The sequence below is a fragment of the Strongylocentrotus purpuratus genome, unplaced genomic scaffold, assembly GCF_000002235.5.
Source record: "Strongylocentrotus purpuratus isolate Spur 01 unplaced genomic scaffold, Spur_5.0 spur5_contig_871, whole genome shotgun sequence".
Lineage (NCBI taxonomy): Eukaryota > Metazoa > Echinodermata > Echinoidea > Camarodonta > Strongylocentrotidae > Strongylocentrotus > Strongylocentrotus purpuratus.
In genome coordinates, this window is record NW_022145581.1 from 2,922 (window position 1) to 128,223 (window position 125,302).

Below are 125,302 nucleotides of genomic sequence, written 5' to 3' on the forward strand. Positions count from 1 at the left end.
GCCAAGCTGGACACGTCAGCAACTTGCACACTCTAAGAGCACGGTTGGCATAGGACATTCTTCAAACACTTTGTCTAGCGGCTTAACATAAATGTATATAACTTGGATAAGAGTTTATAAACAAAATGTCATTAACCATTTTGTTCATTTAATTTTGGAGTTTAATTGAAGTGATTTCGGAGAGGACATTTTTTGACGGAATGCGTCACAAAATTTCAAATCAATGGAGCACATTACCAAATAACCAAATATATTCATGTTTTTTAGTTATTAACTACCGTGCTTCAGTTTCTATTATGGACTAGTAGGTGATACCTAAATGTTGATTTTGACAGAGTTTTATTCACACAAATATTAACATTCATGCACATACCAGTAGGTACATATTTGTGTTATTTATCAAAGATGTCAAACAGATCTTTGTACCTGTAGGTAGTGCTACTGGTGGCCTATAAGTTGGCATAATGGTAATACCATTTTTGAGGAAGTCCATATATTATTTTTATGGATCACATTGTGGACTTCAGCAACAGCGAAAAAAATACACGGGGGCTCGGGGTGAATTAGCCCCGAAAGATGTACCCTGATTGTAAAACAACCCTTAACGTATACATTAGGGGACAAACCTAAACATAGATGTAAGGAAGCAAACCAAAACATGGACGGTGGAAACAAACCAACACATCGATGAAAGGAAGCAAAACTTATACATGTGTCAGGAAACAAACCAAAACAATGTAAGAAAACAAACCAAAACTAAAACATCAATTTAAGGGAGCAAACCTTCACGTCTGTGTTGGGGGACAAACCAAAACATGGATGTAAGGAAACAAACCAAAACATTGATATAAGGAAACAAACCAAAACATGGATGTCAGTAAACAAACCAAAACATGGATGTCAGTAAACAAACCAAAACATGGATGTAAGGAAACAAACTATGGATATAAGGAAACAAACTATGGAAATAAGGAAACAAACCAAAACATGGATGTCAGTAAACAAACCAAAACATGGATGTCAGTAAACAAACTAAAACATGGATGTAAGGAAACAAACTATGGATATAAGGAAACAAACTATGGAAATAAGGAAACAAACCAAAACATGGATGTCAGTAAACAAACCAAAACATGGATGTCAGTAAACAAACTAAAACATGGATGTAAGGAAACAAACTATGGATATAAGGAAACAAACTATGGAAATAAGGAAACAAATTATGGATATAAGGAAACAAACCAAAACATGGATGTCAGTAAACAAACCAAAGCATTGATATAAGGAAACAAACCAAAACACAGATCTAAGTAAAGTTGGCCAAAAGTCCCCATTTGACCTACAAACTTCAGTTTACACAATGTACACATGAGGATGCGTCGATCCTGGTCATCTGACCATGGACCTATTACGGATGGACATTCATCGTTTTCTTAACAAATTCATTGTGATTGTCTACGTCAATGTCGTCTCAATAACATTCCGTAAATGTTTCTTCACTTTGATCTCATCATGGTCGCCGCCAAAAAGCCGGGACAGAATCAAGATCAGTAATAATACATTTCATATCACCAAAATCGTCTGCTTTTCAACTTTGCTGCTCCCCATTGGGGATGTTTTTATTGAAGACATACTCTTACAGAGCACACCATCCAAACAAAACCCAAGAGAGGGAAACTGCTCCTTTGTCAATGCCCGAAAATGCTTACGCAGTCGTTATTGTTAAAACAGCCGAATGTTCTCATTAAGATGCACATAATCAGAAGGCGGTGACTATCATTGGATCAAAGAAAGAATCACGTTGAATGTCCATCCGTAATAGGTCCATGATCTGACCCAAGCCAACTGTGGACCTGATTAAAATTGCCCATAAGTCAATAATTGATATGCAAAACATTACACATTGGCCTATCATGGCATATAAGTTTACCTGGAAACAGAGCAAACCTTGGCCTAAAGTCTCTATTTGACTTGCAAACTTTAGTTTACACAATTTACACATATGACTGCGTCTTTATCATCTGGTCCTAGCAAACTGAGGACCTGATCACAGTTGGCTCTTAAGTCCCCAGTTGATATGCAAAAATAAAAATATGGCCACAAAGCAGCAAAAAAATAGAAAAAAAAGTGGGCTAAAAATGCAATAAAAAAAGGAATTTCCACGAGCGCATAATAATAATAATATTAAGCTTTTATATAGCGCTTAAATACAAATGTCTCTAAGCGCTTTACAAATATACTATTAGCCCGGTCATAGGATTCAGTGCTTGCCCGCACACACTGTGCACGATCTCCACTCCCTGGGGAGCATTCCAGCCAGGCGTTACTTGATGCTCAAAAAACTGTTTGACAAACAATGACGGCCGCATCCTACTGCTGGGTACCCATTTAACACCTGGGTGGAGAGTAGCAAGTGCAGGTTAATATCTTGCCAAAGGATATTAGTGCATCTCCAGTCAAGCGCCTTAAACCACTCGACCACGACACTCCCGCATAACTTTTTTAGACTAAACCAAAAAACAAACAAAAATGCATAGCGCTTTGGGTTTTGAACCTGTGGAACTTGAGACGAACCTCTTTTTTTTTTGCCTAAAAAAACAACGCATCAATGAAGATTCAGAGAACTTCCAAAAAACACGAAGAAATTAGGAAACAAACCAAAATAACGAAGTTTTGGAACCAAACCAAAACATATATGAAGTTTTAGGAAATTAACAAACCAAAATATAGATGAAGATGAAAATGGCATTAAAGGGACAATGCCAGTGATAAAAAAATACCAATGTATTGGTTGATGTATTTCTTCTGAAACCCTGACTGATCCTGTGATATTTGACACCACTTCTTTGCCACTTGCTCTGGGGAAACCCGCCTTCTTGATCGTTCCTGTATAATACATGCAAGTCAATGATTTGATGAGGTATTGATTCAAGTCAAGATTAACTGCAACCAAGATAGAGATCTTCGATATGATCTACATGTACACCTACATGTACTTTCAACATGCAAAAGTTTCAGAAATTTCTCACAGATGTAATGCTGATATTGCCTGGACTTCATCTATTCTATGGACTATTGCCATACTGACCTGAGTAGACCCATGTTCAATTATAATCCCACCTTAGAAGCTCTTTGCTGGAAGACAATTCTAGTTACAAGCAGTTTTTGCTATTATTACTGTTTTGGTAGTTTCTCTTGTGATTATGCTTCAGTTCATTTGCAGATCTTTGTTAATCACACACCTCATTTGACACTTGAAAATATCTGGAATTCATTTACGTCAGAAAAGGCTGACATTTTGATGCTTGTGTTTTTTTTTGTTAGGATCAAAATGGGATTTTGATCCCACCCTCTAAATTCAAGTTCATTCCAGTGTAAATTTAGGTGGGACTATAATGGGGTTAGTACAGTATTTAGTAACATCCAAAGTGATGGGACAGCAGAACTCTAATGAAACTGAATCATATTTAATCAGCTTTTTGAAAGCAATTTCTCAGTAATACAGCAGGAGATCAAAATGGCAATGTTTCATCACCAGTCAGTATAAGTTTATCAAATAAACAGAAAGCTTAAGGTAACGGACTAAACTACCCAAAGCATATGGTCGTTCGTCAAAGCCTAACAGTACTTATAGTTTCAGTGAAACTTTCTGTGAAAGATTTAAAGGGCGGTGACAACAAATTTAAATATTACAGTTATACTTTTGCAAGTCATATGGTTCTTAAAATAATTAAAGTGAAGAGCATTAAAATGTTGGTCAGTCATGAAATGCTCTATACATTTCAATACCTATAATTAAAAATAATAAAGCAGATGTTTGAAGTGCATGTTATGCATTCTATACACCAACCCGTCGAGCGTTTACTGTATTTGGCCCTCTGTTGACGGAACCACAACTGAATCAGCACGGTACATTTTGATTCTGCAAATTAATACGTGATTGCACATTGCAATAGATCAATTGTGTTGTATTATGTATGCATCAATCCCATGAAAGGATATGAACCCCCTCTCTCGGGACACAGCAGTTTGACAGCGGGGACACCACAGTAATAATGGCTTGGCCGGATTGGTGTAAACAAAAGGAATACACACTTAGTTGTCATTAAACCTTCACACTAGACCATGCTTATCATATTTTGTTTGTGACTGAATGACCAATAGGGTAGAGCATTTCCTTAAAGAGAAGGTTGAGTTCTGGGAAGAGGTAAAATATAATTTGTGAGCGTTATCATTGTGGAAGAACATCAGATTAAACATGTTCCCTGAAAAGCATGGCTCTTCAAATGCCTTCATATTCTAAATATGACATAAAATACGTAAAAATCGGGGGGGTAGGTTTTTTTCGCCATGTGCTCGTGTAGTCCCATATACATCATTCTGTGTACAGTGATTGTAACTTTGCCAAGCTTTGGCCAAATGTCTCATCATTTTGATGATTCCAGAACCTTGCAATACACACGAATACTTATATACTAGATGATCAACCTTTTCTGATAGATTCCACACCGTTTCTTTCACAATGCAATCACATGACCAGAACTCAACTTTATCTTTAAGGGAGCATGTTATTCAAAAATATTTTCTAGAATAATAAATGTGACCCAACGCGGGTAAATGAGGCTGATGATGATGTGCGTTGACCAACTTCAGATTTTGTTAATACCTGTAATGCATTCTCCACAAGTCTAGGATCATTTTGATACCAAAATCATTAATTTATTACATTCCTTTCCAGAGTTATGATAAATTTCAGATTGCTTTTCTGGAATGCCTTGAATTGGAAATTCAAAGTTATGTGCTCTTGAGAGTTAAAGGGGCATTTGACAATATCTTCATATTTTTATCTTGGGTTTATCCACTGATTACACTCAAAATGTGATGAAATTCAAAAATCTATGAAGAAAAAAAAGCACAAACATGACAACCCCCCCTGGAAAATGAAGAAAATCCACATTTTGGTAAAAGCACACTGGGGATGAGGCTAATTGACATTTTCACGTCGTAGTCGCTTTAACACTTTTAAATACCTAAACGATCATTTTTAAAAGCGTACATCTTTTAATGGTCAAGGATTACAACAGATGGTGCAGAATTCAGCACCCTTGTAATTAATTGGTGTCGACTCCGATAAATAGAAAAATGAAAGAAAAGTTGTAATTCTCGGGAAAGGAATTGGAGATGCAAGTCAAATTTGGCATATATTCATTTCACATGATATAAACACATTAAATCAAAATAACATGTTGTTATAATTCAAAATGATTAAATTATGCCGACATCCACCTCATTTGACTGTGTCGAGTCACAAATGATTGACAAAATTATGCAGAAATCACTTTTGGCCTTTAATTTCAAAACAAGCAGTGTACAAAATCCCATTTATCATAAATGCTCCCTTAAGGAATGCATCTCAAGAGCATGTAGCCTCACCCCATGATTGTACATAGCAGACTTGAGTTATAGCATGTCCCTGCAAATTGTTTTTCAATTCATATGGTAATTATTTTCAAACAAATGTTCAATGAATACAAAAACAAACTTACCATGATTTCGAACAAGTTACAGGAAGTATCTGCAACAAGAAAATAGAAAATAAATATCACTGTGGATTCTGGGGTGATGAGAACCTCAGTTGGCTAGGACCAGATGTTGAGGAAGCATCGTGTACTAGAGCCATACGAAACACCCAGAAACCCCGAATGTCCCCGGACCGACCTGGACCAAAACCCAAGTCGGGTAAGGATTTTTAGTCAAATTTACAGTCCTGTCCGGGTCGGGGCAAACATTTTCGGGGCAGTCCATGGGCGGGTTGAATTTGCATTCGGGTAAATTTTGATTTTTAAACAAAATTAGTCCAAACTCAATATAACCACCCCAAAACTAAATAAAAACCATCAGCATTTCACAATGGATGTATTCCGTTGAAATTGTTGTAATTTATTTTTTTGTTGAATATGCTTATTTCAGAATAAAAACTGCCTATTACAGAATGTAAATTGTGATTTTACGCATAATTTTCAAAATAGACATACGTTTACGGGCCGTGACAAAAATCAGGGGTGTGATTGAGGGTTGGAAAAAAATCCAGGAAGATCCAAATATAGAGCGAAGCGAGCATCCTCACCGCCGGGGTCCAGGAAAGGGGTAACCCCACCCCTTTTATGGATTTTACTAGACATTTGGAGAGGCTTTAAACACTTTTAAGAGAAAGAAATTAAAAAATCAACACCAACAAAATCCACAAAAACAAAAATCAAATTTCAAAATCCAGAAAACCAGAGAAATCACACCCCTGCAAAAATGCCCGGTCCAGTCCGGTCTGGTCCAAGAAAAAAACTTTCTGGGTAGGGTGAAAAATTACGGGTCGGGGCTGATGAAACTGGGGTAGTGCCGGGTCGGGGTAGAAGAAAGTCTTGCCCCGCAGGGCACTAATGTGTACATTGTGTAAACTAAAGTTTACAGGTAAAATGGGAACTTTAGGCCAACTTTACTCAGCTCACCAGTTCATCAGGACCATGATGACTCGTCAAAGGACCACTAAGTAATATATTTGTATTTAATGTTTTGCTTAGCAACAGTAAAGTTGGTCAAAAGTCTCCATTTGACATGCAAACTTCAGTTTACACAATGTACACGTGAGGATGCTTCCTGGTCATCTGACCCAAGCCAACTGAGGACCTGATTAAAATTGCCCATAAGTCACCACTTGATATGCAAAACAGTATGATTTGCCAATCATGGCCTATATAATAATAACTCTACTGGGGAACCTAGCAAAGTTGGTTGGCCAAGTCCCCATTTGACCTGCAAACTTTAGTACACAATTAACACATGTTGATGCTTCCTCATCATCTGGTCCTAGCAAACTGAGGACCTCATCACAGTTGGCTAGTAAGGCCCAAGTTGATATGCAAAACATTATACCAGGGCTTTTCAACAACCGCGGGCTGCAATCGTGTGAACCAGGTTCAAGGGGAAATATCTTTGTGCAACTTATTTTCAAGCCAAATGTATTTTTTGCCATTTTCTGTCATAAAAAGGGGGCATGCATACGAGTAGTATTGCAAATACCAAAAATACATGGATGTCGATTTAATGAACATGAAATTTGCATATTATTGATTGATAGCTTTAAAACTATTTTGTCATGAAGGTCTCGCGGGCTGCACAAAATGGTCCCGAGGGCCGCAGGTTGAAAAGCCCTGCATTATACATAGCGGTCCTTTGACGAGTCATCATGCCCTGATCAACTGATGAGCCAAGTAAAGTTGGCCAAAAGTCCCCATTTGACCTACAAACTTCAGTTTACACAATTTACACGTGAGGATGCTTCCTGGTCATCTGACCCAAGCCAACTGTGGACCTGATTATAATTGCCCATAAGTCAATAATTGATATGCAAAACATTACACATTGGCCTATCATGGCATATAAGTTTACCTGGAAACAGAGCAAACATTGGCCTAAAGTATTTGACTTGCAAACTTTAGTTTACACAATTTACACATATGAACGTGTTCTTATCATCTGGTCCTAGCAAACTGAGGACCTGATCACAGTTGGCTCCTAAGTCCCAAGTTGATATGCAAAACATTACCGGTATACATAGCGGTGATCAACTGGTAAGCCTAATAAAGTTAGCCTAAAGTCTCCATTTGACTATAAACGTTACACAATGTTCACATAATGAAGCTTCCTAGTCATCTGACTGCCAGTGCATTGATGCTCAAGGTAGGATCTAGAAACACACCTTAAGGATCCCTAATACTGTGAAATAGGTGGCACTTTTGACACTTTAAATTTAAATTTAAATATAATATTTGGAAAACAGAAAATCTGTTTAATTCTCATTTAACAACAAATCATAATGGTGTGATTTTCTACAGGACCTGGAATTAGCCCCACTCAAAAAAGCAACTCAAAGATAGCTGACAAGACACTCACTATTGCATGATTACTTTCTATTCTGATACATGATCAATAAAGCTGCACTTGGGAAGTTGGGTCTCTTTGCACTCATTTCAGATAATGTCCTTCAAGATCAGCTCTGAAGGTCAGGGAAAGTTCATTCCTTATGACCTGATATTAGCCACACTCAAAAGGCAACTGAAATTTTAAGATAGAAGATGACAACAAGATACTTAATACTATCACATAATTACATGTACATGTATATGCTTATGATTAATTGACTAATTAGTAAATTTTACCATGGGCTTTAATTGGCAGATTTTCTTTTCTAATCAATACACACATCCACTGCCACGTGTAAGGAATTCTGTGCAAAAGTAACCATAGCTGATGGAGCCACCTTAAAATGTAATAAACACATATTTTCATTCCACTGCCTATGTTTAGCCCCACTCAAAATACAAAGCAACTCAAATTCAAAGATCGAAGATGACAACAAGACACTCACTATTTTATGATTACTTTCTATTCTGATACATGATCTATAAAGTTGCGCTTGGTCTCTAGCTTGCCACAATCTTCGCACTCATTTCTAATATGCCCCTTCAAGATCAGCTCTGAAGGTCAGGGAAAGTTCATTCCGCATGACCTGATAGTAGCCACACTCAAAAGGCAACTGAAATTTTAAGATAGAAGATGACAACAAGATACTTAATATCACATAATTATATTCTATCTATTACTTGTATGTGATCAATAAAGCATTTGTAAGCGTCTCACTCCAGTTTTCGCACTTATTTAATTGCAATTTCAAAATCAGCTTTGATGCATTTGTAGGAACGTCAAAACATATATATGCAGCTTAAAAATTAGTTTTAAAAAAATGGAGTATGGTACACATACTTTTTCAGTGATTTGATAAAACCTAATGATTATTTGACAAATTAGTAAATATTATCATGAGCTTTAATTGGCAGATTTTCTTTTCTTATCAACACACATCCACTGCCACGTGTTAGGAATTCGGTGCAAAAGTAACCATAGCTGATGGAGCCACCTTAAAATGTAATAAACACATATTTTCATTCCACTGCCTATGTTTAGCCCCACTCAAAATACAAAGCAACTCAAATTCAAAGATCGAAGATGACAACAAGACACTCACTATTTTATGATTACTTTCTATTCTGATACATGATCTATAAAGTTGCGCTTGGTCTCTAGCTTGCCACAATCTTCGCACTCATTTCTAATATGCCCCTTCAAGATCAGCTCTGAAGGTCAGGGAAAGTTCATTCCGCATGACCTGATAGTAGCCACACTCAAAAGGCAACTGAAATTTTAAGATAAAAGATGACAACAAGATACTTAATATCACATAATTATATTCTATCTATTACTTGTATGTGATCAATAAAGCATTTTAAGCGTCTCACTCCAGTTTTCGCACTTATTTAATTGCAATTTCAAAATCAGCTTTGATGCATTTGTAGGAACGTCAAAACATATATATGCAGCTTAAAAATTAGTTTAAAAAAAATGGAGTATGGTACACATACTTTTTCAGTGATTTGATAAAACCTAATGATTATTTGACAAATAAGTAAATATTATCATGAGCTTTAATTGGCAGATTTTCTTTTCTTATCAATACACACATCCACTGCCACGTGTTAGGAATTCTGTGCAAAAGTAACCATAGCTTATGGAGCTGCCTTAAAATGAAATAAACACATATTTTCATTCCACTGCCTATGTTTAGCCCCACTCAAAATACAAAGCAACTCAAATTCAAAGATCGAAGATGACAACAAGACACTCACTATTTTATGATTACTTTCTATTCTGATACATGATCTATAAAGTTGCGCTTGGTCTCTAGCTTGCCACAATCTTCGCACTCATTTCTAATATGCCCCTTCAAGATCAGCTCTGAAGGTCAGGGAAAGTTCATTCCGCATGACCTGATAGTAGCCACACTCAAAAGGCAACTGAAATTTTAAGATAGAAGATGACAACAAGATACTAGAACACATAATTATGTTCTATCTACATGTATTACACATGATCACTAAAGCATTTGTAAGCGTCTCTCCTCAGTCTTCGCACTCATTTAGTTGCAATTTCAAGATCGGCTTAAAAGCAGCCTCAGATACATTTGTAGGAACGTCAAAACATGCAGCTTATAAATATTAATATAAATTATACTTTTTCATTGACTTGATAAAACCTGATAATATTACTAATTAGTATTACCATGGGGCTTTAATTGGCAGATTTTCTTCTTTGCCACTTGTAAGGATATATTATGTGCAACTAACCATAGCTTATGGAGCTGCCTTAAAATGAAATAAACACATATTTTCATTCCACTGCCTATGTTTAGCCCCACTCAAAATACAAAGCAACTCAAATTCAACGATCGAAGATGACAACAAGACACTCACTATTTTATGATTACTTTCTATTCTGATACATGATCTATAAAGTTGCGCTTGGTCTCTAGCTTGCCACAATCTTCGCACTCATTTCTAATATGCCCCTTCAAGATCAGCTCTGAAGGTCAGGGAAAGTTCATTCCGCATGACCTGATAGTAGCCACACTCAAAAGGCAACTGAAATTTTAAGATAGAAGATGACAACAAGATACTTAATATCACATAATTATATTCTATCTATTACTTGTATGTGATCAATAAAGCATTTGTAAGCGTCTCACTCCAGTTTTCGCACTTATTTAATTGCAATTTCAAAATCAGCTTTGATGCATTTGTAGGAACGTCAAAACATATATATGCAGCTTAAAAATTAGTTTTAAAAAAATGGAGTATGGTACACATACTTTTTCAGTGATTTGATAAAACCTAATGATTATTTGACAAATTAGTAAATATTATCATGAGCTTTAATTGGCAGATTTTCTTTTCTTATCAACACACATCCACTGCCACGTGTTAGGAATTCTGTGCAAAAGTAACCATAGCTGATGGAGCCACCTTAAAATGTAATAAACACATATTTTCATTCCACTGCCTATGTTTAGCCCCACTCAAAATACAAAGCAACTCAAATTCAAAGATCGAAGATGACAACAAGACACTCACTATTTTATGATTACTTTCTATTCTGATACATGATCTATAAAGTTGCGCTTGGTCTCTAGCTTGCCACAATCTTCGCACTCATTTCTAATATGCCCCTTCAAGATCAGCTCTGAAGGTCAGGGAAAGTTCATTCCGCATGACCTGATAGTAGCCACACTCAAAAGGCAACTGAAATTTTAAGATAGAAGATGACAACAAGATACTTAATATCACATAATTATATTCTATCTATTACTTGTATGTGATCAATAAAGCATTTGTAAGCGTCTCACTCCAGTTTTCGCACTTATTTAATTGCAATTTCAAAATCAGCTTTGATGCATTTGTAGGAACGTCAAAACATATATATGCAGCTTAAAAATTAGTTTAAAAAAATGGAGTATGGTACACATACTTTTTCAGTGATTTGATAAAACCTAATGATTATTTGACAAATTAGTAAATATTATCATGAGCTTTAATTGGCAGATTTTCTTTTCTTATCAACACACATCCACTGCCACGTGTTAGGAATTCTGTGCAAAAGTAACCATAGCTGATGGAGCCACCTTAAAATGTAATAAACACATATTTTCATTCCACTGCCTATGTTTAGCCCCACTCAAAATACAAAGCAACTCAAATTCAAAGATCGAAGATGACAACAAGACACTAACTATTTTATGATTACTTTCTATTCTGATACATGATCTATAAAGTTGCGCTTGGTCTCTAGCTTGCCACAATCTTCGCACTCATTTCTAATATGCCCCTTCAAGATCAGCTCTGAAGGTCAGGGAAAGTTCATTCCGCATGACCTGATAGTAGCCACACTCAAAAGGCAACTGAAATTTTAAGATAGAAGATGACAACAAGATACTAGCTATGTTCTATCTACATGTATTACACATGATCACTAAAGCATTTGTAAGCGTCTCTCCTCAGTCTTCGCACTCATTTAGTTGCAATTTCAAGATCGGCTTAAAAGCAGCCTCAGATACATTTGTAGGAACGTCAAAACATGCAGCTTAAATATTAATAGAAATTATACTTGTTCATTGACTTGATAAAACCTGATAATATTACTAATTAGTATTACCATGGGGCTTTAATTGGCAGATTTTCTTCTTTGCCACTTGTAAGGATATATGTGCAACTAACCATAGCTTATGGAGCTGCCTTAAAATGAAATAAACACATATTTTCATTCCACTGCCTATGTTTAGCCCCACTCAAAACACAAAGCAACTCAAATTCGCTGGCTTTGGGGATTTTCACCAAACTCTTTTATGAAATGTGCACAAGATCATGTGACCTCAAACACTCTGTCTGTCGCGGTGGAGAAAGAAAAAGTTCAACATTTTGAATTTTCTCGCTTTCCGCAGCGTCTGTGTCGCTGGCATTTTTTTCGGAGACGCTGAAGTCACCAAAGCCTTCGTGAAAGCCTCAGCGGCGTCTCCCACTGGCGTAAAAAACGCCTGAGTATAATCCTGGCTTAACAAAGCTCAGTGTACTTCAGTATCTTGCCAGTCTTATCACATTTTAGATACCACTAGTGAAGACCAGGAAATGTTTGTACCGCATGATATTATCCCCACTCAAAAAGTAGAAAAAATGTGGAAGATGACAACAAGATATTAATAAATGATCACTTATTTGTTAAGTGTCATATTCCTCAGTCTTCGTGCTAATACAGTATGGATGATCAGCTGACAGGCGACACATTTTTAAGCAATATTTATAGCATTTGAGAATTTGTCCACTAAATGTGAATGGTCAGTAAATTCCAAAATACACACCTTAAATTATTGTTGTTCATCTTTTCATATCGACTCCCATCTGATTAAGCATCTGACCTCTTTTTCCATATTCTATCACGTTTAATCTTCTCTTGACAAGAGTCAATTGTTTATACAGCAATCTGTGTTCATTCCACTTTGTCATCAAAATGTCATTTGATACTTTTTTAGGGATTTCACCTCGCAAAATTGCAGCTGTTGTTGAAGAGGCTTTACTGGTGCAAATTGATTTTGCAGTATTCACACAAATCTGTCCACGAGTTGATGGAAGTGATGCTGATGTCCATGTAGGAAATAGAGACGACGATGATGATGAGAGGGTATGGCTGTGACTGTTAGAATGGCTGTTATCTTCAGTAACAATATGGCTTCTTGTTGCCGGGCTATCAACTTGAATGTGACTTGTGTGATTATCTTCCTGAGCTAATTTCACTTCTCTGATTTTTACCTTTCTTCTCTTTAGGTATGCTCTTCTGTTCTCTTTGCTGTGCCTACCCATTAGGCCTATTTACCATTCAGTATCCTATAAACATGCTCAGGGGTGTACCAGGCCTGTCCGCTCTAAGGGGCAAATTTCCCGATCTCTGGCAAACTTTCCCAGTCAGGGGGGGGGGGGGGGGTCAAAAGGCTAATTATTCCCTGTCAGAGTGCTATCAAATCCTGAAATAGACAAGATATAATAAATTGTTGAAAATTTAGTGAGCATTTGGTAACACAGGGGAAATCGAACAGTGATTTTTTTTACAGGCCTTCATTTCTAAAAAAATCAGGAGCTCTGTTGATCTCTCTCCTTAGTTTACTAAGGTGCTGAACAAGGAGCTCTATCTTTGCACATCTGTATTTCAAGTAGTACTAAAGAGCTCAGTATGTAAATCGAGGTCCTGAAATGTTGTTAAGGAGAGCTAGAGCTCTGGTGCTCAAAATATTGAGATCCTCAAATGTGAAGGTCAGGGTAAACCATTTTAAACCAACAACAAGTTCTATTCTGAATTTGAACTTGGCAAATTTTTCCAAAAAAAATTTGAAGGTGAAATTAAAAATGTCATGGCCGAGGAAAAATAAAGGGTGCTACTGAAGGGTTCACACAACAATTATGCTCTCCATAGACGTGTTACCTATTAAACGTGTTATAAGGGGTTGACATTTCTGACTGAGCATAAGTCAAGTTACATTTACATGTACCTCTCGTGTTGAGAACTGAATTTGACATTCTTAAATGATCGAGAGACATTTTTACACAATATATCTGAATACGACATGACATTTGCACTGTCCAGGCCGACGCTTACCCGTGCCCGGGAGCTAGCGCTAGCATGGTATCGTGGGTAAAAATGTTTCCAGCTCAATCACTGTCAACTCACCACTCAGAAACTGGGACCAAATGTCCGGATTTCTGTTTGGACTCGGAGGTCAAGTCATCTTTGGTTTTAAAAACAGCATTGTTTACAATTATTATTATTGAATCAGCGCCTTCAACTGGAACTCAAGGTAAAATAAGTTGAGTTTTCGGTATACTTCTAGTCTTCTACCATAGTATGGTGGTAATTTTTTTTTTTAAATAATTTTTATTATAAAAGAAAACACGGCGTCCGACTATTTGACTGTAAGCCTGGAAGTGTACTCGAGTACCTCATTACACGGTTATTCACAGCCTTACAGTACACGCGAGGTTTCTTTAGATTGGTGCCGCCTCTGTGCAACGAGCTGCTTGCGGCGAGTTCACAGGGCGCACCATCTGGAAAAACCGAGCGTACACTGCATTTACATTACGCACAACAGGGTCAAGTGCGTTATTTGTTTTATAAAATACCGACACATGAAAATCAAAACAAACAAAAGTTTAGAGTCTACGAGAGTTATATCTAGAGTATATTATGTTCATGTTGGTTCTAGAAAATGGAAAGATAAGACCCTGCGGCCTTGCAGGCTTACCAAAAAGTCCACGGGATTCCACTTGCCTTGACTCGAGTAAAAATAAAATCCATACATCAGACAGCTGAAATTCATGGCTTCATTATAGAATCCATAAGTCAAAACAGCTAGGCCTAACTCCAAGGCAAAAGTTAACAAAAAATTGTTTTCTAATAATACTCCGCTCCCCGCTTTAGATCTATATCTAGCTAGATACGCGTACGCTGCGCTAGATATCGATTTCTTAGCGTGCAATATGACTTTTATATAATTGCTAGGGTCTAATTATTAAGTTGGATTAAGCCTCACACTTTGAGTTTGATTTAGCACAGAATATCACGGACCTCCTCGATCGCTGCGATAATTTAATAGCGCCGCCAAGCAGTATATTCTACTAGAATCTAGGTCTAGGCCTACGCCTTTTTTTTCAACGAGGACGTCCGCATTTGGGAGGTGCATTCCACGGTTTGAAGGTGTGTAGATCTAGTTCTAGATCTAGACTAGATCTAGATCTAGAATCTATATCTAATGAACGTCCACGTTTGCCTGTAAACACAAACGCTGATTATATTTATTACCTAGGGTCTACATCTAGATCTAGATCATAGATGTCTAGACTCTACTATCTCTAGACTAGTCTAGTTCTAGATCTAGTCTAAACTCTAGAGCTAGGGAGTAGATCTAGAGTCTAGGCCCTTTTTGGAAGTTAAATTAAACTTGTTTCGGAATTAGCCTAGATCTAGACCTAGATTTAGATCTAGCTCCGTTGAAAGTTAGGCCTACTGATCGTCATGACCATCATGCTACACCATAATTAAAGAACTCACCCTAGAACAAGTTGTAACCCCGTTGTCCAGTAATGTCTACTGCACTACATAAAAACCCGTTTTCCATCACAACCATGTGCAAAAGAATGTAACTCTCATGATCAAAAACAAACAACCACAACAGATCTTCCAATTCCATGCAACAGTATACAATACGGGAGCTGTCGCATACATTTAGGATGAAAAGAGCCTCTTCAATTCCGGAAAAAATGAATACTCCATGCAAATGGGACGTCATTTTCTTTGTCCATACTCATGATCTAGATGATAGATCTAGTCATGCATAGGCCTAATCGGTCCTGGTTTAAAATGCATGGATGCTACGTAGGAGTACCACGTTGCCGTTGGGCCGTTATAGAGGTCTATAGACTAGTCTAATTATTTGTTTTTAGTAAATAAGCCTATGGCCTGCCGTCAACCCTGGGTTGTGATCTCGTCCAAGTTAATGTAATTAAAACAAGTACATGCATAAAATACTTACTCACCTCTCTCTGTTGTTGTCAGTTGTTCAGTGCAGCTAGCTTTTCCAATCGTGATCTGCATGTATGCGCGTGGACGTGGCCACGTCCACGCGCATACTGCACGGCCACTGTACTAGCTACCGAAATTGCCGCGAAAAACCTGGGGCGCGCGAAAGATGCCCGACCGCGGACTGGCCTCGAAGAACCACTAGAGGGCTTTAGGGTCTCCTCTATCGTGTCAGGCGGTGAAATATGACACACGGCAGATCCTTTACACACTTTATGTATGATTTAGCACAGGATACCGCGGACTTCCTTGGATCGATGCGATAATTTAATTCGGACACACCAAACACTATCTAATCCCTTTGCTTCAGTTTTTTTTCACCGAGGACGTCCGCATTTGGCGAGTGTCCACGGTTTGAAGGTGTGTATTATAATGAACGTCCACGTTTGCCTGGAAACACAAACGCACGCACAAACACACACACACAAGAAGGGTGCAGGCTTGTGTTCGTGTCAATGTGTATGTGAAGAATGCATTACTATTCTTTCTGGGCAGAACACATGGGCAAAACGCTGCCATGACTGCCATTTCCGTAGATCATTTCCGCTGCATCCGAAACCAGAGTGTGTTTGTTGAATTAGTAAATATGAATATAAAAAAGAACAGTTGAAAGAGAGAGATAGAAATTAATGAGCAGGGGCGGCGATTTATTTTCATGACTGGGGGGGGGCGACATGCGAGGGACGAGGGAGCACTGGCGTAATGAGCAAAAACGTTTGGGGGGTGGGCTAAAGTATTAACGATCAGGTAGAGCAAAGCAAAGTCAAGTGGAGCGTAAATTGGCGTGGGGTCCATGGGCCAAGCCCCGGCGGTGTCAAGGGGCGGAGCCTCATGAAGCTCAGGGGTTTTAGGCGTTCATCAAGGTCAGATGACAATCCTGGGGGCGGAGTACCCTGGAACGTTAGGGGTTTTAGGCATTTAATTACGGTCAGACGAGCATATTTTGATACCTTATTTGTGACACTGGCATGCAGGTCACTTATTAGAGTAGGGTCCAGGGGGCGGAGCCCCCAGAAGCTCAGGGGTTTTAGGCATTAAATTACGATCAGGTGAGTATCCAGGGGCCGCCTTATGGCCCTCGGTGGGGTCAAGGGGGCAGAGCCCCGGAAGCCCAGGGAAGCTCAGCCATTTCAACAACATTTGTAAATCACTGGTATCGAAGGGAGCAAAGTGAATGAGAGGGGGTCAAAGTGACTCAAGAGACTGCCCCCTCACATGATTTTGAAGTTTTGTTGCAATATACAATTACATTTCTTAGCAAAACTATAGTATAAAAACAAGCAATATACTTTTTTCACACTTCAATTTTTTCGTTATTTACTTGTGAATTTTGAAGGATATTATGCGAGGGAGCGTAGCTACCGAGAGAGAAGATTCTTGCATGTTTATTTGTCTAAACACTGCACTCTTGGGGCCTCCAGAGCCTAAAAGTGTGTTGCAGTCTTTAGTCAGTATTTGCTTTACATATTTTTTGGTGCACTTTTTCAAATTTTGAGGGGGGGGGGACGATCCCCCCCCCCCCCCCACCCTAAAAAAATTGAGGGGGGGGGGGGGACTTGTGTTAGGTGTTAGAGGGTGAGAGCGAGGGAGTGATTAAGTTATAAAGTGTTTGAGTGAATGTGAGTGATAAAGAGAGAGAGAGAGAGAGAGAGAAGGTTCGGGAGACAGACAGAGAAAAATAGAATGACAGATTTGATGGTTGAAGGAAGGAGTGAGAGAACGATTTATTGTAATTGTGTACCAGTTATTTTGTGCGCCAATAGCGAAAGAAATTGAAATATGTAATGTCTCGAAAACTAATTATATGAGTGTCAATATCAATATTTTATTATTACCTGACTACACTATACAAGAAATCAATTATGCGTGAACCATTTGAAGTGCTATTATGTTCACAGGACATTTCTGCTTTTCGTATTCTTCCACACAATAGCCAAGTAATACAATTATTTATAGCTTCTCGTCTCGTAAGCACTGTATTTGCTCCCGTCCTTTGTGTGTGTTGTTTGTTGATATCTTTTAGTCAAATATAAACAATAAAAACCTATAATATATTAGATAAAGATCTAAAAATACATTTGAAAGAAAAAAGCATATAGTCAGAACTCTAATTGTGAACAAAAATATAAAAGTTCATTTTATGTTTCAAACTACCATTTTAAAGTAAATTTAACAGGGAACTTTTATTTAAATTAAACAAACATTATTGTAGTTTATAAAAAATGTCATGAGTGGTCATTCCCATCAGTGTCAAATGGTGCAGCGTGCAGTAGATTGCTTGAAATAACCCGCGGTTCCCAAGCTTTATTTGTATTCTTATGTTTTGATTTTTTTTTTTTTGGATTTTTTTTGTTGGAGTTGATTTTGGTCTTGAGTGTCGTTATTTAAACCAGAAAATGATAGAAAACTAGGTATGTGAACTTAATTTATCCGAGTTTCCTACATAAGTAGTTTGACAAGTGGTAAAATGTCACCAATTTTAGTGCAGCGCGTTGCCGACGACTCGCCAGCTGAATAAGCTGTATGTTGTGCGCAAGAGTGCAATACGGCCAGAACTTTGGAGAAGAACCCTACCATACAATAAACGGCCACCACCCCTCCAAGCTTAGCTGTTTGTTGCAGGGTTGCTTGGATACTATAGTTGCCGGAAGTGGGGTGGGCAGGGGGGGGGAACCCCCTTCCTCCCCCCCCCCCCCAAAAAAAGGGAAAAGTTAACAGGAATTAAATTTCCTAAACATTCCGCATGCCATCTAAATTTATCAATGGAAGTTTTTATAATAGCGATATCGTGTAAATATTGTGAGAGGATGGGAAAGCGTGTGTGTGTTTTGTTATAGGGGTAACCGTGAGAAGACATGAGCCCCTGAGCGCTGTTGTACTGATGGGGGAGGGGGTATTTCTTATTCGATACCAGTGATTTACAAATGTTGCTGAAATGAAGATTTTCCGGTATTTTTTCTCAATTTATGTTTAAGTCATACCTTTGTATGCGTTTGTAGGAAAAATAGAATTCCTAAGTTTAAATTCGGGCGAAAAATATGCTTATGTAGAGGCCTTCATGTCAGGGCTTGAAGAACGGCTGGACTCGGGGGCTCGAACACCTCGTCTTTGCCTTCGGTCGTGTTTGCAAAAGAACTCTATATACAAGTTACAAATGAAGACGGGAGCATAGTGCAGCACGTTCTCGGTTGAGTGGTTTCTCCCGTCGTCTTTGCCTTCCGTCGCGTTGCTAAAGCGCTCTTATAAATTACAGACGGACGGACAACGCCAAAATAAAATACCTTTGGTATTCGCTACGTGTGGCGGAGGCATTTTTCGGAAATTAGTTCCGATTTGTTATGCTTTGATTCTCTCATATTCATTAAAACACAACCGCCTCCCAAAGCCACATGTACAAGCCCGCACACAACACACACACACACACACACACACCAATTATATTACAATAACAAAGCGCTCTGATCTTTTAATAGACAGTATGCATATACAAATACTCAATTGCGGTTTTGTTATTATGTTTAAGCTACTTTTTAACCTAGAAACTACTCACCAACATAATTATATCCTAATAACAAAAAAACAAATTATGTTTACTTCATTTTAGTATAAACTCTATAGATCTACTTAATTTTCAATTATTTTATTCAATGAGCCATCATTTCCTTCTTTATTATTTTTACCCCAAATACTTTGCTGCAGACAAGAAATATTAAATATGAGAAGTTAGAAGTACTTCCACAGAAACATAAATTAACAGGGAGCCCTGCCTAATATCACGTATATACTCGGCGGCCATCTTAGCAACTAGGAATTTGATTTACATAGCCTAATATTAATAGACTAGATGCTGGTGTTTTTTTTTTATATTTCACCTTTGATAGAGTGTTTGCAAGCGTGCTCAGATAAAGAATTCACCAGAAAAGAAGAAGGAGAAAAACGTCTATGTAGTCGAAACTTTCTCTTGAACATATAGCTATTCCTACTACTGTTGCTTCTACACGTCAATAATTATTATGCTATGAGTACATATGATTATTTTTCCTCCAAAATATGAAACAGTATGAACTACTCACGTTTTGTGTATAATCTATCAGTAGGCCATTACGTCCAGGTCAATCACGTCATTTAAAGCCTTTGGTGTAGGTGCACGATGAGTTATTTCGACGTAATGATAAGTGAATAATATATGAACTATAAAGAACTGGATAAGTTTGTGGTCCGTAATAATAATCCGTGAACTAAAACATTGCTCAACTAGTAAGACGTTCTATAAACGTCTCAAAGTGGTGTAAACTGTGAGAATGAAGAAAAATTAAACCAAAAACTTTCGAATCACGGTTCCAGCCAAATACTGAAGTGTCCGATTTTGCTTCTTTTGAAATCTCCTCGCTCGCCAAATGCGATGTAACTTGCTCGAGTTTAGAAAGTATAACAATTCTAAAAAGCCACTCCCTGAGACAGGCAGCAGCATACGAGGAAGTAATAACACAGAGCGTCAGCAAGTCTAGTTGAACGCGATGAAAGTCCAGGATATAAAATGAATGTAACCATGCCTTGCTCGCATGGAATAACATTACAGAGATACGTATTCGTGACGGGTTTCAATGTTGCACTGCAGGGGCTGTGGATGAATGGGATGCACCAATAAAAAAAGAGGTACTTTCTGCAAAAAAAGGGGGGCCATGCAACCATGCAACTCCTTTTAAGGTACTATGTCCCATTTGCAGGCCCAAACAATGAAAAGGTTAAATTCCAACGGCGTTTGAAAGATAATAATAATGGGTTATTGATGTAGACAATTGCTATGGACCCTTTACAGCTCATTTTATGTATGTTATTACCAAAGAAGAAAAAAAGCCAGTCAGTCACTAAATAGTGTCTGACAGTGAAGTCTAGCAAGTAAACGGATTTCCTTGTTTAATATGAATATTAGGACACTACTAACATTTAAATTTCACAGATAGCACATACATGACATATTCATAATTCCTGCAAAGTTCTACAGAAGTTGAGGTTGGCTGCAAAAGGGACATAGTATCTTTAAGGGGCAATGAATCCTCATTATAGTAGTAAGCCCTAAATGTAAAACTTGAATATGTAACATAATTATTTTTTTATGACCACTGATTTGGATCCATTACTAGTTTTGCAGTTATGATGCTTGCTTTTCTTGTTACCTTCAAATGTCAGACAGGGATACATTGCCTTCGTTTTTTATGTTTGTGTTTAGGTTTTGTTTTGGCAATTGTCCTTGCTATAAGCATATATAATTTTTAATCGACAATTACTTTTCCCAGAACTTAGGCATTATATTCTTCCCATGATGTGAATATTTCTGGTATTTGTGCATCAGGCCGAAAGTTCAGATCGATACGTAATTATTCTGACGATTTGAAAAAAACTGTTTAACACAGTTAAAGACACAATGTTTGTCTGTAAACAGTTCCCCGCAAAATATAGGTAACTTTTTGGAACTGGCGGGGGCACAGCCGCTACGTGCCCCTGCCCTCCACCCCCTCCTTTTAAGTGGCTAACAAAAATCAAAACAAAATGGGGAAAATAATCATGCATATGGCACCTGTCGTGAAAATGTAATTGACTGTATCATTAACTATGTCTATCATGTGATATAAAGCGAACAAAATCCATACAGAAAAGTGGAGAAAAATAGAAAGATTCTGACGAAATCAATATGTGCTCTGCTACGCTAAGCGGCAGATCACCTACAAAGTTAGATTCTTTCGAAATCAATAGGCGCTCTGCTACGCTATACTTACAAATGACAAAACGGCTGGTTCATTCTCATCGCTTCCCTTTCTTCTCTTTCTCATTCTGAACTCTCCTTTTTTGTTGTACCGCTCTTGTGTGTTTGTGTGTGATTGTGGGTGTATGTATATACATGCACGGTTGATTTACCTGCTGATAATTGATGGGCGCTCTTTTTCTGTCTTCGTCTTAATGAACATTTATTTACATAATAAGTTCGCTATTTAATTGAATAATGTATTTACCTTGGCAGGTACCTCATGTACAAGCGCAAGTTGCTTGTTAATGGTCCTGGCCTTTTATTTATTCTGTACTTATGATTCATAATGTGTTTTTTTATGATGTAAAATAAACTGAATTACCATAACACTCAATATTAAAGGAATATGACCAATATTAATTTGTTTTGACTACGTAGACTATGTCAGAGGCAATATTTCATTACTCTTTCTCCCCCCCCCCCCTCTCTCTCTCTCTCTCTCTTTAAATATAATGTATAGCTCGCTAATAGTTCCCTGGGATTTTTGTAGACTTTGTTGATCCCTAGATCATCTAAGGTGACCTCTACTCCCGGATGAGGAAAGAAAGATCATGAGAGTTCAAATTAACAGGAAATAACACCCAGCTCTCATTTGGACTTTGCCTACTTTGTGGAAATATGGGGATAAGTCTCCAAACGTGATCTCGCAAACATATCATACTGTCTTTGCCGCAGGCCTACTTGTACCAAGCAGATGTCCTGATAGTTTGCAGACAAAAAGCCTTGCCAGTCGCTGTGCGTAACAATATCTGCACAGTGAGACAAGGCTGAGGGCATACTGCAAAGGCTTTACTTAGTTGATATGATGCAGCAAGAGAATGGTAGAGCTTTATTATTTGTGGTTATGTTTCAAATCGGAGTCTGCGCGAGCAGACTGGTTTCCTTGAGTGGATTCCATGACCATAACGAAAGTAGGAAGGGCATTAATACTCCATTTAAAGGTAAAGACCAGTTTTGGAAATGTCCCCCCCCCCCCTCTTAAAAATGAAATGGAAGCTCTTATTACCAATCATGTGAAAGAATATGTTTTGACTATTACGTGATGATCCAATTTTGCCGAGAAGCCGCTAACTTATTGATATATTGAGTAAATTAGTATATCTATTACGACCTGATAGATATAACGCACGTGTCGCGCACGTGTGCGTAGTCCCTTATACATCTTTCTGTGTACGGTGCTTGTAACTTTACCAAGATTGGGTCAAATTTCTTATCATTTTGATGATTCCAGAACCTTGCAGTACACACCAATACTTATATGCTAGATGATCAACCTTTTCTGATCGATTCCGCAATGTTTTTTTCACAATGCAATCGCATGACAAGAACTGATCTTTATCTTTAAATACGCCTATATAAAGTTTTATTTTAATAGACTCTCACACTTTTCAGACCATCACACTCAACTGTAAAGTATGGTGGTGAAGCTGTATTTTGGACCTGGGCAATCACCCCTATATAGACAATTCATTGCATTGTGACGTTTTACATTCACCTGAAATGTAATTAAATTGTAATAATTTAGTTGGGAGAATTGAGGAATCGATCAGATTAGTTTTTCCCAATTCGTATCATTAATAATGGTATGTTTTCGCTCAAATTTTCAGATTATCTTCAATTGTACATCTACATCATTGTATGTCAAGTTCAGATCGGGTAAATTTGCCATTTCCAAGCAGTCCAAGCCAGTCCGTAGTCAGTTTAAAACCGTTATTAACTAGTTCTACTTCTTCCCTATACGACCAAACCCCGGGCCAAACCCATTCTAATTACTAGTTTGGGGACAGTTCAGCTCGCGTAGCGTCAGTTGACCGTGCCAATGCTCTCACTTGGCATTTAGAGTGCTTCTGACCTTTCTCAAGGGTTTAGTTGTTTGTTTACAATCTAAAATGAAAATTAGACTTCGCGCGGTTTAGATGAGGAAGCTGGGTTGATGTCTACTGGCGCGGGCGCAACCACTTCAGGAAATTACGCTGAGTAAGACTGGGTCTTGTGTAAGTGAAATGTTTATCAAATATATAATGCATAAAGAATTAAAGCCCTCCTCGCCCCCTGTCCGCCCAAACGGTGTACACAGGTACTAGTGAACACACTTGGAGACCCGATAACTCAGTGGCCTACGCAGGATTTTTTTCAAGGAGGATGTTTTTTTTTAAATTGGGGGGGGGGGGAGGAGCGTTAATTCATTTTTACTCAGCACACTCTGACTCTGGACTGATACATGTGATGTCCATTTAAGGCAGTACGTTAAAAGGACGTCGATCGTAGCAATCCCCATTGTCTTCGTGCGAATCTAAAAGTCCCTATTCCCACTTCGCAGAGGACTTGATGCGAGAACCAACAGATAGAACATGTAGCGACTAGGGCACATACTTCTACAGCTGTCCTCGGAGAGCTCTAGCAAGCACTTTGTGGTTCATGCAGTGCTTCTAGTATGTTCCGTTATGCTAATTCACAAATCCCCCTTCTTCAACATAGTCCATTATACCATGCATCAAAGCTTTTTAATACCGTGCCCAACGATCTCAGAATTATATATATTTTTTAATCTTACAACATTGAGATTAGTAAAATTCAAGATATTTGCTCATTTCTTCCATCTCGTAGATACTTTTGTTTCCTTTTTTTCTCCCTTTGTCACTATGATTCGATTTTGTACTTAAATTTATGTAAATATGTTCATTTATTATAACTTGCATATTTGTTTGTAATTTGTATTTTCATTGTTTTATATTCTATTCGAATCTTATGTAATCACGGCCTCGCTGAAAAACAGCTTTTGCTGAATGCGGGTACAATTGTTGTATTTGTTTTTAACCGTGAATGAATAACATATACCATACCATACAGTATGGCTTTAATCCACACTTTGCGGATTACTACAGTTATAATGTGTGTGGTAGTTATTTTACATGACTGCTAAGAAAGCAAAAATGCTTGTTAGTTGGGCAACAGAGGACCGACTGATTTAGGTCCTCTCAGACGGTCTTGGTGATGAGGATAAGTTACCACAGGGCACTAGCGCATCCAATTCAATTTAAATCATTTTTTTCCAAATTCCACATTTAAAACAATGTGTAAAAAAAAACAATTAATGGACAATAAAAACATAATAAAACTATGACAATTCAATCAATAGCATTTAATGAGTATAAATTAATTCAGTATTAACAGACTACAAGATAAACAAAAGTGGATAATTGGAAAATGGTGAACACAATGAAAACCAGGTTTGTGGCTTGTTAGGGTGTGTTCACCTAGTTTATGTATTTTTTTTGTCTTTACATGATTATTATACAATTTAGACAATGAACATAAAAGATATTTAACAAATTGGAAGTTATTAATATGAACAAATTAAATGTTTCTTATATTGCCTCCTGAATGTGTTATTTAATGAAATATTAAATTGGATACATTTTACATTATTCCAAAGAAGCAGACCCGAATGTCTCAGTAAGTATCTTGAATAATCATTATTATATGTTATTTATTTGCATTTCCTGTAGGATAATTATGAATCTGAGGATTTAAAGGCCCACTGCACTACTTGTACCTTATTGCTCCCTCTATATAGAAAACAATGCCCAATCCGTGCCTGTTGGTACCCCATGATCCTCTTTTTCTTATGTTAATTGAGAGCTGAGTTGATGATTTAATTCCTCCTGTTCACAATAGTATAGCCGCGTTTTAAAATAAACATATTCATTAAATATAAAGGCAAAGTGTGAGTATTGGATCTTTGCATAAGGAAACATATGTGTAATTTGTTTATATAATAACTTAAGTGTACATAATTTCTTAAAGGTACTATGTCCCATTTGCAGGCCAACAAAATGAAAAAGTTAAATTCCAACTGCATTTGAAAGATAATACTAATTTAGAACTTCCCTAAAAAAGGTGGGGCTTGAAAATGTCTTCGAGTGGGAAAATAACGACTATTAGTTGTCAAATCGACTTTAGGGCTATAGAGCCCAAAAGTAATAGTCTTGATTTTCAGACAATTATAATGAATGGTCATACGTTTTATGCTACGCAAAGATTCAATCAGTTTAATCTTGGCCATCACAAGAAGTGGGTTATTGATGTACCCTTTACATGTACAACTCTTTTCATGTATGTTATTACCAAAGAAGAAAAAAGCCAGTCAGTCACTCAATAGTGTCTGACAGTGAAGTCTAGCAAGTAAACGGGTTTCCTTGCATAATTTGAATATGAGGACACTGCTAACGTTTAAATTTCACAGATAGGACATACATGACATATTCACAATTCCTGCAAAGTTCTACAGAATTTGAGGTTGGCTGCAAAAGGGACATAGTACCTTTAAATAGTGGGGATGATATATAACTTGAATCTTTGCATAAGGGAACATATTTGTAGTTTGTTTATATATGATAACTTAAGTGTACCTAATTTCTTTAATAGTGGGGATGATATTTAACTTGAATTAGTACACATACGTATTGCTTTTTTCTGTAATATAGTTTAATTCTTGTGAGTGAGTACAAGAAGTATTTCTCCAAAAAGTATTGCAGTAAGAAAAAGTGGATAAAATAAACGTTTTGTGAATATTAAATAAGACATATGCAGTTAAAATATTTTTCAATGGTTTCGAATGGTTTCGAATGGTTTTGAACCCGTATCGCTAGAATACGAGACCATTGCTCTACCAACTGAGCTATCACTCTCGACTAGTTGATCTTTAAAATGTCCAACAACAAAAACTGTTTTTGCAGCTGGGCCGAGTTGTCTTTGAGCCGAGTTAGCCCGGATTCCCTCAGAGAGCTCTAAAGAGGGCGTTGTTGTACATGTAGTTCTTCTAGTACAGTATGGCTTAAATGCACACATTTCACTCTCGACTAGTTGATCTTTTTGATGAGGGCGAAGGAGAAAATCAAGATCAAAATTGCGGCATCCATACAGGCCAGGACCCGGAAAGCGACAGCAAATGAACCCGTTAACTCGAAGATGAGTCCTGTAGAGAAAGTCAATATAGAATGATCATAAATGTTATAACTAATGTTCTTTTTCCTACTTCTTCTTCTTCTTCTTCTTGTCATTCATTTTCTTCTTTGTCGTCTTCATCTTCTTCTTTTCTTCTTCTCCTCTCTCTATCCATCAGCTTTTTTTTCGTCTTCTTCCTCTTCATTCTACTTTATTTCTTCTTTCTTCTTCTTCCTGCTCCTCTTGCTCCTTCTTCTAGTTCATCTTCTTTTTGTTCTTCTGCCTCCTGCATGCTCCTCCCCCTTTCTTCTTTTTTTTTGGTTTTCAAGTGATATTTAATTTGGTACTAAATACAATATAATATGATAAAATATAATACAGAGTTGTGACATGATTAATAAAAAAATATATAATTTAGACATTCTATAACATCTTTTAAAATTAAACAGAGGAAATCCATATTAAATTCTTCTTCTTAGTATTATTATTATTATCGTTGATATTGCTCCCTTTCTTCATTATTTTGTCTTCTCTTTTATGTATCGAAACAATGCCTTTTTTTATTAGTACGAGTATTTGATTCCCGTGCATATTTTTACATATCATGCACTTAAGTTTACATGAACGTTTCAATATGCAAACATTGGGTCCTTAAACGATTTTGTATTCACTTAAATAATCCACTTAATTGGTAAATTATTTAATTTCAAATGAGATCAGGTCAATCTGTATTTCATTGCAGAACTGATTTGTAGATTAGAAAATTTCCATTTTAAAGCGTTATAATAGAAATTTATGCCGCAACTTAGAAAGAGAGAGAGAAGGGGTGTAAATTTAGGTCAAATAATGGATTGTAAGTATTATATTGAAACGAAGAGATATTCCAGTTCTATTGATGCTCTTTCTTTTTTTTTTGTTCCTTATATTTTTAATTATTCTTTCTTTTACTTTTTTTTCATTTTGTTTTTTACTTTCTTTTTTTTTTTTTTTTTTTTTTTTTTTCTGTTGGGTTTTCTCTTTTGTATGTCTCTTGTGTTTTTTTTTTTTTTTAATTTTATTTTATTTTATTTTTTTGAGGGGGGGTTGATTTTTCATAGTTTCGTTTTTCTTTTTCGATTAAACAATCATGAATTATACTGACCTGTTGCATAGCCTCCGGTAGCCACACCGAACCCCCTAATAAACGACGTGAAAGCGATGATCCCAGAAAAGTTCTCTTTCGCAACCGAGTCATGAAGGATAGCGTAAAAAGACGTGAAGGTCGCAAAGAGACCAAAACCAGCCAAGAAAGTAGAGATAAACTGTGATATGTGACTGTGGAGTAGTCCGAATATTAGTAGCCCAACCGAGGAGATGATGGTACCGGATACCAGAGTCCGTTTTCCCCATTTGGGGCGGAGGTAGAGGACGCCGCCAGCGGTCAATCGCCCAAAGAGACCACCGATAGCTCCGGTGACTGGCAGGTATGCTTCACGAGAGGGAGACATCCCGAACGAATGGACATAAGGGACCATGAAGAGCGCCCATCCGATATAGGCAATTTGATGTAAGAATACGGAGGGGAGAATTAAAGTACAGTATACTTTCTCAGCTCTCAATGTCTGAAAGTATGTCACATCTGCAAGCCAGCTTCCGGTTCGCAAAAGGTACCCTTTAATCAACCCCTTATGTTTCGGGCCAGCTGTCTCGTCTCGCGTTTGAATGTTTATATTGCGAGAGGGATGATTATCGACCGGACACGACGTATCTACTGCTATGGCGTCTTCTTCAACCCCGGTTACACGCACCTTAATCGGTCTTAGCAATGATGCAATCACAACAAAGTTCAGGAATATGACGCCTAGGCAGAGCAGAGCGCCCTCTACGCCATATGCAATTAGTACGTGTGACGTCACAATAGGGAGAACGATGCCTCCAGCCTGTGCTCCAGTAGAGGCTAGGGCGTTGGCGGCGGCATACCTATGATTAAAGTATTCGTGTAGTAGAACATGCGATGTTTGAAACACCGGTGATGAAAGAGCACCTAAAACAAGCAGAAAAATTGCGAAAAATACAATAATGACATAGGGATGATGTTAGCACAACAAATTATGTTACAATACATACAGTTAGCAAGTGAACTATTCATACCCCTCGTTTATTTGATTTTGTTTGTGCACTTTTCGTAACTGTAGAATCAAAGATGGACTGGTCGAATGTGGACCTTTTTCGGACATCTTTAGATAAAAGCTTGAATATGTCACCTAAAATGATAAAAGATATTGGGAAAATCGAATTTTCACATAGAAATGACAATACCTTCGGGTTTGATAATTCGTATGGGGACAAATTCATCTGTTAACTGTACATACATACATATACATACATTTTTATCAATTTTCTCCTTTAGTAATTCAAATTGTATCATTATTACTATTAATATTACTATTTCCATTGTCATTGCTTTGTTTTATCATTATTCTCTTAATTATTGTTATTTTTTTCTTCTAATTATAGGTATCGTCATTATTAATTTCATTTTGTATTATTCTTATTATTTTTATGATTATTATTTTCAAAATTACATAATTAATATTGTTATTATTAGCAGTATAATCATTATTGTCATTATTAACAATATTATTATTAGTGTTTTCATTATTATAATTAGCCTATTATCATTATTATCATTATTGTCATGATTATTATTACCATTATTACTATCATAATTGTCGTTATTATTTGTATCGTCATTATTATTATCATTATTGTTATCATTAATACTATTATTATTATTATCATTACAATCATTAATATTATTATTATAATTCTTATTACCTGCTGCCATAAATAAAGCACCGATGACCCAGACTGATCGCACAGCAGAGGTGAGCATCATGCACACCGAGGATAGGAGGGCGCCCACAACGGCTAGGGATCGGGGTTCGAACCTCTGCGACAGTAGATGAACAAATGGACCTAGGGATAGCAATGTATGAAGAATATAAACACGGGTAAGTATGTGTGTGTGTGTGCGTGTGTGGGTGTGTGTGTGCGTGTGTGTGTGTGTGTGTAAATATATATATATATATATATATATATATATATAATCACATGTGTGTATATGTATATCAACCAAACGAATCCGAGCTGACTCGGCCCTAGGGACAACTCGGCCCAGCTGCCAAAACGATCATTTTTGGTCATTTTTGGTCATTCTACCCTAACCCTAACCCTAACCCTAACTCTAACCCTAACTCTCCCCTACCCCTAACTCTAACCCTAATCCTACCCCTAAACCTAACACCAACCATAACCGTTTTTTGCAGCTGGGCCGAGTTGTCTTTGGTCAGAGTAAGCCCGACTCCATATATATATATATATACGAGGTAAAAGAAAACCCACGCGTTGGATGATGAATAAAATGAAGCGAAGAATTCTTGCTAGTTTTATGCTTATATTATTGAATTGCTTATTATTCAAGCAAAATTTTGTTTGGATGACTTCTACCTTCTCAATACAATATACGCGGAACAATAGAACAATGAGACAGAAAGAGGGGTGTGGTGGTGGAGGGGTGAAAAAGAAAGATGAATTTTAATTCCATGTCGACATTTTCTTATCCCACGTTTCACTCGGTCACCAAATAGATTCTATTTTTTCTCTGTGGATGTAAAACCCTATGGTAAATGATCCACATAGCTCTTAGTGTAAAGGTTGGAGATTTGCCAGATCCCAGCCTATGCATTAACGTCATATATGGAAAGACATTAATCAACATTTGCCCTTCTCTACTCAGGTGCCAAATGTGCCATATGGGTACCCGATCATGTCGGTAAAATACGGTAGTCATTGTAGCTATCAAATGGTGGCTGGCTTGAAGTGGAAAACGTTCAAAAAATAGATATTGTTTGCGTGGAAAGCCTGGATCCGATAAACGGGTTATTAAAAGCGCTTAAAGACATCGTCGATGGATTAAGTGCCTTTTTTAAACCCAGAAATATTGTATTTTTGCTATTTATATCATTATTATTATAATGACGATGATGGTGACGATGAAAACGAATATTATCACTTTAATTGGTATCATTGTGTTTATTATCATTGATACTATTTTTACTGTTAACATTATCATTATCATAGTCACCATTATTATCTGTATTTGCGTTAATGATGTGATGATAAAAACGGATGACATTCAAAGAAACATTGACAGTTCTCGTACTCACTCGTCATCATGAAAACGACATACTCCATGGACAGAAACTATCTTTACTGTTATCATAAAAGTTCTTGTACTCACTTGTCATCATGAAAACGACATACTCCATGGACAGAACTATCTTTACTGTTATCATAATCATTATCATAGTCACCATTACTATCTGTATTTGCGTTTATGATGTGATGATAAAAACAGTTGACTTTCAAAGAAACATTGACGGTTCTCGTACTCACTCGTCATCATGAAAACAGCATACTCCATGGACAGAATAAAACCAACCGTCTGGTAATGAGAATCTAATCTAAGGACGAGAGACGGCATGAGAACACCGAACGATTTCACCGCGCCTTGCTGAAGCGCAGACAGGGTAAACCTCGACAGAAGAATCACGAAACGCCACGGATCGGTCGCTTTGTCGCCGGGGTGGATCCCAGAAACCGCCATGCTAGGAGCTAACTAGTTCACAATAAGGTCGGTAGCTTCACAGTAAAGCTCGTGGTGTTAAACTCTCAGGTTGTTTTGTAGTTAAGGATCGCGGGGACACGTTGGAGTATGTACTTAAAGTAATAAAAACAACGTGTTATGATTATCACAATAACTTCAATGCTGACTACAAACGGTCTTCCTTTAAAGTTGATGTGCTGCGCGGACGCAATTAACTTCGGAGTTTCGCAAGGCCTATGTTACAATTAGTGACCGTTTGATTAGCTTCATTGAAGGTTAAAACTTTGAATATTCTTCGTTGGGATCCCTATGTGAACTTGCGTAGTTGTTCATATATCGTTAGAGATTTCGGAAATTAGTTAACGAGTACGACGGTTCTACGCAAGATGTGCATTGGTCTAGCGGCACGTTCACTTGGTCAGCTCAAACTGGTTCAGATGACCCCGGTTCAAAAATAAGTCACCCATTTTAATAATGATATATCTGATCATTTCCTAATATTTCAAATAACACAAAAACAGTTCCCTATCTATAAAATGTCTGTATATAATTCTCGTATTATCAATGATGTATCTCTCAATGTTTTCAAAGAGGAATTGTTACGTAATGACTGGAATATTTTTAATTATACCGATGTAGTCGTAGCTTATGACAAGTTTTCGACAACTTTATCATTACTTTATAACAGAGCATTTGTAAGGAAAACTTTTAAATCTGTTCGTAAAAAGAGTAGAAAACCGTGGATTACATTTGACTTGTATAAAAAGATAAGGAATAAAAATAAAGTATATAGAAGGTATTGTCATTCACCAACAGAAAATAGCAAGAGGAAATACGTTCAAATACGGAACTACACTAATAAGTTATTAAACCTTGCACGTAAAGACTACTACAAGATGAAATGTTATGCAATAAAGGGAAATATGAAAAAACATGGCAATTAATCAATGGTATCCTGGGTAAATCTCACAATGCCTTACCTAATTTCATAAATGTAAATGGGAAACAAATATCTAATTCTAAAGATATTGCCAATCATTTTAACAATTTTTTTGTAAATATTGGTCTGTCTTTGAAAAATTCCTTATCCTTAGGCAATACTGACAAATTTGCCAAATTTTTACCAAAGCAAAATTCCAATTCTGTATATTTTAAAGCTGTATCTGAAAAAGGAAATTATTGATGTAGTAAAGAAATTGAATTGTACAAATAGTTGTGGCATTGATGAATTCAATCCTGATGTCATAAAGAATGTAATACACTATATTGTTACACCATTGTGTTATATTTTCAATTTATCGATTTCTACTGGAGTTGTTTCCTTTGGATTGAAAATTGCAAAAGTTGTACCTGTTCATAAAAAAAGTGATATTCATAATGTTGATAATTATAGGCCTATATCTATACTTCCTTATTTTTCAAAAATCTTAGAAAGGCTCGTCTATAATCGTACATATAGCTATATATGTACAAATTCTATTTTGAATGATAGTCAGTATGGTTTTTTAAAGCATGTGTCGACAGAAATGGCAGTTATTGATCTTCAAGATTATTTAATTAGTGTATTTAATAAAAAAAAATGCATGCTATTGGTGTTTTCTTAGATTTAAGCAAGGCATTTGATACAATTGATTTTTCTATATTATTATCCAAACTTGCCGGTTATGGGATAAGAGGTTTACCACTCCTCTGGTTCAAAAGTTATTTACATAATAGAACTCAATGTGTGTCATTTAATGGTGTTTTATCTGATTATTCGTGAATTTCATGTGGTGTGCCACAGGGGTCAGTCCTGGGGCCCCTTCTGTTTTTACTTTATATTAATGACTTTCCATATTGTTCTGATAAATTGAAATTCATTCTTTTTGCTGATTACACCAATATCCTCTACACCTTAAATGACATTGGATCTTTATATAGCACGTTTAATATTGAATTGCGGAAAGTATCGAATTGGTTTAAATGCAATAAATTAATCTTGAATGCTGGAAAGTCAAAATTTATATATTTTCATTCCAAATATAAACCGGTTTCTACAGAGCTCCTCAATTCATATCAAATAAAAATGGATGATAATGTTCTTAATCGTGTTGCTAATACCAAGTTTTGGGGTATTTTTATTGACGAAAGCTTATCCTGGATAACACATATATCCCATATTAATAAGATAATGTCAATGAATACTGGTGTCATCAGCAAACTCCGCCATACTTTGCCTCAATCTGTTCTTCTTATGTTATACAATACACTTATATTACCGTTTCTTAGTTATTGCAACATTGTTTGGGCAAACACATACCCAACCAAACTGCATCGTTTATATATTCTACAAAAGAGGGTTGTAAGAAATATAACGCTATCTCATTATCAATCTCATTCAAGACCACTTTTTAAACAACTTAATATATTGAATGAATACCAGTTAAATGAATTTTGTGTGCTATACTTATATTTAAGAACGAAAAAAGTCTGCTTCCTGAAAACTTATCCGATATGTTTATAACAAACAGTACAATACATAACCATAATACGAGAAATAAGAAGAAATATCACCGATGGTGTGTTAATACACATTTTGCATCATATTCTTGCAGACATCATGCACCTGAAATTTGGAACTTGCTTCCAACTAATATAACTTCAATCTCATTTTACAACAGTTTTAAACGTAATCTCAAAAGTTTCTTGATTGCGCATGACTCTCACTGAATGTATTTATCTAGCTTGTTACCCCTCTCTCTTTCTCTTTCTCTCTCTTTCTTTCTTCCCCTTTACTATCTTCTGACTTTTTCATCCTACCATGTTGTATATCATGTACTGGGTTTGTGCCGGTTGTTATGCAATTTCTGAATGATACTATTCGAAACTTTACTTGCTACTTGTTTTCTTACTATGTTTATTATATCTAATTTGATAGGAAGCTGTCCAGACAAAAACTTTTGTTGTTTTTTTACAGCTGTGCCTTATTCTGTTTTGTATTAATTCATTTCACATGTATATACTATCCCAATTTATGTATCATATTGTACATGAAATTGTATGTTTTTTACTTTGTAAAAATGTTTTTAAAGATGGAATTCAATAAACTGAACTGAACTGAACTGATTTCGTAAAAGGTCGGTCCCCAAACTTAAATAATCATATCTGGTTGATACACTTCCACAAAAAAATAATTACACACCAAAAACACACACACGCAGTAGTCATTGCAAGGAGTTGAACAAACCAACTCTGAATCTATCGTAGGAGCCTAGCTGCTGGTGTCAATCAGCTCCTGGCCTGTCTGTTTGTGTCATTGGAAACTGCATGTCAAGTGGGGACAGTTATACGAAACCGTGTTGACCTCTTAAGATGGTCACTCTTGACCCATGCAATGACATCTAATCTCGATATGGGGGAGACACTGGACGTTGGTAAGTTTAATATAGAAACAAACTCATTGACCTTGTAGGAAAAAGTACTTCAGTTTCACAGTAAACGATAATCCTCATTTCGTTTTCCTAATTTTTCTTTAGTTTAATTACCTTGATGAAATCCGATACAGAACGTTCTAAAAGGATATTTTCGATGCGGGCAATTCAGGAATACCCTTGAAATATTCTTTAAATAGTCTTCAAGCCTGGACGACAGGAACATTTTTGACAAATTAGTCTAGGACACAACCGCATTATCTTAAGAATAATAATTGTGATTTATATAGCACATAATAATTATCGATGACAATCCTCTATGCGCTTTAGATTATTAAATTCATACAAATTACATTATCACATACAAATAACATATTAGGCCTACATTATTACCTACAAATTATAGATAATTGCATTATCACATATCAAATTACATTAACTGATATTACACTACAACAACTAATAATTACTTTGAAAATAGATAAGTTTTTACTACACTCTTAAACATTGCTAGTGTGTCAATTTTTCTTATTTCTAAAGGTAGAGAATTCCAGGGTACAGGAGCGGAGACTGAAAAAAGGTCTGCTGCCTATGTATGTGTGTAGGCATAGCAGCGCCTGTTATGAGCCTTGCTCCTGTACTCTGGAGTCTCTGCTTTTGGGGTAGACCATAGAATAGGGCATCACAATTATCAACATGGGATATGATTAAGGAGTGACCAAGGATTGCAATAGATTTCAGAATCAGATAATGCCTAATCTGTCCAATTTTGCGAATGGCCAACACATCTGATTGACAAATCTTGGTGATGTGATCTGACATTGACAGATATCTGTCCATGATCACACCAAGGTGGCGGGCTTTTTGGACTGCAGGAATGTTAACTCCATCAACATTGACAATTAGAGAATGTAGTGTATTAGGAACAAATTTAGACATCAAATGTATCGACTCAGTCTTAGAAGCATTGACAAGTCACATGTTTTTAGTGGACCGTAAAACTATTATGTCTGTAATGCAGGTATTGATGCGACAAACAGCTATCTTTCTACAACTTGAAGGGAAAGAGAGATAAACCTGAATATCACCTGCTTATACCATGGAGAAAAGACCAAGTGCCTTGATGACTTCATACATTGGAACACTATACAAGTTGAACTAAATGGGCTCCATAACTGAACCCTGAGGGACACCTGCATGAATCATCTCTTACGTTATGAGAATAGTCATTTCCAATCTTTACTACACATGTGATATTTCCAAAAGGTACGAATACAACCATTTGTTAACAGAACCCTCAAATCCGTATCGTTCATTAAACCTCTTCAGCATTATGGAATGGTAAATGATGTCGAAGGCCGAAGTGAAATCCAATAACACCAAGAGGGTTTCCTTCCGCTGGTCAAGGGGAAGTGCGGTATCATTCTGCCCTCCGATGAGAGTAGTCTGAACACTATGTTGTTTTGGTATGCTGACTGAGTAGGAACAAGCAAATTGTTTTCTATTAGATAATCCCAAATTTGTGTTGTTTACACTTTCTCTATCACCTTACTCTTCCTGTGAAGACCCTGTTTTCTTTATAAGAGGAGTAACAATAGCTATTGTTGACATGGCACAATTCCTGAAGATAAACTCGCATTCACCATAGCAGTTATAACTGGGAGTAGTTTACTGACACATTGTATTATGAGACTTCCCTCGGCTAAACTAAATTAGGAGTACATGTAGTAGTAGTAGTAGTAGAAGTAGTAGTAGTAGTAGTAGTAGTAGTAGTAGAAGTAGTAGTAGCAGTAGTAGTAGTAGTAGAAGTGGTAGTAGTAGTAGTAGCAGTAGTAGTAGTAGTAGTAGTAGTAGTAGTAGAAGTAGTAGTAGTAGTAGTAGCAGTAGTAGTAGTAGAAGTAGTAGTAGTAGTAGTAGCAGTAGTAGTAGTAGTAGTAGTAGAAGTAGTAGTAGTAGTAGTAGTAGTAGTAGTATATGTAGTAGTAGAAGAAGTAGTAGTAGTAGTAGTAGCAGCAGCAGTAAAAGTATCATAATAGAGTGGTAATAGTGGTGGTGATGGTAGTAGTATAAGTAGTAGTAGTAGCAGTAGTAGTAGTAGTAGTAGTAGTAGTAGCAGTAGAAGTAGTAGCAGTAGTAGTAGTAGTATATGTAGTAGTAGAAGAAGTAGTAGTAGTAGTAGTAGCAGCAGCAGAAGTATCATAATAGAGTGGTAATAGTGGTGGTGATGGTAGTAGTATAAGTAGTAGTAGTAGTAGCAGTAGCAGTAGTAGTCGTCGTCGTTGTCGCTGTAGTAGTGGTATTATCACTAAAAGTAGCCATTTAATTTTGATTGTGGCGCTGGTGATAGTAGTAGTATTGGTAGTAGTAGAAAATCATAATTATTAGTTGTAGTATTATAGTGGTGATAGTAGTGGTAGAAGTAGAAGAATCCTAAAAGTAGTGGTGGTGGTGGTGGTGGTGGTGGTGGTGGTGGTGGTCAGAGACTCAGAGTAGTACAGTAGCAGTAGTAGTAGTAGTAGTAGTGGTAATAGTGGAAGTATCATAATAGTAGTGGTGGTAGTAGTAGTAGTAGTAGTAGTAGTAGTAGTAGTAGTAGAAGTAGTAGTAGTAGTAGTAGTAGTAGTAGTAGTAGTAGATTAGAAGTATACTATTATTAGTGGTAATATAGTGGTGAATGTAGCAGGAAAAGTAGAAGAAGTATTAGTAGTAGTTATTACTGCATTACAAATCTGTGTCAATCATCGATGTACCTTTATCTCCAAAACGAACTAGCTAGAGATCATTAAAATTGTTACAGAATTAAAGGTAAGTTATAGTACATGCTTTGATGGTATATTATAGTTCTTTTGTATTATAAGCGTTTATCCATTCCATTGTAACCCCCTTATTCTATACATTTTAATGTATCATTATATTCGCAATTTGGGCCAGTGTTCTCGAAGACAATTGAGACATAGTAACAGGCTACGTGAAATCAAGTGTAGGACAGAAAAGGTGCTTTACCTTAATATCTAGTAATGCTTTTGAACCAGCCATGATGTGGCATCCGGTTTGTTCAACTCTGTTGATAGCATAGTATTGCCAAACTTTTTGAATTACATGTATTTTTTTCCAAACTTCAATTTCTGTATCAAGATAAAAAATTAGGTCATTTTCAGTAACCTCATTTCATTCCCATGATTTTTCTTTCTTTATATGAATTATTTGGCAGTTATCTAAAGCCTGTTTTAAATCACAATTTATTCATTATAATTCATTTTCAAATTGAAATCTTTGTCTGAACACATCTACAATTTGCCAAATCTGTATGCATTATATTTCAGATTCAATTAACTATCTTGGATTGAGCAATTATATTATTGCTGAATGTAGAAACATAATGCAAATATTTACGATACGCTTTACCTCAATTTATCAGTTTTATTCTTTACTCTTGGTACTGTAAACTGTGTATTTCATAACTACATGTGTTTTGTTAAATCGCCTTAGGTTGCTCGTTATTTTATTTTAACACTATTTTACGCAGGTCTGCAATTTCTCTTTTTGAATATTGCTTTGCTGCTATATCCGCCTGTATTTAATTTTGTTTTAAAGAGGTTGTTATTATACTATTTTAATTTTTCTACTCACATCTGCGTTAAAAAAAGAAACAAATCTCATTTACACATTTTTATGTAACTTACTAAAGACTTTTTGGTGCGCCATACTATGTTAACGATGTATTTTTGTTTATCTTATAATTAATATTATATCTTGCATCAAAAATTGTTGGCTTTTGATTGGTTGAGAGCTTGTCACATGACCAGAAATATTTGACCTATTTTTTAGAAAGTACTATATGAGAGTACTATTTTGGTTTACTATTTGGGAGTTGAAAAAAAAGTAATTTTTTTTTTCTTCAATTGAATCAATTTTTTTCTCAAATCTTAATTTAATGAAAACAAAATATTTTAAATCTTTTTAGATAAAAATTGACTTTTTTTTTTTTTTTAAATTGTTTTTCTCCCAAAAATGTTTTTTTCAATTTTTTTTTATTTTATACATTTTTGATGCAGGATATAAAACAAATATACCATGCCTTTTATTCGAGGTACTGGTTAAACTATGGGCCTCGGTGAGCCCAAAAGTACCATTTGCTTCGGGGCTGCGCCCCTCAGCAAATAGTACTATTGGAGTCACCTCTTGCGCATAGTTTTAACCAGAACCTCTCAAGGCAGTGTATATTTGTATACTATTCGTAATGTTGCAATGCAGACTTTTATCTTTTTATCGTCAATTTGTATGTAATTTGTAATTGTTGGCAAGATCCCCCTTCTCTCGTCCCCGTTCTTTACCTTTTGTCGCTCTCTCTCTCTCTCTCCTTCCTCTCTATCTTTCCTGCTTATTCTCTTTCTTCACTATATCTCTCGGTCTCTTATCCTTTCTTTCTCTTTTTCTCACTTTCCTTCCCTCTACCCTCCGCTTCCTCTCTCCTCTCTCTTTCTCTCTCTCTCTCTCTCTCTCTTTCCCTTTTTAACCTCTTCTCTCTCCATATTTCCTTCTCTCTTCCTCTGTTTGAATTCATATTTTGTTTAGGTACATATTCCCATTTTCCTTCTTGTTCGTATCTTTGCTTTTGTTTTACATTTGGTACAAAATTTATGATAAACATGTGAAATATTCGTGTACTTATAATTATGTAAATGATATTATATACCTCACTTAAGAATCCAGCCATCTGATTGGTCGAAATTGCATTCATAAACTTTAACTATTCCTGTAAAATTCCCGGTAAAATTCCAAACCCATGTAATAGTTTTTAAAAATAGTTCTAAAATCCCAGTAATCATGGTTATCACTAGGTTTACATGTTATAAAATTGTTTGAGCGATCGCGGATACCGTACGTGTGCGAAGAATTAGTCGGCAATTTTAGAACGGCAATATACTCGATTGAAACAAGGCAAAAATGGCTGTAGAAACTCTCCCAAGATTTCAAATTCTGGATGAGGATCAAATGCGAGACATGCTGACAGCAAGAACACCAAAAAGGGTACGTGAAATCTTCTATAATTTTTTTTCAGTAGGCCTAGATCTAGATTCTAGTACGCGACAACCAGATGCTGGTGATTGTAGTGATTTGTACGTCACGGACAGATGCAGATCCTTCCCGTAGAGATTGCACACATCCCTATGCATTTCCATTGGCCATTGCGCACTCGATCATGCTAGATTGGTCGATGTTTTAATTACCAGAGATTCAAACTAATATTGCTCGTGATCCTGAAAGTGATACTCAATAAGTGAGGTGTCATATGAAAGCGCAGGTTTTTCTCCATATTCCCCACAGAGCCGGCCCACCCCCAAAATTGTAAAAATATCTTGCGTAGACTAGAATCTACATCTAGTCTACTCTCAAACTCAAAGAAACACTCGTAAAAAAACAACCGTGCAGATATAGGCCAAGGTGGTGTCATAATTTTTTCGGCATATAAAAGTATTAATGACTGCTTTATTATTCGAGAAATAGTTGTTTTTATACGCTCTCGGGAAGGTTACAATTGGGCTATTGCCCTCGGCACGCCTCGGGCAACAGCACAATTCTAACCTTCCCTTGAGCGTATAAAAACAACTATTTCTCTCAAAGCAGTCACTAATACTATACTGTTTTAAATTTTACACTTGTTTTTTAAAATGCAATGTATATCCATGTGCAATTCAGTATATGTAACTGCGATGCATGATTCAATAAATTCCATACCATACCATAATATATAAATAGAAATTTACATTTTTGTCAAAAAACTGGACCAAAATGACCAAATTGTTGTTGATGGGGATTAATTTGACCCCCTTTTCTAGAATCGGGGCACATTTTTACATAAAATAAGCCCATCAAATCTTCTTTGCTTACAATACCGCCCGGGAAACTTACCACTATCCAAAAGTGACCAAAGTGATGTGAGAAGGGTCATATTAAGATCGATATTTTTGGAAAAAGCGCAAAGTTTTACTCATTATAAGCTAAATAAACAAACACACCAGAAATTACTTCCACCTGTGTATCATGGAGCTCACTGCTTGTGCATGAATGAATAATGATGACATAACTAATTTCATGAGCACGTATCCAGGATTTCGTCTCTGTGTATTTCAAAATTTGTTCTGCAATGACCTTTATCTGCTCATCATGCTCAGGCTGCAACCGTGAACTATGTCGACTTTTTCCCATAACGAATCACGTGACATCAACTAAACACTGGTGGTCGCTAGATGGCGCTGTGAATTGTGAACCCATTGTAGTGGATGTTTCATTACAAACCACGAAGTACAAGCACCAATACACACACTACATGAAAACAATTTTTTGAATAGTAACATCATAGCGATAATAATTTTATTTTACTTTTTGTTTCTCTCTTGATTATACAAATTTATCTTAATGAGTATTACATGATGATGCTCTCCATCTAACCTATTACAAGCATAATATTTAAACTTTTAGAAAAGTTGCATATTGAGACATTAAGTAGACATGATTATACACGATCATTCGAATCATAGGCGCAATACGCGACCTGTTTACATTAAATTGTATAGACTAACAATAACATAAATATTATGGATAGTATAATATTGTAGGGCCTGTAAAGAAAAATGCTCATCCCCCGTCATACATTTTTTTAATGGAATAAATGGGAAAGTTTTTCGGTACTACATCACAGTGACATTAACCATACAGCCAATTTGAAGCTCAAATTTGTAAAGTGATCACAGCTTTCAAAATTTCTTATCTCTTTAATTTTTTTGGCCGATTCCCATCAAACTCTAACCAGTCTTTTTTTTATCTGCCTCCTTAATTTTAGAGTAATTTGCTATTAAAAATGTATTTCCCTTTAACGCTGCAAATCTCATAGGAATTAAAGACGTTTTACATTATTTGATTGCTAGTTGAACTAACTGTCCTCGGTATAGGATTTTTGGTCAGTAGGTAAAGAGTGAAAAGCTGGGATTTCATTATAAAAGCAACTAAAACGCGAGTGGGGGTTGGCAACAAGACAAAACAAAAGGTCCAAAAAATAATTTAAGGGGAAATATTATGTTAGTATTTACTATCTATCTAGAGGGTGACTATTTTAATAACGAGTAGGTCTATATACTGCCCTCAAAAGGGCCGTGTCTGTTCTTATCCACACAAACAAACAAAATCTGGTAGAGCCAAGACCACTCAAAGAAGACAATAGCTGCTGCATTCATGTTAATGAATGGACGAATAAATGAAATAACAGGTAATCACAAACCTAACTTAAAAATTAAAAGTAACTTAAAATGTAAACCCTATAATATTATGGCGCCCGTATTCTAATAAAAGCGTTTTTCTAGAATTGGTTTGTAATAAAAGAAGGTAGCGTGAGGTCTAAGTTATCCCAGGCATGAGTTGTTTTTTTTTAAATAAAAATCCTAATGGATGACCTAAAACAGAAGACCTTACACCCCCCCCCCCCCCCCCCCCCACCCCAACAGATCGGTCAAAATTTTAAATTTCGGGACCCCAAAAACTATTAATATATTTCTTTTATATTTATTATTGTTTTTTTTTTAATTTCCCGCGTGTGTACAGCAAGACATTAATCCCCCCCCCCCCCCCTTCGATTCAAGATCAACTGCTTATCTACCAGAAATGGCTAACAAAGACAGCTAGGAAGCTACCGCACATCGTAGCTAGGAGACTGACGGAGTAGATAGCCCCGACGCCATTACAAAAATCGCCGGTACAGCAGTGTACGCAGGCCGTCGTACCGGCTTGACTCCTACATGTGTTAACACACTCAGATGATGATAGAGTATTGCAATCACGGGCCCAGGTCTCGCTGACACCATCGATGAGTAACGATGTTTTCTGTTTTAAAAAAAAAGGTCAGATAGAGTAATAAGAAAGCACCCACAAGAAAATTAATAAGAAAAGAGAAAACAAACCAAAAAGAGACATTACAGAAAACGATTAAAACAAATAAACAAAGTTAGATACAGAAGTAAGAAGGCACTCACAAGAAAAACCGAAACCAAACAAACAACGACCAATAAAAAAAGGTAGTATTCATTCTAATTATCAGCCTTTGAATTGCACACTCATACCGTGGGGCAGGACAAATTCTGACCCTTGGATGGATTCTCAAAGTAATTGTGTAAAACAAAGAGAGAGAGAGAGGAGGAGAGAGTGAGAGAGAGAGAGAGAGGAAGAGAGAGAGAGAGAGAGAGAGAGAGAGGGAGAGGGGATTAGATACAAATGCATAACAAAAAATAACTCTATTCTCATCACAAATTGTTCAGTCATATTCATTTTAACTTTTGTTATGTTGATATTGCATTTAGAACTCGCGTTTGGATTATGATTTTTATGTCATTGTATTCCGTCCAAAGCGAGCGAGAGAAGAAAAATAAATCATGAGACGCTTCATCGAAGTAAAGATAAAAATATACTCCGGCCGAATATGGGGATTTTCTGGTATTGCTTGCCACAGTTCATCCTTTTTATATAAATTCGTGAGCAAGTGACGCCAGAGAGCAAAAATGGACACTTTGATAATTTTGAAATGTTATTTCATCATAAAAATTCACAAGCTTGGGTATACAAATAGTATACTCGGGCATCTTCATTTAAACTGATATTTTAGGCACCCTAATATGTCGTTGCCCAAATAGTGTGCTTTAATTAAACTGATATTTTAGGCACCCTAATATGTCGTTGCCCAAATAATGTGCTTTAATTAAACTGATATTTTAGGCACCCTAATATGTCGTTGCCCAAATAATGTGCTTTAATTAAACTGATATTTTAGGCACCCTAATATGTCGTTGCCCAAATAATGTGCTTTAATTAAACTGATATTTTAGGCACCCTAATATGTCGTTGCCAAAATAATGTGCTTTAATTAAACTGATATTTTAGGCACCCTAATATGTCGTTGCCCAAATAATGTGATGATTGCTCGAAAATTGACACTCTAAAAATCCCGGGGGGAAGCGCGAGCCTCTCGTACGTCTTTGACTGTAGCATAGCAGTGGAGTTGCAAATTTTTGGCATAAACGGCTTTCTGTTCACTTCTTCTTCAACTGAGGCTGAAATTAACGCACTTTGGAGGAATATAGTCAAAGAATTTAGCCAGGTTACAGAAGGTTAAGAACTCTTTCTAATGTTGAACCTTTAAAAAAAAAACCTTGCATTATATTGCCTACCTAAGCATTATAATCAACCGTATCCAATTCCTTCCCCCTAAAAAATCATTTCATAGTGTAATCATACTTATGACAGTGAATCAGCTTTATCATAAATGGATAAGGCCAAACATACTTGATCCCTAGATTTTCACAAATAAAGAGAGCCTAGGTTCCATGTTTTGTTTTTATTTACATAGAAGAGCTATTGGGTAAATTTCAACACACATTTTTGTTAAATAAAATGGCATTTGAACAGGCACTAGAGAGGCTTAAAACTTAATTAATTCATTAAAAAAATTGTTAGATAACAAATGAAAAGAAATTTAAGCGGGCCTTAAAAAAGGATAGAGAACAGAAAGAAAAACTGGACTTACAACACAACCATTTTCGCAAGTGGTGACGTTGGTTACTCCTGAGCTTCTGTCAAATGGGTCCACGCACCTCGCGTCATTCACAATTCCACCGCCAGTGGTGTACACACAATGGTAGCATGATGTCGCAGCTTCGCCGACATGAGCTGGGAGTAATAATAACAATAGTAATAATGATAATGATATCAATAGAAATCATTATAATACTAATTTTGTTTACCAAGAAAAGCAATTACAAGTTACCCATTGACACCTTGGTGGAGAGCAGGCGCGGATCCGGGATTTATTAGGGGGAGGGGGGGGGGGGAGGCCCACCTTTGAAATCAGTTTGAAATTTAGTGTGTTGAAATTTGAAAATCGTGCCGGCCGATATTTCGCTCATTTGGATTGGGGGGGGGGGGGGGGGGGGGGGGGGGGGGGGTAGTGAGTACTATTTTTTCTTCTTTTTTGCCCCCGGAAATTTGAAAATCGTGCCGGTCGCTATTTCGCTCAACACCCCACATCCCACCCAGCCCCCCCCCCCCCCTGAGCAAAAAAAAAGAGAGGAAAATTTCTAGTCACAATTAATTTTTGTTTCCTTTTTTTTACCAGGGGGGGGGGGCAGGGCCCGCTGCCCCATCCCCCCCCCTCCCCCTTGTATCCGCGCCTTGTGGAGAGTATCAAATGTGACTTGAGAATTGCACCCAAAACTGTTAAAATTATTTCAAGGAGTGGAAGTATCTTACCGAAAGAAAAGACTGCTGCCAGTAAAAAGATCAACGAAATCTTATCCATTCTGAAACGTTTTTACCTTGTCTCAGCAAAACCAATAGAGATTTCTGAAAAGACAACAAGTGCAAATGGTTAGTTTTTAAGGATCATTTCTAAGATCTATATATTTTTCATTTAGTTTACTCTTCTAGTACATGGTTCTTTTATTACACAATATCAAACATAATGATACACACCATATCTTTATGATGTGATTGACGTCATGCAGAACTTTATATTGACATCTCCCCCCCCCCCCTCAAAAAAGTTAAGCAAAAGGAAAGCTTAAATATGTATAGAAAAATAAATCAGTCATATTCTGTGTTCTATTCAAATTGTTATGACTTTATATGACACGAGATGCTTAGACAAAATGAAGAAAAAATTAAACAAGGATGAAAGCCTTGTGTTAGTAATTGGCATAATTATGCCATCATGGTGACCATATATTAGGAATACTCCCCAATGAATGAATGAATGAATGAATCTGAAACTGGGACCGGGTTAGTAATTTATGTTAAACGCTAACAGACGGTATTTCGTATTGAGCTCTATATATGAATTCAGGTTATTACATTGTTATATCAACAGTTGATTGAAGATTACTTTGGTAGTAAAAACTCCATGGGACTATATTTATTATCGCCACGGTCAAACTCATCTTTCCAATTTGTGAGGCTTTTTTTTACACTTTTTCCTCTTATAACTCAAAAGTGTAATTTATTCGAAACATGCTTTAGATAGGACAAATAGATTCCATACCCTTTGGTTTAACATATTTATTAAACCATGATCAAATAGCATTACACAGGCCTTAATATAGTTAATAAGGTTTTTTTGCATGGCATATTTGCCGCCCGGAATTTGAGAGAAATGATCGATCACATTTTAAAATATCTTTGACAAAGCGTGGTGTTCACATATTTAAATTCATATTTTCTTTTGCAATCATAAAAAGTATTTCAAAATTATTTCTGTTTCACTTTATATTTATCTATCTCCTTTTTATTAATTGCAACCATGAAGTTGGATTTCAAATACAAATATAAAGAGATCCTTTAACCATAATAAGACCGGGCCCCCCCCCCCCCCCCCCTCCACGCATATGGATGGCGCCCCGCCGCTCGCTGACTTTTCTCTTTCGAGTCTTGCGCATGTTCCCCGTATTCCAGAGGGCGTTCAAAATACGTACCCGCTGGTCCGATTTTCAATTTCTGTTGTTTAAAGTGGCATGTTCCTGCCAGTGTAGTTATCGCTGCTCTAGTCATCGCCATCTTGGTTCCGAAGATCGACTTCTTATTTGCATACAGCTGTCAATCAAAGTACGCGCGTCCTGGCCTACCTTCGCCAAACCAGCTGATCGCTGCCGATTGTGACGTCACGAAAGTGGGCGGAAACAGCAGCCGAATCTTAGAGCCGAACTGCGATTGGTATTACTTCGGTACATGTATGCGATAATCGGCATTGTGCGGGCATTCGGAACATGCCATCTGCGTAAGAGCCGTATTCTGATGGTGTCAATAGGCAGCTAGCACCGTCCGCCAGCTGGTACGTATTTTGAACGCCCTCTGGAATACGGGGAACATGCCCCTTTAACCTATATCATAATTCGTTGTATCGTTCATTGTGGGTTATCTGCACCAAACGGAAATGTTCAGCCAATTGTTTTTGTTCTGAAATGCATGAAAACACTGGCGGGCCCCTAAAACAAAAACAAAATGGGAGCTTTGGGCACTAATTTTCAAAATTCAATCGGTGACACAGTTTTGGGCATTACATTTTTAATTATAATTCCGCATTTAAAAAAAAAGATGAACACCATTTCCATGTCGAAGCCATCTGTGTACCTAACCAGACACCTAGGTTCGAAACAATAATGTATACGCAATCTACTCTTAACTTATTCAAATGAACTTTTTCCTCTGATGTCTAACTTTCCTTCACGTTTTCTCTCCATTATACTGGGTTTCTCTGTTATGTAATCGTTATATCAAGAAACATAGGCATTAATCTTACAGTAACTTGACTCTATGTCTAATGTAGCGCTCGAAACACACGCCTCGCTTTTCGGGTTTCAAGCTCGTTTTACTTTCTTTTATCATTAACTGTGCGGGCCTACAGCTACTGATATCTCTGTTGCGGGGCGGCAGGAGTGACAGACATGAGCGGTGTACAAGAACCCATTATCATTATTATCATTTACCACAATTGTAAAACTAATGGAAAGTAAAACAATTTGAATACATTTTACAAATAATTAGAGTTTAAACAAAAATCTAGAATTCCTTACCTGGTTATGTAAGTTTGCAGTGAAGGAGAGGACAGACTGAAGCTTATTTCCTTCCAAACGACTGAACGCGCTCTATTGAGATGTTACATATATATATATATATATATATATATATATATATATATGTATATATTAATAGACTGCACGCAATATGATTTATGCAAATTCAGAATAGATCTCTTCGCCATGATTGGTTGGCAAGAAGGAGCTGTGGAGTTTATGTCATCACAGAGGCGAAGCGTACGTTATCCATTCAAGAGAAGGGCAGTGGAACAAAAGGGGGTGCCGGGGGCACCGACCTTCCTCGGAAAATGAAGCATCCGAAGAGGAGGTGGTCCATGCGTCTATCCTTTTCTTGTCTCCCCCTCCCCTTCTTTATTTCCATTTCTCTCTTTTCTCGCTTTTACCTTCATTTTCTAATTTCATTTTGTTCTACCCGTCGATCGGGGGGGGGGCACGTCCCTCTTTGCCACTCTTTTTAGATGTGCCACCATTGATATGAAATGATTGTGATTGGCTCGCTTACAGGCTAGGCCACGCCTTCATAAGATGATATTCGTAATGTTTGCTTACCTCTATTTTTAGCGATGGAGTAATATTTGTAAAGAATTTTTTCCTGATATTTATTTGTCTACCCCCTCTCCTTCTTTATTTCCATTTCTCTCTTTTCTCGCTTTTACCTTTAATTTCATTTTGTTTCTACCCGTCGATCCGGGGGGCACGTCCCTCTTTGCCACTCTATCTAGCTGTGCCACCATTGACGAAATGATTGTGATTGGCTCGCTTACAGGCTAGGCCACGCCTCCATTAGATGATATTCGTAATGTTTGTTTACCTCTATTTTTAGCGATGGAGTAATATTTGTAAAGAATTTTTACTGATTTTATCATCTGTAGATTTAGCGCCTTTTCAAATAAAATTCCGTTGACCGTCCGTTTTGTACGTTCCACAAATTAAAATTAAAGATAAACTCCAGTACTGGTAAAACAAAATAATAATTCTCACATAATCAAACGAAAGTTACACTGAATGTTCAAGATTACAAATAAATGACATGTGCCAAACAATTTTGGAAGAAAATGTACACTGGCTGAGTAATGAGCATAGAAAGACAAGGAAATCAAGGTAGTACTAGCCCCGACACCATGTGTGTTGTCCCATATATAGCTTTCTATGTGAGTGCTTGTTACTTTACCCAGACTCGGTCAAATTTATTATGATTTTGATGACTCCAGAACCTTGCAGTGCACACCAATACTTACATGCTACATGATCAACTGTTTCTGATCCTTTCCACACCATTTCTTTCACAATGCAATCGCATTACCAGTACTAAAGTTTATCTTTAAAAGCGAAATACATACAATTTGATAGCACAGCATGTGTTTTTTCATCTTTGTGGAACAAAAATGATTGAGTAGTAAAATGAAGAATGATCCCTAAAGAAACGCTTTTGTTTGTTTTATTCCAAAAGTTGCTAACAAAAAACTGAAAAAATCAAATCAATTTTTGGAAAGCTACATACAAGCAATTTATGTTACATTTATTATAATTTTACATTGATCATCATTCTAGGCTGGTAACTGTAATAATCTACCAAACAAATAATACGTTGCCTGAGGAAAAATGTAATATTAGAGCAAATTTGTAATTGCCATAGAGAATTTAGTGCCTTTTGGAATGAAAGATAAATTTGTAACCAATTGTCTTTTTACCTTTCGAAGAAGTGTTTATTAAAATGCAATATAATGATTTTGATTCCCATGCTTGAGATCCCCATATTTATCTTTTTTAAATTTATTTCTGTCGAAACTGGGAAGAGCTCTATTTTGGAATTCAGCTCTTCATATGTTGACCAAGATACAGATGAAATCATGGATAATAATAGCCTATCGGTAAACACGGATATATGTTTATTAAAGCATACACCCCAACCTTTGTTTACTAGCTATATTGTGTGTGTCTATTACAAGGCGAACGGGATCTTTGGGGTATAGAGTACCACAATTAATAGAAGAACGATTAGCATTATTTTATTTTTTACAAGACATTTTTAATTCTATGTGTTTTACGTCCATTATATTAATTTCTGTATCATGTATATTTCTTTCTCACATCGGTACCATATAAATTTACTCAGTGTTATTAATATTATAATTGATGATTTCATACTTACATGTAAATGTAATTATTACATTCAATATTTCAATTCTCATTATTATTATCACTACTATTATCATAGTTTTTGTTGTTATTATTATAATTATTATTAGCATCATCACTTTCATTATTATTATTATCATAATTTGTTCGTTTCTTTCTTTCTTTCTTTCTTTCTCTTTGTTCCTTTCATGCAGAATGAGCAATGACCCTTTTCCATTCTTAGGAAGGCCCATGAAGATTCTGCCGTTTTACCCGGAGTTTCCCCCAAACATATATTTTAAAAGCGTTGTTTTATTAAATAGAAAACTCAAGATTACTCAAAACTTGTTTTCCTTAAGAAGAGATAATGGATCGATATTCTCTTCAATTTTCAAAGATTTTAGAGGACCGTGATGAGAAATAGAGCCTTTTGAATAACAAGGAGGTAATCCGTTTTTTAAAGATTCTATTGGATTCGGGCTCTTTTATCCGTGCGCGGTCACCGAAAGTACCTCAGTCATTTCTGAAAAATATGCAAATATTTGAAATAAATTAGAAATATTTGAACGTGAAATCGTGTTCTCACTAGGCCTAAAAATAAATATGGCATGTATTGCTCTTTACGACCGACCCAAAAATCTTAAAATCTACGGTCGGCGCTTTAATTTTTTGTTTTTTGTTTTACCATTTAAAAAAAAAATGTATTAGACCATTCAAAACTGAAAAATAATATCAGCCCAAATAGGGATACATAATTTTTTAAAAAGATTTCCGACCGACCCATGTATAGATCCTGGGCTATGATCTATACATGCCATCTAAATGTCCATAGCTAATTTTAGCTATGATTCATAGCCAAAGTAAGCTATGGACATTTTAGATTTCATTTCATTTCAAGCCTTCATTGTCAAACTACAAAATAGGCCATTTACGACAATTCACGTGCAAATATTGACACATAAACGGCTGAAAAGTGTGGTTATGAAAAGGCACCCTCTAGGTGCGCCGAAAGCAGTTTGGGATTGGAGGGGGGTGGCAACCATTCCAGGGGGCTCACCTTCCGGGGCAGTGACGTAATGAGCACAAACGCTTGGAAGGGGGGGGGGAGAAGAAAAATTGCATCACCACCACTCTTCCACGTAACATGCAGGCTCCGCGGAACGTTTTTCAAAGTGGAGTATTAACGATCAGGAAGAGCGTAAATTTAAGTAGGTTACACGGGGCGGAGCCCCCGGAAGTTCAGGGGTTTTGTGCAATAAATTACGGTCAGAGGAGCATATTTTAATACCTTATTTGTGACACTGGCAGGTCACGAATTGGTGTGGGGTCCATGGGGCGAAGCCCCCGGAAGCTGAGGGGCTTTGAGCAATAAATTACGGTCAGATGAGCATATTTTAATACCTTATTTGTGACACTGGCAGGTCACGAATTGGTGTGGGGTCCATGGGGCGAAGCCCCCGGAAGCTGAGGGGTTTCGAGCAATAAGTTACGGTCAGATGAGCATATTATGATACCTTATTTGTGACACTGGCAGGTTACGAAGTGGCGTGGGGTCCACAGGGGCTCAGGGGTTTTAGGCAATAACTTACGGTCAGATGAGCAATCAGGGGTCCGCCTTAGGGCCATTGGTTGGGTTCAGGGGGCAGAGCCCAGGAAGCTCAGGGGTTTAGGCTAACGGTCAGATGAGCAAACCTCATTATTCTGTGACAAAGGCAGGTTACTTTTTTTATATCTTTATTCAGGAATTTGCCATTTTTCAAACAAATGCATACAAAAGTATTATTTACTAAAGATTGAGGAAAGATGAGGAAAAATTATGTCATTTCAGCAACATTTGTATCGAAATAGAAATGAACCACGTAAGAATTATATTTGGGGGACAACTGCCCCCACCCCAAGCTACCCCCCCCCCCCCCCCACCGATCTACACCTTGTTGGCGAGAAAATAACAACTGATCTCCCTTACCTTTCTTCTTTCTCTTTTTTTTCTTTCCCTTTCTCTCCTTTTTTCCTTTCCCTTCCCTTCCGTTTCTCTGTTTAGGTTTGCTGGGGGGGGGGGCAAGGGCCTTTCGCCCCCCTCGATCTATACGTTGATGGTGGGTTTAATCGCAACTGTTGTCCCCTTCTTTTCTTCTTCCTCTTTTTTGTTTCCTCTTTGCTCTCCTCTTTCCCTTTCCCTTCCTTCCCCCTTTTTTTTGTTGTTGGGAGGAGACAAGCACCTCCTCTTCCCCCCCCCCCCCGAAGTACATTTTGGCGGGAAAATCGCGACTGATATCCCCCTTCTTTTCTTTTCTTCTTCCTTACCTTTATCTCCTCTCTTCTTTGTTTTCCCTTTCCTTCCTTCTGGCATATTTTTTGTTTGGGGGGGGGGGGGGGTTAAAGCTGGGAGGCAAGGTCTTTTCTCTCCCTCCCCCTCCAATCTCCTTCTCCCCTCCCCCCTTTCATTTCTTCTTCCTCTTCTTTCTTCCCTTTTTTCTCCTTTTTCCCTTTCCCTTCTTTTCCTTCTCTCTATCTCTCTCTCTTTTTTTGGCCGGAGGGGGGGGGGGGGGGGCAAGAGCCGCTCGGCCCCACCAACCTGGATTCGCGCCTGGTCATAGCTAAAGTTAGCTAGGGACATGTTTGTTTTCATTTCATTTCCCGCTTCTATTTATTGTCAAAAGACAAATAGGCCATTTTCGCCAGGTCAAGTGCAAATATTGACACATACACGGCTGAAAAGTGTGGTTATGAAAAGGCACCCTCTAGGTGCGCCGAAAGCAGTTTGGGATGGGGGGGGGGGCAAACATTCCAGTGGGCTCACCTTCCGGGGCAGTGACGTAATGAGCAAAAACGTTTGGAAGGGAGGAGGGAGAACAAAAATATGCATCACCACCAATCTTCCACGTTACATGCAGGCTCCGCGGAACGTTTTTCAAAGTGTATTAAGAGTATTAACGATCAGAAAGAGCGTAAATTGGCGTGGGGTCCAGTGCCTGAGCCTCAGCAGGGGGTTAAGGTGCTGAGCCCCCGGAAGCTCAGGGTTTTTAGGCATTACATTACGGTCAGATTAGCATATTTAGATACCTTATTTCTGACACTGGCAGGTCACTAATTTTTTCTCTCTCTCTTTCCTTTTTTTTCTCTGTAACATACTCTTTCAAAAGGTGAGGGGGGCCCAAGCCCCCGAGCCCAGCCATTTTGCAGACCTTGACATAAATGCTTATTAAAAAAAAGAGTCAAGGGAGCAGAGCCCCCGGAAGCTCAGGGGTTTTAGGTATATAATACACCAGTTTACAGTTGTGTGCGCCATTTTAAACAAGGCCAATGACCTAGAGGTCATGTATTTATGCGTAAATTAAGATTGCGCCCATGCAAATTATGATGATATCACTGCCTGCGCGCTGCGTTGTGCGCGCATATCATCATTTGCATGGGCGCAATCTTAATTTACGCATAAATACCAGAGGTCAGAGGTTATTGGCCCCAATTTTTGGGCCAATAACCTCTGACCTCTGTCTGCGCATGCGCACTGATACAACTGTAAACTGGTGTATTACGATTAGATGAGCATCCAGGGGCCCTCTTTAAGGCTATTAATGTTATGTGGTCCAGGGGGCAGTGCCCCCGGAAGCTCAGAGGTTTTAATATTTAACTACAGTCAGATGAGCATCCAGTGGCCGCCTTAGGGCCCTTGGGTTGTCCAGGGGACAGAGCCCCCGAAGCTCAGGGTTTTTATGTATTTAATTACGGTCAGATGAGCATCCAGTGGCCCACCTTAGGGCCCTTGGTGGGGTCCAGGGGGCAGAGCCCCTGGAAGCTCGGAAGTTTTAGGTATTTAGTCACGGTCAGAAAAGCATCCAGGGGACCGCCCTAGGAGCCTTTGTGGGGTCCGGGGCGGAGCCCCTGTAAGCTCTGGGTTTTAGGCATTTCATTACGGTCAGATGAGCATATTTTGATACCTCATTTGTGACATTGGCAGGTCACTTTTTTTTTTCTCTCTCTCTCTCTTTGTTTTTGTTTTTTTTAAGTGAGGGGGGGGGGGGGGGCTCGAGCCCCCGAGCCCAGCCATTTTGCAGACCATGATATAAAGGCTTCTAAATAAGCATATTTTTCGCCCGACTGTAAATTTGGGATTTTCTAATTTTCCTACAAACGCATCAAAAGGTATGACTTACAGCAAACTTGAGAAAAATATCGGAAAATCATGTCATTTCAGCAACATTTATAAATTGCTGGTTTCGAATAATAAATACCCCCCCCCCCCCATCAGTACGTCAGCGTTCAGGGGTTCATGTCTTCTCACCCCTATAACAAAAAACAGGCACGCTTTTCCATTCTCTCACAATATTTTAAAAACCTCCATTGGTGAATATAGGTGGCATGCGCAATGATTAGGAAATTTAATTTCTGTTAACTTTCCTTTTCTTTGAATGGAATTTGACATGTGATTAAATTCAGGTTTTTTTTATTGTTATGTTCTTTACTCCTTTTTTGCTTTTTTTTGGAGGGGGGCGTTTTGGGGCAAAAATGCGTTTTGCCCCCCTGCCCCCCCCCCCTCCCCCACTTGCGGCGCCTATGGCACCCTCTATAATATTATCAACAAAGGTGTATAGCCCATTACATGGCATATATAGATCATAGCTAACATTAGCGGCGGAAAAAACGTTATAAAAAGCATCTAGTGAATAATATACTTGATGACCGCCTGTGTAAATACAAGATATAACCCAAGTAAAATTTTGACCATTTTCTCCAGATTTATAACCATTAATTTATATACTCACTAATTCTTTTATCAAGGTATTTAAAATAAAATCGATCTCTTAGAACTATTTATATGATGTCGCATTTTGAAAAACCTTCTTTAAGCCGAAAATCCAAACATGGGAACATTTTGTTTTTCTGCTGAAATAAAAAGGTTCATAGTTCATAAGGTAGTACTTCCGAAAATAAAGGGTTCATTATCCTGAAAATGACATTGAATACCAAGCCTAAACACTATCCACCCTTCCTGCTTCCATGAAAAAAGAGAGAGAGAAAAACAGAGAAGAAAAAACCCAGAAATGTAACGTATGTTTGAAATTATGAAAACACTTTTACTTTGGTGGGAATTGTACTCGCCTGGTATGGAAGATAAACATTCAGAAACCAGGGCACTCTCCGATGCATCCTTCAAACTCATAGCGCATTCGCAGGAGGGGCAGAATTTTTTTACCACGAAATGACAAGGAAGCATTAGTGTCGTGGTCGAGTGGTTTAAGGCGCTTAACTGGAGATGCGAAGGTCGAGGGTTCGAATCCCGACACGGCACTAATATCCTTTGGCAACATATTAACCTACACTTGCTACTCTCCACCCAGGTGTCATATGGGTACCCGGTAGGATGTGGCCGTCATTGTTGGTCAAACAGCTTGTGAGCGTCAAGTAACGCCCGGCTGGAATGCTCCCCAGGGAGTGGAGATTGTGCACACAGTGTGTGCGGACAAGCACTGAATCCAATGACCGGGGTAATAGTATATTTGTAAAGCGCTTAGAGACATTTTTATTAAGCGCTATATAAAAATTAAATATTATCATTATTATTATATATAAAGAGCTCGGATCCAAAAGGTACTACATCCATTTTTATCCAAATTGATTTTTTTTTCTCTCTTTTTTTTTGCATTAATGTACCCATTTCTACTAGCCTCTTTTACACTGACGCTTCCAAAAAGCTGAATTTTCAACAACAAAAAAGAGGGGGAAATGGCAATTAAAAAAAGGTACTACATCCACAAAATTGAAAAAACATGAGTTCATAACAAAAAATTGTGCAGACTTAGATTTCTTTTGAAAGAGTGGTTTTATACTTGTATCATACAATAACATAGTCAGCGAAAGTATTATTCCAAACTGACATTAATATTGCTAACTATGATCGTGTTTTTCTCAGAATTTGGATTTATGGATGTACATTGTAATACCTTTTGGAACCGAGCTCTTCTTAGCCAGTTATCATTGTTTGTCAATATTGAAAGCGCACAAAATAAAAACATATTCTCATATATTTGCCTTTTCTTCCTCAATTATGTCATATCGGGGCCGTCAAAAATAATTTCCCAAATACAAGTATGTATGGAACACTGTAAGGTGTGATGTTTTGCCACCCCACCTCCAATCTCTCTCTCTCTCTCTCTCTCTCTCTCTCTCTCTCTCTCTCTCTCTTCTCTTGAAGCCAGGGCCTGGGTGTGGATACTGAAGCTTCAAACACTCGGTCAACTTTTTCTCTTTCTTTCTTCTGAAACTTCCAAGGACATTTGGCGCTTTCTATTACGCTCTCTCGCTCTCTCTCTCTCTCTGTGCTCTCCCTCAAATCCAAATGCTGCCCACATTTTCTTCTTTTTTTGTTATATTCTTCACTCAATTTGTTCCTGTTTTGTCATGCAATTTGTACGTGTTTCTGTGAATGTTGTCTCTGTTGGTCACTAACATTCTTCATTTGTTGGTGTGTGTACCTTTTAAATTTACTTATATTATCATCTGAGGGTCCACAAAAGACAAGCTCTGCTTTCACCAGACCTCTCCATGTCTACAGAATATAGATCACGTTTCATTTTTTACTTTTTCTTTTTGAAAGTTATTACTTTTTGTGTTCATTTTATATACTTTAAACATTATCTTTTTTGTTGTATACATTTAGCATAGCAATTATTTTCATGATATTTGTATTTTGCTGGGAATGAAGGAAACAAAATAAAGATGTATTTGAATCATGCATATATATTTTTTGAAATAATCATGATTCCCTCACTGGGAATATTCCATAATAGAAGCACGCCATCAATCGGTAACAACAGAGAATGTGGGGGGAAACCCAGCACTGACTCGATGCGATGACACAGTCATGAACACCGAACGAATTCAGTGCATCGAAACCCTTGCATGATATTAATATTATGCTTGTGAAGAAATCTGCGCATTGTATTGCTTAAAAGGATATTAACCTGGATAGAAAGATGACGCTTTGACTTTTGATATCCAGATTCAACGTACCATCCATGTCTACAGTAGGCCTACTGTCTATTAACAAGCAAAAGGTAAGGACGACTACAATATATATAATGTAGACCAGCAGTGAGGGCATAGAGACTTTAGCCCCCCCCCCCTCCTTCCCCCTCCTCCATTTCCTCAAGCTCCCCCTCGATCCCTTGACCCCTTTTCCCCTCGACCCCCCCCCCCCCCCCCCCCCCTCGTCTACTTTATATTCGTCGGGTAAGCGATTATAGTTGACTGTGTAGGAGTGTGTTTAATGTGTTTCGTATGTACGATATTATAGAAAATACCGAAAAGAACAGGTTATGCCATGCTTTGTTGTGTTTATATTAGGCAAAGGTCATGTTCACGTACACATCACAGACAGAGTAACTGTAGTACAATTATGAGTAACCGTGCGTTTTGGGGTAATGCGTCTATTATTCATCGGAATATGCAAACAACGGCTCTGTCGGTTGCTTCGCAGTAGCATTGACTGTCGCCTGTTTGTGGAATAAAAGATTCAGATATGATATATAGTAGCAGCATGCATGGATGTGAATCGTACATGAATAAAGCTAAGTTGAATACTGTATAAACCCGCTCTCTCTTGGATCATACAGTCGCTTTAATTGAGGTCTATCAAGGTATCGATGATCATTAGCCGGGTGATTTAGTGAGTATAAATCAACTTGGGAATGTGAAAAATATAGTCTCTGTAGACTGTAGCCTGTAGCATAATCATACAAGCCTGGGCGTAAATCTGTAATTGATACCTATTGTTCAGGGGGATGATCTATTCATTCATCCCCCTCCCCCCCCCCCCCTGAACAATTGGTATTACGTAAGGATTTACGCCCATGCATACAGTTGTCGTGGTGTAGTGGAAACGTCACCCGGGATTCGGAATCGCGGTTCGAAACCCGCCGCGGCACCAACTAATGTCATTTGCATTTTGGCAAGACATCCACCTGCATTTGGCACTCTCCATGTGCAGTCACACAGGTGAAGTAAGTGGTATACCTCACCTGGTAGAAAGGAATATATTATCCTTGAATGCTTTAGCGCCCTATTAATTGTGTCGGCTTAGCTACAGTCGGGTTTAATAATATGATACTTAAATTGTATTAAAGATTATCTGTAAAGTTTATAGGAGGGATTAAACTACATCAGAAGGTCACTGGACAGGTGTTTATCTCATCAATTAAGCTCTCAATTAACATAAGAAGAAGAGGATCATGGGGGACCAATGGTCACCGATTGGGCATTATTTTCTATATAGAGGGAGCAAGTATAGCTAGAAGTAGGACAGTGTGGCTTTAAGTGGGGGCACGCTAAAAGAGTCCTATCTCGCACCCCTGGGCTACGTGTCTGAACCACTCCGAAGCTCAAAATGTAATTTAGGAACTTTGAATGTATTTTGATCTACGGAGACACGAACGAACGAACAAAGCTATTGAGTGGTTATGTAAACGAATTTGATTTTGAAATAAGACCCTGGTGAACCTTATTATTTTACCATGACTCAAAACAAGGCATTTTAAACATTTCGCCAGACGTCACTTTTCACAAAAAAATAAGTATACATTCTTTGCGTTTCAATTCAATTCATTTTTTTTTTTTTTTTTAGCTCTTAGGATTATCTTGATGTAACATCAATTTCCAAGATGGATTTCACATCACTGATCAGGATGGTGAGCTACATTTGTGCGGCAATTATCGCATTTGGTAAGCATTAATTAAGGCTTTTTCAAATATGACGACGCAAAACCGCGGCGTAATAAAAAGAAGCCAGAAAGAAATAGGTTTCTCGTTGCCCATAAAGGTGGAATATGAATGAATGTGACAATCATTATGGTTTATTATTGGTCGAAGTTTCTACCTTCTCGGAACGTTATTGATCATTCTCTATAAACTTTGATAACGTTCTGAAAAGATATAAAACTCTATCCATCATTCAAGAAGAATTCATATTCTCACTATCACTTCATGAAAAGAGTTAAACAAATCGTTATTCCAACTTTTTGGATAACAGTTTATTCCAGCACCCCAGAATTTAGAACTATTCTTTTGTACACGTGATCGTTGATTCCGAATCAGTCTAAATAGTTTCTTTCATTATACCATCGCATGTAAAGACTAACCGAAAAAGAAGCTAATTATTAGTTTCCAATTCACCCAGTCAAATTAAGTATAATCTTTCTTGTACATTTCATGATTCGAGTTTCATATGTGACGAACAAAATCAATGGCGAGTATATATTGTCCTTTCTTTTGGAACCAACATGTCGTAGTTTATGGTGACTCTTATCGTCAGAGGTTGCGCTATGCATTGCTAATGGATGAAATTGTCTTAAGAAATATTCACAAAAAATAGGTCAAACACAAGTGTTTTATATATCGGAAGAGTAGAATAGATGTTCAAAAAATCCATTGAATGCAATATTGTTTTGTTTTTCTCCCTTGAACTATTACTAAAATAGCACGAAAGCCGGTACTTTCACTCTATTATGAATTACATATGCTATTATATGGATATACTCTTTTCTTTTACAGATGAATGTTACATTGATCTATATCTCTCTATATCTTTAGAATAATCTCTTTGTTTTACACTATTCCCTTTTTTCAAGCCGCAACATTTGGAAAAGCTGAAAACTGCTACCAGTGTACTCATCCAATTACATTTGAAATAATGACTGGGTTGAAGGAGGCGTGCTCAGATAAATATGACTCAGCAGACTACTCTAAGAACCCTGTATACTGTGCTAATGGATGTAGAGTAAGTTAACATGTTTGTCATTGTTATTAGCATTTATTTATTATTATTTATTATTATTTTTTTAATTATTATTATTATTATTATTATTAATATTATTTTTATCGGCATCATCATTATTACTTTTACAATGTGTATTATTTCTTATTTATCTATCAAAATTATTATTATTTTTATTATTATAATCACTTTTCATCTTTGTCTTCTCTTTATTATTATTAATACTATTATCATTATAATTATTATTATTAGTAGTAGTATCATCACACCAGTATTATTAGTATCATTATGATTAGTCGTAGTAGTAGAAGTAGTATTTTTATTTCAATAATTGTTTACTAAGGTGCCAAGTTCATTTTTAAATCATATGGTAAGGGCCGCTCAGGTGTTTATGGAAGTGAGGTATTATAAGGAGACGCTATAATAACTATAAGCGCAGTGCTTTCTTTCTGTTGGAAGATAGAGTAACGAGAAAAAAAAGTTGTGTCAGAGCTACGCTTTTCATTATTACTTTTTAACAAAATGTAGTGTTTGTAACTCCTTAATTCGTGTTTGTCATTATTCAAATGCATTCTGGTTTTATTTATTTAATCTCAACTTTTATCTTGTTTTCATGAACGTGTGCAGGTAACGAGAACGTTTGATGCCGGACTGATGAAAGCTACTATCCAGCGGGGGTGTGCCACACCGAAACAATCGAAATATTTCACGATTGAAGGGAAAGCTTTGATTTTGAACATTAGCTGCTCCGGAAATTATTGTAACAAACAGAAATATGAACTGGTTATATTAATAAGCTTAGTCGTAATATGTCTTACCTCTGTTTTACAATTCGTGTATAGTATTTTCCTAAAGGTTTTACATTTAGTATTGTTCTTACTGGTTAGTTTGCTTGTTATTTTTTCCTTATTTTACTATTTTGCCTGACAAAATAATACTAACCCTATTAAAAGGAGATACCCCAGATGTAGGTGTTTTAATCAGTGTGTTTCCTACGTTGGTAAATCTGTTGAAATATTGAGATTAGAAAACAAATATATTTTGGATTGTCTCCTCGGTTTGACGTAACATTGTCAGAGGTAAAAATGTCAGAGGTAAAAATGTCGGAGGTAAAAATGTTTGAGTTAAAAAATTAAAAATGTGAGAGAAAAACAATAACTTTGCGAAAGAAACAAAAAGTATGGATGCTTATCCTCTATCGTCAAGAATTTAAATTAATCTTTTTCGGGGACTCGGATGAAGTTTTAACCCCTCTAAGCCTTCTCCATATAATTAGGGAGGTGAGACTATCAAGCCTTCTTCATACTTGAAAAATAAATAATTATGCATAACAACATATATAATGATCACTGAAGTATACCTGTTTGCATCCGAAGTACCGCATTTTTTCAAATTTACTAATATACCTACGATTCTGGCCTGGCTGATATATGTTCGGGTTGTGATACTCCTTGTGCAAACTTTTATAATTCAAATCATACGCAACAAATTCTAATTTACAGGGGATGCTGGTTATTCCGGAAGGTTATTTTACGAAATAGGTCTGTAACTTTTGTAAACACGATCTATAATACAATAACATATTAAAAATATATGCGTTTTAATTTTAATTCTAAATGTTAATGTTATAGCTTGCAATTACTGGGAGAATAACCTGTCAAGCCTTAATAGGCTTTTAATGACAGTCCCCCTTTTCTATAGATTCATTTAATGTTACGTTGTATCATACTTTTGAAATGCTCTGTATATTATTTTAATGTTTGCGTGTTTTGTTTTGTTGTGTTTTTGAAGGAGGATGAATAAAGAATGAGCTAATGAAACACATAATAAAGTAAATTTTTCTAATTTGCTAATTCTTCAAAACATTTGTATATCGCATGGTTTGTTATATAACTTTATATTTTTGATTTTCATTGTGTCCATGGCTCCGCTCCGCAGTAATTCCGTTTAGGCTTTCCTGCGTCAACAGACTATTTCTCTTTTGTAAATGAATTTCAGTATTTATAGTCCCCTTTTCACAATTACAATTGTTATATATTGTAAGAAGTGTAACATTCGCAAGTCTATCATTTTTAAGTATGTTTATTTTACGGGCTCGGGAAAACCAATGATTGGATTGAAAATCGTCTTGTTTTGATAAAAAAATAGCCCGATTTTGATAACAGGTTTGCGATAGCTCAGTTTTTTAATTGTCGTGCTTGGGGGTCTTCGCAATTATAAAGAAATGTCCAGTAATATGAATGTTCACTTCATAATCAAAACATATTTCCTCCTCCTTCTCTTTCTTCTTCTTCCACTCCTTATTTTCTATTCATTTGTATTATTATTTTTATTATAATAATTATAATTATTATTATCATTAATAATATTATTATTATTATTATTATTTCTACTTCTACTATTATTATTTACTGGCACCACTAATCAATCTACTACTAATATTACTGTTATTGCATGAAACGCGTTTTTCACATGGTCTATCCGAAATCGTAATGGGCGTTAGCAAGTATTCATGTTAGGACTATAGATGTATTACTGTAAAGACAAACAAACCAGCAACACCAAAACATCAAACAACAGTATAATCAAACAATTAAAACAAGAATTTCGCAGGAAGCTAACTATTTTGTAACCTTATTTCGCAGTGGATTATATAATAGTATACGTATAGTCGACCCCCCCCCCCCCCTCCTCCTCTAAACAAAATAGAACATTAAGACTGAGAGAGAGAGAGAGAGAGAAAGAGAGAGAGAGAGAGAGAGAGAGAGAGAGAGAAGACGAAAGGGTAAACGAGAGAGAAAGAAAGGGGGATAGAGAGAGAGGGGGTGGGGGAGGGGTTCATGAGAAGGCTGTAATCTAGGTTGATCCTTTAAATTGCACTAATTTTCTTCGGGGCAACCTAGCTGCCCCCCCCCCCCCCCGTCTACGTTTAGGGCCTAATCTTTGTAAATTGTAATTTCTTCTAGATAATAACCCTTTTCTTTATTTTTATTTCAATGAGGGGGTAATCTAAATATTCAAATTTCTACAGCTTGAGGCTTGAATCCAACGTACGCTAATCCCAACTTGAGGTCATTGATTTATATTTCCCAACTCTAATAATGCATGAAAATTCTTGAGCAATTTTCACCCCCCCCCCCTCCGCCCTTTCACCTTTCCACAACGATGATATGCTTAATGAAATCTCCTTCTGCTTAAGAAACTTTGGTTATTATATGATTTTTCTTCTTCTTCTTAAAATTACATAATAAAAAAATGAAAGAAAAAAAACAAAAAATGCTTTGAAAAGACGATACAGGCATTTGGGCAATTTAATATGTCAAACATTATGTATGCAATGTATCGATATATTGACTGAATGTATAGAAACTAAGCCTAAGGATACATTACATGCACCTTTTTTGCCAGAAATGTAGGTCATATCAATTTTGTTACTAAAAGGCCTGTACTTTACCCTGTTTAGTCGTCAACTTTAGGATTTACATTACTAACCCCATCACAGCCGAATATATTCTCCCACTAAAGAATAATGGAATCGTCCTATCTCATTACGGATGTAAATGAAGCTTGCGGGTCACGCCCTTTGAACTCGATCAATTCACTGAACGCGTATTGTTGAGGTTTTGCTGTCAGATTGGCGAGATTTGGAACCTAAGACATTGAGAAAAAGTCTGTTTTTGGAAAATCTACCTAGTAATTCTTTGATCCATCAGTGGAATTCAAAAGAATCATGTCCGCTGATTTTCTTACTGGTAAGATATAACATTTTATTTTGTTCATAAAGTTGAAAACAGCATTTTTATACACAGTCTTCGTCTTGATACGCGTTTGATTTTTGACCGTGCGCTATGGGCTTTTGCGTGTATAACGGTTCGGCGTATGTTGACAATGTTAAGTTTGAAAAAGAAAAAAAAGAGACCATATTTACATCAATGTTTTCTTACTTTTACAATTCATAAATTCATAGAAACCACAAGTCTTCTGGAAGGCAAATTTCTGAGCTGCAGACACATAGTAAATTTATCTTTTGATTTATGTTAGATAACTTGCATGCAGTGTGTTTTACATGGACTGTTTTCTGAATGTTGAGGATAGACGTAGACTGACTGGACCGTGCAGGCTATACGACCACACGACGTTGACAAAAAATTTACGAAAAAGGTTCACGCTTTTGACTCGAACATGCCGTTGCTATTTGAAGAATTCAAATCGTTATGTGCTGCCTTCATTGAAATTTTATTGCAGAACACATCTTTCATGACATTACATAATTCTCAATTTCTCTCAATACTTTTCATTTGCCAGCAAGATGGAATTGCAAAGACAACTGCGTGAAAGATGATTAGTCAGTACGACTATGAGTTGAGCCAGGCCATGCAGGCCAATTCATCATCATGCATGCTTTTTGGAAAATCGTCTTGTATTGAACTCTGCAAATAAGGGATCATTTTAGGCTATAGATTCTATATGACATTAGTCCCCCTTTACATTTTAAGTGACACCACTGGTTGCCTTTCTCTGTACCATAAATTAAAGTTGAAATTGACTGTTTAGTGTAATCGAGCTCCTGAACCAAGCACAAATTAAACATGAAAATGAAAACTCATCAATTTAAATAGTTAATACCCATCATAGACACCTGGTAAATAATGAAGATGACCATTTTCATTTGACCCCTGTCATGTACTTATAAAGACGCAGACATATCGTTTGTAGGGTTGTCCAGATGGAGTCGGGTTAACTCGGCTCAAAGTCAACTCGGCCCAGCTGCAAAAACTGACAGGTTTAGGGTTAGGGTAAAATGACAAAAACTGACCGTTTTTGCAGCTGGGCCGAGTTGTCTTTGAGCCGAGTTAGCCCTGATTCGTCTAGATCATTCGCCGCATGTACCAACAATAACAGAATGGCTTTTGTGAATGAATTGCTCCTTTCAGAGGCCCTGGTTTGGTTGCAGAGCGGACAATGTCATCAGCCATTTGAGGAAATCCATTCTCATGTTTCTTTGCGTCTCTAGACAGTTTGTTGATTGCTAGACTCTAGAAAGAAATAACCTTTTGGTATGGGGAATTCTTTAATAAAACTGACATTTGTCAACCTTCACCATACACAGACGGTATTCTTCTTTCCACTCGCACAGGGGGGGGGGGGGGGGGTGGCATATTAACTAGCTTATTTTTTTCCTCCAAATTCCAGCAAAGACAGTGCCCTCAGGTTTTCTTTATTCAGAGTTTCTAGACTTAACATTTTGAATAAGAAAAATCGTAAAACTGCACATGATGACTTCGGCAATTGCACACAATCTGTAGTCATAACTCCCCTCAATATATAGCCCGTACGATTTACTTCAGTCTCTGTATACAGGCAACCAGTGGAGCCAGAAGTACATGTAGTCTCTGCGGACCAACTGTTGATATCAGAGACTGAAGCTTTCGGTCTAGTCGAGTACATGCCACAGAGTGAATTGTTTTGTTATCGATGTTTGAACATGATAAAGACCTGTGCTCGGATCATCACTGCTTGTGCTTGCAATTTAAATTTTCAACTGTTTTTTTTAGGATGATATCAAATGATGATAAAGCACATAACCTGTATGTTCTCGCAATATGAAACTTTGTAAGCTGGTTACAACAAAAAAGTATTCCTTGGTCACTTCCAAGTAAGATTGAACGACTGTTGCAGAAGCACTGCTTCCTATTACCATGCTATTGATAATTATTTGCAAATAGTAAGTCTCTTTCATGTTTCTTTTTTTTTTTTTCTTCACAGCTCCCATACCTTCAAGGGTTTCTATCATGAAGAAGCCGAAGACAGAGAAAGAGGTAGGATTTTGCATGCCCCACAAGATCACAAATAATCTGATAGACTTCTTTAGACATACATGTACATGTGCGTCAATCTTTACAGTGCATTTTGAAGAACAAGAATATTCCGCAAGTTGGGTTTAAAATGTATAGAAGATATTGACTGGAAGCAAATGCTCTATAAAATTGTTTTTATCTCTTCGACCATGTGCAGAGGAAGGGAAAAGGAGGGGGGGGGGCAGGTAAATTGTCACCACTGTTCAAGTTTGAATCAGCGACATTGATTAGACAGCTCTACAAATTTCTGGATTGAATCAAATTCTCGCTATTGCTAATATGTTAAAAATAACTTGGTGACAAAGTCACTTCTGATCTATTCTGCAGGGCTGCGCTGATTGTGTACTTTATTTTCCAAGAGTGGGTCATTGTGAAAAATGTACCGGTATTGTTAAACATACATGTACTAAAAATAGGATAGGGCCTACTGTATGTGATGGGCAAGAGCAAATAGAGGCATAGAAATAATAATGTCATCTTTCTTTGGTTGTGTTTGGCAAGTGCAAAAATTTGTCTAAAATACTAACAGACAGGACTAGACAGATTCATTGGCTCATTGGACAACTAAGGGACATACTATGTTTTGGTGGGGGTATTCTAAAGTTAACCCTGTAATTTTCTTTAAGTTTTGAGAATGGTCTTCCGTTGTATATCAATCTGTTCGACGATATGATTTAGAGTATCTTTCTCTAGTTTTTTGTTGCTACCATCACACAAAATTGAGAAACCAAGAAATGCAATATAATACATGTACGTGTACATGATTGTTATTGAGTGGTATTTTCTCAATTCATCTTGACAGGATCACGTGTCCAAGCAGCCTGTATTGAAGGACTTCAGTACGTTCTGCACTTGGGTACTAGACTATGAAGCATCTCTGCACAATGGAGACATACCCTATGTCCCTAAAACTCCTGTAAGTATGATTAGAGGTCTTAATGTCGGTTCCTTGCAGGATAGATGTTACTGCAATTGACAATATGTATTTGTAGCTGTTGAGGCCTTCTTGCCGACAGCTGACAATACTTTTACAATTACATTATTTGTTATGTGCTTGGGGTGTAGACTATAAAGCATCTCTGCACAACGAAGACATACCCTATGTCCCTAAAACTCCCTTAAGTATGATAAGGTGTCTTATTGTCGGCTGCCCGCAAGATTACTGCGATTGACAATACATATTTGTAGCCGATGAGGCCTTCTTGCCGACAGCTGACAATACTTTGAAGAGTGAAAATTAGATTATTTTTTATGTGCCTGGGTACTATAGACTTTGAAGTATCTCTGTACAACTGAGACATACCCTAGGTCTCTATAACTTCTGTAAATTTGATCAGGTTTCTCCTACAGTGAAACCAATGTTGAATAGAGTCTGAGTGACCCGTTTGCGAGTGGAACGAACTGAATAAATAAAGAACAATTGAATGAACAAAACAGTGAAAGTTTCATCGAAATCAGACGAAGAATAAAAGTTATGGAATTGTAATTTTTTTCTCATGATTTCATGAAACATTGATATGTTGCGCATAGGCTGTAAACGAATCAGCGAGTTAATGATGTCATACTCTCACTACATGTGTATATCCCCCTATATTTTGTTTATGATTTTTTGTTCATAATAATTTTTTTAACACACCTGTACAATTCCCCCCTTTATATTACATGTTACAGTAATGGTGTTTTTTCACATATTCCATGAGGATTCAAGCTATGTTTAACATTCCCAGAGCAGAATAGTGATATTTAGGTTAAATTTAGGATAAAAATGGATAGAGGAAAGTGAGGGGATGACATCTGGGGAAGACAATAAGTTGAGATTTCTTCCGGCTTCCATAGAGAATGTACAGCAGCCTTAACTAATTCCTTACATTCCTTTCATGAACTCTCCCTATCTGATTAGATCTATGTACATGTATGCACCATTATAATCTGTTACTTGTAGTTCATAGGTTCCAAAAATATAGTTTCCATCAGACTTTCCGGTTCCCAACCCATTGCGTTTGTATGGGAACTGGAAGTGCCTTTGCCAAATATACCCATGGCCGGTGCTGCCCTCTATGGCCAAATACCGTAGCTGAGGTTCATTGCAATACGAGTTCATGGCACACAAAAGTGTGTGTTTGTCGAGGGGGGGGGGGGTGGTTTTGTTTTTGAGTTAGGCCTAAAATGGTGTGGGGGACAACACAATGCATTTTTTTTTTAAAGTATAGCTTATTCAGCATAATACTATTTTCTGTCAACATCAAGATGGTCCCCTCCCCTTTAATAATTTATTTAATATAAATTTCATTGTTTGATTATGGTAGCATGATTTCCTTAGCTAATATCAGCAGACTCTTTTAATCATGAAGTACTCAAAGTGCTTAATTTTCTCAATGCATACAACTAATTCCTTGAACTAACTAAGCTAATGCAAGGCCTGACAGCTAAGCCATTTCCTGTGAAATCATGAATATTCATTGTAAATAGGACATTATTTACATATGATCGGCCTATGCTAGCTGTGCACAGAGCTCCCTCATTATCATATTGGGGTTTCGAGGTAGACAGCAAAGGAGACTGGTAGACAAGTCTCACAATATTGCAGTGCACTATCACTGGTTTAAGTAGAATAGAGTAGTGTCTATTTACCACTCTGTTTACCAAGAGCTCTCTCACACACTTGGTCACAGCTCCCATATTTGGGTTTTCAGGGCATGACATCACTTCAGAGATGGACTAGTTCATTTTGTATCAGGGGTGTTTAGTTCAAACAATTATTGAGGGTGAAATCATCCAGATTGATGATTTCTGTCTGTCATGTTTATTTTCTCTGATCATGAGGAATAGATATGTTGTTGATGAATTCAAATGAAAATGATCAACAAATCTGTCTCTACACCCTACGGGTTTAAATAGTATTAAATTAAGTTTTCTATGCTAATGTACATGTACATTGTACATTGTAGCCTACATACATGTATGTGCCAAAAAACTTGTCAAAATTGAAATTGAAATTGAAAACCATACAGGCTGTGTTGTGTGGCCATCACTACATGTACACACTCAAGGTGCTGTGGTTTCGTGGATAAGTCACCTGACTGTAGATCACAAAGTACGGGGTTCAAATCCCAGCCTGGCACTAACGTCTATTAATCTACATTACCATGCTCAACCCAGGTGTACATGGGTACCTGATATGTTTTACTTTGGCAGCTCAACTACATGTATATACCTGGCTTAAGCACAGAATAAATGACCTTTCTTACAGTCTTTGTCACTTAATGTAACAGATGTGGAGTGTTTGTAAAATTAAAGTTTTTTTTTCTTTCTTTATTTCTTTTGGTTAATTAAATTTTTTTTTTTTTTTTTTTTTTTGGGGGGGGGGATATTGCATGTTTTATTTCAGTAAGCCAACACAAAAGTAATTTAAAGGAGTTTTTAAAGTATTATTATCAATCTCAGTGAGGCTGATTTAGTAGTAGCCTACAATCGTTTTGCTAGTTGTGATATCATTCAAGTCTACAATCACTTTTTCCCCCTCCATTAATTGTTATTTTCTCAGGAGCGTTTGAAAAAGAGAAGTACTTGTCCCCTAGACAATGAAGGAAACAGTAATTAAGAGGGGAAAAATGAATAATAACAATTTTCCCATTATTAATTGTTATTTTCTCTATTAGGATAAGCATCAGTCCCCTTGACTACGAAGGGAACAGTAATTAAGAGGGGAAAAACAAATAATAACAATCTTGTTTCCATCATTAATTGTTATTTTCTCCATTAATAGGAAGTTTGAAGAAGAGAAGTATCTGTGCTGTCCCCTAGACAGCGAGAAGAACAGTAATTAGAATGATCAAAAATGAAGAATAACAATTTCCCCCATCATTAATTGTTATTTTCTCCCATCATCAATCGTTATTTTTCTCTATTTTCTCTAGATTAAGACACTGTATAGCGGGTATACATTTCTACCAAGATCACTGGGCACATGTCATTTATTTGTAATCTTGAACATTCAGTGCAAGTCTAGTTGGATTCTGTGAGAATCTATTTTCAATATTTACCAGAACTCAAGCTTATCTTTAATTGTTATTTTCTCTATTAGGAGCGAGTGAAGAAGAGAAGCATCAGTCCGCTCGACAGTGAGGGGAACAGCGTTGGTAGCGGAGCCGATTCAGACCTCAGCCCCAGGGAAAGGTACTCCAAGAAGGGCAGAATGAGCAGTGCACGTAAGTTTAAATTTCTGTATTTTACCATTAGAAATACATGCACAACATTTCTTTTTGATTTATGTAAGGGACTGTGACCTCGTTTTTATTAAACTTGTTATCAATGTCAAGCTACAATAACTGTTATAAGTTACTGAAATTGTGGTATGTGATTGGCTGAGAGCAAATTTGTCATAGAAATTCAGCATTTGTTATTGATAAGAAATTTTATGAAACGGTCCTGTTTTGCACTTTCAGTATGATAATACAATTCCCTTGAATTTTTAATGCCGGTACAAGTTTTAACTAAATGTTCAGTTTAACGTAAGTACATATGGAGCATGAGCATTTAAATTTTCTTTTATTATCGATATTTTTTGCATTATACATGCAATTGAAAGGACCTGTTATTGGGTAAACACTTGAACTGGGTCAAATTCCCCAAGAGATCCCACTAATATGAATGTTGATGCTTTGTTTTGCTCCAGGCGAAAAAGACGAGGACTGGAACCTCATCACGTGTTTCTGCAACAAGCCGTTTGCCGGGCGTCCCATGATTGAATGCAATGAGTGCGAGACATGGGTCCACCTCTCCTGCGCCAAGATCCGCAAGACCAACGTGCCAGAGATCTTCATCTGTACACACTGTAGAGACACTCGAAGCAGTATCCGCAAGTCAAACAGGCAACGGGAGCCAAAGAAACAGTTCTCAGAACTCTATGGGCCTGGTGAAAGCTAGCAGGGGGATAGCTTCATAGACTTTTTTTTGTAAAGGAACAATTTTGAGAACCTTGTGGCATTGTCATCAGAGACGGTGCAGCTAAGAGGTGGACAGGTGACCCCAGGTTTGTGGACAAACCGCATTCTGTAGAACAACTTCCAGAACTTTGTGGTCCTGGTGAAGGCTAGCAGAGGGACATCTCCACCATCTTTATCTTTTATAGGAACTATTTTCAGAACGTAAGAGATGGAGAAGTGACCCAAGGTGTTTGAAAAGAAAAATCATTCTGCAGAACACGGGCCACAGCTAGCAGATTGATCACTACATTATCAAGGGTCTAGGAAGAAATGTCCGAAGCCATGTCCCAGGGAAAGTTTGCAGATCACAGGCTGTTTGAGGTTGGAAGAACAACGTCATGACTGCGCCATTATAACAAGTGTTCAGTCCATACAGAATGACCACTTCATTATCAAGAGTGTACGCAAGAAATGTCCAACGCCCTGATCCAGGGAGAATTTGTTTTTAACAGGTACCACAAACAAAACGCCAGTAAGCAGTGTTACTTTTATCGGCTGTGGACCTGATAGATATGTGTCATTATGAGGAAGGAGGACAAGTTTATCTTTTTGTTTCATAACTTGTTTCATTTTAATTTTTAAGGGAGGCAAATTATCACTGAAAATGTATCCTCTTTTCACATTGTCATTTAACAGGAAGCTTCTAAGGTGCTCTATATCATGCTCAAAATACTTTTTTGTGCAACTTTCACTCATTTTTAATATATTGAACAAAGACATACATGTACTGTACAAGAGAATGTAACTACATGTAGGTGAAATACAGCTGCTTTTGTACAAATGGAAATGTCTATCTACCAATACATACATAATAAATAATAATAATAGTAACATGTACATTTATATAGCTCAAGCACTGTACTATTATTACCTCAGCATTTCAGAAACTTCTTCCTACCGGGTACATATTTACATGTACATCACCTGGCTGGGAGTTGAACCCCATACCTTGAGATCCATAGTTGGGTGACTTATCAAGTAGACCACAGCACCTCTACAACCATCTATTCCATTCCCCAACTATATCATTGGCTCAGTGGTAGAGCAGTGGTCTCGTAACAGGGAGGTCCCGGGTTCCAAACCAAGTCGTTGCCATAGTTTCCTTTGGTAAGGCATGAATCTTCATTACCAAGTCCCTTTGGGGAGGACTTTAGGCCATTGATATCTTGGTTGTTTACTTACATGTGCAGGCATACACATGCTTTCTTAGCTGTCTGGTAAAAACAAACAAACAAATATTATCTTAAATTCTATCACAACCCCTTCACCTCATCTACCGGTAAGCCCATATCTTCAACACATTAATTCCTGGAGCACACATCACTGAAGCAAATGTTGCATCACAGGAAAAAGATGTACTTTGTGACATGTGACATTAGTGGAATGTACATTTCAATGGACTTTTGATTAGTATTAATAAGCCTCATTCATGTATAATGTAGTAAACAGCTTTTTTTTTACAAGGATGGAAGTGTAATCCGCTTCACGTTTCTGTTTCCTATACCGCAGAGCTAAGTGAATGTTGCGCGCTGTTGTTCATTCCCTTACACCTTAAAAAAAAATGACATGTATTTTTTTTTTTTTGCTGCGATTCATCACGTCATTTCTGAAGTTCTCTGAACGTAACATATTTGCGTTTGTTACTTATTACCCTTATGCTGTACATATAAATATGATATTTGCAGTCACACACCTTGAGGGAGACGTAACGAAGTGAATACCTGAAAATATTTAAGATAACTAGATTTCTTGAACAACCATTATTCACATGTAGAATATTTTTTTCAGTAAGGGAATTTAGGAAATTCAACTTTCTTTCATTTTCATCCATTGACTAGATCAGTTTGTCTATTTTCCATTTGTTTCATTTTCATCTGTTTTGATTTTAATTTTTTACTGTAGTTACTTTTTATTTATTTATGTACCGGTATTTATTTATTTAGTTAATTATTTTCTTTTCTAATTTTTCTGTTTTGCTTTAAAATCCTCCTGATCTCTTAATTTTCTCTCAGTATGTAACCGACGTAGAAATGTATATAGATCTAGAAAACGTCTTCCAATGATGAAATCAGACTAATTTAGCCAAATTTTACAGCAATTTAAAGAACAACGTTGTTAAACATACCACCATGCTAAGGCAATGTGATATGCTTATTGTAATGCTTTATACATGTATATGTTCACCTGAGCTGCGGTAATTCTACTCAACAATTTTGCCCGTTTTATTTTAACAAGCTGGCCGATTCACAAATTTGTTTGCCCATCGCAAAATCTCGGCATACAAATGTGGGGATCCTGTCAGCTTCGGTTTGCAGCAAGCACATACGTATACACTGTACATCAGGGGAAAAATATTAAATTTTTTTTGGGTGGCTCTTTTTGGCACTTCAAGGGCTAACTCGCCCCTAGCCCCCGTGTATTTTCCCCCCGTTCCACATGTAGGGGGAGAAGGAGATCACTTTGGAGAGATATTATTGGAATTAATCGGCCACATTCCGGACTACTTGAAATAGAGAAGGTTGAGTTCTGGGTAAGGTGAACAATAATATTTGTGAGGTTTTCCGTTCTTTTTATGTCAGTGCGGAAGAGTATTATGGAAAATATATCCACTGAAAAGAGTGGCTCTTGAGATGCTCTCCTATTTGAAACATGACAAGCAACGGCTAAAGTTTGTGGACCACAACCTCATGCCCATGTCTGTGTAGTCCCATGTACACATTTCTGTGTACAGCGCATGTGACCCATTAGCAAGACTTGGGCAATTCCCAATCATTTTGATGATTCCAAAACCTTACTGCATTACACCCATACTCACATGTATCTGCTATATGATCAACCTTTCCCAATCGCTTCCACACAGTTCTTTCACAATGCAAGCATATGACCAGAACTCAACTTTGTCTTGGAGTCCTGGAACATATGTAACTTGATATCAATATCGTTGAACAGACCCAATGGTTATAGAGCGCAGTATCTGGTTTTGCCCATCTTTGCTGCTGTATTAGATGTTATATATGCATACTGTGTAAACTGAAACTGAATAATATATTTGACTGAACAATACATGTATGAAAACAGGACTTTCACCTTTTACTTACAAAAGTTACATCATATGTGTGACATGAGGTTAAAAAAACTAATTCACAGACAAAAAAATACCATTCTCAGTCTTCTAAAAAGTTTCATTACGATCATCTTATTTGCTCAACGTTTCTTTTGATCTCTATCTTTTGTTTTTGCATAGATGAAACGTTTTTGACTCCATATAATGAAATTTGTGCATAGAAACGTGGCTATTGTTAATATTCTTTCCTTTGGTATCTTTCCAAATCTGTCTGTGCTGTGATTTTCAAATTGTGCCCAAAAGTTTGGACAAGCAGATATATAGCCGGGTAATGATATGATTGCAGGGCCCTCGGGGAGAACAGTACGAATACTGATGAGGCTACCCTGGGTAAACAAGACATATTATTATCATTATTATTATTATTATATAGAATCTAAAGTTTTCTGAGGGCCAGAAGCTATTTCAGGCTCAGGTCGACAATGAAATGGGGAAAGCAAAACAGAAAATAATACCTTGCATTCCATTTGTTAATTACTCTGACATACATGTATTATCATGTGGGGGGGGGGGGGGGGGGGGTTACAAAATGAATCACAAATGTATAACCCTTGCCCTCTATTTTTTGACGACAACCACCAAATTCCCCTTACCAAGCATTGCTTGAGTGTCTATTTCAGAGTATATATATATATGTTTTGTCAATGAAGAATTACTTGTTTAGGGTCACAAACTATTAAAGGTACTATGTCCCTTTTGCAGCCAACCTCAAATTTTTTAGTCAATTTCCCACTCGAAGACATTTTCAAGCCCCACCTTTTTTAGGGAAGTTATAAAGTAGCATTATCTTTCAAATGCCGTTGGAATTTAACCTTTTCATTTTTTTGGCCTGCAAATGGGACATAGTACCTTCAAGATAAAGTCACTTTGTATAATATGTGATGAGAGCACCATTTGTACAGGGGGCAGGATTTGTACAGAACTTTTATATTGGTATGTAAATGAATATTTTGAAGTTTTAAAATTTGTACAGAAATTATGACATCATTATATCTCAACATTATAGAGATGGACGTACAGTGGTCTTAGTATGAAAACTGCCATTTATATTTTTGTTGCATCGTTCATACTTATATTACCATGAAGATTTTGAAAATATGACTCTTTCTTGTATCGGAGAAAAGAAGTGGACTTTCTCTGTGGAAAGACAAACATGTACATTTTCAAGTAGAAGTGAATAAATTATATGAATTTAATGACCCATTTGTGATATGTTGATTTTATGTGGTGATGTTTGTATTTTCCCTCAATGCTGTACTTAATTGTTGTAGGTACTCAAAACTGGGACCCGTTTCATGAAACTTGCTAATAATAACAAATGCTAACTTATTAACGAATTTGCTCTCAGCCAGTCAGATGCCATAATCGCAGGAGCTTGTAACAGTTATTGTAACTTGTTATAAATACAAAAATAATGAAACCGGGCCCTAGTTTTTGCGGAGAGATCTTATATTCACAACTGACAAAACATAATCAGCGGGACATAGAATAGTGACATTCAGAACACTGGTGAGAGAAACAAATTCGAGAAAAAAGAGAGGAGATAGAAAAGGAAAAGGCAAGAGGGGAGATCGAGGGAGATTGGATATAAGAGATGGAATGAAAAGAGAGATTAAATGACAGATGGAGAGAGGGGGAGATAAAATAACGGAGCTAGAGAAGGGAAGGGCAGACATGGGGGGGGGGGGGGGTGGGTGACAGAAAATCATGCACAGGCTGTACAATTATCTTGATATTTTTCTTTAGCATTTATAGGTGAATTATGATATACACTAGCATGGGGTACTTTGGAGCTGCAGTTTACCCCCCCCCCCCCCCCCAAAAAAAAGATATAAAATAGGAGGCTGATATACGTTAGAGAAAGAAATACTGATTGAAAGAAAGATTGATATAGATAAAAATAAAGACAAAAAGAATACACAAAATATGGTTCATTACCATACCATAGTATACCCCACCCACCATTGGTGGTGAAAGAAAAGATCGGCTGGGGGCGGGGGGTTGCACTTTGCCTTTGGTTCAATTTCAATTCAATTCAATTCATTTATTTTTTCCTCTTTCAATCGTTCATATTTACAATGATGGTATATTTTAACATATTCACATATTTATATACATATAGATCAATTTGCACAATACAATACATTAAAAAATAAACATGAAATTGAAAGGGAAGGAGGGCCGACTAAAAAGCAGAGCTTGTAGGGTGTAAGCCCCCCTGTAAAAGTAATTATCATGAATTATCATCATGAATTATCATTTTATGAGAAAACAAAACAAAAACAACAATAATAACAGTAACTGATTCAGTAATACAAAAAACAAAAAAAAAATTTAAACGCAAAACATTGATAAATACATACATGTTTATAAAGAGAAATAATCAAAGTTGCATAAAGTCACACTACAAATTATATTTGATTGGGGAATGCAATAGCCTAGTAACTATTCAGAACTTGAAAGCTTTTAAGTCTCCTTTTGAAAATTTGTATCGAATTACACTGTATAATATCATTTGAAAGAGAATTCCACAGTTTTGGACCTGTAAAAACAAATGTCTTTTGTGCAAAAGATGTTCTATTTAATGGTAAATGAAAAGAGCTCGCCTGGCGAGTGAGGTAACTATGAATCGAATCATTTCTTACGAACATATCATTAAAAGGCAAAGGTAATTGTTTAGTGTTGAGCTTGTACATTAACTGTCCAAGCTGAAAAATATACAAGTCTTTAATTAGGTGGTCTGTCGTTTTCGACAGATCACCTATTGTTTTCGTCAGAATTTTCTTTCTTTATTTATTTATTTATTATTATTATTATTTATTTTTATTTCTTCCCGTTTTTTGTTTATCGGTTAACTCAAGATCGGTTGTTTTAATTTCTTTCAATTTTGACACAGTCATAGGTCATTGTCATGAGACGTGACAGGAACATTTTCAAGGTCATCAGGTTATCGTGACGTCATCCAGGCGCCATTTTGTGAAATCACGTTATCCATCATATCTTCGTGATGCATAAGCAAAGGTCATTCATATTCATATCACATATACTTCAGGTCAAGGGTCAACAGGTCATGTCATCAAAGGTCACATAAAGGTCACGACGCGCGCGTACGCGTGCGTCAAAATATTAAAATGCTCAAAATCACTTAACTATCAAAGGAGAGTACGAATCAGGTCATTTTAAGCATTTCAACATTTTCCGTCCGTAAGTGTCCCCGCGCGCGTTGCGCGCGCTCACAACGCGCGGAAAAGGTCAAATTCATTTGTTTTACATGATTTATATTCCTCTTACCGTAAATGACAATTTACATTAATTTCAGTCACTCTTGACCTTTCATAAGGCCGTGAGCGCGCGTCAAAGTTCAAAATCCGCGCGTGCTGCTATGGGCACTATAATGCAAATTTGATCAAAAACATCCCATTTTAAAAATCAAAATAGCTCTTCAGATAGTCAATTGACCCCAACTTTTATATCATGGTTGGAAAAAACATGAGTTGGAGATATGATTTCATGTGTCATTTGACCCTCAATTAACTCATGACGCCATCATAATGGCCTCCGAACTCAAAATTTCAATTTGCATATTATGACGTCAACATATTTTTATAAAATTGATTGTATCTCTGTAAATATTAATTCATTTTCTTTCAAATTTTGATATGTTCTACCTGAGAATATTGTCTACAAATGCAGTCTCCACGATATTTCATTTTGACAAGGGCATCATGGCGTATTTTTTGCGATTAAAGCAGGCATGTCAATTTTTCACATTTTGCGTGTATTCTCTATGAGACATGACTTTTTCCCAAAACTGGATTCTACATTCTCGTCTTTCGCGAGCAATATCTCCATCGTTTTATCTTTGTTTATGCTGAGCTTTGAGTATGATGTAGCTGAGAGAATGAGCTATCACGAGTGTGCCCTTTATTTTTCGATCAGATGCCGGGATCATGCTCATATTTCACTTATAAAGTGGGATTTGTGAATTCTATTTTCCGTTTACGTGTAATCTCTATGGGAAATGTTTTGGCATATCGGTAACGCACTTGACTTCCGACCTCGAGGTCCCTGGTTCGAGTCCGGGAGTCTCCAACAATTTTTTTCTTTTCTTTTTAGGTGGTCTGTCGTTTTCGACAGATCACCTATTGTTTTCGTCAGAATTTTCTTTCTTTATTTATTTATTTATTATTATTATTATTTATTTTTATTTCTTCCCGTTTTTTGTTTATCGGTTAACTCAAGATCGGTTGTGTTAATTTCTTTTAATTTTTACACAGTCATAAGTCATTGTCATGAGACGTGACAGGAACATTTTCAAGGTCATCAATTTATCGTGACGTCATCCAGGCGCCATTTTGTGAAATCACGTTATCCATCATATCTTCATGATGGATCAGCAAAGATCATTCATATTCATATCACATATATTTCAGGTCAAGGGTCAACAGATCATGTCATCAAAGGTCACATAAAGGTCACGACGCGCGCGTACGTGCGCGTCAAAATTTAAAAATGCTCAAAATTACTTAACTATTGAAGGAGAGTACGAATCAGGTCATTTTAAGCATTTCAAAATTTTCCGTCCGTAAGTGTCAACGCGCGCGTTGCGCGCGCTCACAACGCGCGGAAAAGGTCAAATTCATTTTTTTTTACATGATTTAGATTTCTCTTACCGTAAATGACAATTTACATTAATTTCAGTCACTCTTGACCTTTTATAAGGCCGTGAGCGCGCGTCAAAGTTCAAAATCCGCGCGTACTGCTATGGGCAATATAATGCAAATTTGATCAAAAACATCCCATTTTAAAAATCAAAATAGCTCTTGAGATAGTCAATTGACCCCAACTTTTATATCATGGTTGGAATAAGTATGAGTTGGAGATATGATTTCATGTGTCATTTGACCCTCATTTAACTCATGACGTCATCATAATGGCCTCCGAACTCAAAATTTCAATTTGCATATTATGACGTCAGCATATTTTTGTAAAATTGATTGTATCTCTGTAAATATTGATTAATTTTCTTTCAAATTTTGATATGTTCTACCTGAGAATATTCTCTACAAATGCATTTTTCACGATATTTCATTTTGACAATGGTATCATGGCGTATTTTTGCGATTAAAGGAGGCATGTCAATTTTTCACATTTTGCGTGTATTCTCTATGGGACATGACTTTTTCTCAAAACTGGATTCTACATTCTCGTCTTTCGCGAGCCATATCTCCGTCGTTTTATCTTTGTTTACGCTGAGCTTTGAGTGTGTTGTAGCTGAGACAATAAGCTATCACAAGTGTGCCCTTTATTTCTCGATCAGATGCCGGGATCATGCTCATATCTCACATACAAAGTGGGATTTGATAATTCCATTTTCCGTTTACGTGTAATCTCTATGGGAAATGTTTTGGTATATCGGTAACGCACTTGACTTCCGACCTCGAGGTCCCTGGTTCGAGTCCGGGCGTCTCCAACAATTTTTTTTCTTCACTTTTTTTTCTTTTTGACCTTTCACTCTACCATCTCCTTTGAATATTAAAACACGTACAATTGCAAATAATGTAATAAACAACCATATTTACTTTATTATTACCCTATTATCACTAGATCCATTACTTTTGGCGTGTAATCCTTATGGGAGATGACTTTTTCTCAAATCTGGATTCTACATTCTTGTCTTTTGCGAGCAATATCGCTGTTATTTCTGCTTGGTTTTTGTTGATTTTTGAGTATGTTGTAGCTGAGACTATACGCTATCTAAATGTTCTCTAATTTTGTTCAGTCTGATGTCATCGTGGTCTGTTGATGATAATCATCAACATCATCATGATCATCATGATCATCATCATCGTCATCCCCATTACTATCAAGATCATCATCATCATGATCATCATGATGATCATCATTGTTTACATGTCTATATAACTTCTCCCTTTCTCAATATAGTAAATATTATAATCTCTCATAAGACTTGAAGACAGACCACCTAATTCGTCCCCATGACGAATTAAATTTCTAGTTTTCAAAATGTTATTATTCAGAAAAAGATTATTCGTGTGTGCCCGGAAATCTGCATTATTAATAATACGAATCGCTCTTTTTTGTAATATAAAGAGTCTATTAATTTGGGAAGTTGCTGCACTGCCCCAGGCAATAAGTCCGTAATTCAAGTAAGGAAGAATAAGCGTAGAATACAAGGATAACATAATATAATGGGGTAGGAAGTGTCTTAATTTACTAAGGATACCAGTGTTGCGAGCAATGATTTTGCAGATATTGTCAGTGTGCGCTTTCCAAGATAGTTTTTCATCAATAACTAGCCCCAAAAATTTAGTTGTTCGGGCCCTTTGAATGACAGTACCATCAAAAATTATAAGTTAGGTTGGGGTGCAGCCCGGGTGCAGCCGTAAATTTATGGGGGATATATATTCTGGAACAGTTTTTAAATACATGTATACCGGTAGTCTATTAAGAAATTCCGCCTGATCAAGTCGGATAAGTCTTGTAAGTTGTAGATATTTAGATTATACTTGTTTATCTAATACCGTGCCGTCAAAAACTGTATTTAGAACTCTCATCTTGCATCTATAGACATGCAGAGAGCGGAAAAGTGCATTGACCTTTCCAACTCTGACGCTACCGTACGCTGTCTCCAATACAGAATTCTCCGTTACCGTATTTCTTCGACGAAGCTCGAAATTATCATATTGAATCGAGTATTTGGTAATTATAATATGCTTCATAACTTTATAGAATATATGTTGCCTCCGGTATGGTCGACTATGGTCTGAATTGAGCTTATTGTGGTGACGAGTTGTTTTGTATTTTTCATACCAGTCCCACGTACTGATTTACATGTCTTGTTTTGTATGAAAGATCTTGTCAGAATTGGTTAGCTATCTCTTGCAATTGTGAATGTTGTGTGAATGTTCTTGGTGTATATCATATACTGATTTCAACACTTTAACACTTTTATAGGTTATCCAGTGTCACAGTGAAACTGTTCTCCTTAGGGGCCTACATAGATCTACTCATCTAGTGCATTACAAACTTGATTCTGAAAATATAAAATTTCTTGGAAAAGATGACATTTATTTAGAGTAGAAATTCAGGGACTAATATTTTGTAACGTTGAAACTAAAATATACTGATGTCATATGTTGCTATTTATAGGGTGTCTGATCGCGCACCCGATGTTGTGTGCTAAAATTCTTCCCATAGAGATTACACGCATCCCTATGCAGTCTACGTGCATTGCGCGTGACCATGCAAAAAAAGTCAAGTTTTTTTTTTCAATTCAAGATTCAAACCTTTATCTGTTGTGAACCTGAAGGTGATACTCAATAAATGAGGTGTCATATGAAAGAGCAGGTGAATTCCAATATTTCCAAAGGGAGGGTCACCCCCGAAATTCTAAAGATATCTTGGTAAAAACAGCAATTTAAACATTGTGTCCTGGCTAACTCTGAGGTTTGTCACTTTTGAGATATGACGCCCTGATCGATAAGTAGTCCCAGTCCGAAGGAATATATCTATGTGCTTATTTTTTCGCTAGCCCCCAGGGATCACAGCTGATTACAGTTTGAAAATGCCCTTCTCCACATTTTTCGGATCAGCTAATTAGGGAGGCGTGAGCTCCGCTCAGTCCAAACCATGGTTACATCGCGTAACATCTGCGCGTATAGTGAATGAAAGTATGGATAGCCGTTCGCACAATAAATCCGGAAATGAATACACGTTATAGTCAATGGCAATATCGAGGAGACAACGTGCACGTTGTCTCCTCGATATTGCCATTGACTATAACGTGTATTCACTTCCGGGTTTATTGTGCGACGAACGGCTAGCCATACTAGTCAATGGCACATGTCGCAGAGACAGTGTGGCTCAAGCTGCAAGTTGCGCATGACATGCGTACGCTATGCATACGCTTGCATATCGTGCTATACAGCTGTTTGGCTAAATTTAGCAAAACATCACAACTCTGCGTGTACGTTTTCGTCGATTCTGATCAAAATGCTATGAATATTCCAGCATTTCGGAGGGGCTGTATCTTTTGATAGAACCATCGGTGAGATTTGAAATTTGAAATGTATTGTTCCGACTACATTTTTAATTCAAATATCAAACAAAAATGGTGAAAAACGATCCCAAATTGAAAATTGAAAAATCGTTCAGACACCCTACTATTTATACCACATCTCGATTGGAAAGAATCTTATGGAAATGTCAAAACTTGAGTGTCTTGTTAGTTGTGAAAGAATCATTTTGCTGCATGAAATTTTTGCAAATCTGAAACACTTGTGAAATTCACAGATACTTCAAGCATGCAAATGTTTCTGCTTTGCCGGTATTCTGCCAATTACATCAATAATATTTTGCATCACATCAAGGGTTCAGTGACACAAAGGCGTAACTCCATATTTTGCCAAAATGAGAATTTGTTATCAAAATGTTAAGAAAAATATGGACTTTCCAGGAAACACAAAGACTTAACTCCACCCAACACCCCATTGAAGTCAATGGCTAGTGAAACTTAGACTAAAGATAAAGTTGAGTTCTGGTCATGGGATTGAATTGTGAAAGAAACGAAGTGAAATTTATCAAAAAAGGTTGATCATCTAGCATACATGTATAAGTATTTGTGTGTATTGTAAGGTTCTGGAATCATCAAAATGATAAGAAATTTGGCCCAGTCTTGATAAAGTTACAAGCACTGTACACAGAAAGATGTATATGGGACTACACAAACACGTAGTGTAAAAAATTCGTCCTGATTTTTACAATGTTACATGCCATATTTAGAATATGAAGGCATTTCAAGAGCCATCTGATGTTCTTCCACATTTGCATGATAACAACGATAACGCTCACAAATTCTTTTTCACTTCTTCCCAGAACTCAACCTTCTCTTTAACTCCTTAAGGCCCACGTGCTCAGTGACACATACTGTAAACCACTTTTTCTCCAAATAAAGTTACGTCTTTGTGTCACTGACCCCTCGACATGTTATTTTTCTTTCAGCTGAGCCTCCCTCAAATCATTTTTGTTTGGTTGATCTCTGCAAGCAATGGAGGAACCCTCTTCTATAGCAGACGCAGGGATTGAGCATGGCGTAGTGGCCGAATCTCCTAAAGATGCCACGCCTAGCTCTGATGAAACGCCCAGCACAGACAACTCTATAGGAAACGATATCACAGTCATGGCTGACTCTTCGCTCGTTGAAAAGATGGAGGAAGTCCAGCCAGTGGAACAGCAGGTACCGGAGACAGTGCCTGAGCAGGGGGAGGGTGGGAAATTAATGGAACAGCCAGCAATGGACAAGAGTGAGAAAGAGGGTGCAGAAGGTGGTGGGGCCTGTAGTGCAATGGACACTGAAACGGGAGAAGTGAGAGGCGCAGAGGGAGGCATTCCAGAAGAAAGCAAAGGTGCTACTGCAGCTGCAATTTGTAAGAAAGTGTCTATTACCAGGACCATATCCTGACTATTGCTTTTAAGATTTCTCTCTGTTTTTTCTTCTTTTTAATGAAGTACTTTGTCCATCTGCCTGTCTGTCTCTGTGTCTCTCTTTGATATATTTGTCTTAGACTGAAAAATGGAAAGATAAATGAGGAAGGAAGTGGACTGTTTTCAAATGAATGTTAAATTATTGACATTGTTCTCTTTTTTTTTTCTGGGGGGGGGGGGGGGGGGGGGAATGTTTGAGTTTGGATGACACACATTTTAAAAGACCCTAACCTGAGAGTCATTTCATGTTATAGGAGAAATATTGCAGTATGCAGACATAAAATATGCCTGTATGCATGTTGGGTTTGAATCCAACCCAGGTGGATGACTGAAGTCTGCGTTTTGTGAAAACACTGTCTCTCGGATGGAGGTTTAATCAGGCCTGATAAAAACCCGATTTAAATCGGTTTCCAGATTTCTTTATTTTTCCCGATTTTTTTTTTCTTCTTCCCGATTTAAAAAAAAAAAAAAAAAAAAAAAAATCCATATTTTTTTTTTTTTTTAACCACATATTTTTTCTTCCCTATTTTATCCTGATTTTCTTGATTTCCCCCTTATCTTCTATATTCTTTCCTATTTTGCCCTATTTTTTTCCCAATATTCTTACACGAAAGGGGGGAATGTTGTTAGATGCCATTTTTTCCAGCGAATCCTGTTCTTTTTTTTTTACAATACAAGGGGGGCGTGGTTGAGTGGAAAACAAACAACCTATTTTTTTTTTTTAGTGCTCACTATCACCCCTGTTTAATGGACGCTTCACGTAGAGGAGAGTCACCACCTTTTCATGTTAAGAACCCACCGCACTATTTGAATAAGATGAGGGGGAAACACCCTGGTGTAGTGGTCCACCTGCATACCCCTTATCAGTTATACCGGGATCAGAGACCCAAGGGTTACAGTGATTCAGACTTCTGTTCACCTTCCAGGCACAGGTGATGCCAAAAGTATAATAATAATAACCTCACCTGGGTGGAGTGTGGCAATTTAGATTTATGTCTTGCCAATGGACATTAGTGCTTTGGCAGAGATTTGAAGCGTGTTTCCTGTGGTTATCAGACCGGTAGTTTATCCACAAGACCACAACACCTCCACCATGAATCTGTATTCATTTGGGCTCTTTTCATGTATACTATATGTTTTTTCTATGACATTTTTCACTATACTCTTACTCTTACAGCTGATGCGGTTGCGACGGGGTCGGCGTCTGCCAGCCCTCGCTCTGCGGCCCAGCCGGTCCAAGCCTACCATGTGAAGTGGGTCACATGGCGTAACCAGAACACGCCCATCATTACCCAGAACGAGAACGGACCGTGTCCTCTCATCGCGATCGTCAACGTCATGCTGCTTCGGGAGACCATTCAGATTCCACAGATGGTGGAGATGGTTTCGGCCAGTCAGCTCTTTGAGTATCTTGGAGATCATCTGCTGTCCAGGATGCCTGAGGTAGGAGGAATGATGTGATAAGTTAATAATAATAATAATGATATTAATAATAATAATCTGTTAAAAGTCCACTCCAAATTTTATTAAACTGAAAATGGAAATTCTTTAAGTCGAACTCTTTTTGTTTCAAAATATTGTAGAAGAACAATTATGCCTGTATTAAAGACATTAGGACAAAATTTGTAAACAATAATGAAAGTAATCAGAGTTACATGTATATATGGGAAAAGGGAGAGAGGAAGACAGATAGAGAGAAAGAGAGAGAGAGACAGACAGACAGACAGTGGTAATGATAATGATAATAATAATAATGAATATTATGATAATGATAATGTGGCTGCAGCGAGGTCGATCTCAAATAAATAGTCTAAACAAAGGCTTCTACGGGAATTGTATCTTTAATTGGAGTTTCATTTTCGTTCCAGTAAATTCCGTGAAAACTGTGGATAAATCACAGATAAAGAATAATGAATATAAGTACATCACAGCATCATCAATATAGCAATAAACACATTTTCTTTTAGAAACTCATTAAATAATGTACATTGTGTCATGATCTTTACAACTTATTAAAATAACCCCAGTCACTATTCTAGTCCATATGTATTAAATGGCTTTACATAAATACAAATCACACTACAATTGTCTCAACTAGACTTCACTATATCTTGAATAAACGATTATCTAAACAATTATAAATTCTGAATCTCTACTTAGTGCTTCAGCACTCTCATTATATATCATCAAAGTATTTAACAATATCTTCACTATCATCATTGTTCTTCAAATCATATCAAATGCACATATTAAACCAGCATGGGCTTGCATGTCTTACACTACATACTAACATCAACATCTCTCAGTACAAAATACACACACTAATTTACACTTTATGTTTCAACAATTCATAGAAATACATTCAATATATAACAAAACTAACCTCTTTGCCTGACATAATGACAAACTTAGAACTGAAATCTCCTTGATGCTCTGTCAAAAAGGGGATTCTTGGACCTCAGCACAACCATGTTAATGTAGCCTTCTGAGAGTTTGATATCAAGTGGCTATCAATAGGTGGCGCTATATTAGGCACCTTGCCTGAGGAAGTGCTATTACAAATATATGTGTGTTCATGTCATGCATCAATAATACAAGAAACAAATGACTTGGGTGATAAAGAATTTAAGTGCAACTGTCACAACAGATAATAATGATAATAATAATAATAATAGTTATGATTATAACAATAATAATGATATTACTCATAATCACCATTATCATCATCCTCATCATCAACCGTTCTTGAATACACATATCACATAATAATATAATGTCCCTACCTGTACATGTATGTGCTTCCAAATAAGTTTGAATATTATTACCCTAGCTTTTACTCTGGCAGGCATGAAAAACAGCTGTGCTGACTAGGGTGTTCCGCCTGTATGTGGAAATAATTTTTTTTTTTTAAAGAAAAAAAAAACATAGTGCGTTATCTTCTTGTTGTTTTATATACGCCGTGTTGTAAACACGAAAAAGGGTAGATATTTCTGCAATCAGTGTACTCGAGCTTGTTTTTTTTTCTCCCATATTATCTTCTTTTTCAGAATGCAGCAGATGATATTCAGAAGAACTATGAGCAGAACATGCATGATGCTATGGAAATCATGTCACGCCTACAGACAGGCCTAGATGTCAATGTCAAATTCACAGGGTAAGTCCCATTTTGATTCGCGAAGAAGAAGGAGGAGGAGGGGGAGGAGGAGCAAAGATGCCAACTGTTCCGTTTTTGCCATATTTGTTCTGTTTTTTTTTTGTATGAATATGGCAGTATGTTTTTTTTTGATTGACGTTTTTATTAATTTCCGATCATGGGCTTTGTGTCGTAAGTGTATTATGCACCTATGTCTTCAATCGATGCACGCAGACCATCGATACGGGCCCCAAACTGCACACATTGCAAACAACCCACATGTACTGTATGCACGTCATGCTCCGATCCCGGTACGTATACATTTGTTTTAAGCTGCTCAATTGGGCGATATGTTAAGGTGAGAGATTTTTTCCAAAATACTGTTTTTTGCTCTTAAAAATACTCGTTTTTGTTGATGAAGGTTGGCATCTCTGGAGAAGGAAGAGGAGAGGGAGCATAACCATGCAATACATGTAGTTAAATCAAAAATAATTAAAATGTATAATCATACACATGTGTTTGAATATCTCCTACCTTCTAGAGTGAAAGATTTCGAGTACACCCAGGAATGCGTGGTCTTTGACCTGTTAAACATCGCCCTCTATCATGGCTGGCTGTACGACCCTCAGAACCTAGAGGTCGTCTCAGCAGTGGGGACGTGCAGCTACAATCAGCTGGTGGAGCGTATCATTTCTACCAAGTCATCAGCAGATGATGAAGAAGTTAGAAAAGGTAGGCATGACATGATCTTTGTTATTGTGCAAAAATAATTTGGTTGTATGAGAGATGAATCAGTAAATTCAATTCAATTCAATTACAACAGAATGATATTCATTGGCAAGTTGAAATTTTGTATAAAGGGGTGAATCAATGCATTTTGGGAGTGTCGTAGTCGACTGGTTTAAGGCGCTGGACTGTAGATGCGAAGGTCGAGGGTTCATACAGTTTTTGAACTCCAGAGGTTGGCAGGTCTGCATTGTGTTGCGAGTAAGCCTGAATCCGATGACCGGGGCAATAATATATCTGTAAAGCGCTTAGGCACATCGTTGGATCGGTGTATTGAGCGCTATATAAAAAAACGGATAATTATTAGTATTATTATTGAATTGAATTCAATTCAATTCATGTACAACAGAATGATATTCATTGGCAAGATGAAATTTTGTATGAGAGATGAATCAATGAATTCAATTCATGTACAAATAAGAAGAATGATATTCATTGGCCAGTGGAAATGTAGGTGATAGTCTCTAGCAGTTGGAACCTGCAGCTAAAATCTTTGTAGTTGAATGCATCATTGGCACCAAATCATCAGCAAAGGATGAAGAACTTAGAAAGCGTAGGGACATCTACAAAGAAAGGACAGTGAGGATTTAATTATTTATTTAATTTATTTGGTATTATCTCAACATAGTAGCTCTGTCGGTAGTTAAAACCAAGTTATACTTGGAGGGCCTGCATAACATAAACAATACAAATACATACATTTTCAAATTAGTTACATAATAAAATAATAATCAGGTTGATTTTTCAGGAAATTTAACAAAATAAAGAAGTAATTAAATCAACATGACCTATATTCAGGAATGGTAATGTGATGTGTAGAAATTGGCTTTAGAGTCCTAAAATCATAATGGAATCAGAGGTGGTACTTGTATTTGAGATAAATGGAGCTCCGTGATGTTTCTTGCCAATAACGCATCTCAGCTCACTAATATTGTTTTATATGATATGTACATGTATATATTGATATGTATATCTTGGAAATGTGCCTATAAACCTGTTTTAGCAAACCACCTGTCTACAAAGACCACAGGTAATGTTTTCTTTGAATAGTATCTCTCATCGAAACCTATACTACCGCAACCATGTGTAACGTTTCACCCTCGAGAGCTATTAGTAAACAATTTTCAGGATATTGAACTTGTTCATTTCTTGTTCATTTCTGTATTATTCATGTACAAACAGGTCTGTTAGCAGAGCAGTTTCTTGCCAGTAATGCATCCCAGCTCACATATCATGGTCTATGTGAACTCAACTCAACTATCAAAGAAGAAGAGCTGTGTGTGTTCTTCAGGAATAATCATTTCAGCACACTCTACAAACACAAGGTAAGAATGACACCATGATAATAATAATAATAAATAGGATAATATTGGGTTCTTGCATAGCACTCGTATCTGTCAGACTTGACACTCGTGGCGCTCCCGATTATTACCCTGGCTTTAGCATGGCTGCCATTTCGACGCTCTTGCATTTAAAGGAATTAATTCCTGCCAGGTACCCATTTAAAAAATATACCTCTTTTAATTACCCTTTTTTCTATCCATACATTACCTAGTAGTCTTATATAGGTTGAAACTAGAAAGATATCTCTCTCTCACTCTCTCTTTTCTTTGCTTTCCCCTTCGAACCAACAGTCCTTTTCAGGACTACCTGCATTCATCATCAATAGTGATCTGTCAGTATGACAGGTTAAGTGACCCAAACAGAATTCTACATCAAGTGTCTCTCCAAGTACTTCTGTCTTTAGCCATCCGTTTCAGCATTTTATATCCTGTTGATCCACATGCTGTGATTAAATCATTTAGAAAGCCTTTACGAGGTCTTCCCTCTTCTTCTTTCCATGTAGATGACCTGCATTAGGAACCGAAAAATTATGAATATAAGGGAATGCTTGTTCAAAATCTCCCTTCCAGCACTCTTGTATTAGGCACACAACACACAACACATTGACACCTTTTGTTTGTGTTTTTTCTCTCGTTATTAAATAGAACGAGCTGTACGTGCTAGTCACAGACCAGGGTTTTTTGACGGAGAGCAACGTTGTCTGGGAGACCCTGTCCAACATAGAGGGCGATAGTTACTTTGTTGATGGTAACTTCCAGCGCAGAGCAGTCTCCTCGGGTCCACTCAATCCTCCCCCTCCTATGAGCACATCTCAACAAATAGATACAGAGTGAGTTTGGTTGTTGTATTTTTGTTTTGGCAAGTATTGTGCAATAGACCATTTTCATTATGTGACCAAATTAAATGCATAATTTTTTGTCAAGTGCCTCATTGCAAATTATTTTATTCGTGAGCGAAATATATCCTCCCTGTATGACATACAACTACTTTTAATATGTACATGTATTAGCATTTAATTTATAGCAACAAGATACAACTTTCAGGCGGAGGCTGCATCAAGCAATCAACAGCCCAGTGCTGGTTAAGCGATCATTCCCCCCCCCCCCCCTCTATTTCTTGCAGCCTACTACTTTTAGCATTATATTACTACAAGACACAAATTCTCAGGGGGAGGGTAAATAAAATATTAAAAGCTCAGTAGAGATTTAATTTATAATTTTCCCTCCCTTCCTATTTTTCCTTACAGTCTACTATTAGCATTATCACTACAAGACAACAACCCTCAGGGAGGGGAGGGTGCATCAAACAATCAACAGCCCAATGCAGAAGAGGCTCCTGCAGATGTGAAGCTGCCAAAGGACATGCTAACAGAGTAAGTATCACATTAATAATCCTTTAAAACAATTCATTTCTTATTTCATACCGACGGTGCATTTACTCTTTTAAATATTTTTTTAATCTATTGCCATATATATCTGAAAATAATTTTTAAAAATAGAGATTATTTCATTAAAGGGACTGGGTATCTTTGTCTCAGATTCTGAAACAAAATCTTGGATTTAGCTCATGCAGGCAATCATAAACCTTTAGGTCAGTCAGGAACCCCATGACTTTTACAAGCAGATTGGAAATCAAAATTTAAAAATTTGTTTTCCTCATGGTTTTTATAACACCACTCTATTGGGAAAAATGAGTACCGGTATGGTAAAACCGGTCACTCAAAGATTTTTACTCTTTTGAGGCACCTCATGATCATTTTGAAGCGCAATATTTTTAGGGCTTCTATATTACACCATATCACCGACACTGATAAAACGTAGGGCCAAGTATCTCAGATTTAACATTGTTAAATGATGCCTTTAAAGTGATTTGCTTTATATTGATTCAATTTCAAAGTCAAACTAATTTCAAACTCAAACTCAAACTCAAACTCAAACTCAAACTCGATTTCATTGATATCCCACAGCCACCAATTGGCAATGCAGCTACAGCAGGAGGAGGATTACCGGATAGCACAGCAGATCAGTCAAAACGATCAAGAACAGCAACAACAACAAGGACAACAACAACAGCAGCAACCTCGGCGTAGCCCGTCAGGTCAGAGCGGTGCTAGGCCAGGTCAAAGGTCGTCAAGGTCAACTCCAAGGCCGCAGGGTGAAGGGGCAGCTAATGGGGATGGCAGCGGGTCGAGAAGGAAAGAGGTGAGCATAATCTTGCATTTTATGATTACAAAATCAGGGGGCGTTTTACAAAGACTAAGACCGACTTTAAGTTGGACTTAACTATGGCAGGCCGTTCATGTCACTGACGACATAATTGGTAAAAACGAGGCCTAGAGACTTTGGTGGAAAGCACTTTTTTGAGCACCGTTTTAGTATTATTATTATCAAGTATGAAAATGTAGTGACAAGAGAGATATCAATTCTAAAACTTGAATTCAAGAACTTTTTGAGGGGTTTATTTTTAATCAATTTTTTTTTAAACTCTAATTTGGTATGTGGTCTATACCACAGTTATAAGTGAAACTGTTGACTACTGTATTCTCTAATTCGCACAAGCTTTAATACAGGAGCTACCCGGTTTACGTAGACAAAAGGTTGAATGTATACATTCTATTATAAGTCTCCTGACAACGGATAGTCAACCGGTTCGAAACGTCGAGCCACTCCCGCCACTCATCCTCTCCAAGCGCTATAGTTCTCCTTAGAACTATAAGCTAAGAAAGATAGCCAACAGTCTTTTTCAAGACTACACCAAACAGTCCTTTTTAGGACTACACACCCTCAAGAAAGATTACCGAGAGTCCTTTTGAGGACTCCTCAATCCTCCCTCTCTCTCTCTCTCACATGGTGCACCCGCAAGCCTACTGTATATGTATTTTAATTGTTTATCCACTTTTTGTTTGCTTTTGTGTTCTCTCTTTCTACAGGAGAAAAGCTGCACCATTCTATGAGCAAAACCTGCCTTTACTGCAACCCATTATTAACCAGACTACACCTGTATAAGTATACCTGCATTGTTACTGTTCTCAGATATGTGCTATTGGGAATTCAAAGATAATTAAGCTTGAGTTCTGGGGAAATTGAAAAATATATCTGTGACATTGTTCATTCTTTTGATGTTAGTGTGGAAGAGTATCATAGAAACTATGTCCCCTGAAAATGATGACTCTTCAAATGCCCTCATTTTCGAAATATGACAAGGAATAGCTAAAGGTTGTGGACCGTGACTTTCATAATAATAATAATAATAATAAGTGTGATTTATACAGAGCATAATAATCATCAAAGATTATTCTCTATGCGCTTTACATTTTTACATTCATACAATTTACATATAAGGCCTATATCATTACATAGAAATTATTGATAATTGCATTATTACATATTGTCTAGTCCCATGTACACATTTCTGTGTAGAGTACCTGTGACTAGCAAGACAGAGCCAAGTTTTTATCATTTTGACGATTCCCAAACCTGACGGTATACATCAAAACTTCTCTGCTACATGATCGTCCTTTTCCAATCACTCGGCCCTCTCCAATTGCTTCCGCACAGTTTCTTACGCAATGCAATCACATAACCAGGGGGGTGTTTCACAAAGATCCTAAGTAGAACTTAACTCTAAGTTGGACTTTAATATTAATATTATGGAGATCCATTTGTAGCCTTAAAATAAAATAAATTCAAAAGCAAAAATTCATGTATTTTAGACTTTTCATAAATTCCACATCAAGAATATGGAAGCTCCTTGACAATAGAAAATATGAAAGATTTGAATCAACATTTTATGCCATTTAAAATAGCTTTTACAAACTATTTTCAATGATGCTAACGGCTTTCCATAATTCCCAAGTCCAATTAAGAGATAAGTTCAACTTAGGATCTTTGTGAAACACCCCCCTCAGATTTCAACTTTATCTTTAAGGGGTTAAGTGTATTTTGCACTCTAAAGAGATCGAAATTCAAGGTAGCACATATGAATTCTTATTGAAACCATATCAAATAATGCTGTAGTTAGGTACGGCACTGAATGAGAATATATCTTTCCCATGACACCACCAAATCTGGAAAAGTTGCAGTTCACAAGAAAACAAAACTAATTCATGTTTTACTTTTTAATGTTTTTATTTTTTAATTTTAAAAAAAGTCAGAAGAAAATACATCTCCCTTGCCACCCTAAAATTTGGACACCATTTTAGTTCTTCATATTCCTTATGAAGGCTCAAAAGCCTTGTTTGTTATTTTTTATTTTTTTTAGGGAATGATTTATACATTCTAGCCATACACAAGTCATTTGTGATACATTTTTCATTACCCTTGGATAAATACGTTTGCACAATAATTGACTACATGTGCATGCATATTTTAAAGGTCAAGTCACAAAGTATTTATATCGATCTGTAATAGTTCTATGAAGGTACTAATTAATATTTTGAAGTGCTTGTTAATGTAGTTTAATTGTTTATTGATTTGACGTAAAATTTCACAAAATACATCCCTGAAATTTGTAGAAAAAAATTGGGAGAAATTTATGGTCATTTCCCTAAGAGTAAAACAGTGGAATTCATATCCCAGTACAGATAACCCCCTCTCCGTTTTCTATTTTTGTTGTTGGCCAGAGTGGTATTTTACAAGTCTTGTTTCAAATCACAACAAATGTCAAATTTACTTTGTTGCTTGTTGAAACCTCTGTCAGATATTTAAAACATCTTTCGACAAGTTTTTTACACCATATCAGCAAATTTGGAAACTCTAGGTGAGTTTAGAATTTGTTTCTATTGATGAGATTCATGTAACATTTTGGCAGTCTTTCTTTCAATTAATAAAAACTCACCTTTGTAATGAATGTTTCCAGTGATTATGCAAACATACATTGTAAAGCGCTTTGAGAAGGCCTAGTCCTTAAAAAGCCCTATGAAAGAATGAACTATTATTATTATTAGTTCCTTCATCCTCCACCATCCCCAATCATTAATCCCTAACAGCTTGGAGTTTTCTGAAAATAAATAACAAATAATCAACAAGAAATTGCTATTTGTACTAAAAAATGGTGATGACAAATTTCACTCTGCATTGTCGCCTCAGAGAGTATAGTGATTACTTTAAATTAAATCACTTTTTTTTTTCTTGTTAAAAAACACATTTACCCTTCCACAGGGTACCGTTATCAATAATAATAATAATAATAAATTATATTTTTATAGCGCATTATACAAGGTATTTCTCTATGCGCTTTACATTGCATTACAAGCTTAATTAATTACATGTATCTACTATTGAACTATCCTCAAACAAAAATTCTGACAAGATCAAAATAAAATAGTACAACAGAAACTAGATAGAAAAACATTCTAGTTCATTCTTAAATAATAAAACAATTATGGTGCAAGATTTTATTCAAATATTACACGTTGTAGACATATACATTTTCAATTGAAATTATAGATAACAAAGCATAATTAATTCTTAAAAAACTAGGTCTTATCAACATAATCATTTTCACAAGAGATCGATATATGCACTATTCCATGACTTGTCATATAAATGTTCAAATGATGATATATTATACAAATAATGAATGGTTATGAGTTCAATATCACTATCAAACGAATGAAAAACATTCATTATTTGTTTTATACAACATCGAAGAAGATCTAATAGAACGTTAATCAACAAATTATGCTTTACTTCTTATATTAAAGATAAATTAAAGTTGGAGTCAAGCCTTCTCGATTACATGCAATCAGATTGCCTTCACGTCAGATACAGGCAGGGATACACGCACGGCAGAGAGGTAGGCAGTCTGCATATAACCCAAAATGCTACATATCTTTCCATTTCACAATAACTTTAAACAGCTGACATAACTATTTCAAACAGTGGTATCTGATTTATGCATTTGGCTGAATAGATTTCTTTTTTCTTACAATAATTAAAAGTGTTGTTATGACCTCCAATTTAGTCTATCAATTTATTTGGGTTTGGGAGTTTGGTCTTTATATTGGTCTTACTGAAAATCCATTGCTCAAGTTTTGAACATATTATATTTGAATGTTGGGAGTAACAAATATATGCATAATTGTCTCTTCACTGTTGTTACAAAATGTACAATGTTTTTCAGCAGCTATTTGGAATTTCAGCAGTTGCTGAATTCCACATCAAGAACATGAAATCTCCCATGATAATATAAAATATGAATGATTTGAATCAACATTTCATGCCTTTTAAAATAACTTTTACAAAATATTTTCAAGGATGCTAACGGCTTTCCATAATTGTTAAGTCCAACTTAGAGATCTATTTTTGACTAAGATCGACTTTAAGCTAGACTATGGCAGGCCGTTCATGCCACTATTTTCTCTCACCATGTACTGGCACTGGTATCTCAACTTAAGGAACATACAATTACAAATCATGGTCACAAATCTACAAAATTTACATTTTTTGATAATTAATTATTGAAGGAAAATATATTATTCAAAGATCATAATGGTGAGAGCAAACAGTGGCATGAACAGCCTGCCATAGTTGAGTCCAACTTAAAGTCGATCTTAGTCTTTGTGAAACACTCCCCTGCTCATGTACAAATTATAATTCAGAGCATTCTGGATCAAAAGATAAAACTAAAACATCACTAAACTGCTAGATTAAGCAATAAAATCTAAAAATAAAGGAATGTGATAAAATATTTCATTTTGAACCCATTGCCTACTGGACCCAAGTGGTCCCTGTATTATAACTATGGGAGAGAGAGAGTCAGTAGTCAGTAGGTTAAAAGTAGTAAAGACACAAGTCATGCAAAGCATAACTAAGGAAAATGTTGGGATGCTTTGATTATCAAGGCTGGCTGGAATGCTCCCCAGGGAGTGGAGATTGTGCACACATTGTGTGCGTGCAAGCACTGAATCCAATGACCAGGGTAGAAGTATATCTGTAAAGCGCTTAGAGACATTGTATTAAGCGTTATATAAAAGCTGAATATTATTATTATTATCATTATAAATAGATTTATCAATAGTTTTACATAATCCTACACAAAATGGAAACTATACAGTGCGTCCCAGAAAAAACAAAACCGAGAATTATCGATGTTTTATCATAACTTAATCACAATCATAATTGGTTTCCTCTCTTCAAATTGCTTTTAATCACTCATGCGTGAAACATTCATCATTTGAGTTGCATCAAATGAAAGAGGAGGATTTAACCCTTACTGTACTGGGGGGGGGGGGGGCCTGGGAGGCCCCCCCCCCCTCAACATTTTCGGAGATTGCGCCGCAACCGCTTGGAATTTTGAATTGTTGTTTTATGACTTTTTTCCCTCAAGTCTTACGCACATTTTGATACCATTTTCGTCAAAATCGGATATACCTATAAGGTGTTACATAACAATTAGTATGCGCATGTCATCAAAAAAGTGCTATAATTGCATATATTCATGTACAAGCAGAAATGTGAAGCTATGAATTGATATCAAATTGCTTTTATATGTTTCTCAAAGTAACTTGATGTATTTCAGAACAAAAGAATACATTAGAAATAAAACAATAGATATAATAAGAAATAAAAAACAATAAAATACATAAGAAAATAAATAGTTGAAAATCGCATCAAATTTGCATAAATTATCATTATTAATTACTTCAAATAACTTTTTTGTGATAGAAAAGAAGTTTCATTTGAATAATGAGTACCAACATTCAAAAAGTGGAGTCTGAAAATTTTTGTAAGGATTCTAGTTCCCGATATATATTTCCGGATTTGATATTCATGAATGCATATTCATAATTTATGCAAATTAACCTATTGATTTTCAAATATCATAAAAATAATGAAACCTCATGAATTTGAGATGAAGGAAACATTTATTCAATACATTTTCAAGATTCTTCACAATTCTACGGACAAATATGTAGAGTTTTCTGTAAAATGCATAAAATTAGCATTTTGCATAATTAATTAGGCTATAACAACAAAAAATTGCATATTAGCGAAAAACTAAATATACCATCTTGTTCCTTACGTAAATATCCACAAACATGCAAATTTTCGCGTTCGTCGGACATTCGACGGCCGAGATCATAGGGGGGGGGGGGCCTCCCAGGCCCCCCCCCCCCCCCCCCCCCAGTCAGAGAGTGCTCGAAATAGCCCAGTACAGTAAGGGTTAAGCTTTCCAAATATGTGTCATTTAATAATTATAATTGTGATTTAGTTATGATAAAACATTGATAGTTCTCGGTTTCGTTTTTTCTGGGATGCACTGTAGATTAGGCTTTTGTTATTTATGACCACTTTCCACACTCAACTGACTTTCCTATACGTATTGATTAAAGCATTTATATTTTGTAAATTACAAAACTGTGTTTAGCTATGTAGTAAGCCATGTGAATATTGTATAGCAACTTTCATATTCTCATATTAAAGATATACCATAATGTGCAATTCTTTCTATTATTATGTGTCAAATATCCATGAATATGTTCCATTATGTATGTTACATGAAAAGGAAATTGTTTATCATTATTGTTAGATATGAATATGTTATTGTGATGATTATTGTATAACTATTTACAAACTCACATATAGCGATAACTATACCAGTATGCTGTATCAAGGAAAACTATAGGACAATTTTTGTTCCTCGACAAAGGCCACTCAGAAAGTCCCCCCACACTGTCGGATTGGACGTTTCATTTCCCTTTTGGCTCACTTTCGAGCCTTCTGACCTCCAGCGCCCTGGGCGATGTCAGATTCTCTCGTATCTTCAGTTAGCATCTTTTACTTGGGGAAAAAAGGCCCAAAGATTAAAAGACAGAAAATTAGGTAGCTAAGCCTTAAGATGCTGTAAACTGGTTTTAAGAAGTACTCTTTTATTTGATGTTCAAGTTTTTCATTAGTTGTTTTCCTTCTGAGAATTCTTTTTTGATTGTTTTGTATCATGATTATGACATGATAGACACACAAGTATTACACTATATGTCTCTTTGTTTATCATAGAAATTATCATTGCCAGATAACAGTGTATGTATAAGTTGTATTTTGTATATTTCCTTTTTTTACATGAACTATTTTATTCTTATTTATAATTATTATAGCTTTGTATTCATTATTATAAATTATAGAAATATAATATAATGAAATAGATGGGGAAGGAAGCGAAATAGGTTGGTAAGATTTTAGAATATGATGTGGTATTTAGCTGAAGAGAAGAACACAATCTAAAAATGAAATTAATCGAGAAATGGCGACGACAAGTAAGTAAAAAACGAGGGGAAAAAAAGAAAGTTTAAGAATGACTCCTTTCTTAAGCTTTCCTTTCCTCTTTCTTAATGATTAAAAAGAAGAAGCTAAAAGCCATACTTTACTAGAAGCACTAACACAAAATCCCATCGCTTTAAGAAAGTGATTTGGGAAATTTCTGGGAAAAGTATAGGCTGTGAACGAGATTCTTGAGGTTAAAACCTTTCCAGACTTGAGATTTCACATAAAGGTGCATCATGAAACGTTATTGTACATGTATAGATGGTAGAAAAATAAGAAGCCTGTCAAATTTTGTTTACATATACCATCCATTATTGGGAAACTTTCTTTTCATTTTTCTTTTCATCTAAAATCAGCTGGTTATTCACGTTTCAAAGTCTTTCTTGAATTTCCTACAAATTCTGATTGTTGACAGCATGATCACAAGCTCTACAAAGTTATGCCAGTTTTTGCTTACTACCAGGGGGGTGTTTCACAAAGATCCTAAGTAGAACTTAACACTTAGTTTGACTTAAAAATTATGGACAGCCATTGGAGCCTTAAAATGAAATATACTCAAAAGCAGAAATTCAAGTATTTGAGACATTTTATAAATTCCACAACAAGAATATGAAATCTCCTTAATGATAGAAAATATGAATGATTTGAATAAACATTTTATGCCTTTCAAAAATATTTTTACCAAATATTTTCAAAGATGCTAATGGCTTTCCATAATTTTTAAGTCCAACTTAGAGTTAAGTTCTACTTAGGATCTTTGTGAAACACCCCCCTGGTGCAGTACACTCCACGATCCGACTGTGATTTGATGTTAGAAGAAATTGTAGTAGCATTTGTTATTAACATTAAAGCATGTAAATTCTTAATGATGAAGGATCTGAATTGTCATATGAATAATGAAATCTAAATTTCAAAACAAAGGATTTTGAATTTTCTGTGAGGAGGACCAGCTAATTCAGCTCAAAATCATAGTGACTTCAGACTAATAGTGGGATTGTCTATGATCTGAAGCCGATTGTGCTTTTATTTTGACCAGGAGAGTTAAATACAATATAATTTCATTTGTTACTTTCTTTTCATCATTTAGAACCTAAATCAGGAAGATGATGTTTGTTTAGATTTCCATATCTAATACTATAATAATAATCTGATTCCCGGGATCACAGGAAGATCGTGTGTTTTGGTTGGGCTAAAGATTGATCATTGACTGGTAGAGATATCAACATACATGTGCATGTAAGCTCTTCACTGCTGAATATGACTACCACTGAATTCATTACTTTCCTATTGAAACATATATACCAAGAAAAAGTTCAGATAATATTGCTATCAATGTTATATTCAAAGTTTGACCAATACAATAGACATTAATTTGTATTAACTAATACAATTGCCATGGTATTTCACTTTGAATGTATATGTTTGTGTACATTTGTTTTCTTCTGTACTTTTCGTCTTGTTATGAAATACGTTTTGGTATTTCTAATGCAGGAGGACGGAGTCATTTGAAATAGAATTTAATATATATGACTATGCTGTATGTGGTTGGTATATACAATAAAAACATCAGAATAATACAAGCCATGTCAAGTTACTTTTATTTAGTCCATTATTCCATTATGTTTGCTATTTTATCTATCATTTTATTTATCATTTACTATGGGTGCTTTTATTGTATTTTTTTTTTAAATTTTAAATTTTAAATTAATTTTTTTATTTATTTATTTATTTATTTTTTATTTATTTATTTTTTATTTTTGTTTTATTATTATTATTATTATTATTATTATTTATTTTTTTTTTTTGGGGGGGGGGGGGGGTTGGGATGGCAGTCTGTAGTAGCACGTATCTCAAAATGGATATTTGGTTTGAGGGGGTAAATATACTAAATGTTACAATGAACAACCCCCCCCCCCCCCCCCCCCCCCTCTCGTTTAGCAAGGAGACTGTAACAAGAGGTATGTGAGAGGCAATTCTAATTAAGGTAGTATAACTACAAGGGGAAAAAGAAGAAGGAAAGAAGAATTGGAGGGGAGATAAGGAAGGAGAAGAAGAAGGTGAAAGAAGCATAAACAAAAGAAGAAGAAGGTGAAATACGAAAAAGAATTTAGAAGAACAAAAAGAAGAATAAGAGGAAGAAGTATAGGTATGCATATAGTGAAGGAGGGAGGTTACCTTTGGAAAATATAATGGATTTTTGGAGGTCAGGGCTAGAACTAGGCAAGCTTAAAAGAGACAAAATGCGGGTGAGCACAAATACAAGGACAAAGAATAAGAATTTAGACAATGAGATGATGGAGAACAAGAGAGAGAGAGAGAGAGAGAGAGAGAGAGAGAGAAGATCAAAGGAAGAGAATTTAATATGCATATTGCATGCTACAAATTAATCCAGCAGTTTTATTACCGGTTTCAGTATCTGAAGAAATAAATTAAATGTATTTATTAACATACATTTATATCTAAAGAAATATATTGAAACCGGTAATAGTTCAGAATCAGATATTTTTGGAGCTGTTTATACACACACCTGTCACGTCAATCAATTAGTCTCGCAATGCATTGTGGGAATGGACGACTATAACAACCGTCCAAACAATATATGGCGCCTGGCCCGTACATTAATTTTTCTTCGCCCATCATATCAACAGTCAAACATCTATTACGACTCTGCAGATGAATTAAATGGTAAGTGATGACATAAGTATTGTTCAGGCAACCCTAAGATCAATCAACTCGCGACGTGCTAGCGCTTGCTTGGACCTGATCAGTGATCTTACGGTGTCATTTTTGCTGTAGACTGACTGACTGCACTAGTGGTAGGGGAGCTCTCTGAGCTACGCCGCTACTCTCCCGCTGCTCTTTGGTCTGCGGGGGCGAAGCGGCCTAGCGCGGCGGAGCTAGCTGAGCTGAGCTGAGCACGCAAATACACTGCACTGCACTGGTACTACTATACTGGCCAGTAAAGCCGCCCCGTACGGCTATGGGTTTGGTGATTTTAGAAATATGATGTTGATAATGATATCACCAAGCCTTACTTAATACTTAATTGTCATGGATCTACCAGTATACAGACGTACAACGTCAGACTAGACCCTACCATGCCTACAGTATTAATTGTGTGCATGGCCATGGCATGGGGTCGGGGTGAATTGTAGTAATAATGGTCTTGGCCAGTGGAGTCGTGGACAATGAATGAATGAATGATTGATTGGTGACAGGCCTGGTCAGGTCGCCCAGCCAGTCGCCTCTTAGGTTGTTGTTGTTGTTGGGTAATTGTTTATTGGCGTTCATTCAATGTTGAATATATACGCCATAATTATTTTTAATTTTATAAGGAAAATCAGTTATAAATAAGAAAACTGAGGATAAAGATTTGTAATCGCCTCTTAGGGTCTATACGTAGTCTCCCCGAAATTGTGTGGTCGGGTCGCCTATACAGACGGTCACACCCCAAGGCCAAGTACTACAAAGGCAGTACGCTAGCGCGGCAGTGCACCCAACGCGGGACCCGCTGTCTTTAGGGTCAGACGGGGCCCGGTGTGCTAGGGTTAGGGCTAGAGTAAGGGTAAGGTTAGGGTGACTTTGAACTTGTAAAAGACATCAAATTAATCAACACACTAGGGGGCGAAATGACCAAAAAAATTGGGGCGAGCACGCGCTGACCGAGAATCCCAAAATCGCCAAAAAATAAATTGGGGCGACATGACCAATTGAGGGCAACTTTGTATTAAAGGGGGCGGGCTGACAATGGACAATGATTGATATATGCGTAAACAAAAAGTAAGAAATAGAATGTGAATTGTGATGGCCTAGAGATCTAGATCTGTATTTATATATTATTTGTCAAATTTGATCCATACAGAGTGAGTCAAAAAAAAGTTTACACCTAGACAATTTGTAATTATTTTAAAAATCATCTATGAACAGTAAATTATTATACATCGTATGAAAGAGTGTTTTATTCCAAATCATTTAGTACCATTTTTGTGTGGTATGTGTTCACGCTTGGATGAACAGGAGGCATTGTTTGCGAGAGTGCAAAAATCGACTTGCGCCAAAGTTGCTTATGTGATGTTTGAATAAAACAATTTAGATTTGGGTATTAATTCGGTCTTTGCAGATCCAAATAACATCCCTAACAAAATTAATCATGCCACATATATTAAATATCGAATATCAAATATCAACAAACATTTGTGCGCGCCTGTGTGGGTGGTATGACTTTGCCCTTTGCAAAAAGCATATGCACTGCATTTCATTTGATAAATTGAATTCATTCTCGGAGACAAAAGTTTGTACATATATGTAATTCCCTTTCTTGTTTAATGTCTCTTTTCTCTTTTTTGCATATTTTGCATATTTTTAGGAATAGGAGAGGTAACTGAATGGATTGAGCAATGGAGACATCAAGAACCAAGCTGAGGAGAGAAGTGAGGGAGAAGAGGCTAGCGTACTTTGAGAATCAGGGCTCAAGTTCTCATCCACCCAAACTTCAAGAGGAAGCAGTTTACCGAGCCAAGAGCCCGTCAAAGAATCCTTACAAAGATAAAACAAAAATAGGGAGGGATAAAAAAGATAGAAGTACACACATTTACAGACAACAAATAACTCACGATAATGGAAGAGATGACAGATTAACAGCAAGTGGATTGAGTGTTAGGAGTGGCCGTCCATCTTCTGCACGATCAGGTGTCCCCAGACAAGGTCTCCGATATCCTCCAGGTCCTTCGGGCGATGACTGCGCAAATGTGACGCCTCTTAGACGAAAGAAGAACAGACCATCAAGTGCGGTTCCCTCTGCCCATGGCGACCAATACAGGTTAGACATTGCAGACAGTGCAAGGCTTACTGGATCTAATTTGAGGCCTTCTAGCGCCAAAGCGGGTGCCAGACCCAAGAGGCCTCAGAGGGATCCAACTACTGACCACGCTGTCCAGAGACCATCAACAGCCAGTGCGTACAGAAGTGATAATGAGAATGCAAGGAGACAGTCTGAATTTGCGGATTTTAGGAAAGAAACCCATGTGAGCTCACATTATGCTAAGAAAGAAACATCTGGGAGTAAGAGTAGGCTTAGTGACCGTGAATTGCAAGACTTCTTTAGATTACGTGAAATTCGGCAACAGTCTGGCAACGACCTGTCCCCATCTTCTAGTGAAGGTGGACAAGATGCAGGAGGGCCCAGGACGTACAATTTCTTTAGGAATGAAGCGAAGAGCCATCAAGTAGTACCAGAGAGCAGACCCTACAGGGATGATCCATATGGATCGAGGAGTAAGGCCAGCCTGGAGAATGGCATATCAAGGCGTGTCCGGTCACAGTTGGGTTCAAAGGTCGAAAGCGAGGCACTACAGGCATCCGAGTTTCACAGTGCGTACTCGGCAGAGAACATGCTCCAGTCCTTGCTTGGTAGCCGCAAGGTCAAAGCCAAACTGCACGACGAACTCCTGTCATCCTTTCTGGAAAATGATGGCTATGAGTCGATACTCACTCGTAAAAGGAATAGTTCTAGACCAAGAGATCAGATACTGAACCGGGGAGGACCAGACCTTAATGGAAACGAGGTGGAGATGGACAGTGCTCTGTTGAAGTTCCACCACACAACATCAGTAGAATTGGACAATGAACATGAAGAATGCACCGATGAAACGGAACAAGAGAAGGCATTGTCTTCAATTCCATCAGCATCAGATGATGTCTCTGCTTACTGGGCAACCCAGCAGGAGAAACAGGAAAATGTTAGGGTAGAGTCAATTCCTACTGATGGGAGGCTTGATGGTGATGGTTCTGTAGCCGGAAACAAGGATGAAGGGGAAGAGAGCGGGGTAGAGATGGACGATCTAAATTTTGATGTTGGTGCCTTGTGCAATGCTGCCAAGCAAGGAGATGACATACTGAGGCAATACATCCAGGGATTGACCGAGAAGGTCAAGGCCAAGAAAGGCAAAGAGAGTAATCCCAGCGAAACTGTTCTCGGAGAGGGTTCTACAAGAAGTTCTGGAAAGATTGATTCTCTGTTTGCTCCAAAGATGCCTGAGAGAAAGTTTGATGAGAAAACGGCGGCTGCTTCTGTACATGAAAAAGTGGCAGTACCTCCAGCTGAGCAGAGTTATTTGGCTTTGTATAGTGAGAGTGACTATATGAGGAAGAAAGAAGTAGAACCCATATTTGTTGAGGACAAGGTAAACTTACAGAATGCTTCAACGAATGGAATAGTGGAGATGGACCATGACCATCCGCCCTCCCCAAAGCATGCTCCATACAAAAATCATTTTGGTTCTGCCAAAGATTCTATTGGATATAGAGACACAGAACCATCAGTCAGTTTTGAAGCAATAATTGATTATCAAAAAGACAATGTGAGTCTAGAAGATAAGGAAACAGAATTTGATCAGAGAGTATTTAATGTTCAAGAGAGCTTTCAAGATGACAATGCAAGTGTTGTCAGCAAGGTCAAAGAACCAGCCGTAACTGCCGATCTTTTAGAAAAACTTGGACTGTTTGATAACAACGATTCATCATTCACAAATCCTCTGAGAAGTCAGCTTGAAGGATCTTCTGATCTGTTGAGTCATGGTGCCGATTCTTCAACCGATGATGCTGGCTTCAAGCTGGTCAATGGAACCCTGGATGATTCGGATCTTGGTCTTGAAACTTTCCGTCTGGACAGTCGGATCGTTTTGCCACTGGAGGAAGTGAGAGACTACACTTACAGCAAGGTGGGTGTTCTGACAACCAGCCATGTAGACTCTGCAGATCTGATTGAAGAAATATTGGATATGCCCACAGCTTCAAGACCTGCAAGAGCTGAAGCCGAACCATTAAGGAGAACCTATGATATGACTGAAGAGCCAACCAAAGGTGATATTGCAGATCCCAACGTCAATACTCCGTTCCATTCCCAAATTCAGCGCTCCAAGTACGGTGTCTCATTTGTCTTTGATCCTCAAGACACAGGACATGATTTAAGTGGCGCCAACGCATACAGTGCATTTGTACCACAACCTAATCAAGGTCCAGGAAATTCCAAGCATGGTATTGCTTTTGAAGTGGACTTGGCATCAGCCAGGAAGCAACCCAAACCGCCTCCATCCTCGAAGCCAAGCAACACTAGGTTGATGACACCCAGTAGGGGTTCTCCAAAGCTGAGTCGGAGCTCTCCACAGAAATCGAGACCCAGGAAGAGTCCTAGGACTCCAGATGCCCACAGATATGAAGTCAGGAACTACCACGAGAAGGACAGAAGAATGAGGAAGCTTTCCTCACCTAGAGCTATAGCGTCACCAGTCGGCAATCTAGCATCTGAGTCCTCCTCGACTGGTGACAACCAATCATCTCTGAGACTGAGCTTACCGTCCAACATGGATACTGATAGACCAGGTGCTGAAGGAATCGTCCACCTTGGCGACAGTCTTGGTGATAGTCTTTTAGATGTTGAAGTTGGAGCCCCATTTAATCACTCGCCCAGGCGTGAAGCACCCTTGGAAGATGTGAATGAAGTCCTGGACAGAATTTCAAACTTCAACCCTCCAGGAGCGTCAAGAAGTGTGGCCTTCGAAAGCCAAGACACTGTGAGTGATACCATTGGGCAGAATGGAGTAAACTTCACGGTGCGTCAAGACGGTAGAGACCCTCAAGAGCAGAGACAGGATATCCACAAGGCAAGCAAACCCCGACCAAGCAGTGCAAACCCCAAGAGAACTGCCACCAAGAAACCAGGTAGCAATCGCCCCACCAGCGCCCATTCCAAGATGTACTCGTCCCCAGACAAGAGCTACGACAGGAAGTGGCCTCAGTCCAGCATGGCATGGATGACTCAACATAAACTCACTTCAAGTCTTCTTGCAGGTGACCAATCCCCCAATGACCTTTCAGCCTCAGGGTCAAAGGTCAAGATTAGCCAGTCAAGGGTCAACAGAGAGTTTGCTGGAAAGAGCAAGCCTCCGGTCGCAGTTCAGATGTCCAAGAGGGATGGCGAGTTTGTCAGAGTCAGGTCATCTAAGCTATTTGGTAAGCAACATTGATGTCAGCAATATATACTGGTAGCTGATTATTCGCACAGTAGAATATTTGTACTTGTATGCAAATTTGTTATGTATATATTGGTTGTACTATAATATCCAGAAATGCATCTGACCAAGTTTAAAGATTTCTTGTAGTTTAACAGACGGCGCCATAATACTATTTCCCAGAGCAGAGAAAATGAGGTTTTTAATTTTTTATAAATGTATTTTTTTCTCTTTAACCCTATTTAGCCCGGGGGGGGGCTTGAGAAGCCCCCCCCTCGACATTTTTCGCGATAATTTTTTAACGCAAGAAAATCTTGCACTGAAATTTTGTGACTTTTTTCTTTCGAGTCTTGCGCAACTTTTGAAAGAAATTTTTCGAAAATCGGACCTACCATTACAAAGTCACGTGTCCTTTTGTCTTCGCATGTCAGCCCGAAAATCGCTCATTTTTGTGATTTGTGTACAAAACATATGGAAATCTCATTTTTCAAATAAAGAGGTAAAACATTGGTTATTTGGTCTTGTTTAGATTTTAGGTGTTTATTTTGGGGTCAAAATAGTTGAATTATAGTTGGAAATGAAATAAAACAACAAAAACAATAAAATACATAAGTTAAAAAAACAAAGAAATACATAAGAAATTATCAAAACAATAGATAACATAAGGAATAACCCTGGTTTTTCAAATTTTTGTGTTGTATTATTATTCCAAATGGTCTAACAAATATATGTAGTGAGAAAGAATGCTTAAATATGAATAATGTCTGATTTATGGGCAAAAATGTGAATTTAATGACCTTATTTGCATAAATTACCATAAATATGCAAATGAGTGAATTTTTCAAAAAAATTGAAATTACCATAGTATTCTATACACTTCACTTGACATGTATGCAAATTTTCGCGGCGATCGGGCGTTTCACGGCCGAGATCACAGGGGGGGGCCTGAGAAGCCCCCCCCTGGGCTATGCAGTTTCAAAATAGCCCGGGCTAAATAGGGTTAAATGTGCAACTGTATATTCAATTCATTTATTTTTCCTCTTTCAATCGTTCATATTTACAATGATGGTATATTTTAACATATTCACATATTTATATACATATAGATCAATTTGCACAATACAATACATTAAAAAATAAACATGAAATTGAAAGGGAAGGAGGGCCGACTAAAAAGCAGAGCTTGTAGGGTGTAAGCCCCCCTGTAAAAGTAATTATCATGAATTATCATTTTATGAGAAAACAAAACAAAAACAACAATAATAACAGTAATTGATTCAGTAATACAAAAAAAAATAACTTTTAAACGCAAAACATTGATAAATACATACATGTTTATAAAAAGAAATAATCAAAGTTGCATAAAGTCACACTACAAATTATATTTGATTGAGGAATGCAATAGCATAGTAACTATTCAGAAGAAAGCTTTTAAGTCTCCTTTTGAAAATTTGTATCGAATTACACTGTATAATATCATTTGAAAGAGAATTCCACAGTTTTGGACCTGTAAAAACAAATGTCTTTTGTGCAAAAGATGTTCTATTTAATGGTAAATGAAAAGAGCTCGCCTGGCGAGTGAGGTAACTATGAATCGAATCATTTCTTACGAACATATCATTAAAAGGCAAAGGTAATTGTTTAGTGTTGAGCTTGTACATTAACTGTCCAAGCTGAAAAATATACAAGTCTTTAATTTTCAAAATGTTATTATTCAGAAAAAGATTATTCGTGTGTGCCCGGAAATCTGCATTATTAATAATACGAATCGCTCTTTTTTGTAATATAAAGAGTCTATTAATTTGGGAAGTTGCTACACTGCCCCAGGCAATAAGTCCGTAATTCAAGTAAGGAAGAATAAGCGTAGAATACAAGGATAACATAATATAATGGGGTAGGAAGTGTCTTAATTTACTAAGGATACCAGTGTTGCGAGCAATGATTTTGCAGATATTGTCAGTGTGCGCTTTCCAAGATAGTTTTTCATCAATAACTAGCCCCAAAAATTTAGTTGTTCGGGCCCTATGAATGACAGTACCATCAAAAATTATACAATTAGGCAAAGTTGCAACCTTATTACTAAATAGCATGTAACTAGTTTTGTCTAAGTTAAGTGACAGTTTGTTTGCTTTTATCCAATTTGCCACACTTTTAAGTTCGTTATTTAGTATTTGCGTCAATTGCTCTGGATCGCGATGTGACAAAAAAATATTTGAGTCGTCAGCAAAAAGTATAAATTGAAGCAGACAAGATGACCTCTCGATGTCGTTTATATAAATAATAAACAAAAGTGGGCCAAGAATACTTCCTTGCGGAACTCCGCAAAGGACAGGTTTACTTTCAGAGAAATTACCATTCAGCGAAACAAACTGGGAGCGCCCTTTAAGATAATTCTTGAACCACGTCAACGGTTTTCCCCTAATTCCATAGTGAGAAAGTTTGTAAAGAAGTACATCATGATCAACAGTATCAAATGCTTTAGAAAAATCTATGAACAAACCAACCGTATTAGAAGACTGATCGATAGCTTTGGCAACCGTTTGAACTAAAGAAAGTATGGCATGGGTAGTGCTACTCTTTTCTCGGAAGCCAAATTGAGTATCAGAGAGGATGTTGTGCTTTTTAAAGAAACTCATGGTCCGTATGTGGACCAACTTTTCAAGGATTTTAGACAAGGTTGTAAGCAATGAGATTGGTCTATAATTACTTGTTAATGTACTGTCACCCTTTTTGAAAATTGGGATTATTTTCGAAATTTTCATTGATTCTGGAATATGTCCAGATAATAATGACAAATTAAATATATAAACGAGAGGATCAACAATATAATTCATAGTTTTCTGTAAAAGGTTGTTATCAATTTCATCAAATCCTGCACTCTTATTTATTTTTAGGCCAGATATAATCTTAATTATCTCTTGTGGGTACGTAGGAGAGAAAAATATAGAACTTTTATTTCTCTCCCCCAAATAGTGGTGAAATGAACGGTACGTGGATGGTATGTGCCTAGCAAGATTAAAACCAACTTGAGAAAAATAATTGTTGAAAATATCTGCCAACTGAACTTCATCTTCAACTATTGCATCATTATGTCTAAGCTTAGTAATCTTAGAATGCTTTGATCCATTGTTGATAGTAGAATTGATGATCTTCCATGTTCTTTTAAGATCATTTTTGCAACGATTGAATTGATCATGATAATAATCTTTTTTAGCAGTACGTATCACTCCTGTAAGTTTATTCTTATAATTAGTATACTGGATCCGTGTTTGATCAGTTAATTTAGATATATATTTATAGTATAATTTATTTTTTCGATTTATTGAACGTAGAATCGAATTCGTTATCCAAGGTAGTCTGGGTGACTTCTTATAATTTTTAGACTTGGGTTTAGAAAAAGGAATATTTCGATTTACATGAGACATAAAAATTCCAATAAAGATTTCATACGACTGGTTAACATCATCTGTATTAAATACGTCATCCCAAGATTCTTCTTCTAGGCTTAGTTTCAATCCACATAGGTTTTCGTCATTATATACACGTCTTTTAGGTGCATCACTAGGAGAGTTATTTGCCTGAAATCGTTCTGAATAATACATGAAAATCGGGAAATGATCAGAAATATCTGACAGAACTATGCCAGCTTTAAATTCAGAGCGTACATTTGAAAAAAAGTTGTCAATAAGAGTTGCCGAAGTATTGGTTATTCTAGTGGGTCTAGAAATAAGTGGCAAGAAAGAGGCAGAGAGGAATGTCTCTAAAAAATCATGTGCATGAATATTAGCATCACTCGTTAAGAGATCATAGTTGAAATCTCCCATTATGATACACTTTTTGTTTTGAACGGAGTGATAGTGTAATAAATTATTCAAAGTGTCCAGAAAATCAGCATGGTTGCTCTGAGGTGGCTTATAAACAACTCCCAAGATAGTTTTTCTTCTATTGCGATCAGTAATTTCAATAAACAAAGTTTCTGCAATTTCATTCATCACTTTCATGTCTTCGATTACAACATATTCAAATTGACTTGGCACAAAGAATGCAACACCACCACCTATTTTGTTTGTACGATTATTTGTAAGTATATCATATCCAGGGAGAGAAAACAGTGTATTATTTTGATCTGAAAGCCACGTCTCAGTTACGCCTAATACTGTATTTTTGGGAACTCCTGTGTTATCTAGAAACGAACGAAACTGTTCATAATTCTTGTTGAGACTTCTAACATTAAGATGTAATATAGACAAGCAAGAATCAGTTATACTTTTGAAAATATTTTTGGCCGTATACATACAGTATATCTCCAAATGATGAGAGGAAGAAAAGCAAACAGTTTCACAGCACAAAAAGGGGAAAGGGTAGGGAAGAAGAGATGTGTTTAGATTTGGATATCTCAAAGAAATTACCTTCAATTCTAAAAGAGAATAAAATGAATAACAATTGAATTTTGTGCAGCTCAGAATACAGAAAAATATGGACCTTTCATGTAATTAACAAAATTTATTGTTTTCAATATCTGCAAAGTTTCTGTATCAAACTTAATTGCAATCATTCATTATTATTTTTTCCCCTTTCTCTAGATGGAACTGTATCACGAGTGCTCGACGGAAGAGGATCTGTTGGCGTACCTCCTTTAACTTTACAACTCATTCAAGATGTGAGTAGCAATGAAAAGGAGCATGAGAGGAAATAATAAGTAGATTATTATATACCGGTACACACTGTAGGGCATTATATGTGTACTCAAAAGGTCTCTATGAATTTTACATAGTAGGGTAGAATTTTTTGAGATAAAATGCAATTGAATACCGGTATATGGAGATGTTTTTTGAGATATATTTTACTACAATGGTACAAATAAGTGGGAAAATGTACAAAATACAAAACAATAAACAAATAATTATACAATTATCATATTACATTTCGTTGTTGGTCTATAAAATTAACAAAATTAAAGATTATAGAGAAGAATATGAAGACTGCGAAGTAATAGACTACAGAATAGAGCACAGTATGACAAAATAATAATATGACATTAATGCTTTAATGCACCTTGTTATGGCGGCTCGGATACAGCCGAGGTAATGATATTATACTTTGTATTACGTGGTGTAGAATATATTCATGTAGTAGCTGTGCTATGTTTATTCTTTTTTTCTCTCTCTTTTTTGTCAGAGTCCTAGAGGTTCAGAATCTCTGTCCATTTGGCAGCTGCTCCCTGATGAGATTCTTCTACACATCTTCTCCTATCTTCCACAACACAAGCTAGTCATGTGTGCTCTAACATGCCAACGCTTCCATAGGATTGCAATGGATGACTCTCTGTGTAAGTTATTCTTCTCTCTTTGTCTTTCTCTCTTTCTCTCCTCTCTCTCTCTCTTTCTCTTTCTCTTCTCTCTCTCTCTTTCTCTTTCTCTTCCCTCTCTCTCTTTCTCTTTCTCTTCTCTCTCTCTCTTTCTCTTTCTCTTCTTTTCCTCTTTTTTTCTTCTCTTTCTCTCTTTCTCTCCCCCTCCCCTCTTTTCTCTCTCTTCTCTTTCTCACTTTTATGTCCCAACCCTTCTCTTTTAGTCTTTGTCTATCTCATTTTGCGTCCATTTGTCTTTGATACATGTATAGCTCTGTTTCTATCATTGAGTATTAAACTGTCTGTAAAGGAATGTACTTATTAGGTATTCCAGAGTTCTGCAGATGGAAAATGACTTTCAAACAAAAGCTACATGAACTCTTTTACACTGCGAATGATTTTTGCCAAAGCTTTTCAGTTTGAATGTACAGTATACTCTTTGTGAAATGTCTGAGGATTGAGCAAAATAAAATGAAGAAAATTGATCTTGATACCCCAATCGTTTGTCAAGGACTGAAACATAAGGTTTTAGTGGAGGTGATAATTTCTTTACCGAAGCTGGTTTTCATTTTTTTATTGCAAAAACCACAAATCTGTGGTAGCTTCTCTTGAAATACAGCACCATCACTCAAACTCAAGATTCTGCTTGGTGCCTTGTATGTTCCAGAATTTGGCGAACAAGGCTATCCATCTACTTCTATCTCTGGCTCGTTGTAATATATATGTCATGTTGCTTCTGTTACCAGTCAGCCCAAACCATATGTACAATGTATTTGATGCCTTGTCTCCCTCTACTTCTCTTTTCCTCTTTATTTCCTGTATATCCTGTTTTCTGTGCCTTCTCTTCTCATAATATAATAATAATAATAATAATGGTGGCTTCTTATATAGCGCACATGTCCGTCATGTTGTGACGCTCCTGGCACTGCCCCGCTTATTACCCTGGTTTTAACAACGCAGTCACTGCGGGGCTCTAACATTTCAAGGAATCAATTTCTGCCAGGTACCCATTTACATCACCAAACAAGCTGAAGATGTCTTTCAAACTCAAGATAATTAGTTTCAATTCAACCATTTTGTCCCAATTTCAGGGCGAACCATTAGATTGGAGAACAGAGATTTGACGGACTTCTATCTGACTTACATAGGAGAGAAGCACCCGGTCAGCCTGACGCTTCATAAGTGCCGTGGTAATCTCGTCACAGAGAATGGATTGCGCAATCTCTTTAGGTCATGTGCTGATTCATTACAGGTGTGTATCTACAGAAGTCTTGAATCTGAACTCTATCTGGGTTGGCTTTAAAAAAAATTGTTGAAGAAGATGTTTAGATTGAAAAAGGAATATGGGGCTAAAGCAACGATAGTGTAGACAACATTTGCCACTCTCCACCCAGGTTTAGTAATTGGGTACCCAGTATTAAGAAATTTCTTGCATGCTTGAAGCCTTCTCATGGTAGCTAGGTTAAAGTAATAATATGATTGCAGGGAGACTAGCATTGATACTGATGAGGATACTCTAGGTAAAGAAGACATATGATATCTTCTTATAACAAGGAGCATGGACACTAAAGTGAAAGTCAATGTACATGTAGATTATGAAACCATTTGAAATACAAAAGCAACTAATGATTTCTTCCTCAATTCGGCTTTCTGAAAGGAGAATTTAGTTAATTGAATTTTTATTGTTTAACAATCAGAAAGTTGTTTTACCTGTGGGACTTTCCCTCTTTTTAACTTTTAACTTGTTTATATTTATAGGAGCTGAACGTTACAGGTTGCTCCAAGGGTGAGCTCCAGGGAGACTCCATCCTGCTCCATGTCTCCAGATGCTTCAACCTGATCTCCTTGGATACCAGCTGGTGTGCTGTCACTGACAACGGTCTCTCTGCTATCCTGGATGGATGCCCAAGGTAAACAGGGTCAGAGTTGAGGTGTCATAGGGGTCATGGTATTCATGTAGAGTTTATCGTCAATACTAAAACTAAGCCTGGGTAGAGGTAAATTACTTCATCTCCTTGGATGCTAGCAGGTGTGCTGTCTCTGGCTATGGTCTCTCTGCTAAACTGAATGGGCGTCTCAGTTAAGCAAAGGTCATAGGGTCAGAGTAACAAAGTCAAAATACAGAAATATAATCTGATCTGTTTGGATGCTAATTGGTGTGCTGTCACTGACAATGGTCTCTCTGCTATACTGGATGTATGTCCAAGGTAAGCAAAGGTGATGGGTCAGATGGGTCAATGTATATCAGGACCACAGTGGGTACTATTAATTTGGTAATTCATTCCCTACTGTGGGAAAACTAGCCTTGAAATTATGCTTATCTTGCAGACAATTTTTTAAAGTTTCAAATTTGATCTTGAAAATTGATTGAAAATTCTAAAAAATAAAATACACATTCTGTGTTTGAACTAGATCATAACCAAAACAATTGCAATGCCAGTAGTTGGTGCAACAAGTATTGCAGCAAATGAAATAAAGTATTATCTGTCTTTTCTCTGTTCCCAGATTGGAGACTATTTGCTTGAATGGATGTCAATCTGTATCGGATCAGTGCCTTCGTCAAATCGTTAACAAATATGGATCTAAGTAAGATATTTTTCATCTTATTCATTGTTTTCATGCTGTGTGAAAATTCATTTATCAGAGGACAGTAGTTGTGCCTTTAACTTTGCTGCATCCAAGCAGATCTGCAAGCTTATGTTTACAATGCATGTATTTGTTGCAAATTTGAGCAAATTTCTGTGCCCTAAAGTGAGTGGCCCGTATTCTGAAGTCAGGTTTAACTTTAAACCTAGGTTTAAGTCTAGTCTAAGCCTCGCCTAACTCTCAGATTTAAACCTAGGTTTAATTTTGCGTTTCTGAAGTCGGGTTTAACTTAAACCTAGGTTTAAGCCTGGTCTAACTCTGTGGAAATTGTACACATATTTAAACCTGGGGTACACCTAGTTTAAGTCTGGCTTAAGTCAGGTCTAACTATTTGTTGGATATTCAGAGGAGAAGAAGACAACATTAAAAGACATTACGACGAATTATTGCAAATAATGAGACCGGAGAGAGCTCTTGTGGAAAGAAAAAAACCTTTCACAATCATGGCGACGATGATTTGTTTGTCATCGCTGTCTTTTTTTTAAATAACAAACAAACAGCGATTTGCATTGACTCCAACATTGGAGAGACACACACATCGCTTGCGGATAAAAGTGGGCCTTGCGATTTTATGCCTTCGGCAAGTTTGAACATTAATTTGGATACTTCATTTGCTTATTGAATCTTTATGCCTAATATTTTCTAAGTCTTAAGATTTTATATTTTATATAAGATTGTGTGATTTGTATAGTACGACAATCCTTGAAACTAAAAAGTTGCCAAAGTAAATCAAGACGTATCACTTTGTTGCAGAGGAAAACAAATATAGTAGCCCCATACCTTTAGTTTGACGTTATGCTCACGTAGTTTTGAAACTGTGAGTGCAATACACATTTTCAAATTGCGTCCCAACGATGTAAACAAATGCGAGATAAAATAAAACTGTAGGCCTAAGGTTGGATTAGAATAATCTATATTTATAAGACAATCATGGATTAGTATAATTAAGAGCCGACGAGTGTATTAAGCCGGAACTCTAGACCTAGATCTAGTAGAGTTTTGGGTAGAATCTGCCCTAGATCTAGTCTAGACTCTAGACCTAGACCGATTAGGCGCGCCTAGTCTATTTATATTATGATGTCAAAACATCGAGAACATCCTTAAGATGCCCCGAACGATGCACTAGAGATCTAGGCCTTAATAAGATTAAAATGACTGAAAGAGAAATGATCACAAATACCTTCTTGATGCAGAATAACTAGTCCAAAGTCAACATTGAAGCTCATATAATATGGTCGAATTTTAAGCGTTTTTTGTTAGGACAATGCAATATTTATAAACCGTGTGTACTTGTACCAATGAATGCGCGCACGATCGATGATATGCGCGCACGGTGACCGAGAAGGGGATCATGATACCCGACATGTCGGTTCGAAAAAGGATTCCATTGTCCTAAAAAAAAACACTAAAAATCAAACAAATGAGCTTCAGCAATGTTGTCTTTGGACTAGTTATTTTGCATCAAGAAGGTATTTTTGATCATTTTTAGTTTCTCTTTTAGTCATCTAAATCTTATTTAGAGCATTTTTATGTTGTTCTGGAAGTTTTGACTAATCTGCATGGGCATACAGAAATTGTAGAATCCCGATTTTTGTATTATTTATTATTCGTAAAGATCAATTCCACCTCGATTCAGACTTTTTCAGCAGTTTAACAATAAATCAAAGGGTAAAACAAAACAAAAAATCACGTCATAACGTTCAATGGTTGCTTCGAAAGAGATTTGTTTGTGTCGAATATTTTGAATTGAAATTATTAAATTTGCAGCACGAAATCCAGCTATAACAAAGCCTATAAAGGCCATATCAGCTACCCTTGAAGATGGATGAGCTGTACTGAGCATGTGCAGTAGAAGCAGACTACATCTCCATGGTAGTTAAACCTTGGCTTAACTTTAAACCTGGGTTTTAGATTTAAACCTGGGTTTAACTAAACCTGGCTTTCAGAAACTGAAATGATACTTAGACCTGAAGTCTGGCTTAGTTAAACCTGGGTTTAAAGTTAAACCTGGGTTTAACTAAACCTGACTTCAGAATACGGGCCAATAAATTTAAATTACTTAATGAAAATACATCTACCCCTAACATGTTATTCTTTTATTTGTTAATTTTCTCTTCCCATACCTATACTGCTGCTGCTGACCATGTTGTATGTAAGTTGTCTGGTTTTTGAAGAAATAGGAAAAGCAATAACAGAAATACATTCTAAATCACAAAAATCAATTGAGCTTGACAACATTCCTCATTTTTTTTCAATGATGACTATTCAATTAATGAGATTATGCATGCATTCTTTGTTTCTGTTTTTTCTTTTTACCAGTCTGGAGGTATTGGAGTTGTGCGGATGTTTCAATCTCTCTCCTCAAACTCTGACACATCTTGCTGACACAAGCAGCCATCTTAGGACTCTTAATATCGCCCAGTGCTACAAGGTATGATAAACCCCAAATACTAATTTCTTTTGGCTAATATTTTTTTTATTAATTTTTTTGTTCTATTTATACTCGTCACACAATTTGAGTCTCCATGCTTAAAGGGATCCGGTAACTTAGTCTCAGATTCTGAAACAAAGTCCTGGATTTAGCTCATGCTGCAATGATAATTATAAACCTCTAGGCAGTCAGGAGCCCCATGACTTTTACAAGCCAATCGCCTGTCTGATTATCAAGATATTTATGATTTGGAATTACAAATTTAGAAAGCTGTTTGCCAAACGGTTTTTATAACACTACAGTCAATTGAGGAAAAAGGGTCGGGGAAAACGAGTCTGGTAAAACCGGTCACTCAAAGATTTTTACTTTTTCGAGGCACTTCTTGATCATTTTGAAGCGCAATTTGTTTAGGGCTTCAATATTACACCGTATCACAGACACTGATGACATGTAGGGCTGTGCATCTCAGAGTTAACATTGTTAAACAATGCATTAAATTTATACTCCTTTTTTTTTAATCATAATGCTACATGTACATGTCTGAAAATCATTTAATTTTTAATATTGGCAGATCACCGATGAGTGCGTAGCTTCAGTCGCGCCCAAGTTCCAATCCCTACAACACTGGCATCTCAAGGGCTGCAAGGAGCTCAGAGACTCTGCTGTCAAGAAGATCGCCAGGCACTGCAAGAAGCTCAGAACCCTGTCCATTGCATCATGTCCACATGTCACTGATGTCTCCTTGATCGAGATCGCTACGTACCTGAACAGTATAAGGTAAGGAGGCTGTACAACACTTACTTCTGTATTAGTAATGTAATCAAATTTTTTGTTAAGTACCTTGTTACAAATTATTTCATTCACCTGTTACAAATAGTAGTATTTCAAATGTCAGAATGCGAATTGCATATATGACGTGTTGATAGGTAGGACCAGTCAATGTTTTTCCGAACTAGCAACAATTAAAACATTAATCAAACGTGGATCCAACACTATAAATAACCAAAATGCTACCCCTGACTGAAAGCCTATACTTTTAAATAATAATTTGGATTTATGTAGCGGTTAGTTCGAAATATCGTCTCTAAGTGCTTTACAGATAATATTACCCCGGTCGTTGGATCCATTCATGCACAATGTGCACCATCTCCACTCCTAGAGGGGTATTCCTTCCGTCTGGTCACCGTGAGAAAATACACGGATGATTTTGTCATCCTACCGTGTCCCCATTTCTCTCTTTGGTATGGAGGGGCAAATGTAGATTGATGCCTTGCTAGATGACATTAGTGCCGTGTCAGGGATTGAACCCATGACCTTTGCATTTCAAGTCAAGTGCTTAAAGTAAACCACTCGACTTCAACATTTCCAACACTAACCAAATTCCTTAACTTCAACCTTGGACCCAAGGCTATACCTAACACTAACCCTTACTTTAAGCATCACCGAGAACCCAACAGCAACCCTTTCAATAATCATACTTTTGAGATGAATTAAAGCCTGCAGTAATTGTCGCCAGAGCAAATGTCGGAGCACTAGAATGAAATTGCAAAATATATCACGGATGTCTCGCTACATACATTACCTGAATAGAATAGGGTTACCTACCTAGCTGCCTGGCTGCATCCGTCATTAGCTGGTGATTGGCAACCACATCTGGGGAGTGTTTCACAAAGACTAAGATCGACTTTAAGTAGAACTTAACTATGGCAGGCAGTTCACACCACTGTTTGCTCTCACCATTTACGATCTTTAGATAATATTTTTCCTTCAATAATGAATGATCAAATAATGTAAATTCTGTAGATTTGTGACCATGATTTGTACGTCCCTTGAGAGACCAATGCCAGTAAATAATGAGAGCAAACAGTGACATGACGGTCTGCCATACCCAACTTAAAATCGATCTTAGTCTTTGTGAGACACCCCCTTGCACTCCTTCTGATCACTTCTCTCCACTTCTGTCTGTTCCTGTGTATGTGAGGCCAGTCCATTCCTTAATGTTGTCTGACCACTGCTTTCTCTGTCAGCCTCTTTTTGTCTTTCCTTTCATTTGACTTTCCTTTCATTTGACTTTCTATTAGTGTGCTGCTATGGGGCTCCCACTATGTTCTTTCCAGATGGATTCTTTCATCTAAGTATTAGTCATAATATGAATTTTTTTCAATTCTTTTTGTTCTCAATAGGAGCCTGGATGCTTCTGGTTGTCGTAAGATCGGGAACGAAGGGATGCGTTGCCTAGCAACATGCTGTCCATACTTGGAGAAGGTTGGACTAAGCTCTACATCAGTCACGCACAAGAGGTATGATTTATATACTCGAGCTTATGGCATCAAATTGTTAATGATAAGAAAACCTCTAGTTGACTTATTTTGGTCCTATTTTTTGTATTGCTAGTTTTTGACATGTATATATGTTTAAAAGTGTTATCTACTTTGCCCAACATGTAAACCTGAATATTCCAGCCATGGCTGTCTTTCATGTAAAATTGTATTTGTATGAACCATGTTTGTGCAATAATAAAAAAAACATTTCTGAATTGAATTGAATGAATTGAATTTGGAAGTAATTTCTTTTATCTGCCATCATCAGTCAGTAGTACATAACAGGTTTTTCTTTAAACAAGAAACACAAAAGAAAAAAATCATACTGTACAATTTTTCTTAATTCATTCATTGACTAAGGGAGAAAACCTGGTGCTTTATAAATCCAGTTATCATTTTGTTTATTAAAGGCCTGTGTATGTTAGAGCTGACATGTTCATGGATTTAATTTTCTTTCTCCTATGCCTCAAGCTGTAGTGACTTGGAACACTTCCTTAACATATAATGATAATGATATAAATAATTAAAGTTCATGTATAACACTCATGTTTGTCAGACTTGACACTCCTGGCACTCCTTGATTATTACCCCAGCCTTAGCATGGCTGCTAATATTGCACACTAGCACTTTTTGGAATTAATTCACGACAGGTACCCATTTACCTCACCCGTGTGGAGTTTGTCAAACATAGATTAATGCCTTGACAAAGGACATTCATACTGAGACAGGGGTTTGAACCTGATCCCCTGTGGTTCACAATTCTGTGACATGTCCACTAGACCACAACACCTCTACATAACATTTGACAGGTGCTCAACCAGTCAATTCATGATTAGGATTTACATGACTTGAAAAAAATATCAGTCACAAGTCTTGAATTGTTATATCTTTATTTATTTATTTTTATTTTATTTATTTATTTATTCTCCACTCATGGGATGGATTGCCCTTGTCAGCTATAAGCTGTTTTTCAAAGGGGTCCAAGTTTCAAAGGGGTCCAAGAGGTGCAATAGCTCAGTTGGTAGGGCAGTGGTCTCGTTATCCGGTGACCCGGATTTAAAACCAAGGCGATGTGCTAATGCCCTTTGGTAAGGCATTAATCCTCATTACCAGGTCCCTCGGAGAGGACCAAAAGCCGCTGGTCTTCTGGTTGCTTAATAACAAGCATTTATGCTTTGTTAGCAGTCAGATAAAATAACCACCACTAATTACTAATTACATTTGTTTTCCTTTCAGTGTGTCCTCCTTAGCCAGTTATGCCAGTCAAACCCTCATGGAGCTGAAGCTGAATTGCTGTAGAGAGATCACAGAGGCAAGCATAATACGACTACTCAAGCATTGCAAGAAGTAAGTAAAATGGTCCTTGTATGGCTGCCAATCACTGTGGTCCACAAACAAAAGTTCAGGCATTTAAAATCAGAATGTGGAAAGAATAAAAATTTATTTATGCAAAAGTTTCTGATTTGTACCTAGATACTATGGGCTTTTTTTCTGAAATTGTATTTACTCCTGGTTGAAGAAAGATTGCTTGACTTCACCATGAATGTACATGTATATGATGGTATGCGATTGTTCATGGCAACTACCCCATAAATACATATTTCTTGGGGTTATTTCCTAGTACTTTGCATTGGAATATTTTGTTATATTTTGAAGATGTAAATTAACTGAAAATATATCTTAGTCATAATTGTTGTGTATCTTTGTATTGGCAGGCTCAAGACTCTTCATCTGTATGGAGTCAAAGGTCTGAGGAACCTGGGTATACTCAAGGTACAGTACCCATGCATAGAGTACCTAGAGAAGGTGAGGGCCCCTTAGTTACATCTTAAAGCACTGCGTGTGTATTTGGTTTTTACAGACGTGTATCAAGCAGGTATGATTATTTACGTCTGGGGACCGACCTTTAACGTCACCATCCGAAAGACGTGACTCAGTTTCGAACCAGGGTTGCCTGAGCCAGTTTGTAGGGGAAGATAGAGAGCTGACCAACTCACACCTCCGTAAAGCACCTCAATGGTCAGAAATACATGAACTCTGTTAGCCACTATTAACTAGAGAAGGTGAGACTGATTCAAGTCACATCATCAAGTATCTTTTGAGCTACCCGTAACTACAAAGAGTCATTAGTTATTCTTTATCAACCACTCCATTGATAATGTACCCAAAGTTGTATGACTTAGAAATGAAAGGATACTGAAAGTACTATATCCTTTCAAAGAATACCTGAAAACCCCTAAAAGTCATAGAGACTTGGGCACTTCACCTAGCTCTGCGGTATCCTCATTCATCCAGTACCTTGGTGGCCAAAAGTTTCATGTTAGCAAACAGTACTTAAATTCACTTAGTATGTCTGTTTTTTTTTTGCTACTCTTCAATTTTGTAGCACCAATCATCTCTTTGGAAATGTCTTTGTTAGGCTAATCATTCCATTTGTAATGCATGGTGGATCAATTAGTTTGCGATCAAATGTTTACTAAAAAATGCAGACTTACATACATGTACAGGTTGACAATTTCCTGATGCACCTTGATAATACTCAATTTTCCTGCCAAAAGATATTTAGGAGCCTGTAAATATAGAGATAATATACTACAGTTTACTTTTTTGTAACATTTACCATTTTGTTAATGACAGTTTTTCTATTTACACTTTTTGATGAATGGAAATGTATTTTTTAAAGTTCAATGTATATGATCATTATAATGAAAAAACTTTATAAATATATTGTATACACAACAAGGATGTTTTTATATCAATTTAATTGTATGCAGTATATATCTGTATGTGTAGTTTAAAAGGGAAATAAAACCTTATTAGCAAGTTCTCTGAAAGAAAGAAGTAAAATGAAAGATAAAGGCTGGTGATAGTTTGAATGAAGTTAAACAGTCAAGCATTTAACAAATCTCTGAGTTTTCTGAAGTTGTAATCACTATACAAGATTTCAAATGGATGAGACTGGTACCACTCTGATGTAAAAATGTCTATTTGTTCCCATTTAAAATATGATTAGAATGTCAATTTTGTTTGTATATTTTACTTAGTATGAATTTTTTTTCTCATTTTGAAGATGTTCTCTGTGATATACTTTGAATAATGCCCCGAGGGAAAAGACATTTAGGAGTTAACAAGAAAGCTAATGATATTTTAGTGAACAAAAGCAGGAGAGTTGTCCTTGAATACGCCATAATCTACTGGCCTAATTGCAAATGTTGTTTTCGCATTGATTTTGTGATCTAATTTTTCAAAACAGAACTTCTTGTTTGTCTTATTCCTGTCATATTTAGCCATCCTGTTTCTCTGATTTGTTTTCTGCTATCACACGAATCATCTAATTACAAAGGATGGATTTCCCTTGAAGTGTGTCGTTGTTTTTCAAAAAAAATATATATTGAAGTAAGATTAAGTATTAAGATATTTAGAACATTTCAATGTTTCTTTTCTAGGTCATTATTATCATCATGTTAAGTCTGAAATTTAATATTGTCTTTCAACTGTACAATAAATTAATTTTATCAAAGATATGTATCGATGTATAGCTTTTAGATGATACGCATGTCAATCAATTATGGCAGTCAAAATGTTAACCTTGTACCACTTGTTTACTGTACATACAAAGAGAGGAAGCAGTGTCTTAAACTGGATATCTAAAAGTTTGTTTTACATGAATTGAATATTATGTTATTGTTATTATCATAAGATGAAATCACCTTTCAATTGAAGTCTTTCATTGTGTGTGATCATTTCAAATATTTGGTGTGTGTGTTTTCTACTGTGCAATCTACACTGATTTGAGCTATGCAAATGAAATTATGTAATTTTTTTAATGCATATTTGCATGCATATTTCTATTTGTTTACCCATTTTTTATTTTCTGAATTATTTGATCATTATTGTCTTATTTTTGGTGTAATATTTACTTTTGGTTTTGTTTCCAATACTTTCATTGATAATTTTTCATTTTCTTTTCTTTATTTATTTATTTATTTATTTATTTTTTTTTTTTGGGGGGGGGGGAGGGGGGAGGGGGGGAAGTTCTCATTATTTTTGATTTATCATAAACCTATTTTGTGATGCATGAACATATTTAGCTGATAGCGTCTACCCCTGAAATAGAAAGATATGTTCATTGATTCGTTTATTCTGTGTTTTAATATTTGTTGCAATTTCATTCACTTACTCTAACACTGAGTTAAAGCCCTTCTAACTCTGAGCAAACTGTAGAGTGATCGAGAGAGGTGTGGGAAGATATCTTATGGTGAAAGTGTATGGCATAAAGGGGAAAATTTCTGGGTATATTTGCCAAAAATTGAAATGTAACTCATTTTAGGTTCCTTCTGTTTTTTATAATTAGCAAAATTTAACTCTTGTAACATTATTTTGTTCTGTTTCAAATTCAGTGATTGTCTTTTAAATTGTGTAAAAAAAAGATTGTTTTTATAAAATATTATTTACATTAATAAGTATCTTTCTAAAAACTTGCGCTTGCAATGTAATATTTTCCATGGTTTTGCGTTGAGGTAGTTTTAGTAGCTTTTGCATTGTCAATTATTTTATTAAATGTGAAAACCTGAATGGTAAACATACATTTTGATATTTCTTTTATATATCAAATTATTTTGAAAGGGCCTTCTTTCAATCAGTTACGGAGTACTAAAATATGTATTGCTTATTTTTTCATCATCAAAAGTAAATTACCTCTTTGTGTATTTTCTACTGGTGTTTTAATTTTTGTGAATCAGAATTTGATCATGAATCATTAAAAATGATTGAATAAAGCAAAACATTTAATAAAAAATGATGAGAAGTATATATTTTTGATTGGACTGTAATGATTTCCTGGCGGCTTTCTCTATTTGTCTGTCACTCACGCTCCCCCCTCCCTTTCTCTCCCTCGCTATCTCTCTCTCTCTTTCTCACTCTCTCTATTTCTCTTCCAGACCTCTCCCACCTCAGTTTCTTCCTCTATCTTTCGTTCCCTCTATCTTTTTCCCTGTATTTCCCTTTCTCTCTCGCTAGCTTTCCCCTCTCGCTTCTTTCTTTATCTCTCTTTTTCCATTTATGTTCCCATTGTTTCTTTTCTCTCTCTCTCTCTCTCTCTCTCTCTCTCTCTCTCTCTCTCTCTCTCTCTCTTTCCTTGTTATTCTTGCGCCCTCCCTCCATCCCCACTCTTTATCCCACTTTCTATTCCTATTCCATTCCCATTCGTATACTTTATATCGTGATTTCATTGAGCCAATCTTTGCTCCGTATACTCGCAAAATGTCTAAACAAAATCTTGGGCATGAAACGTCAGCACCAGCCCCTCCCTGCCCATCCCCCCCCCCCCCCCATCGCCCCCCCCCCCCCCCCTGCTGAATTTTTATCCATTCGTCTTATGAGTAAACACATCGGGTTGGACGTGATTAGAATGTTAAGGTACGCAGAGAATGCCAGTTATAAAATACAAGTCATTTGTATTCAACATGGCCACTTCCTGTATTCCCAGTGACGTCACAATCATCTCCTCACAGCGCCATCCAAAAGTGAAGTTTCGAATCCTTAGAATTTCACTCTGTTTACCAGTAGCGGTTCGAGGGGGGGGGGGGGGGGGGGGGGGGGGGGGGGGGGGGGGGGGGGGGGGGGGTCTCTTGGAACCTCAATTACCCCTTCACCCGAAACAAGTATTGGTTTCGTATGACTTAAAGCGAGGAACATGTAGTTAATGTGTGAGAGATCTTCCAAGCTCCCCTCTCCCCCCCCCCCCCCCCCCCCCGGCCCCACAAAATATCAAATTTATGGAATCGCAGCTGCTAGTTAGTTAATATTCAAGAGTTGGTTCGTATTTACAGAAAATCAATGATATTTCCCAAATTTCTTTTCATGGAATCACTGTATACTATGATTTATTCTAAAGATGAATTTGATATCTTCCCCGAACAGAATTGTTCATTTTGTATGAGTTGAAAAACAAGTGCTTTCAATCACCAGAATTGTATAATCTTCAATTGCATGACCAACATGCTTTATGTAGTGCTCTGCATTTTCCACCAATCACCCTACATGGAAAATTCTTTGTCTTACATTACCATCAATCAAAGAGTTTCCGATCGACTGGGGGGGGGGGTATAAATTGATAGGCCTACGGGTTTGCTGTGTGCATATACTCGTACACACATTCATGGTATTTCCAGTTCCACCAAGTATGGTGTCAAAGAATTATGACCTCGGCTGCACAGGGAAACTGGAGACCGTCTTTCTTTTCATTACTTTCAATAAAGAAGCAGAAAAATCAGACAAACCAATAAAAAAAAAATTGAGCAAAATCGGAGAAGTAATGAAAAAAGTATTGAATTTGTAATGACATGAACAACTTTGAAAATCACAAGACAAATTGGCAACTCACTCCTGAGTTCACAACCCTTCAAAGAGTAGATGATGCAATCCAATACACATCAATGCATGTTTGTCGCTTAATCCTTCACGAACCCTTCAGTCTAGCTCTAAGCTGGTTAAGTCTGCCTAGAGAGAACAAGTGCATGGTTTCCGATTTCGTTTTGTATCTAAAAACAAGGTCCGTTCACACACGGAATTATATCTTAGCCCAATCGTGTCTACTCTGACATTTACTCGTACTATAATATTATTTGCCGGGCTTAATTTTCCTAAAGATGTGGGTTTAGCGAGTCGTCTTTGTTAGTGTACTTATATTTACAATTCTTTATTTCTAATTCGATAATATAAATGTTAATGTTTTCATTCTACTTGTTCTTATTTAACGTATTGTTGATTCATTTCAATTTCTCTCCCTTTTTATAGCATATCTATTTCTGCGTTTATTTAAAAATCAAATATAAAATATTCAAACAAAATGAAAAGCATACAATATCATTGGTTTACATAAACTGTGACACTTAAAATACACAAAAATAAAAGTACATATATGATTGAGAACTTGAAAGTATGGAATTCAATTGATCAAACATCAGGAAATGCAAAGGCAACCTATCCCTACTTATCCATTGCTTTGGGCTTCAATGTCTACAGAACAAGATTAATAGTTGTGAAGATAATCCAGATTTTAAGGATTGGTTCTCCATTTCCCGTCAAATTGTAAAATGATACCGATAGAATATACCAATGTTTACAATAATTGAGTTCTGTTATGATCAGCCCT

The 125,302-nt window shown here is 36.8% G+C and overlaps 6 protein-coding genes and 1 long non-coding RNA gene across 7 annotated transcripts in view; 4 read left to right on the plus strand and 3 right to left on the minus strand.

The window, feature by feature from the left end:
- The window catches only part of LOC105441195, an 18,231-nt gene extending 1,760 nt beyond the window's left edge, over nt 1-16,471 (minus strand). The window contains exons 1-3 of the mRNA XM_030976642.1: nt 16,020-16,471; nt 5,547-5,575; nt 2,781-2,886 (exon numbers count right to left, since the gene is read on the minus strand). Coding sequence (XP_030832502.1) covers nt 2,781-2,886; nt 5,547-5,575; nt 16,020-16,077 — 193 coding nt within the window. The 5' untranslated portion in view covers nt 16,078-16,471. The remainder of the gene's footprint in view (nt 1-2,780; nt 2,887-5,546; nt 5,576-16,019) is intronic.
- Nucleotides 16,472-26,730: 10,259 nt separating this feature from the next.
- Nucleotides 26,731-29,802, minus strand: LOC105444089 (monocarboxylate transporter 7-like). Its single transcript, XM_030976787.1, has 3 exons — nt 29,633-29,802; nt 27,957-28,838; nt 26,731-26,846 (listed from the first exon to the last, which is right to left on the minus strand). Exons 1-3 carry the CDS (start codon nt 29,691-29,693, stop codon nt 26,731-26,733), a joined length of 1,059 nt encoding a protein of 352 aa, XP_030832647.1. The 5' UTR covers nt 29,694-29,802.
- Nucleotides 29,803-42,492: 12,690 nt separating this feature from the next.
- On the minus strand, nt 42,493-47,539 carry LOC105446501. The gene is made up of 4 exons (XM_030976793.1): nt 47,482-47,539; nt 45,167-45,259; nt 44,445-44,587; nt 42,493-42,751 (listed from the first exon to the last, which is right to left on the minus strand). The coding sequence occupies exons 2-4, from the start codon at nt 45,213-45,215 to the stop codon at nt 42,524-42,526; spliced, it is 420 nt and encodes a 139-aa protein (XP_030832653.1). The 5' UTR covers nt 45,216-45,259; nt 47,482-47,539; the 3' UTR covers nt 42,493-42,523.
- A 10,716-nt stretch (nt 47,540-58,255) lies between these two features.
- On the plus strand, nt 58,256-60,350 carry LOC115918400. The gene is made up of 3 exons (XR_004062434.1): nt 58,256-58,341; nt 59,247-59,395; nt 60,020-60,350. It is a non-coding gene; the product is annotated as an uncharacterized LOC115918400 (long non-coding RNA).
- A 2,614-nt stretch (nt 60,351-62,964) lies between these two features.
- LOC115920592 (PHD finger protein 13-like) lies at nt 62,965-74,560 on the plus strand. The gene is made up of 5 exons (XM_030976650.1): nt 62,965-63,144; nt 65,159-65,211; nt 66,053-66,166; nt 69,335-69,458; nt 69,926-74,560. The coding sequence occupies exons 1-5, from the start codon at nt 63,123-63,125 to the stop codon at nt 70,174-70,176; spliced, it is 564 nt and encodes a 187-aa protein (XP_030832510.1). The 5' UTR covers nt 62,965-63,122; the 3' UTR covers nt 70,177-74,560.
- Nucleotides 74,561-79,825: 5,265 nt separating this feature from the next.
- On the plus strand, nt 79,826-91,767 carry LOC586249 (ubiquitin carboxyl-terminal hydrolase MINDY-1). Its single transcript, XM_786037.4, has 10 exons — nt 79,826-80,082; nt 82,384-82,808; nt 84,044-84,309; nt 85,914-86,020; nt 86,541-86,731; nt 87,968-88,110; nt 88,774-88,958; nt 89,376-89,501; nt 90,096-90,330; nt 91,059-91,767. The coding sequence occupies exons 2-10, from the start codon at nt 82,430-82,432 to the stop codon at nt 91,080-91,082; spliced, it is 1,656 nt and encodes a 551-aa protein (XP_791130.2). The 5' UTR covers nt 79,826-80,082; nt 82,384-82,429; the 3' UTR covers nt 91,083-91,767.
- An 8,167-nt stretch (nt 91,768-99,934) lies between these two features.
- Nucleotides 99,935-121,293, plus strand: LOC105445004. Its single transcript, XM_030976665.1, has 12 exons — nt 99,935-100,077; nt 101,759-105,402; nt 109,985-110,061; nt 110,580-110,730; nt 111,840-112,000; nt 112,507-112,658; nt 113,254-113,334; nt 115,714-115,825; nt 116,397-116,602; nt 118,009-118,125; nt 119,383-119,493; nt 119,862-121,293. The coding sequence occupies exons 2-12, from the start codon at nt 101,790-101,792 to the stop codon at nt 119,965-119,967; spliced, it is 4,887 nt and encodes a 1,628-aa protein (XP_030832525.1). The 5' UTR covers nt 99,935-100,077; nt 101,759-101,789; the 3' UTR covers nt 119,968-121,293.
- Nucleotides 121,294-125,302: the final 4,009 nt, after the last annotated feature.

Bases quoted from the DNA above. Each gene is read 5' to 3' on its own strand.
- LOC105446501 (XM_030976793.1), bottom strand. From the start codon at position 45,215: ATGGATAAGATTTCGTTGATCTTTTTACTGGCAGCAGTCTTTTCTTTC. The intron at 44,588-45,166 runs GTAAGATACTTC...TATTACTCCCAG, and splicing joins GGCAGCAGTCTTTTCTTTCG to CTCATGTCGGCGAAGCTGCG. The intron at 42,752-44,444 runs GTAAGTCCAGTT...TTTTTAAAACAG, and splicing joins CTTGCGAAAATGGTTGTGTT to AAAACATCGTTACTCATCGA.
- LOC115920592 (XM_030976650.1), top strand. From the start codon at position 63,123: ATGTCCGCTGATTTTCTTACTG. The intron at 65,212-66,052 runs GTAGGATTTTGC...TCATCTTGACAG, and splicing joins AGCCGAAGACAGAGAAAGAG to GATCACGTGTCCAAGCAGCC. The intron at 69,459-69,925 runs GTAAGTTTAAAT...GTTTTGCTCCAG, and splicing joins GGGCAGAATGAGCAGTGCAC to GCGAAAAAGACGAGGACTGG.
- LOC105444089 (XM_030976787.1), bottom strand. From the start codon at position 29,693: ATGATGCTCACCTCTGCTGTGCGATCAGTCTGGGTCATCGGTGCTTTA. The intron at 28,839-29,632 runs GTAATAAGAATT...TGCTTGTTTTAG, and splicing joins TGCTTTATTTATGGCAGCAG to GTGCTCTTTCATCACCGGTG. The intron at 26,847-27,956 runs GTCAGTATAATT...CTTTCTCTACAG, and splicing joins TACCGGAGGCTATGCAACAG to GACTCATCTTCGAGTTAACG.
- LOC586249 (XM_786037.4), top strand. From the start codon at position 82,430: ATGGAGGAACCCTCTTCTATAGCAGACGCAGGGATTGAGCATGGCGTA. The intron at 86,732-87,967 runs GTAGGCATGACA...ATGTACAAACAG, and splicing joins TGATGAAGAAGTTAGAAAAG to GTCTGTTAGCAGAGCAGTTT. The intron at 88,111-88,773 runs GTAAGAATGACA...GTTATTAAATAG, and splicing joins GCACACTCTACAAACACAAG to AACGAGCTGTACGTGCTAGT.
- LOC105445004 (XM_030976665.1), top strand. From the start codon at position 101,790: ATGGAGACATCAAGAACCAAGCTGAGGAGAGAAGTGAGGGAGAAGAGG. The intron at 110,731-111,839 runs GTAAGTTATTCT...TCCCAATTTCAG, and splicing joins TGCAATGGATGACTCTCTGT to GGCGAACCATTAGATTGGAG. The intron at 112,659-113,253 runs GTAAACAGGGTC...CTCTGTTCCCAG, and splicing joins ATCCTGGATGGATGCCCAAG to ATTGGAGACTATTTGCTTGA.